Genomic DNA, 144,179 nt, shown 5'->3' on the forward strand with positions numbered 1-144,179 from the left:
CATAAGTCCTGGTTATCTCTGCTACAATGAGACAGAGGCCACCAGTTGAGCAATGTCTCCTTGAAGTTTTCTGTTAAGAAATTAAATTCCAGCATCAGAAGAGGAGCAGGAATAATGCAATTCAGGCTACAGCAAAGGCACAAAGAAACCAAAACTTGCAGGCAAAGAAGTAGTGCCGGAAGGACACAGCATCTTTGAAGGACATTAAATAGCCCCCAGAAGACTTCCAGGGGCATGAGAAAGGACAATGCAGCCAGGTATTGGCTTCTTCCCATGGAGCAGTAAAGCTCTTGCAAAGTCTCTTTCCAAAGCCTGTTTATGTCTCTTCATAACCCCTTAGTTCTTTGTCACACAGCCCTCCAGAGCTAAACTGTGCAGTGATTTATTTTGCATGGGTGTTGTATCACAAACCTGTTGACAAGGCACAAAACTACAGTAATCCTATGGGGGAAGTCTTGTTGCAAGTTTGCCTAGATGTGTATTTTCTATTCTTCACAAAGCCTTTAAAATTAAACCACAACAAAACTGTGACTTGTGGAACCAATTAGGCTGAAACCACTACAACTGAAAATCAGATACCATGACAACAAGTGAAATATAAGACAACTGCTACATCAAATAAGATTTGGAATGCTGCAGGATTTTCTGAGTGTTGGGATTGGAGTTATTTTTATATCACTGGTTATTACAGTTTCAGGTTTGAGTACTGACACAGGTCAGTAGATCTCTTTCTTCCACCTGAAAGGATGGAAAGACCTTTTTTATTTATCATCATGGGATGAGGAAGACAAAAGAGTAGCTCTGCATGAGTGGAGTTTCCACATGGAAAAAATGGGGAAACTAGAAGAGAAATAAAGCCAGCTAGAATTCATTTATCTTCAGGAGCAAGCTGGTAAGATAAAGGATCATGTTATCAAGCAGGGCTTCAATTAGGCTGATTTTTAACTGTAAGTAGTTTTGATTACTAGTGTAAACCACAGTATGAGGAGGCAACTTCAAATCATATTATAATGCTGAAGTCACACAGTAATAAAAACTAGACCACATCCCTAGTAAAATATTGGAAACCATCAGCCAGAGACAGGCTGTCCACAGTCCTTTTTATTAACTCCTGAATCCAGCTGCTTTAGCTTTTATATTCTGCCAGATATTGAAAGAAGAGATAATATTAATGATTTCTAGGTCTAAGAAATTAATTTATATTAGTTCTAGCTAAGAAGTCATTCTTTTAAACAATCTGCCATTGACTGGCATGACAGTGTAGCATGGGGAGAAGGAGATTTTCCCATGTCCCTTTGTTTACAGACTTTCCAGGCATTATGCCAAGACTTTTCTCTAAGTTAAAGCATACTCCATTCTTTCACATCTTTCATTTTCTTGCACACAGCTTGACTCCCATGCTGTCAAATTCCTTTGATACAGTCAAATCCATTTTGTTGCACTCAGAATTTATGAACTTCCATTTGCTTGTTTTTCTGAGCACAGCAGCTCAGGGATACAAAACAGGAGAGGGTGGAGAAACAGCTCTTTGGTTTACACCTGGCTTCTCTTAGTTTCATCTGATGCCCCCTAATCCTTGCATTAGAAAGGAGTGTGAAAGCCAGTCCCCCTCTCTATGGCACTCAAGGTTTTTCAGCTGTTCTTGCATCTTCCCTCAGCTGTCTCTTTTTCCAGATGAAGAATTCTGTATTGCTCATCCCCAGTCACTTGAGTGCCCTTGCACAATTTAAGATAAGCAACCTTGTTTCGCCTAAAATATTGATCAGAGATTAATAATGACTGTAATGATTGCATTTCAAGTTTTGCAATGATTGAATTTCAAGTTTTTATCTGTCAGATGCTAGGATTTTATTTTCCAAGACACAAAACCAGTGCAAAGCATATCCCAGATCAAAAAACCCTCTCTTAAGTTTGACTGCTGTATTTTTAGTTTTGATTAGAACAAAGCTATTAATTTTCCAGAAAATAAGAAAAAATCTTGGCCATTTATCCATTTATCTGTGCAAAAAAAAATATCTGCCCAAGGGCAACTATTAGCAAAATACTAGTAAAAAAAAGAAGAAGAAGAATAAATAAACCCTTTTAAAAAACATAAATATTTAAGTTTTTTCATATCACTAGGCTATGTTCTGCCTGTGGTGTTTCCCAAATCTCTAGTATAATTACACCACCACGATTTTATCATGACTCTAAAATTAGTTGAAAGCTTGAAAGTTTAAAAAAGGTGCAGGTATTTTCACAGCATATACCTTCATTTGGGCACACACTGAGTTGAGTCTAATGCCAACAAGGATTTTTCTTCACTACCAGAAGCAAATCACTTACCAGTAGAAAAAAAAATAAAGTATTAACGCTAATGGGTGTTGTATCCTTTAATCTCACTGGAGTATTTGATGAAACACTTAAACATTAAGCTTTAGGAATCTTAATTTATTATTACAAAATCATACATACCTTCTTTCTCACCTTACACGTTTGAGTTTAAGAAACTGAGTGACAGCATCCAGTACTCTCAACTATTGAGAAAATTCATGATTCATGGTATGCTTTAGGAGCAGAGAAAGAGGAACTAATCAATATTTACCTTGATGCTTTAAATCTACTGCCTGTGTGGATCTGCAGTCCAGGAGATATGCAGCATGACTTTTTAATTCTCACAATAATTTCAAACCAGTGAACCCCCAGCAGTCTCTCTATATCCACTCAATAAGATGAGCAGATTTCCAACACTCTCAATTCTTCGTGTACCCTTTTGCATGTCCAGGCTTATAATCTCTCCTGAAGAAATGGTAATGGAGAAAAAGGAGCAGGTGGCAAAACAACATGTTCAGCAGTTTTAAATATCTTTTCCTTCTCAGAACTCCACCTAAGGCTAGAAAATTAACTGAAACTAAAATGAACAGGAATGAGAGGCAACGAACCCTTATCAAAAGAACAATAACCAAATTGCCTTTGCCCAAAGTTGAAAGGCACTGAGAGCAGTGGTGACGAGGGACCCAATGACCACCACACCACTGAGTAATTCAATATATATCTCTGGTATGGAAACACCACCAGTGTTGGCTACGAAAGCAGCTACTATTCCCAGCACAGGAAATTCATAATTTTGGTTTTTTTGGTTGTTGTTGGGTGGGTTTTGTTGGTTTTTTTTATTGTTGTTGTTTTGTTTATGTTTGGTTTTTTTCTTGTTGTTGTTTTGCTTCTTGCTGTTTGTATAACAATGATCTTATTGCATATATACAGGCCATGCATTAGACAAGACTGAATTCCACTTGGACCTCTTCCCAAATGTTATGAGACAGACAGGAAGATATTAAGAAAATATTCCTAATCTTTTTTTACAGCAGTAACTGATTTTACTTACACTTGAAAAATCTACTAAAACACAGGGAATCCTGAAGACGAGGGAATACCATTAGAAGATCAAACTGAAATTATCTTAAATAAAACAGGGGAATTTAAAGTTTGTCTTTAATAAAGACAAGAAGGGTAGGGGTCAAAATAATAATTTTAATTGCACTGTTCAATGGAATCATCCTAGGGAAAATAATACAGAAATGGAAAAAAAACCAAAACCAAATAGTTCCATACTTTCATTGGAATATTATTTTTTTATTCTAGGTCTTCCAACTCATATCAGAATTGATGGTCTCTAGCCAGCTCTTTGAAGACAAGTGGATATTGAAAACCACTTACATCTTGCAGAAACATGTCTCTAATACATATCTCCATTGCTGCTGATGCCAAGCAAAATACCAGAAAACTTAATTAGAAGCAGAGATTTAAACAAAAGTAGCTTTATACTGATTCTCAGTGGCCTTATTCTTCTCACTCTTGACAGCTATCAGAGATGGAAGGTCTGATGTCCTGTAAACTCCAGTCCTCATCCTCCCTTGGCAAGATCTCAGTTCAGAGATGTAGCCTTCAAAGCTGAGGTTCCCTTCAGAATCGTCACAGGAGCGTGGGCCAGACTCCTCCAGCTTGACCCCATCCACATCGATTATCCTGTTGACAGGGAGCTCCATTCTGGGGTTCCCTCTCACATCAGGAGGATTAAAGCTTCTGCTGGCCTTTGCTTTGAGAGAGGTCTGCTCATAGCAGTTTCCTGAAGTCCCTTGTGAATCATTTTTCTTTCTGTTTGCACCTAACAGAAGAATTAAAAACAAACAAACAAACAAAACCATAAAACAAGAGAATTATCTATCTTCTGGTTTTAGCAGTTTTTAATATTGCAACCTTCTCTGAGGCCCCAAAGGTAGTCAGCTGGGATATTCATCCACCAAAGAGACTTACTGATGTACCATGTAGGTAACTAAACACTGGATCTCAAAGATATAGTGAAATACTAATATGTATCTGCATTAATGTAGCATTTTTCAGAGTTTTTGAAAAGACTTCATTAAAAATAACTAGTTAGTATAATTTTGTACACCTCTAGAACAAAAAATTCTCACAGCATCAAAGGTGAAGGAGAATAGACCTTCCACTGGGGCAGAATGGGAGATGTTCCTTCAGTTGAACTGGTCTTCAAGACCCTGCTGAGATAGTATTTTTACTTGGCTAGGGCTTAATTCTCTAGCAGAATAGTAAGGGATTATTTGAAGTTGCAGTTCACTGTCCTGAACTGCAACAGAGCAATTATGGACCACAGTTTACAGGACAAGAATAAAAGAAACAACTTCACAGAATCACAGGACAGTTCAGGTTGGAAGGAAGCCAGTGGGGCATCTGGTCCCACCTGCCTGCTGCAGCAGGGTCATCCCAGAGCACATGGCACAGGATTGTGTCCAGATGCTTCTGGAATATTTCCAGAGAGGGAGACCCCACACCCTCTCTGTGCAGTCTGTTCCTGTGCTCAGACCAGTAAAGAATTTCTTCCTCATATTCAGGAGGAACTTCCTGTGCATCAGTTTCTGTCCATTTCCTCATGTTCTATAGCTCAGCACCATTGAGCAGAGCCTGACTCCATCCTCTGTCACCCACCCTGCAGATATTTATAAACATTGCTGAGGTCTCCTCTCAGTTGTTTCTTCTTGAGGCTGAACAGGCTCAACTCCCTGATTTGTACCTCTTAAGAGAGATTTTCCAGACCTTTCACCAACTTGGTAGTTCTTTGCTGGACCTGTTCTAGGAGTTCCTTGTCCTGAGGAGCCCAGAACTGAACACAGCACCCCAGGTGTGTCCCACCAGGGCTGAGCAGAGGGGCAGGATCTCCTCCCTTGACCTGCTGGCACTGCTCCTCCTCACACAGCCCAGGACCCCATTGGCCTTCTTAGCCACAAGGACACACTGCTGGCCCATGGACAGCTTGTGTCCACCAGGACCCCCAGGTCCTTCTCTGCAGAGCTGCCTTCCAGCAGGTCAGCCCCCAGCCTGGGCTGCTCCATGGGGTTGTCCCTCCCCAGGTGCAGGACCCTGCATTTGCCCTTGCTGGATTTCAGAAGGCTCCTCTCTGCCCATCTCTCCAGCCTGTTGAGGTCCTTCTGAAGGGCTGCAAAACCCTCTGAGGTCTGAGGGCTTTAAACGCTCAAGAAACACCTGAGTTACATCTAAAATCACAGTTGCCAGGATCCAGGCCTATTCTCTAGACTACACACACAAAAGTCATGACTATCCCAAGACAGCTGTTGTTCAAACCCTTGAGCTCCCAAAAGCCAGTTTTGTGTTAGGTGTGACCCTGCAAAGTACAAGGAGCTTCTCAAAGCAAATTACAGAAGCTGATTTGCCTGTGTCAAAAGCAGCAAGAAGGGAAGGATGAAGGAGTTGATTTCAGGATTCCCATCACAGTTAACAACATGGTTTCTGTAGCTGAGGTTCCCCCTACCATGATATAAAGAGGGGCAACATTTTCAGAGACAGAGAACTGCTTTTATTAGATCAAACTGAGAGCCAAGAAAAACAAAGAGAAACTTTCAAGGGACAAAAGGAGACCTGACATTTCATATTTAATTCCCTTTTTCCATATATCTTCTTATCCATCTTCTGAAGGATACCATCTTACCTGACACGCTTTACCCAAAGCATTCTCAAATTTTGTGCCATAATACATGCAAGTGCCTGATCAGCATGTTTAGCCACACAAATCCCATGAGACTGGTGTGGTTAAATCCCATAGCTGTCTTTCAAATATTTTATTTGTGTTTATTCCATGAAGTGATTGGTACAGTTTTATGCAAGGAAAAGAAATTTCCATGTATAATCACTGCAATCAAGAACTTTTTGATATGGAGAATGGAGGAAATGCAAATGAAAAAGACAAAAAAAGCACTTTCACACAGTTTCAATCAAATCACTCCAGGGTCTTCTTGAGGCTTAAAGATTTCTATTTAAGAAAAATAAGTAGTAAGTAAATAAGTAGTGCAATGCTTAGTGTTTTAGCTACAGTGAAGCCCCACATGAATAATGTGAGTATTTCACATCAGTAATGCTTGCTGTTTTTTCAGAGGAATTAGATCAAACTCCAAACAAATCAGCTGAGCAGAGAGAAGCAGAAAGCTCCCAGCCCTGATAGCCCAGCATGACTTCAGCCTACTAAATTGCAGCTAACATTTAATTTATATTACACTTCGTGTTTAAATCTACTGACACTGAACATTGGCTTAATTTTAAATGCTGCTTGCATGGCTGTGCTGCAAAATGCTATTCTTCTGTTCTGGAACATTTATCTTAACATGAGTGTACTGAATTGTTCTCTTGATCTCTTTAATCTACTATTCTACGCCCTTTGAGGAAGACCTGTGACTCTCCTTTCAAGTTGCTTTGAAAGAGCTACAAATTGCTGAAATGCCTACTAATGACAAATTACCACAAATACATGGCATTGACAGAGCATGAGTCATCCAGCTGTCCTAGCACTGAGAATACCTCCTCCTATGAAATGTCATGTAAAGGAACATCTTTGATTGGGGTGGAAGGTCTCATATCTGTTGACTTGGACTAGGTTGAAACACTTTCCACAGTCAAAAGACACAGCCTGCATTAAGAGGGCACAAGAGATGAAAGAGCTGGAAACTCCTGCCAAGGAACACTATGGAAGGTGCAAGTATTGCTGTATTTATTTGGATGCTAAGCCCTTCTACAGTTAAATATAAGAAATGCCATTAAATCTTGGAGTTGCACAAAGCAACTGGGTGTGCAAGTTGTCCAGTAGGAACACAGCAAAAATAAGGTCAATGTTTGCTCTCAGGCTTCACAAGATATGAGCTCATCTGAACAAGAACACATCTGCATTATAGATATATTTTTCTATTAATGTCCTTTTTAGGAGCAATCTCTCTGTAGCATCAAATAAATTACTACTACAGGCAGGGCAGTAATAGAGAACATCTTGTCTAAAATACCAGTTCAAAGAATATGGAATTAATAAGGGATGATACTGTGAAGATGATTTCACTTTTCCCATCAGGGTAGAAAATATCTTAGCTCATCTTCACCAAAGAGGAAGATGATTTCAAGAGTAGTACTATACAGAAAAAATATTTCAATGTATTTTTTTTCCTCATTTTTTTAAGAAAAAGCTTTTATGGAGCAAGGCTATTTATCACAAATAGTAGCCATGATTCTGTATAACCAGCTTCTGTATAAATGTATCTCACAAATTTTTAAGTAGACTCAAGATTTGCATGTACTTCGTGGAGCTTTATAATGAGGCTTCAATGAAGTTTGTAACATTCTTACACTGGCCTCCTTTTCATGTTTTCTTTTTGAGTAACAAATACCTAAAGACACTTAGCTGTGCAGGGCACCATCTAAGGTGCAGAGGGCTTTTACAGGTAAAATTTCTCTTCATATATTCTTGACTGAAGTGACGAATACCTCCATGGAGAGCTCTGCAGATGCTTTGCCATGTATGAAGCATGTCAGGAATGTTATTACATTTTCCCAAATCTAACCTCTCAGATGTCCTACCTAACTGCAGTAAAGAAAGGAAGACACTGCTTATGGCAGCAGTCACACAGGTGAATTTCCAGCCTGGAATACCACATTCAACCCTATTGGTAATCTCCTCCCTTGCTAAGCATTCCACACAGCTCTCAGGGAATTTTCTTGTATATCTGATCCCATTCATATGTTCCAGCTGGTTTAAAGATGGGAAGATGCAGGTCATCTTTTGTCCTTAAACCAGAGATCTGCTGTGTTACAGACTCATATCCAAATGACTGCTTAGAAGGCTTAACTGCACCCATCTGCATTTTTCCAAAGGTGACTACAGTCAGGCACTGTTTTGGCTGATCTCCTGATTTCTGTTACCAGTATTTCTCTTTTTGTGATATTTGGATTTTGTGTATTATTCTCAAGCACTTTAAATTTAGTATTATCATTTTGGAGAACTATCTTTATAGAGAAAGACAAAGGGAAATCTTCTTCTGTATTACATAATCCTCAAACTTTAAGATCTAAGCAAAAGATCATAAGACATTGTCTTCCAGGTAGTTTAGGAATAAGGGAGCAATTGACCAAATTCCACACAGAGACAAGGTCACAAAAAACCTGGAAATTTCAGGAGCAGCATTAACAGCCAAATGAGGATGATAAGATCATATAACCCTACATATATAATATATACCCTATAATGCAGATGCTTGGGTATTTAAATGCCTGGTCACAACACCTTGCAATTATATTGTTTCTATACCATAATAAATTCAGTTATTTTCAATGTCCTAAATTTCAGTTACGATTTTTAATAAAATCTCTTTCATGTAAATTGAGTGTTTCACTTATCATTCTACCTTTGCTAAAATCCTACTGTTCTTGTCAAAATCATTAACTATTTAGATGGCTCTAAGTTCTACTGAAAGATAACAAGAATATCCTGCTGATTTTCATACCATTGATCCCAGGCATTTGACTTCTAATGTCAGAGAGGATCTGATCTCAGTTAAAGGGAACAAGTTCCAGATTAATTATTTTGTACTGACTTACAGCAGATAAAAATCTGTTTGAAGTATTTCATAAAACTTAGAATATAACTCTTATGAAAAGAACCCTGAAATTTCAGGGGCAATTCCTGGAACTGGTGATTTACAGACATGTACCAGCCCCAAATGTAATCAGTCTCCAAGCAGCAAGGCTCTGGGGTGTGCTGTAACGTGGGAATCTGGGCAGCCACTGTTCCAGTCTTTGACTCCATGGAGCCTGTCCCAAGGTGGTACCACACTGCCTGAGAGAGCATTTTCTTACATGAGACTGAAAAAAAGGAGCCCTTTGATGGTCACTTCTATAGTAGGTGTTCATTTCAGGGTCCTGGAAACACATCAATATAAGCAACTTCTCCTTAACATGGACATAATCTGGCAGTTTCAATCTCAGAAAGACACTTATCCCTTCCTGTCCTAAACTGTTAGGAAATGCTACTTCTGCATATTAGCCCTCCCACATATGGATTCTTTTAAGTGGTGGATGAATGACTTCCACACTGGCTGACAGATGTACTGTTACTACTGCAAGAATTTATTTTTTAAGTTTGCAAAGTGATTTATACTTCTGAAGGGAAAAGGATACTTTACATTGAAGTTTTAGAATACCAGAGGTTAAATTTTCTTTGGCAGTTTCCTTCTTTTTATCTCTTAATTGATACAGTACCAAGCAGAAAGCAGATTTAATAAAAGATTCCTACCTACAGTTTATGCTAAATCTTTTCAAAGGAAATTTGACTTTATATGCTGAATTTCACTTACATGATGAAACAGCAACTGCAGCATATGCTCAGTGCCTTGAAATCTGACTCAGTAAAATGAAGGCATCGAGCCAGGAAATGGGTTATGCTACAAAGCAGCAATATTCTATTTACTTTTTTCCTGGGAATTTTGGGAATACATTTTCAGCATTAAGTTTAGAAATGGGCAGATGGAAATCCTTTCATTGCACTCATCTCCAAAGCATTGACAAGTAGAACAAAGCACCAAACATTATTCAGAAAGACAAATTTGGAATATCACATGGAAGAGGGAGCTCACCAGCAGCAGAGATGCAAAAGAGGGAACACTGCAACCCGTGTTTGCTCAGGGCAGGGACCCTTCATGTACACAGCTACAACAGCAGCTGAAGGGAACTGCACACAACATCATTTCAAAGCCAGGAGCACTCCACAAATAACTTAAGTGAAAAGTTCTGAATTTTGATCCAGGCAGACATGTGTCCAAAAACACTGTCCAATTTGCTCAAACTTTCCGTTTCTCCACTTCTAAAACTGAAACAATTTTTGACTACTTTCCAAGCAGTAGACATGATAAAATAACTCTGCAGCAGCCTACATATATTCAGCCTTCAGTGTGATCTTCCAGCATTTATTGTTAACCTTCATTTTGGTTTTCCATCAGCTGTTGGTAACAGCAGGTTTAATTGCTGTAGAGAGTCCTATGCTGGGAGATAGTGGATTGAATTACTTGAATCCATTTTAATTTAATCTGCAGTTCATTAGGTTATTTTTCAATAATGAGAGTCTAAAATGTGGTTTCACTGGGCTACCAGTTACATTTCACCAATAATTCAGCAAAGTTCATTTCATCATCCAAATGCTGCCATGGGTTTGTATAGATCTGGGTTTAGCCCATGTGCATTTGGTTCAAAGGGCAGCTGTCATTTTTCTAATATTTCATCCAGTCAGTGATAAAATTTGCAATTCTTTCTAAAATGTTTATCTTGTTGCTTGATCAAAATAAGTTTATATTTCAAATAATCATTCCCCAAGGTATTCCTTGCTTCCCATTTGTCTACTCTAAACTCTCCTCCTCTGGTTGTTGATCACAGTCATGTACTACATGTAATTCTCCCATTTGAATATGCTCTGATTAAAAGAGGATGAACATATCCCAGCCTTTGTATTTCTGGATTCTCATGGGTACTTATTTATATTGATCCAGAACCCAATTATCTTCTATAAACTTACACATAACCAGTAAATGATGTAAGGTAGTGCAAGAAAACAGCCTTTGTTAAAAAGAATTATTTACATTACTCTTACATCTTTTATGTCATAATCACCTCCTCTTCTTGAATTTTTATTTGTGTTTTCATTCATGTGGTTATCTTGATTTACACAGGGAACACCACTGGACTGTCTCTAAAATAAGCCACATGAATGAAGAGATTATATAAAATATTAGTTATGCAAAATATTGTATCATTCATTACAAAAAACAAAGGTTTATTTTCAAATTTTGAAGATAGACATGTGATTGCTCTTAATCTCCTTAACTAGCACAAACTTTTTTCCACTTGGAATTCATTACCATTAGAACTGAAAAATTTAGTAGCCAAAGAAGTGAAAGTCACAGAAATACTGATCTCTATTCTAATTATCTGATCTCTATTCTTCAGCTGCAGGGTACTGCATCCTCTCTGTGAATAATAATCAGAATAATAAAAATGTGAATAATAAGATCAGTTGGGGATTTTTTTTTTTTTTTTTTTTTTTGGCTTTGGGAACAACAGCCAGACCCAGACTACCCTGCATTTTATTTCTGCATAATTTATCTTTCACAACAAAAACATCCTAGCGCTGGTACTAATGTTTTCATTTTTGAAAGATTTCTTTCCAACAAGAAAGGAAGCAATATTTTGAGCAATTAATTTGAGGGTGCAATTGTATAACTATTTCAGAAACAAAGTGGTTTCTTAAAAAAAAAGCTATATAACTTTAGACTGTCTAAATTAATTCTTTAACTTCTGTAGACATTCTTCTGAAGCATAATTAGAGAGTTCACTGTGCTTTTATTTTCCATAGCTGGCTCTCTATCTTAACCAATGACAACATATACTTACTAAAAAGGTAGTTTTGAATAAACTTTTCAACTGCATTGCTGGATCCAATCTATACATCTTAAAAAAAGATCTTCATACTTGGTAGACAATTCCACTGACTGTAACTCTACTGTCATTTTGAGAATAATTCTCATCCTAGCTCAAAAAAAAAAAAAAAGCCCCCAAAACAACAGGGAATTTTTTAAGAGAATGAAGAACAATTTGTTGGACTCAAATCTACAGTTTGTGCACTTCAGTCTGGATTGCTGCAAATTGTCCTGCTTCAGGTTGAAATGGCATTCCATGAAAAAGCCCAGCTACTATCATGACAAAATGCCCACCTACTTTGTAGTAGAGGCAAAAACCATCATGAACAACTCAGACCAGTGGAATATTGCTGAATAAACAATCCAGTGCAAGGCCTGTGGCTTAATACTCACAGCTCTTGAGGACACTAAAGGTTTGGGAGGCTGCCTTTCCCCATGGGTAACACATATGCCCAACCTCTTGGAAAAAAATGGACAACATTCAAAGTACCCAGCCTATACTAGGCAATTTAAAAAAGAAAAATGAAACAAAAGGAAAAAAGCCACGGAGATTAAATCAGCATTTTAACACTTTCAAAAATGAATGCATCACTTCAAGCCAATCACACCACACAATAATTATTTCTTCCACAGATGGGACCACCATTATATGCAGAGACATGAAAGAATGTCTTCAGATTCCAGAAACCTCTGATTTTTAAAGTGGGAAATTTGCCAGAACTAGCAGGCTTATTCAAAATAAAGACATTTTCTCTTGATGAGTAACACAACTAGAATCAGTAATGATTCTTGGGTTGCTAACTGATTTGCTATTTACTTCATAGCTAAGTATTAATATAGTATAAAAACATTTCACTTATTTCAGAAAGTTAAGAACTGAGTTTCAAAGTGTGTTCTCAAAAGCTCAGAGTGATGCAAACCTTATTTTTCTGCCTTCCATTGTTCATAATTTGCTTTCTAGATCATGAGGTGAAAAAAACTTCAAGTGTTACCCATTAGAGGGATGGACATTGGCCTGGCTTTGATACATCAGCAAATGTATCATGTTCTCCCCTGCAGAACATGAGGGAGCCCTTCATCCCTCCCAGTCCTTTTCCCAGCATTTATAAGCCCAAAATGTGCAGGGTAAGCACACACGTCATTTGTCTTTAGGCCAATTTGGAACCAAGACTAGAGACCTCTTCAAATTATGGAGTCATTATTTGTCTTTATATCCCAACATTTTAATTAAATAAACCTATCAGAAATGCAATTTCCATTGATGGGGGTTATGAATGAAGAACCATTAAAGCACTTAAAAAAGCAACCATTATTAATGATTTAGTCCTTTGAGATTTCAATTCTTGACTGGAGAGAGTTTCCAGACGTCTTTATTGTAATTATGTACATCATCAAACAGCCTTTCCATGCAAACTCAAATCACGAAAATAGAAAAGTTTTGATTCATCCCACATTTTTTCCATAAAATCACTGTTCTTTTTTAGAATACAGTTCCCATTAAATAGTAGTGTGTTGTGAGAGGAGGGTAGAATACAGCTAATATATGCAATAAGATTGTAGCAAAATAGGAAGGTGTTTTATATTTTTTTTTAATTTTTGTTATTCCTAAAAAAAAAAAAAAATCTGGTTTGTCAGAAAGCTAAAAGAAATTTAGATTTTTAATTTTGCAAAATTAGTTTGATTACTTACTCTCATGGGTGACTATGACAGAATAATAAGGCACAATCACCACTGAAAGTATAGAACACCAGTTGAAATACATGCTAATTAAAATCCATTTTTAAAAATTTAAATTAAATATGGAAGGTGTTAGCTATTTGTTGTGGAAAAGTCTTAATTTTAGCAGGGGAACTTTCAGTCTTACAAGACTTTCAACTGCTTTGTTTTCTCTCATGGTGGCCCACAAATATGTGAGAACACAGTGACTTTTGGAAAAACTGGATTTTCATTCCCCAGAACACAATGAGACCTAGTTAACAGCACAACACGCCTCTCTGCAGAATTATTCTTTTTTAATTAGGCTTCACAGCGCTGTTATGTAGGACCCATCTCAAAGAGTGAAAAGAGTAGTGTGGTCTCCAGCACCCAACCAACCCCTCATTTCTTATCCAAGTCTACCAAATAAAGAGGTGGTTACTTTGGTTACTCCACATCAAATGAGCTGAGATCTCCAGCTCACTTCTTAAAGACCAGGGAAGAGTTGCTTTAGTTTAAAATAAGAAGGAAAGTAATGAATATAAAGTTTAGCCCAAGAACCCAAAGACAGAAGAAATTCTCCTTTCAGGAGTTCCTGTTAGGACTAATTTCAAAGAAATCTCCTGTCTTATTTGCCTTCTGGAGCACATGCCAATGCTATGGATTTCACATGTGACCCATCAGCATCTCAAGACAGCATTTGGCCTTTGATGTCTAAATTATTGATAAATCTAATGTTTGTCAGCTTTGTCTCATGGTAATTGCTAGTTCATATCTATTTATCTGTTTGTCATAAGAAGGTAATTTCAACCAGAATTCTTAATCCAGGACTGAAAGAATTTTTAAAATAACGAATAAAATGAAAGCTTAAAACCAGTTTGCGTAACTAGAGCTAGAATTTATTACTCCTGAGAGAACAAGGATACAAAATACATGTGAAAACTACACAAAGATTTCTACAAAGTAAAAAGTAGAAAGTGGGAAAAGGGAAAGCTACAGCTCAGTGGTTACACAGAAACTTATGGCATGCATTAAAATATTGTAAATTCATGAAGTTTTTTTTAAGTGCAAATGGTTTTTTTAACAGTTCTCACTGAAAAATATGCAAATTGATACCTATGTTGTACACTTGACATATTATCAGAAAGACACCAACACAAATCTATGCATATATACATCAATATGTCTGAAGTACATTTTGTGGTTCTGTTATTCATAGGCACTGGTTACAAGTCCGTCTAATACTCAGTTTCAGAAATTAAGTGGTAGCGCTAATAGAACATTTCTCAGATACTACTAATAAAGGAATTGGCTTTTAAAATGCCAAGAGGATGAAATCATTTGCATTGCCATTTATAAGCATCCAACAACCAAAGAAGTATTTACAAATCATCAACCATACAGATAAAGAACAGTATCAAATACTCTGTGTAAAAAGATAAATAATTAAAATGTATATTCCCACATCACAAAGAAATGTGATCATACAAATATGGCACCATATGTTTGTGAAACATCAAAAATAAATGTAGCACATAGATACCTCTTCTTATATTTTACATTAAAATGCACAGTACAATGACTGTAAATGTCAATGTCACGACACCCATTGTCTTCAAATTCCTATTTCTGGTAATAGCAATTATTACTAGAGTCCATGTTTATAAAGAAATTCCATACTTCAGCCTTGGGCTAATATTGCTCTGTGATATTGCTAGACCATGAAACTTACATCCTAAAAAAGTTACATATTTTCTTTAAAATTATCTATTAGAAAGCTACTTGATATGTGAAATTCTGGGAGAAAGTGTGATAGATGCAATCTATTTCTCTGTGTAGCAAAGTATGGGTTAAAAAAAATAACATTTTTACTCTTGTCACAAATATCAAATTTATTAGTGAAATATATCCTAAGTTGAGGCTTATCCATTAAAAATTTTTATCGAAAACAATACTGCAATTTTCAACACATAATTAGGGGCTTTGTTAAAGTACTTAAACTTCCAAACCCTAATCATGTATCTCATTATGAGAACTGGATCAGAAAATCTGGAACACAACAGTGCTGTGGAGCTCAAAATGCTGATATCCTGTTTTGTACTCTGAGGGTGAATGAGATAATTATAGCACGTGGATGTATTTCAAAGGTTTGTCTGCATGTGGCCATTTATGGTTACATGCCAAATCCAAACAAAAAGTACATTGTTAAAGGCAACCAGAAGTATTACAGTTAGAACAGACTAAGGCAATTAAAATCTTTTTTCCTTCTTTTTTTGGTTAAAAAAAAAATAAGGTGCAGAGAGAATTTTCTTTGCTGTTTCGATGGGTGCCAAATACTGATTAACAGTGCCAAGGAAAAGTAGTTTTACACAAAAGGAAAGACTATTAAAATCTAGAAATACCTGAATTGGATCTTTGATATCCAGATTTTTCCTGATTACCTGCAAAAGGAGTTGGGGGTGGATAGTTGGCTTCCGTGAGTTTACTGATGTCTGACAGTGGCGTTGATGGTGGCGGTGGTAGCAAAGTGCTGTTGGGACTACTAATATCTCCTTCAGCCACAAGAGTCAAGTCTGCCACATTCTCATCATCTACCATCTGAATGCCTTCAGCCTGCAACTCTCTCGACTGCCTTTTCCACACCGCGGCATTGTTCTCCTGTGCGTGCGGAATTGGAGACAACGGAGGACTAAAAGGAACACTGAAAGTCTTCTGGCTGTGGAGTGCTGCCAAAGCAGACTTATGTTTGTTTTCTGAGTAACCCATTTTCTTTACTGAATTTTCATTAAAGTTTTGCACGGACTCCTGTTTTCCACTGGGTGATGTACATCCATCACTGCCATCACTTTTTGAAACTCGCTTGCTGAGGCCTTTAGGACCTGTGGGTGTAGATGAGGATGGTTCTGGTCCAGTGGGTGGTAAACGAAGAAAGTCAGGAAGAACAAGGTCTTCTTTCCTTAGCAGTCCACGTTGGTCATCTGCTCTGTTACTTTGTGCTTTGGATATGAGTTCAAAAAATTCTATTGGGGAAAAACCCAAAATTGACAAGTTTTTGTCAGAAAGTGCAATGCTATTAAAATGTACATTTTCAGCACATTTATTTTCCATGAAGATCTTCAATTCTTTCAATGCTGCCTTGAAATAAGATCCCATGTTAATTAGGAACTTTTTCAATTGCAGCAATGTTCACTAGCATCACTATAATTAAGACCATCAGCATTGCTATTGTAAGAGTTTTGCAGTTTAGAACAGCTGCATTCACTGAGCCTTGAACACGTCTTCTATTTTACGCAGTTAATAAATCTGTACACACATGCAGGATTTTTTAATTCTTTATACAAAACAAGGCTCTAGTCTTACAGACAATGGGTGCACGTTTTTATATTCTGGATGAGTTTTACCCATCTGAACTCAAAAATAGCATGCCATTTGAACATTCAAAGATTCAGAATGTTGCAAACTTCCTCATTATATTGACTTTCTCTCAGAGTAATTCTCTTTTATCACAGTTTCATTTCAATTCATGGTGTAGTTTTAAACCAGGGTGTTATCATCACAGGGTATGATCAGATGATGATTTAAGTAACCCCATTTTACTTGGAGCTGCAATGAATCAGTAGTTTACAGGTAGTCAGTAACCATCCAAGAAGCCATTACCAAAAGCGATGGGGCAGCTTTCTAAAGAGGCTTTAACACAATTAGAAGTGATTTTCTGATCATGTCCCTAATGATAGCCAATGGTTTAATATGTTTATATAAATAATACTCATAGTAGATCAACACTGTTCTAAAAAGCTTCAAAACTTGGCAACAAGAAACTTATCAATTGTAAGCCAAGAATTATACCACTCCTCAAAAAAGAAGCATTGCAACAATAAACAAACTCTTTGGTACAAAACATAGACATATAAAAATATGTAATTCTTAATATAGGGTCTCTGCATATCCTAATTTTTCAAGAAGAAAGCACTTTAACTACAGAAAATTAAAAGATGCTTAAAAAGGCCATGTCCAACAGATTAAATAAAATCAACAGTTCCAACCCAGCTTATAAATACTGTTTGAAGCAAAAGCCATTAAGGAACAAAGCAACAGAACATTAGTATCAGTTTTAACTTAGCGTAATATGAAGTCGTACACTTGCACTTGTATGACCTTATTCCTAAGTCCTCTACTCATACTTGGCAGGCTTTGCAATGTATTCATAAAAATGACTTTTTAACATGCTTTTTCAAATGCTGTAAAATTTGAACGTAGCCAAGATGGAAGCTTCAAAATGCTTCTTATTGCCAAAGTTTTGCAAAATGGCAGTAGGCATATTAAAACATGCAACATTTCTAAGATGTGTCATACAAAAATGTTTCTGAAATTTCAAAGTTCATAGAACAGTTGTTTGTTTTTGCATTAAAAAACAGTCTACAACATTTGGTATGCATTTTCCAAACTCTGACAAATATCACAAAACTCAAAATAAAATGTGAAAGCCTCGAATTCTGAAGTTTTCAAATTATGTTAATGTTTTACTCAGTCCTAGGAAAAAAAATGAAAGTATTAAAATGTGGAAAACAAGTTAACAAAAAAGTAAGCAACAGAAAATAATTTTAAATGCGCTATTATTTTGTAATAACATTTATATGAAAAAACATATTTTGCAGTAGGAGTTTTAGCCATAGCATTTTTTTCAGTTCTAGTCAGTGGACATTTATTCACAGATGAACATTCAAAGGTAAACATTCATTTGCTGTATAAATGTGCATAACCAGGTTTTGGATATGCATACAGGGTAACTTCAGCAGTAAATTTTAATCTGTGGGTCAAATATGTCCTTTGAGGTTTTTTTTTCTACATGAGAAAATAGGGAGGAGCGTGTAGGGTTGACAGACAGGTAATCACTTCAGTTCATGTCCTAGGGCACAGGATGTTATGCCAAAATTTCTAGTGCTACATCATTTTTATTTCTCTTTTGCCCATAGACATCTTTCTATAAGAAAGCAAATTCCCTCGTGAGATTTTTTCCGATGATATCACCAGAACTATTAAGATGTAAAAAAGGGAAAAATAGGACTCAGGAAATGCAAGATTACCAATAACCTCTTTGCTTTTTTCCACTTCTGAACACCTTCTGCTGAATGTAAGTTTTTCTGTTGCCCATCACGTCTCCTCCACAGTCAGACTGCCCTGCCCTGGCTGTTACAGAGTTCAGCAGAAAACTTACTTAGAAAAATTCTTACCTGAGTACATTTGGGTCTACACTACTGTGCAGTGCCTGTCAAACACTTATATAGAGGTGAACAGAAAGCCAAGCTTCTACACAGCTTACAGAGTATCAAATGGGATGTTCAACTGCAGTGGAGTAACTAATTCCCTTTTATTTTACAGGAATTAGGTACCCCTCACTTTTGAAAATCCCACTGGACACCTACATCAGCGTTTAGGTATTCTGAAAATTTTACCTTCAACTTATGAAAACTTGACAATTCAAACACACCAAACAAAAATATAATGGTCATGACTATGATTTTCACAACACAGTATTAAACACGTGGTACCTACACAGACACAATTTTTCTAAGACTACTTATGTTAATATGTAAGCTATAAAGTTCACATACCCTCTGCTTCATCCAAATTTATTTTCTGACTTTTTTTTTTCCCAATCTTTGCAATAGAGTCTTCTCTCTTTGACAGCCGGACTTCCCTAGCATTTTTTCCATTTTCGCCTTTCATTTTGATAGAATTAGACTTTCCTAGAGTTCTTCCCTCTCCCTGCATTAGAAGGAAAGTTAAGGTACTACTTACATTCAGGCTCTATCATTGTATATATAATATGGCCTAAAGGAATGAGGAAAGTTATTTTGGAAACACATTTCTCTAACACCACAACAAATGCTTTAGTTTAGTCTTGATTATGGCAAAGAACATTTGCCATAGCAGTTTCCAAAAATGTAGAAAGAAATATAATATTGTTTACTCTGAAAAATTCACATGACAGAAATGGCCTTTGAACTACAGAGTAGTTCAATTATTTTCAAACATAGATAAGCCAATGAGACACGAAACAACAAACACAGTGAAAGAGTTAACTGATTCATCATGAAGACAAAGTTCTTCACAAATAAATGCTGTTGACAGTGGAAAACTATCAGACAGATAACAGCTATATTCAATCTAGTTACATAATTTGGCCGATTCAAAATCATGTGTGAATGCAGCCTTTGATACAGAATTCTAGAAGGAAACAGAAGATGATCTAATGGAGAAAAATCGTTGCAGAAGACTTACAGTAGATCCTTGACTTCTTGAAGAAGATACAGTTGCAGTCTGTTTTACTAATACTCCTCTTTGTTTCTCTGTAAACATTGAACATAAATATACCTTCTGTAACTACCGATTTATAATTCCCCAGAGAAGCAAGATTTAAGGGCCAATGATGGACACAACAGATTTTTGCTTTAAAATTGCTTTAATATGTACTCAGAAAGTAAAGAGTGAGCAGAGTTGATAACCCTGATACTTTTCAGTAAAAACCTACCAGAATCTCCCTCCCATCTTCAGATTTTCCTCACACTGGCATTATTTTTACAGTTAAAAGATGCTGAAATTTCACTTACGTACTAAATTTTCAGTTGCTTTAGATCAAATAATTGTAAAATCTGGTAATTCAGTTTGCAATTCTCAACATTAAAATTTAAAAAAGAAAATCAGCAGAAAAAACCATTGAAAGGCCATGTTGAATCTTTTCCATCCTGTTTCATGCATCAATTATTTTGTAGATGCTGCTGTATCCTCCTTGCCATCTTCTAAGTAACCAGAGGCCTCCATCAAATTAAATCTGACTACAGCGAATTTAGTAACACAGAATCATAGCCCTCTTTCACTGGTACACTGCCACAGAACCAACCCACTCTCAGAATGATCCTCTGTGATTTAGGCTTTTACAGATGCCGGCAGCACACTGGATTTAGGCTTTACTTGTAATCCTTAAACTAATTATCTGTGAAAGTATTTAGAATCAAAACGTTTTTCAAAATAACAACTGGTTCTGTTGGTTAGGAAAATGACAAATCTGATTCTCCTCAATAAATACCTCCATCTTTATAATCCCAGTTCTTCCTCAAAGAGGATCTCTGCTCTAAGTCTATTTAATTTAACCATATCTAATTAGGTTTTTGAAAATAAGTGCTCAGTATCTCTAAAAAGGTCTCCTAATGAAACCAAACCTTTACTCATAAGGCTGCTAACATTAATCTAGAATGTTAATTGTGCCAAGAGATTATCAACTGTTTAGCTGATAAATTTTTATTTTTCCAATTATGTTGCCTGGGGCCATGAGTTTTTATCCTTTTCAGTGTTATTTTCAGAAATCATCACTTAAAACTGGAGAAGTAGGCTTTGGTACTTTCTCACGCTTAAGAAGGATATTATGATAGCAGCATATACAGCTGCTGTACAAACTGCATCTGTTTTCCTTACACAGAATGTTCTTTATGAATAATTGCCAAATGCACAGAAGATATTTGGCACTTGATTCTCGTTATTATTACTGAGCACTACATTCCTAAGTTTGTGCGTGGATCTGTGGCTGAATGCAAAAAATTCAAATATTACTACTGCAAAATTTCTTACAGCAACAGTAAAAGTACTTGCTATCACAGATTAAATTAATCTTCAATCTTCAGAAGCTGCACTGCTTTCTAGTCAAAAAGAATATATGCCACATGTGATATATCTGTATTTAATCACATTTCCCTCACCTTCACAGCAACAGGAAAAACTAGCCATAATCAGGGTCTTTAAAACTGACTTGGAACCATAAACAAAAGCTTTTATACAAACTTACCTCTACCTTTTGATGGCTCTTTTTCATCCAGAACAACCCGTTGACCATCCAGATTAGATATAGGGACACCAAGATCAAGGGGTTCCTGCTCACCACTCTAAAGTCGGATCACAGTTTGTATGTAATAGAGAAAAAGCTGTTTTCAGAACAAATTTATGCAGTCTGACATTTTTGAAAGAAAAAAAGTAAAGCATTTTTATGCTTCAGAGTAGCTTCAATCTATCCTTCTACCATTCTAAAAATGTTTATTCCAGTGGTGTAAAACTACCTAGATTTCAATGAGTGTATTCCTATTCTGTGAGAAGAATGGTATTTGGGGAAAAAAGATACATGGAGGAAAAAAACCCTCCAATTTGTAAGTGTGCTCAAATACTCTAGCACCATTAGTGTGTATGTTCAGCAAGTCGTATTTTTCAGAGGACACTTCAGATTATTTTTATTCTAAATTGATTGTATTTCATTAATTTTGTAATTTCATTAAATGAAGTTACCTCTATATCAATATGGTTTTCAGTTATCGTAAAAACTTGGACTGGTTCAGCTAAGACAGCATACATACTAGAAATACCACAAAATTAACTTTACATTCCTAGGTATTCCAGCACAATAGAAAAGAGAACATGGTAGCCAATAGTTCAGTAGCAGAAAAGTTGAAGTCTGCTTTCACAAAATATTTCTGCAAGGGGATTTGTGGCAACTTTCATGATTCCCAGGACAATGGAACAAAAGCTTTAATCCAACCAACTTTCCCTGGCTAATAATGGGAGTTGAGCTCTGGAAGAAGCAAAGTTCAGGCTTGCTTATTTTGGATGTTGAATTTATTCTGAAGAGAATATAAAACAGACGTAAACTAAATATTTGAGGTAACTACTACTAAGCCTAATGGTTATAATTACAATGCATTTTATCTCAAAATGTAGCTGTAGCTATTTAAATGCCTAATGCTCAGGAGAGGAATCATTCCAGGGACTATCATATGATCTTCTCCAGACAGAAAATATTGCTGGCTTGAATTACATTAAAGAATACTTACTAGTCTTGCCACAAGTTCATTAAGATTTAAACCATATTTTGCAACAACAGGCCTTAAGACCTCTGTTACTGGTTTGGTGGGTTTCGCCTTCAGACCAACTGACCGATTGATAGGAACAAGATCCAGCCTGAAACACAGCAATTGTAACATCAAGTGTGAAATATTCCAGTAAATAAGGTGAACAGAAATATGTAAAATCCAATCTACAACACAGTTGTACCAATTTACAGCTAGTAACCAGCTGGAACTGCAGTAGCATGAATGCATGCTAAACTGAAGCAACAAATAATGTCTTATTTTATTTTTATTTCTTTATTATTATATTTATTATTACTTATATTTAACACAAATAAAAATTGTACTGTTTCACTTGGCAGAGCTGTGTGAAGGCCTGAGCCAGTCTATTTCAGACCAAGGAAAAGCATTTCACAGCACTTCCATATTTGCAGGGAGATTTCTCTGACCAGTTTGGTCCAGGAGTCCTTCCAAAGTGACTCCATGCCTGAACCATAGACTTGGATGCAAGAAAAATATTTCTTTTCAGTTCCACAAGACAGACTCACAACTTCTTCTGCAATTACATGGGATTGGGATTTGGACAAGTCTTTTAATTTTTAATCAGACTGACAAACACAGTGGAATTCCAGATGATGCTACTTCTTTATGTTGGTGCCACCATATGATGAAATATTGGTATAAGAGAAACTTAGATACCAAAGCTGAAAAAGTAATTAACTTAGAATTTACAGGCTAAAGACAGCTCTCTTCAGAGCCTATTTTACAATTTTGCATTATTAAAACAGCAAAATAATAACGAAACACAATTTTTTTAAAAAAAATTAAACTCAAACAACCTTCATTAGCATGTATTTCCCTGCACAGAGCTGTGCCTAGCTTTGGTTTGGTTTTGACTTTTTTTTAATGCTCTTCATCTGTGCCCTGAATACTCCATAAGCCTCATTTGACTGTAACAGTACTATAGTATGAAATCAAGGACAAGCTTATTACTAACAAAACAATCAGAAGAAATGTACATCATCATCAGATATTACTATCTGCAGTAATTTTTTTCAGTCACAATTAAATACAAAACTCATGTTCTATCTCACAAAAATTACTTAAATACAAGATGTTTAGTCATGTTGATATTTCTCTTCCACAAGAAGCCAGAATAACTGAAACTTTGTCTTCCATATTTTCTTTGAATTCAACAGTTACTAAATTGAAATGATCCATTTTAATCATTAGTTGGTAATTGATTCAGAAGTGGCAAACACTGAGGTAACTAAGTATACCCACATAGTATTTCTCCTTTGTCTGAAAATGTTCCAAATATTTGACTATATTTGCTTACATAGCATCTACCCAGAGAATGGAATAATGTAGAACATTTCTACATTTTAATTAACACACAAATAACATATGGTACTGCCTACTTAAAGTTCCTTTTAAACTTGGAGACTCAACAAGCTCACACCTAATAAAAGACTGCTCAATGTCAATTTAAAAATTGAATATGCCATGCAGTATTTGTTATCTTGAAGTACCTTTAAATAGAAACTAGTCCAGCTTCCTAAGGAAAAGTAATATAGACCCAAAATAAGGAATAGACCTGACAAAACAAATTTCATTCACTTCAAAAGTCCAGGTCAGTAACGTAATACGTTTTACTTCAATATTTTTCCTGAAATAATTATTTCAGGAGTTTTCATAGCATTAGTTTGGATTTATTTTGGAAAAAACCACAAATGTTTGGAAAAAAAAAAAAATACATGCTATCAGATACATTACATAAAACTAAATATGTCATGTACTGCATTATATTATATCCATAGCAATAATTTAACACTGACTTGTTTCAGATTGAGGGTTCATCAGAGGAATTTTATTTATACAATTAGTCTTACTGTAATTTTCCAGGTGGGCATATAAATACAGATATAACTGGTAGGAACACGTCATCAATAAATAAAAAAATATATCCATTTGATTTTAAGACTAAGAGACTCACAGTTCAATTTCCACATCTTTCTTGTGCTATTCCAACCTACCAAACATGTCTCTTTCTGATCTCGAAGGTCCCTCTGGACCCACAGATCTGTCCAATGCTTTCACAGCTGCCTCAGCTTGAGCATTTTGACATCACAATAATATTTAATGTCCCTAAACTGGAACTCTGGCATCGAAATCCCACTTGTGTCCTAAGAGCAATCCAGAAAGCCCCCTCCTGCAGCTGCACAGCCTCCTCTTTCACTGCACAGGTAAGTGGCAACATATCCTTTACTGCACTAATAGAAAATAAAATGGAAAACAGGGTGGGAAAGGCCACTTTTGACTCTTACCGAAATAAAGTGCGTTTTTCTAAGCGCAGGTCCCGAGACTCCAGGATACTGCTGTCCTGGTGCAATACCAGGGGCTACAGAACATGTCAGGGATAAAAGAAGAGAGAGCAAAATCATTTCAAACTATGTAAAAAAGAGCAGCTGTGCTGTTAAATTTTTTAAGGTAACTCAGAATATTATTAATATACCCTGCACTCATCCTAGTGACTGCTCCTTTACAATATGGAACACGATTAAAGCGTGTTTTCTTTTGGCTAGGTGTGAAACAACAACCAAAATTCAATTTCCACTGGAGTCAGCAGATATTCAGGAACTTGGTTTTTAAACAAACCTAGATTCTTCAACTTCTATAAATTACATAGAATAATACATTAGAAAATACAGCCAACTAAGTGTCTTTAAAAGCTTTAAAAGAAAAAGCCCATAACTATGAACATTCATTGATTTTTGTGGTTGCAACCATCTAGACGGATCAAAAGCATGAATTTATGAAAATAAGTACTTAATGTCCACAACTTCTCTTTGAATTGGAGAATACTTCTGTTGGACTAAGAGCCATCACACACACTCTGCATCATCCCCACAGATTGTTGTCTTGGAAATTTTCCTCAATATTAAAACCTGTACCTCATTTCTAGCATTAATGCATCTCATTCATCTTTGAACAACTGAATGGTTTTGGGCTTTAATGCAGTAGCATCTACTACCAGACATTTGTTTTCTTTGTGGATAATTCAATTCTCCTTCAATTAACCAGCACTGCCAATGTAAAACTATGGGCAGAACCAGGAGATACGTGCCCGTATGGAGAGAACAGAATTCCTTATTTGTAAAATGGGGAGGAAAATGCTTCCAAAAAAGCCCAGGAAGATGCAGTACCTTATCACCTCCAACTAGAAACAGGTCCACTGCAGCTATGTTGATGCCATGTTTCTCACAGACCCCAGAGAGCACCTCCTTGATGGAGAACCCCGATTTCACAGCCATTTTGCTCGATGAGCCATCCGGAAGGTTTACACAGCAGTACTTGGGGGATTTGTCTTTATCTGGTACAAATGCAGGCAATCTTGAGGTTTCAGACTTGAAAGGAAAAAGAAAGGTCAATGCCCAATGGGAAAATGAGGACTGGGTATAAACTTTTAGAGCCCACAGAGATTGAACCAAGCCAAGAACTATACTTTCTACCATGCTTTAGAAATCCTTCCAAATACCACAAATATCAGATAAATTTAAATCCCAGGGTGGGGGGAAATTTAAAAAAGCTCATAATATTGCACAAATCTAAATTTATTTCAAGAACAGATGAAGTGTTACACAGCGAGTGTGTAAAACAGTTACAAAATGTACTAAAGAAATACTAAGTAAAAACTATCAAAGTAAATTAAATCTTAAGCATCCTTATAGTTAAATGTCTGTGCTCAGTAATGTCCTGCTGATGTAAAAATTACCATTAGCACCCTATGAATCAATGTTTAAGTGAAGAGGAATGCCTTCAAATACCAGGTTCCTAAATCTTTCCTCTCAAAATTTCCTCTTCTTTCAACATAATACAAATTCTATGCACAAATACACCACAAAGAAATTAAAATTTAAAATTATTTGTGACCATTAATTGTTTTTTAAAGGGAGTTAAAACTACAATGCTATGGGCTAGGCACTAACCTTTATTCTAGAGTAACAGTAGAATAGTAACACTACAGCTAAATATCAAAAGTATCTTTGAAAATTTAACAAAAAGCTCACTTAAAACTTAAAAGGACACTAAAAAATACTGGTTTTGACAGCCTTTTAGGGTACTCATCATGCTTTTTCTCTTTTCTTTAACTTGGTGCTTCTCATTCAAATCACAGTAACTTTCTGACTTAAATCAGGTGGGAGTGGGAGAGAAATGAGGGGTTGTTGCTTTAGGCAGGCTTTGCATTTTCTATTTTTTAAGACAAGACTTTTCTGCAACAGAAATAAACATGACTTCATCATGCTTGTTTCTCTGACCAAAATTTTTAGCATAGATAAAATTACACAGTTATTAGTTAATGGTTAATTACACAGAATCTAGTCTATCAGAGGGATATCAAAAGCACAAAAAAACTTCGAAATTTCCTTTTTTTAGAGTCTTCCTCTATATCAACAAAGATAAAGTATTACATCTATGGTTTATTAATACTGTTTTAATTTTGCACCTCATTAGTTTTACACTGTGATGGCAGAACTTGATGGTTAGAAATCACAGTGTCTTCACTTGTTAATTTTTTAGTGTGACAAAGTGTTCACAAGAAACTTCTCAGGTTTTTAGGACCAAGTTAAATCATAATGACAAGAACACATAACTTTAAAAGAAACAGACAGAGAAGAAGCACCACAGACAGTGGCACAACAAAAATCAACCTAATGCAACTTGCATCCCCCTTACTGCATAGGCCAAGAAGAGGGAAAGCTTTAACTTGTGGTTGTTTAAAACAGATTCTCATCCATGCAGGTAGAACAAACTGGTTTTTAAAAGCTACAGTCTTTAAAAGGGAAACTTTCTTCTGTAGTTCACTGGTGCATGATGTTAAGACAAACAAGATGCAAAGAATATCCAAGGACAGCATAAGAAGTAATATATGAATACAACCTCTACTGCATTTCTAACAAGCTAAAATTGCCTAATATTGCATCTTCTGCTGCAACTGCATCACTTAAAAACTCTTTCCCAAGGGATTACATCAAACAAGCTACGTCACACTACTTAGAAAATCAGTAATTCACTGTTTCATCTGCTCCCCCACTGGTTCATTAGTAAGAGGCAGCCATTACCAAGTCGAGACTAGCAGTGGACGACATGGAGCCTTGTGATTCCCGTCTGTACGACAATCCATTGGACTGAAAAGAATCTGTTTGTGCAAAGAATCAGCAATCAGTAAAATAATAAATTTATTATTTATTATAATACAGAAAACTATTTCAAATATTGGCTTGTTGGGTCACAAATTTTTCTTTTTTCATGAAAAGAAACCACCAAATCTTCATACTGTGCACAGAAGTATGGAAACCAAAGCAACTTTTGGTCAAGTGCTTCTTGGTTAGGTAACCACTGAATAAACCCACTTGTTTTTATATTAAAAAAAAAGAAAAAATATATTTTTTTTTAAATATTAGTTTGGCTAACTATATTTAACAAGATTTCAATATTTCATCTTAAAAAATTATTCTAGCTCTTCAGATATTCTCAAGGGAGATAAATATTTTTAAAAGTGCAAGTATGGTGTTAAAATCTAAGACACTAAAATCTAAGACAATTACTAGTAACTTTCAGAAGGTTATGCCCATGATCTCAGCAAATGCCTCTGATGTCTTTTCATATATGAATATACTAAGAACACTCAAATTATCCATATGATCAAAGGTATTTTGTGGGTCTGAGCATTTACCAGAAGCAAAAACTACATTATCAAATATGGACCAGATTTGGTGCTTTGCTGGAATTTCTTCATTATTTTTAAATCAATAATTTACTGCAAAACTTTCATCTCCTCTAGAGGCCACATACAGGTGCTTTCATAAGGGAACTCTTCCTTAAACTCAAACACAATTAAGTAACAAAACAGCAGGTTACAAGGGCTTTCACACCTCTGACTCCCCTTTTTTTCATTTTAGTCAGGGAAGGTGAAAACAGATGGTGACTGTTCAAAAGTGAACATACCTGTGTGTTACTGATAAAAGAAAGAAAACTAGGATAATGCAGATGGAGGAATTTTTAAATAGCTGTAACTATAGCACTATTTGCTGTACTGCTCCTGGACTTTTCTGTAAAGATTTGAAATTATCTTTCTATAAAAATAGCAGCTCTCTGCTTGAAAAAGCAATTACCAGCACACAGAAAGGCAGAATGTTCCAAAACATAGAAAAAAAAAGTCTTGTGGAAGTCAGTAAAAACAAATTTAAATATTGGCATATTTTCATCTATTTACTTGTACATCTTCCACAAAACTGCAGCAATACTAGCCACACTATGGCCTTCTGACTTGACAGTTCTTTTCCTCTGTCACTCCCAAGAATGCACTTAGATAGCAACTAATCATGGTGAGATTAGTCATATCTATTGCTGAAATAAGCTTGAAACAACGCAGAATGTCATACTCACCGTTTGGATAATCACCATTTTCTCTTCTCTTCTGTGATTTTCCCAAACTCTTACTTCTTGACCATGAGAAGAATGTTCCCCTTTTTTTCTTCTCAGTGTCCTCCTCTCCTGACTCTTCATTTAAAGATCTTCCTGACTTTGACTTACCACTTAGCTATCAGCAAAACACAATTAAATCACTGGTTGGATCACAGGTGTTATATTGTCTAAAATAAACCTTCCCACACTTCTTCCTAAAACAAGCGTGTGATGGCCAGGTTAGCTGCCTTCTTTACCCCACGCACAAGTGTCTGTGCCAACATCCCTCTCAGCAGCAATCAAAAAAACCCAAAAAAACCTCACTAGTGGCAAAAAAAAAAAGAAATACAGAGATGGAAATGTGCTACTTGGTAGGGAGTTCAAAACAGTAGCTGGAAACGAGCCATGGAGAGCTCCAGCAAATATGAAAGAACTGTCCCCAACTCACCAGAAATGCCTAAGTTAATGTGGAAAGGCCATTTGCCTTGCTTTTAAAACATTGAATTTCACTTTGGTATTTTTCCTAGGCTAGGTTTGAACATGAACAGCTTTCAAAGACAAAGATAAAGTACTGTTTAACATTTACAAGTATAATCAAGTATTTATTAGAGTTGAAGAATACAAATGTCAGGAATGTTTGATATTAAACTAAACTTGCTTTTAACAAGCTAGTATTCTTGTTAGATTATTAGAATATTCCTTGAAATGCTACTTTTTAAAGGTTCCTAGTCATAAGAATACATAATGGCAGATGGGGTGATCTGTAGTGATTGACATGAAAAATGAGAAGTTATAATTTACCCATACAGTTATGTAATGCTATGGTGGTATTATCTACAAGAAGAAAAGAATAAACCCTAAATAATGTCAAGGGATCAGTCAGTAAGACTACTGGTCTAATTTTTAAGCAATTGTACTTATTTAACACAGAATTATCTTAGTTTAGTAGGAACTAAGAAATTAAAAACTACCCTTTGCCAAAATGAGTTAGTTTAGGTTAAGCCTTCTCCAAAACTTCTGATAAAATATCTCCTCTCAGCAAAGGTTAAATTATCACATCTTAATTCCCATATTCAACCAACATAAGCTTCTGAAATGGTGCATTAACAAAATAACCCTTACTTTTCATTTGTACACATATAGTTAAATAATAATGAAGATTTAAAATTATATTCAGCAATACCTAGAAAACTGATTCAAAGGCAAGGATAAAAAATAAGTATATTCCTGAGTACACAAAAATTTTGCAATTGTATTTGCCAGCATCTCTAACCACAACTTTTAATTTTATTTTATATATTATTTTTGATTTTCTGAAGAAGTTTAAAAAGATTACTTAAAAACATTGTTTTGAGATAACAACAATGCAAAAGTCACCTTTTTTGGTGTTGACATGTTGGACTTCTCCGAACTGACACTGTGTTTAGAAGTGGGGCTGCTGGGAACACGCTGAGGATCAGGAAGAGGACGTCCTTCCACTTCAGCTAAGATGCATTCTTGGTAAAGGGGGGATTTGAGGAAGCGAGTATAGCTATCAAACTTCATCAAGTTAAATATCTGAAATTAAATGGCAGTAGATAATGGTTACATACATTCCAGTAACGCATCAAGAAAATGAAGCTGCTTTGCAACAGGAAACTCCCCCAAAATTTAGGACATCAGGCTGTAAACAGCATAAGTATGACACTGTTTAGACCTGACTAAATACACTGTACCCATTTTAAACTGAAATATAATTTGATCTATTCCCTTATTACAGGTTCAGAAAATAAATTATGATTTGTGCAAACTGCAAGCTGAGATGCTGCAGAGTCTTGATAACACCATCCTATTTTACTGTGTTGATGCCATTCTGTGTGTAGCATGTAGCAAGCTGGCCATTTAAAACATTTGAAAGGTTAATTACACTAGCACTGTATGTGAAAGCATTAAGTTATACAAGTATGTTTTAAGGTAGCTGTGAACAAGAAGTTTATGTTCTAAAACACACAAATATGATGTAATCACAATATGCAATAATACACTATGATACAAGACACACAAAATTAATTGCTGATGTGAGAAGAAGCTGGGAGTCTTTTACAGCATATACAATGTTCACAGAGTCACAGAGTCATTTAGGCTGGAAAAAACCTCTCAGATCATCATGTCATTAACCCACAACTGACAAGTGTTAGCAGTAAACCACAGTCATGTGCCCAATGATAAGGAAAAAACCCATCAGTATCTCTGGACAATTCAATAACCAAGGTGCTGTAGATCTTGAAAGAGAACAGTTTACCTTAAATGACCAACATTTATCTTTAACCATAGAGGAAGAAATCAGCTCTAGACCAGGCCTGGAACAAATATTTGAGGCTGATTTAACTGAAGCTGAATTTATGAAAGTGAACAAGAGCTTTTTCTTAAATGCTAAATAATGTTTAAATTTTTGTTCCATTTTTGCAAACCTGCTGTTTTAAGTTAATCCATACTTCTAGCCCAGTATCTTCTCCCATGTTTCAGTTGATCTGAAAAAACAGTTTGAATGTCTACTTCTTTGGACATGACAAATTCCTCACAAGCAAAGGAAGGTAGGTACCACCCAACAAGATATGGCATTCCCATAACCATTCCCATATATAAAGAGTGTAAAGTCCATCACTGAGATGAGTGGCCCATTTGCAGATGGAAACCATGCTTCAGACTGTGCAGACACACCCTTCTCAATAGGCTTCAGCCCAAAACCTATCTTGTAAACAGCAAGATAGAGCAGAGAGAACTTGATCCTGCAGAGTCACAGAAACCTAACTCAAACTGAATGCCGACTTCCATGGTTTTGACTTTCCCCTCTGTATATTCCCATTCCTGCTTAGGTGCTGCCTGTTGGGCCTTTTAATGCACTGTTTTCCACATGGTAAGCTACAGAAAAATACTTCTGTATATGCTAGCTTTGACAGTCTGCAAATTAAACATACTTAATGCAGCACAAAAATTACAACCTTTTAACTTTGCTGGACAGAGTCATGAGAGGGTAAGTAATTTACCTTGAGCTGATTATCATCTGCCCCATGTTTCTAGCCCACACTACAACCATGATTTCCTATATTTAGAATTCTTATCATATTTACATGTCTTAATGATTTCTGCTTATTGGGAAGAGGCTAGCAGATGCTAGTTGTTGTTCTTACAAATTAAAAACATATTTTAAAAGCATAATTTGAAATTTTCAGATATACTAGAGTAGAAAAACTTACATCCATTATCAACTCTATATGAAGTACATGCTGCTATTCTTATTTTAGTATGTTCAAGTGACCTACACTGTCCTCCATCCAGAAACACTGAATATGCTTGTTCTTATTCAATTTACAAAAAGGAACAACATCCTAACTAGGTGCTTTGGCTGCATCCACACTGCTATTACAACCTCTAACAACAAGATCATGGACAAATTTGTCAGGACACAGCAGAAAGCAACTTCCAGGGGTATTCCCAACAGGCAGTGCTTGAAAGAGAATGGCCTGAAAGCGTTTCCAAGGCACTTTCCCACACACTTCTGCCACTCCTCTGCAGCCTTACAGCAACACTCCCTATTCCCCAGCATCACACTCATCCAACAGCCACGACAAAGCAGCACCCTTGCACTCTGTGGCCAGTGTTCAAATCTAAAAAATCTTGTGAAAGACCACAAATGCAGAGCTTTCGCTTTGTTAAGGTTGTGTCACCACCATGAGCTGAACTTTGAGAGTCTGTGGGTGTGATGCAGTAACTACACAACCCACAGCTGTGTGTTCTCAAGTGGTGCCATCCACCAAGACCACAAACTGGCCTGCAGAACCACCCGCTGACACCAAGAAATTAAGGGCCACCAAGCAGCTGATTCCCCAGCACTGACCTCAGCCAGGCAACACACTACCAGCACCTCAGACAAGCTCCAAGGGCACGTCCTGCAGCAGAAGTCATTCTCATCCTGCCCTACTTCATTTTTCAGTGAAAGGAATGGGTCTGACACTGAGGCACTGACAGTTTGAGAGAAGAGATCAGGCACAGACATGCCATGTGGCTGGGACTGGACCCACAGCAGGAATTCTCCTGAGTATTTTCTCCTGTATTATGAGCCCTCCTACCAAGGATACAGCATTTCCAAAGGGACAAAACCTGCATCAACCCTGTCACCTGACTCATCAGGACACCTTGTACTCCACGAAACAAAGTGGAGAGGATAAGGAGGAATTCAGGCATGGTCTCCACAGCACCAGGATGAAAAATGCATGAAAAAATATCTGGGAAGGTGGTGACTGGTAATTCCCACAGAAGGCTCAGGCTTGGGAGGTACATAAGGAGTAGCTATAATGCTGGAAGCTACCAGACCAGCAGTCAGACCTACCCCTCTATCTCCACTTTGCAGGAGGATGGCACTATACCCTGCTGCTCAGATTGCCCCAAAGCACATGGTCTGAGACTGTGTCCTGAGATTGTGTCCTGAGATTGTGACCTGGTTCATTAAAGCTATAGCCTTCATTTCAAAATGGTGATATCAAAACTACTTCTACAAATAAACTGGTAGGGTGGAAGAGTTACCAAAGAGATGACTTAGGAAAAAAACAGTAGGAATTTGAATTCTACAGAAAATGTAAAGTGTATCTTGTTGTTGCATAACTGTTCTGATTATCAATCATTATTTAAAATACATCCACTTCAGAGGTCTTCAGACTCCAACACTTCTAAAATCTCTTACCCTGACAGTAGTACTAAAGCATAAGAGAACAACTCCCTTAATAAAACTGACATTTTAAAAACCAAAATTAGACACTATTTGTGTACTCAACTCTCCACTAAAGAAAAGAAAAGCAGCCATATGCAAACACTCTATGCAATGGTGCTGCAACACATGGAATTATTTACTTGAACTAAACCCTCATTTCAATAATAGTACTTTTCAGATTATTTTTTAGTTAAGTGAAAATTTTCTGTCCACATAACAGAAAAACAGCCTTTTTTCTATTCTTCTAACAGAGTCTAAAATATACAGCATGTAAAAACTATTTTTATAGATTATAAAGGAAAATATAACAGACATAAACATAGAGCATTCATGGTTACTATGGTTACCTGAAGTTGCTGTTCCTTGAACATATCTGGATGGGGAGAATTGAGAATATCATCTGCCAGCTGTGCCTGGCTGTCAATATTAACTGGGGTTGTAGCTTTGCTACACAAGAACTTACTGAAGATCTCCCGAGCCCTGTAAGAAAGCTACAGAAAAAAAAATGCTAAATGAATGTTGGTTTTAAAACCGTATTTTTAGCTAGGCATTTCTTACACTGATATAATCCATCCAAAAATATATAGCCACTCCTGAATCTTTTATATGTGTATTTTTCATATATCAGCTTTTGGGAGTTTTAAGCACATAAAAAGGGTTTTTTCTTTATGATTACAAATAGTCATCAAATATTTCTTGAACAGTAAAAGTTGTCCTCCAAATAAAAATCAAAATAATCAAGCAGTGAAGTACAGCAGGTATTTTTTAAAAAGGAGAGTAGATTTTTTTTTTAAGATTTTAGACCTTTTACATAATAGTTACTATTTAAATACATCCTCTAAGGTTCAATTTCTAGAAGTGAGAAAAAGGCAAGTATATATATGAATATTTACAGTCAAAAGCACTCATTTTTAACTTGTTTACTTTGAAACATTCACATCACGAAAATAATGAAAAACCCACCAAGGTGAGCCCACAGCCCTTAAGGGTGGTGTTCACAAAATACATTGTTTGAAGACAGAAGAAAGTAGAAGAAAAAAACCTCATTAGTAGACAAAAGAGTTAAGAGAGACTTGGAAGAGAGACTGTTCCCACCACATAAACCTGACTAGATTTGGCTGTGGTGTAGACAGAACTGTTGCCAACCTGTACAAAGTTCAAAATTCACCCAAATTGCCTGACCAATGTAGGACTCCCTCAAAAGGATGAGACGGAGATTCTCATAATTTGTGAAAAAACACGAGAGCCCTACCCTTGGAGCAGCAGATAATTAAGTTATTTAGAAACCTTGGTTGGTGAAGGCAGTCTAGCAAAAAGAGTGTAAGAGTCCTCTCCTTGACACGGTCAATTAACTTGCTCTTCACTTCCACCACTGGGCTACCACTGCTGGCCATTTGCAACATCCAGGATACCTTACCTCATTCTTACAGAGCTACCTCTGCACTTTAAACATATCGAACATCTTAAATTTAGGTCATCCCACCCTGTTTTAGTGACATCACAGTACACATACTGAGCACAGCTCCATTAACTTCAATAATCTTGAAGGAGTAATAATTTCTGAAGAAGCAGCACAAGGTACTGAAATTAACTTACCTCTTTTTTATCATGTGCAGGTACATGGTTAAAATATTCACAGGCCTGCCAAAATAAAATATTTTCTTCGCTAAATTCTTTCCGTAGAAATTCCTAGCAGAAAAAATAAGCAAATAAATAAAGGCCTCAAAGAAAAGTTACTTGCCAGCTTAAACAACATATATATAATGCTTGGAAAGTTTGCATAAAGGTAAGCTTTCAATTAGTCTCACAATCCAGTTTTTTCTAAAGTAAAAATCAATGTATGTCCAATACGTACCTGGTGCTCCCTCTCTTTCTTGTGTCTTTTTAAATGTATATAACTGAGAAGAATACATGAAGTTACAATCAAATCATTTGCAAGTACAAAGTTTGAAATGCTATGCTAAGTAGTGCATAAAATGGTGAATAAACTTTTAATAAAAATTTAAATAGTTTATAAACTAGATTTAAAAGTGACACTGTAAACTGTCTTTAATTGCAGTTCTACTGATATAGATGTTTATCAAGAAGTGCCCATAATCAACCTGGATTCATTACAATGTCTTTTTACATCACATGGCAACTATTAAAAAAAAATTATCACTGTTCACTGTGGTTACATGGTTTCTCTTCAGAAAATACTCACTGAGAGGGAAAAAAAACTATCTCCCAGTACAACACACAATAATCAGGACATTTATATTACAGCATCCTAAAGTCCAAAGGAACACTGGTACTGATTCAGTTGGAAAACTCTACAAGCATAAACTGACCTGTATTCAAATCTCTATAATTCAATATTCTCTCAGCATCTTAAAAGCATTTTAACCATCAGGGGAAAATAAAAATATTAAAAAATTAACTTGATCCACCACAACCTTCACTCAATCATCACATGGGTATCAGTGAAGCTTCCTTATCATACAAAGCAGCTTCAGAAAGCTGTGTAAGAAGAATCTCCACAGAAATAAAGTTCAGTTTATTTGTGCTTTTCAGATTTACATAGAGTTTAGGGAGTCCAGCTGTAAGAAAGCAATTGAGATAAACTACAATACAGGGAAGCTCTGAATTTAAAGTTCTTCAGATACATAAGCTGACACACCAAATGCATAAAGGACGATACATAGAGTACTCAGGGGAATATTTCTGCACTTTACATCTAATTACATATTAAAAGAGAACCAAATGAGTGAGCAAGAACTGGAACACAACTGCCTACTTCCCCCTTGGCACATTCCCTGTGAACCCAGAGTCCATCTCCCACTTACTTCCTTGTGGCCACAGGATTTGGGCACAGCTGGCTGTCCAACAACTCAGCTTCACCAGGAGGGCTGAGTGGTGGCCCAGCTGGAACATCAGGCAGCCAAGCAGCTGTCAGCCATGGCTGGGAAGCTGCAGAGGTTGGTCTGAACCCCTTGAAGGGGGAACCTGCAAACAGCTCTCACCTCCTGGCTGACTGCTCTAAGCAGCAGCTATTATGCAAAGTGTGAGTATTTGCAAAACATGCAAAATCTCTCCTTCTCAGAGAGTAATTCCTGCTCTGTGACAAAGCTGTCGTCAGGAAAGGCAGATGCTGGATCCCACATGCACCAAGACACTTGCTATGGGGCCATAAATTAAATGTTCCTGGATACTGGCAGCAATCTGTAACTGTACAGTGTTATGGCAACCAGGTTAATAAATCTAAGCAATGGCTCTGGACATCTCCTGGGCCTCAAGAAAATGGTGGTGCATACAATAAACTTTAACATTCCCTAATGATTTTTCAAAGTTGGTATTTCTTTAAGACATGTGCTTTTGCAAGGTTTATAAAAAGAAGTTTTAATTAGAATAAAAGGCAGGTGAAAAGTAAAACTTTCTGAATATCTGAGGTTGGCTTTTGCTGAAATGAAGTGTACCTTTAACCTTTTAATCTGAACATTTATTAAAATTATATTAGCTACTTTTGACATTTATAATGTAAGTTTTGAAGTATCATAGCCGCTAAAAATTTAATGCAGCAATTTCCTAAGTGTACACAAGTTTACTGGAGGTTTACAAGTAATTAGAACTAAGTCAACTGAACCTTCAGTAGGAGCCCCAAGAACTACATCATTTTTCAGATGGACTCTAACATCAGAACTATATTTTTTCTTCCAGCCTGACAAGAAGTCTCAGTATGAAAGCAGAAATGCTATTAACTCTCAGACTACTCTGCTAAACTAAGGAACACAGTATTCAGGATGTATTATTTTGCTTTCCTCTTCTCTCTTTCCACAAACAGATGTTCACTGTTAATGCAGGTTTTGGGTTCCCCCACCAGTTAATATGAAAGTCTCCTTATTAACCATTGTGATCTCTTAATACTTTTGTATCAAGCAAAAGAGTCTTTCTGAGTTACTGCAGATTCCAATAATCTACCTCTCCTATACCACACGTTTCCTTATATTCTCATTGTGAAAATTACTTGGGCAGCACAAACCATCCCCGTGTAACATGTTCAGAATCAGCAACACACTCTCAGAGCAACAAAGCAAAAGTATACACCCTCAGTTTCCTTGCAAAATAGAGATGATGCTATTTACAACTTCATAAATGTGCTGTGCAAAACAGTATTGACGTATTGCAAAGTATTTATGCTTTGCAAATACTCAGCATTACTCCTTGAAGCTGCAGTTTTAACCAGTGCTCTGGTTGTAACTACCATAACAACTTCCAAAAAGTATTTCTAAAAACCTTTTGCAGGAAAGTAAGCCACTCTATCATTGAAAACATCTTCTATGTGCCTTCCAACGTTTCAGGAGATAGATGTGAATAACAACGCATTCTTAGGAAACTACCAAAAGTACTTCCTTCTTCTTGTACAAAGGCTACAGATACAAAAAAAATGAAACCATTTTGCAAAATGGGGAAGCATTCTAAAAGTTCCCAGACAAATCCAAATATAGCTTCCATTTTCACCTGAAATTTCTGCTATGCAGAGATGCTTGGCAATCTGGATATTAATATCAACTCTTACTCAACTGTGTAAACTCAGAAAGATGCTCAGATAACAACAGAGCATAAATGAACTCCTGTGTCTCTTGTCCTCTGCAAGAAGAGTGTCAAGGGAAAAAAAAAGAATACAGGAAAACTACTGCAGCAGTATCAGTATTTTGGAAAACCTCTCATTGTCCCTCAAAACTCACCGAAAAATATTTAACACCAACAGAGTCCTGAAGAAGCCGCTCAAAGGAAACAGCCCAGCTTGCAACTCTCCGTTCTCGCAGGCGCCGGCAGCTCTGCACGCTGGGAAGGCTGGCATTGCTACTGAGGCTGTTCTCACTGATGCAGTCTTTCAATTCAGTGCTATTCAGCTCTGTTAATAAAGGAAATTACATCTGTCAGTAAAGTATTATTCACTTTTACTCTTCCATATTGTTTATTTGGTTTATCACACCTCCTGCGCAAACTCACAGTGGTGCAGACTTCTAAATATCCCACTCCATTTTTACTAAGAGCAGCTACATAGAAAAAAAAAACACCCCAAACACTTCTCAAGTTTCTTCTGTTCTACTGCAAAGAAAATTAAATAAGTGTCTTAACAGCAGTCCCCTGACAGAAGCAGAAGGGGCAAGTCCAAAACAAAATCTTTTTTCTTGTTCCCCAAAGTAAAATACATTTTCCTCTTTATATTTCTCACACTATGGACTGCACTCCTTCAGAAGATTATCCAAGGCAAGTTGACCTTCAAGAACCCACTGTTTACCAGAATGTGGGCAAAAACCTATTAGGTGATAGGAGACAGCAAAATTTCATATACACTTCAATTGGTAGACAGGCAATCTGTGAAATTTTACATGGAATTACAAGATTCCCACTAACACTGAAAATTTAGGAGAGGAGTCAATTGTGGAAAAGAACGTTAGGAAAATGAGCTAGTAAGGGATACCTTCCTCCTCCATAGGAAATAAGAGACATCAAACCATAGATCCTTCATTTATTATGCTTTCTGATAAAATTAGGGATCCCTTCCAGATTCCAACCAACATACTGGAATAATCTACAGACCCCAAGATGAGAAATTACCAGATTCTTTAGATCTTGAAAAAACAGAAGTGATTTTTTATTCTGAGAAACAAATTAACAAGAACCCATGGAGAATTCAGGGATACACAAAAAAAACTCCTTGTGTAGCAGGCCAAAAATTTCAAGTATTAACCCTAGATCATCTCTGTCATGTCAGTAAACAAAATAGGCACACAAAAAGTGTCAAAGTGACCATTTGTTCACAGAAGTAGAAAGGGGAAAGAAATGGCTGCTCTAACTAAGAGAGAGAACTGCTTACAGCCGGGCTCTATTCACAGATTTGTCATTTACTTCTTGCACACCCTTTTACAGGATGGTCCCTTCACCTCCCAGTGTACACAAATGTAAAAGTGGTAATGCTGCACGCACAGCTGCACACTTGACAGAGGTGATGTAAGGTTTAATTCATTGTGGAGACACAACTAAAGCCCGAGCTACCTGGTCTGATCTCCCTGCTTGGAGCAGGACAGGTTGCACACAGATGCCAAACTGAATGAGATTCTTTGATGAAGGGATGAAAAAAATCACAGACATTCAATTATTTGAAAAATTTGCAGTAACAGATGTGAGAAAATAATACCCTCAAATTAAATAGATGGTATATTCAGCAATTTTATGCCAAATAGAAAAGCAAGTATGCAGCTCACTAGAAATGCAATCTGTTGGAGCAAACTGAATTCACAACCAGTCAGAAATGGACTGTGCTTCACAGGGATATTTTTATGATTTTCCTCAGTTAATCACTTAGACTAACTAAAGCAATGAGTAATTTCACCAAAAAGACCCTACTTTATATGCTCTCCCAAGGTCTCCTTTCATGTTAGAAGTATTTGAAAGCACTCTGCATTTCCAAACTTCATGTTACAATACATTACTGTTCCTCCCTGGAAGTAAGAGCTTTGAAAAAATGCACCATTCAAAAACAGTTACAAGCATTGGAAAAAGTGATAAAGATAGTTGTAAAGATAAGGAAAAAAATTAAGAGTTCCAAAATTTAATTTTTAAACAGACATATTCTTAGCTCAGAAATATTTGCTAAGATGTAACAGTTAACTGAGTTTCTGTAAGCAAAGCTATTTTTTAAGACAAAAATAAAATAAGTAAGACAAGGATACAGAATTAGATGAGGGAAATACAAAAGGTAACTCTGTATTTTCAACAGTGATACTATTTAAGGACACTACTAACAAATCAGTGCTATAAATAAATTTCTTCACCTAATCACCATATTAATCAAAGTTAATTACAAACACTCAGCAAATAATGCCAAATTTTCTTATACAAATATTTATTTCTTTTTTTCCGTTAAGACATATGAAAGAACATAACCAAGTCAACTGTCAACTTCATTAGCGAATGCCTGTTACCAGAGTGGAACTGTTGTGAAAGAAGTTAATGTGAATCTGAAGAGAACAATATCTAACTTTATTATCTGTAGTATTTCGCTTTAACTCCACAGGTGGGTACGTTCTATTTTACAGTCCAGGATATAAACAGACACCCACTTCTTGATAGATCTGGAACAGTTTCAGATATTGGCTCACTCCTGGAGTGTTCTCACAGCATTTTCCAGTGATGAATGATGAAAATTTCCTTGTTCCTTACAGGCAAAGTCAGAAAGGCAAACTCATCCCACATACCAAACACCTGAAACCTACTTGGCTGACAGAGAGAAATTAGGGAGCAGCCACACCAAGTGCTCAGCTCTGGATCCTGGAGCCACAGTGCCTTAGGACTCAGAAGGGATTGGGAAGTGGCAGGCACAGCAATCATCAGCATCACCTCCCTCCCGGTGGCAGGCGTTCAATTTCCCCAGGCAGCCGGGAAACCAAACTGCAATTACAGCCTCCAGTGTTTACACCTGGGTAACTGCTAACTACCTCTAATTGCCACCAGCTGCCTGCTCTCTCCAGCTCCTCAGAGTTACACTCCTCTAAACTGCACTGGGTGCTCCCTCCTCTGATACACTCCCAACTCTGGAGATCCCATGAAAACAAATGAACCAAAATAAGACGCTATTTCCAACAACCAAAGAACGACTAGCACAAGTCCTCCAATATGTTAACACAGTATTAAGGGATTACTCATTCCCAGTAGACTGTCTCTGTTCTGGTAGATTTAATTTAGGTAATTCAGACTTTTTTCAAAAAGAACTATTTTAATTTATACTTAACCCTGGCACAGCTTTGGTTTCCCTTAATGAAAAAATTAAGTTGGTTTACTTTTAAAATCTGTAGAGCTTTCTGCTGTGGTACCCATCAAACTGAAAACAATACAGAAAAGGTTGTTTGCCAGAAAAGGCTTGGTTATTCTAGTTCTTTTACCACCCAGATCATCAGCTGCAATTAAAACAGTTACAGCCTAGTGCAGATACACCATTTAGAACTGGAGAAAAAGAAAGTCAGAGAGAAGGAAAAACACCTCTTCGACTCTACCATTAGTACCCAATTTATCCAAATCACACTTAAATGAAGACTGTGTAGGGCACAACTCCTGCTCCTCTCCTCCTCCTGCAGAGGAATGTTTCCAATGTAAGACTCCAGCATCAGGTTTCCTGACTCTCATGCATTCCTAGGGACACGCAGCCCACCTTGGAAAGCAGGAGTGGAGAAACTTTCCAAGCCCATCACAGATTTCATCTAATGAGCCCTCCTGTGATGATCATCAGAGGAAACACAGAGCCCTGCCTCTCACCCTCACATGTTCTCACCACAGGCCTCTTGTGCAAAGTGGACTCCTCCTCCTTCTCCTTGAAAGTATTTTAAAAAAGAAAAGGAGCAGTTGGGAATCTCAAGATGTCAGAGGAGTTTAATGTGAAAAATCCCAGCTCTGCACGGACAACATGGATACAGCAGTTCTGGGAAGTTTCCAAATGCCTGCCTTCCTCTGTCATCACTGCTGGAAGCACCAACTTATCTTGTATTACCTGTAAAAGGAGGCTCCTTGATCAAACATTTCAAATCCCAGGGACTTAACTTTATTTTTGTTCTGCTTGATAGCAACCATACCTACTGAGGAAAAACTACTTTGAGTGCAAAGTCATTCAGTTTCATTTATTATATTTTGGAAATACAGAACTGACACAGAATGCTATCTAAAAAATCCTCAAAACACAATGTTTTGCACTTTTTGTGTTTACACATTCCATGGAGGGTCTTGATTTTATTTGTTTTACAAAAACAGCATTATGTAAGAAAATACAGGCTTTAATCAACTAAGTCTTGAAAGTATTCAGGATAGGATGGCTACAGAAGTTTTGGTTTAGATAATATAAAGCCATAAGCCTAAATAAAATAAATGAAGGCTATTTTGTATACATTTGTATGTATTTTGTATACATTTTTCAGCCTACAAATACATTTTATTGTTGTGAGAAGCTAAGCACATTCCTCGCAATCATAGGAATGCACACAAATCATATAATCACCAAATACATTACCTGGATAAAGCTGGTAAGAGCCACTGTGGTGCCACTTAATCAAATACTTCAAGCCCTTCACTGAAAGCCATCCTTCTGAATCCATACCAAGTTCAGCTGAGACGTCCCGGAACCCATTGGGTGCAGACTAGTCTCACTGTGCAGCACATTGTTTGTTCCTCTGCAGCTCTGGGATCAGAGAAGCTAACAAAGTTCCCCACAGCAATTCCTGGGAGCTTCTAACACCACTCTAAACAAATTGATTCCTTACCCTCGTTGCTTCAAGCAGAGGGAAGCAATAGTATACTTAACACAAAGCATTATAAAATGCTACATAAATAATTTAAAGAAAAGACCTTTTGCCACTGCTGCTAAAGGAGCTTGAATTATTTATGCTACAGTGGAACACAGCTACAGTGAGCATGCACCACCAGCAGAACTGACAAATAAGTCATATACCTGTTAGAGGAAACAATCCATCTGTATTTATAGTACAAAAAGCTTAAACAGTGATTTGCTTTATTTTGCACTTCATTGCAAATTTTTTGCCTTACCTTCGTCAGTTATTTTGAAATACATTTTTACATTATTTATTACTGCAAACATCAGATTCCTTTCAGAAAGGTCTTTAGGAACACTTTTCCTTATGAAAATTCCTTCCAAATGATGAACACTAAAAAAAAAATTCAGCAGAAACTACAGCAAAGTAGTATCTTAGGAAAAAAAATGTGCATATAGTATCTTTTAGGCTGAAGTATTTCAGCTTTGTGGAACTGATCTCTGCAGGGAATAGCAGGTGAGAACTGACTCAGACATTCTCACTAGCTCAGATACCTCACCACCTCTGTCTGGGAGATGAATGATGATGGTACTTCTGTTATAGATCCTTTGACCTTAAGGTTTTTCCTTTCTAAAGTGCCCTCCAGGTATAAATAGCAAAGTCACACATTAGCTGGGGACTATTGATCATCTCAGTGACAATTCAAATGGCACAGTGCTCAAAACATCAGGCACAGCCTGCGTGCTGTGTACACACTCCCACAGCTCCCACAGTCAGCAGCAAAGGACAGTTTCTGAGGTGGGAAGTAAGAGAAACCTGCTAATTACAGGTCACTGGAGTAACATAAAATGGTTCCTGCTACTCCTAGAGCAGAGGTGCTGCAGAATAGTTGATCTACAGCAGTAATCTTGCATCTAAGCATTATTACAGTTTGCATTCTGATTGTCTGCATTTCATTACACAAATGAATTAGTTTGATTTTGACAGTTAAGAGCTGCCACTGGTCAGCACATCTGGAAAAAACACTAATTTACGTGTCAGCTATCTTGCAATGCTCAAGTGCAGAGTTTTGGCTGATAAGAAAATCCCAGCCTTGCACAAGCTGGGATGTAAAATATGAAATAAACACAAAGGGGTAGATGGTTTCCAGGGCCAGGCTCTAACATAATAAAAGCCATATGACATAAATCTTCATTGACTTTGGTAAGAAAATGTACAAAGAACTGCTGTGCCTCCCGCCATACTGAAGAGATGCATATAAACACATAATTGCTTTTTACACATGAATTTTCTTCCCAAACTAAAGCTTAACAAGAGTATTTACAGAATCTAGTTATATGTACAAACACTAATATTAATTAATAATACCAAGCAGAAGAGGAGGTCCTGGAGAGACCTCAGAACACCTTCCAGTACCTAAAGGGGGCTACAAGAGAGCTCGAGAGGGACTTCTGACAAGAGCAGACAAAGGCCTTTAAACTGAAGGAGGGTAGATTTAGAGTAGATATTAGAATTTTTCACTCTGACAGCAATGGTAATGCTGGAACAGGTTGCCCACAGGTTGTCCCATCCCTGGAAGTGTCAAGGCCAGGTTGGATGGCAGGGAGGCTGGAACAAGTTGACCTTTACGGTCCCTTCCAACCCAAATCATTCTGTGATTCTGTGATGACAAAGATTTAGTCTAGGAAGGGAAGTATGCAGTGCTGTACTAATGGTTACACTGGTGAAAATTTCTCTAACTAGACATACCCTAAAATGTCTAAGTCTGTGGATCTGTTTGTGTATTAGTGAGATTAAGGAAAACTGAAAAAATTTCAGCGCTGTGCCATACTCAATGAAAGTAAATGTTAGAAAACATAATTCATGCATGAATCAGAACTATTTACTCAATGCAGCTTGAGATGAATTAGGAATTTATTTAATTTCACTTTTTCTGGTTAAAGTCTCTCTGGCTCCTATTTTTCTAACCCACGATCTGGGTATTTAAGCATTGATTCAATATTATTCAATATAGTTCAACTACCATTTTTTACACAAATTATACCCCTTCTTAAGTAGCACTTAACAATGAAGAGAGAGTTCACGTTAAATTCTGAACCAGCTAAAAAAATAGGGAATACAAGTCAGCAGAAAATGGCACATAACTTCTTGGCTGTTTTTTCACCTTTGTGACCTTACATGGCCCTTAGATTTCATGAGATCATAAAACTGCATAGAATTAATTGTGAAAATAGTTCCCTACAGACTTAGAGTAAGACACAAGTCATATTGGAAGAAGTGAAAATAAGTGGAAGTTTTAAAATAAATTTTCAGCTGGAAGGATAAAAATCTTGAAATTATTATTGTATGAGTACTATCACAGGGATTCCCAAGTCTGGATAAGCAACAAAATAATTTTCATTAACATAGAACAAGACCCCTCGTGGAGACAAGACACAAGTACATTGCATTTTACCTAAAAAAAGATCAATCAAGTCTTTGGTCCTCAGCAACTACATACACAGTCAGAAAGTCTGTGGTCTGCTTTGATTTTTATATCAAGAAGATAACATGTGGCAAAAAAAAATACGCATTTTTACCAGAAAAACACAGGCTACATTTTAGAAATAGAAAGCAGAATAAAACTATTATTTTTTGCTTTGTTGTTTTATCACTTTGTGGACAAGACAGATACAACACGGAGTCTACCTTCTCATCCAGAGAGAAGTAAAGCATTAGACTGTGTCAGTAGTAGAGAAGGAAAATACCTGACAAAGTCAGCAACTGGAAAGTGGCTCCAGCAAAAAAACCAAAAGAGTAATGTTTTTCTGAAGTGCAGTTTTAGTCTTGCAAGGAATCAGAAATTAGGATATGAAGAAGTTTTGTAAATAGTATTGTGAATTTTCATTTACATTTGCACCTAATATTAAAAAATTATCCTTAGCATTCCAAATATTTTTTTCCAATTTCACTGCACTGATTACAGTAACACAGCTTGTTCCCTTTTGCCCTTTTTATTTAATAAATTTGTCTTGTAATGTTGTCAAAGAACAGCAAATGCAAAAAAAAGCAAAAATTAATTTCTCTTCAGGATCAAGTGAACCAACTCCTGCCAGAGAAGACAAGGAGAAAAGCCATCTCCTGTATACTCCACACTATACAAATTCCTTTATTCCATTAAGGAAGCCTTTTTAAACTGTTTCAATTAATTTCAAAGCTTCAGAGAAATCGTCTTCTAATGTTTAACAAAGAGTGGACATCCTTTAAAACATTAAAGGCATGTTAAAATCAAAACAAACCAGCTTATGTGCAATAAAGAGGAGTTTACTTAGAAGTACTCCAGAAATGCAAAAGCTCCATGCTGGGATTTTACAAATATCAAATTACTCACCCCCTTCTCAAAAAGGATCACACTTAGAAAGTTCAAGCTCAACAAATGTACCAACACAGCTTACAACTTAGAAGCTAGAGCATCTCTTTAAAAGCAAACGAGGTGTGTAAGGGACAATAAAACAGAGAATGAGATTTTATCTATCATCCAATTACAAAGAAGTCAACCAGCACTGCCTCTATTATTATGAATGAAGAAGCCTAGTTACAATAAAAATGTGTATATATAAATGTACCAAAAAATTATTATGCAAATAAACCAGTGAAAGTATGTGAACACAAGCCTGCAATATTTTCACTGGCACAGTTCCCAAAGCAGCCACAGAATTCTGCACCACCTTGGACTTACATCTTGTAATAAAGCACATAATTTACCACATATTATGTTGCTTAATGTGGAAAATTGATTATTTTTTATTATAAAAGTAAAAACAAGCTTCAGCTTACCTCCATCAGAAACAGTTGCTGACTGCAATAAAAAAGAAGAAAAAAAGAAGTGTTACTGAAGTTTCATGGCAAGTATCAGAAATCTTTGAGATTCACTTAGCATTTGCAGTGTTAGCTACTTTCATCACCTTATTAATAACAGATAATATTAGAGAGGAAAATCTAAAGAAGCCAGCTGTTATTTCTCACAGTTGTTTTCTCCCCAGTATGAAATTCACCCCAGGTCTTTCAACCACTACTTTCCAGGGATTTGATCCCACCAATATTTACTGGAAGAAGCATTTCCTGCTGTGGTAACTACAGTGCTCCCAAAAGTCCTTCTTAGAGGGGCAGAGACAGTCAGTTGGTACTTGTGACAAGGTATATACCTAAAACTGACCTGCAAAGACTGGAAAACACTATGAATTAAAACAATATCTCCTGCACTTTAATTTGCTGTAGTATTTGGAGATATGTGGAATTAAAATGAAAATTCAGTGTTTTGTCAGTCAGGTGACTTTAAAAACTTTCCCTGTCAGTCACTTCTGACTGTCACAGAAGCAGAAGGATTTTCAGAGTGCTTGCAATAAGCTAGAACTTAACTTGCAATAAGTAAGAACTCCTCACCACCTCTACCTATATTGTACATCAGATTTTCAAGGACAATTAGTATTCTAGTGAAATGTTGAAATTCATGTGCTTATCTACCCTAAACTTCTCAGCTTTCATCATAATTGACCTCAAGGCATCTAACACCTCATTAAATCCAAGTACTGACCATTTCCCAAATAGGTACTCCAATCCTTGAACCTTGACACTCAGCTGAGTGAAGTCTGGAGGACAAACTATTTTTAGATTTAAGTTTGCATTGATTTTTAATGACTAATAGAAAGTATTTTTATTTTAGTTTGGCCAATCTTTTCTTGTCCATTGGAAGTGTCCTTGAACCTTTAAAAAACCTTCTAAATAGTTAAAGAACACTCTCTTCATTTGTACTGCTCGTTAAAAAGCTAGGAAAGAATGCCCTACAGTATCTAAAACTTCTTCAAGGTCAGAAACACACAGAAGAAAAGCACAAATATAAACACAATTCAAGCTAACAGCTACCTCTTCATAGTTTGTAGTTTTCAGCCTTGGCAACAAACACTCCCACTCTTATTCAAAATCCACAAAAACCTTTGGTAATATCTTCTCCTTTCTTTCTCTCTTTCACTGCAGGCTCTCACCCTGCTGTTGACACTCTCTGAAGAACTTGTTAACAATCTGTGTGGCCTCACTATTCCCATCACCAGGAGGGGATCTGATCTAGTCTCTGACACAAGTATTCTGGGACTTTCAAAGTCTAAACTAACCTCTATTGATATCGTTCCCCTGGTGCTAGTTCAGGTAAACACAAATACACCTCTCATGGAAAAGATTTTAAAAATGAAAAAATGGTGACATTTCTTGCTTAACTACATAAATGCTTCTGGATCTCTGAAGCATAATCATATAATGAAAAGTATCTCCAAGCATCTCCCTTTAATAGCTTTGTTTCAGGTATCAAAAACATGGTTCTGGTTACAATCCTTCTGTGGGGCTTAGGACATCTTTTCTACTTATATTTTGCACATAAGCCAAGTGATCATGTTCTAAATTCAGAAGCCATAATTTAATTCATGTTTGTAATTTAGAAAATTTAATTTGCATTACTGAAATTTGGTTTATAAATATGATTGCTTCTAATTTCTTAGTCACATCACTGTACAGTACAGTTAATGAATAAACAACTTCAATGTCATTTTTAAAAGAACGAAGAAAAGGATGACTCAAAGTAAAGTAATAGTATCCGTTTACACATTAGACAGAAGAAAAAAAAAACAAAGTCTTTTCAAAATATCTACATTTTAGGAATGGTCATATACTTTGTTAGCTTTCATTGACCTAGATTCAAACACTAAGTACAATTCTTCATGTTTTTGAAAGGTACGAAGCAAAATTAATAGGATTTTCATGATAGCAGAAAGAATATTCATACCACTTCTGCCAAAAATTGGGAAGTTAACAATTATAAAATACAATTTTAAAGGGAAAATGGTGCAATTTCATAGAAAAGCTCAATCATGAATGGACACAGAGTTTTATCTCAATCCATTTAGCATAAGTTAATGCAGTGAACTTTCTACACACCACAGGTTGGTTTTGTTTGTTTATTTTAAATGCTTCATCTACTGCATGTTGCATTACATCTATCAGCATCTTAAAATCTCTCCAAGCAGGGCCTTAGTAATTTTTATGTTAGAACATTTTAGAAAAGCACCTATAGGAGGAATATATTTTACATTACAAAGTCACTAAATATACTTATCATATTCCAAGCATTATCCTATATCCTATTTTTTCTATAGATCACAGAATAAAATATATTTTAAGAACATTTCTTTCAATTCATGTGTAACTAAATCCACCTAATTCAATAAAACCTAGAAACTAAAGCTTGTAATTACTGTGCAAGAATTCACAGTAATATGTTCAAACTACGTTTGTGAGTACTTAGAAATCTCAGTTTAAACCTGTCAGAAATTGCATGCAGTCCACATTCAGACAAAGAAGTTTCTCTTCTAAACTGTTCAGCTGAAACTTGTCTAGATTTGTCTTTGAAAGGTATAAGTTGCAAGACCAGATTTTTTTAAATACTATGATGATCTCATTTTAAAAATACAGTTTACGTTGGGGGCTTTTTTTCATTCTTCAGCATTCATGTTTCCCACCACTGGAGGCTCTTCAGGACACAATTTGATGTACTACACATAAAAAGTTTGATTATTTGATGAAATTTAACACTACATACATATTCAGAACCACCTATTGAAGAGCATATGTATCAGAAAGCTATAAAATTGAAAAGCTCCTGTAGGTAGCCTTTTCTGAAAGAGGAGGAAGGACAGGGCATGACTCTGTGCCAGTTAGGGCTAATGTGAAGATTTTTTAAAAAGTATTTAAGCTTTTAATTCCAAATGACAGAACATATATGTTGTGAATATACCTATGAGCTATCATCCAGAGATAAAATCTAATTGTATGAAACCATCAAATCTTTCACAACCAGATAAGAACTGAAATTGGTTCTTCCAATTACCCCAGTTACCAAATTGGTTTAGGAAAAAGCCCATGGTATATGCCAGGAATCTGATGGCAACAAACTACCAAAGATTTAAAAATAAATCTAATTTAGGAAAGTTAAAATGCCTTCCAGTATATCCCTTCATGGGAACTCCGCTTGCTCATCTAGCTGGACTAGCAGCTGAGTTACACAGACACTCACACACCCCGCAAAGCTGGGGGATGCAGCTCTGCTCTGGGGGCTTCGGGGCAGGGTCTGGAGCTCTGTGATTTCAGTGGCAGGGCCAGCAAGCTGAAGAGTGGCTTCCCACTTATCATACAGCAAAAGATGCTCTCTAAACTGGCAAATGCTTCAGCATATATTTGATAGCATGAGTTTCTGAATAAGAGAAAACATGTTACATTTCTCTTTGCATCATTTCTCTTTGCTAGGTGGAAAAACCAGAAGGGCCTGTGAACTTTTGATGTTCTGTTCAGGATCTGCTAGCAACAAATCTAAAATAGTTTAAGCTTACAATAATTATCAGGGAGAAAACTACTTTGTGAGTACCTAATTTTTTTTCCAGAACAGAAGCAGACAACATAGTACCTTGTATACCAAGGTACAAAGGGAGAGAGGGCATAGAGGAGAATAATTCATAAGGCTGAAAGTTCATAAGGTTGGAGCAGGCTGTATCTTTTAGCTTTCATGGCCTATAACCTGCTAGATGTGTGCACCTCTGCATGAAGCTTGTCTGATGACATCTTTGAGGTGACAGAAACTCTTATCCACTTGGTTCCATCTCACATGTTCCATTTTACATGGATCAGGTCCCAGAGAAATGACTAGGTACTGTCCAATTCTGCCATAACAACATCCTGCAGAAAACCAAAAAATACCCCACCTATAGCCCAGACATTATATTGAGCAATTAAATCCATGTGTACATCTACCCAGGTAATACAATACAAAAAATGTCCTTTTTCTCCACCTCAAAATTTGTCACTCAAGTCGAAGCCATGCTCAAATACTGGAGTAGAACAAAGGGAAAGAGGGGGATACTGAGGGGTGACACATACTGGGAAATGCCAGGCCTTAGCAATAAAATGGAGCAACATGAAATCATCTCTGCCATTACAGTGGGGGTGAGTGCCTTCCTGAGTCAAGGAACATCTTTGTTTCCCACTCCTCCTGAGAGACAGAGGGTAAAATCTGTAAGGAGAGTGAAGATGTATTTCTCTCTCCTATTCTAACAATGACAGAATCACAGACTAAACAGAAACATCTATTCTTTTCCCAGGCATCCAGAAAGATTCAGAATGAAAGGGATTAAAAATGACCTCTCTGTCGCCTGTCCAAAGCACACTTTCTTGCAGCAACAGGCATCAATTTCTTGCTGCATCCAAAGAATTCTCTGAGTGCTGCCAGAATCTGTTACTTACCCAGTACTATATCACTTTACACACTATTTTATAAAGTCACTGTAAATAAACCTTTCAGGTTAGAATAGCACACCTAGCTCCACCAACCTTCTAAACTAATTTTCTGATATGATTTCAGTATAGAGGATAATGCTAGGAAATCTGCTGGGTTCTGAAGATTACAGGCTGTATACAAAGAGCCAACTTTCAAACGTTCTGTCACTTATCTCAGGGAAAGCCTATCACTCAGTTGACCATCTGCTTGCATCTAGCTTTGTTCAAACTACTTAAATCACCTGAAGCAACTTCTCCTTTTGCCAAGGTATGAATTAAGAGCAGATCCCAAGGTCTTCAGTCACATTACTCCAGGATTTACATGATATATATGTATTTTCAAATATATTACAGCATCAACATCGTTCATGCCATGAACTCCAGTGGACTCTGGGGGGGAGGGAGATCAAGCCTCAAAATATGGTATATACAATTGTAACATTTTAAATAAAAAATAAAGCCACATTACTCATCAATTATTGCTAGTTTTTCCTTCTAATAAATAATCTCAAAAGTACTTCTCACCTAAAAAGTAGCATAACATAACAGGCTTTTTATCCCCATTTCAGAATATTATTGCAATTAATTTGATGATTTAGAATTCTTTGAGAAGAGTGCCCCTTCATAATGCCACTTAAAGGAGGACTATTACACAATTTCACTTTTCAATTCTCTACCACCAAATTGAATTTATAACAGTTAACACAAGAGCATTCTATATGTAAGAGTTCTGAAGTAAAACATACTGTACAACTACAGTACAATAACTTTACTAAATACATTCCATATAATTTTGTCAAATATTTGAATCTATAAAAATAACATATGAAGAATTACGATGTGACATTTGGAATTCCTTTAAGAAATAAATGTTCAACTTTTTACCCCAAACAAAACCAATCTTATCACATATAAATAGTACCTTAAGTACCAAATCTATCCCTAAAATTATTTTTATAGAGATATATACAAAATATATCAAGTCTTACCTAAAGATACAATATTGATATAATAGTACAGAATGCATATATAAAATATATTGCACATAATTAAATAATAGGCACACATTATAAACATACTGGGTTTTTAGCTTTATACATATTGGGCATAGTTCATAAATACATATCAAAATCTCAGTGTTAGTTGGCATAACAATACCACTTTTCTCTGAGAATAAAACCCAATGTTTGCATTTACAAAGGATTTTTAACTCAAATACTTTAAGGTAAAAAAGCTTAAAGGCTAAGCAAAAAGCATTCTGAAGCTGATCCTATTCTTCTCTAATTTCTTGCCAATAACAATAACCTATTCTAATTTCTCACTACAACAATGCCTTGCTTTAGCTAAATATAATTCATATCACTTACCCGCTCCTCGTAAGAAACAGCAGTTATTTTTCCTAGCAGTACTCTTCCTAAATTCATCTTCACTTAATATGGAAAAAGCATTTCCTTAACACGTCGGCTTCTCAAAGATTAAACTAAAAAATTCAACGCTGTTCCATGCCTGTACATGCCAGTAAAGTTTAAAGGCATTTCGTATGAAGTTCTATTTTACTCCCTTTATGTTACCAATAGCAACAGGCCAATGCAGGAAGCTGTGGTTCGTCAGGGATTCAGATTAGATCTCAATTATCTCTCACCAGAAAAGCTCGATCATTTTATATAAATCATGCTGATTGTATTTGAGAACGTTTCCTATAACAAATCAGGAAAATAAAATGACGCTGAACCCTATGGTAGTCCTGTATTCAATAAAACAGATTTCCAAGACAGTTTCCAAAAAAACACTAGTTAATCACCCTAACATTAGTTAGAGAAACATTTACATAGTAAATCACTATTTTCAGAGGTTTACATAATGCAAGCCAGAACAAAATAAGACCTCAAATAGTCCATTCTGCTTAACTTTTCAGTGGTTAACACTGTAAACTCCACATAAAAACCTGCAATACAAGGAGACTTGCAGCATTTCATTAAACCTAGGAGTAGCCTCTTGTCACTAAAGACAAAATTCTTCTTGCAGAAACCAACTGCTATTGTGCCCTTCCTCCCTCACAACCTGAACCTGTGCTCAGCTGATGTCAAGAGAGTTCTGTGCACAGAGCCTCAGGAACAGAGAGCAAAATAGGCTCCTTGTAATGAAAGAGGGAAGTGCAATTCACTTGCCTGTGACAGCAGTGTCTTCAAGAGACTCTATATGGAAAGCACAGCATTTCAGGAAGTTTGCTGCTGTCCACAACAGTGACAGTACCTAAATCTTTCCCTGCTGTTATTTTTAAAGCAATCAGAACACAATTTTCTGCTAAAAATAAACATCAGAACTGCAATCTGGGAATGATTATTGGACATTTTTATGCTAGTGGGATGTCCTTAAGCCCTAGGTGGACGTGCTAGTAGTCATTTAGGAAAGAGGAACTTTCTCCCTTGTTCAGTACAGCATGTGGAACCCCCCACTGCCATACAGTTCCTAGGTAGAGCCCCTAATACACAAACAGCCCTGTGAAGAAGGCAAATGTTACTTGGAACTTATAAAGAGAGAAAATGAGGAAAGAGAAGAGCCTTTACCCAGTATTTCATAGTGAGGCTGACTTGCTACAGCCAGTATGTAAAAGCCTGCACATCTTCCCATTTTGCACTCAGGATGAAGAGACTTGGTTAACAGAAGAACTTAATCTTCTCAATTTAATTTAGAGTGATCAGGGAAGAAATTTAATTCCCTTGCATATGAAACCTATTCTAAGTAGAATTTTAGAGGCATAAGCCAATTGCTGTGATGGAAAGTTAATTTTTGATTGATTACTTGTTTGAATAGGCACACCACTGCAGTTTGGAATGTTCCTACAAGCATTTAATACCATGACAAAATGCAATGGAAACAAATGGATGGGTAGACATGAAGAAATGTGTTTTAAAAACTACAATTACACCCTCCATTATTCTAGGATTTCAGAAGCAAGTGCCCTATGGTACTTGCACAGAACAGTTTTACTGTGTGTGGATAAGTATTCAAAATGTGCAACTTTATAAAGAAAAAAAATGCCAGAGCTGTTTAAATACTGCATTTTGTTTGACACTAAACCAAGTGGGATGCAGAATGTATTTTCATTGTCAAGATTTTAATCAAATAGCAACAATATTACAAATAACCAGGTGCATAATAATCACAAATGGATCAGAAGTGCTTGAAGAACTTTTGTGTGAACACCCCTTTGGGTTAACACAAAGTAGGACTTTTATCAATAGCACTTACACTTAAAATCCAGCCTAAATCCTCTAGGAATCACCTAGAAGGACCAAAAGTATTTGTACAATATTAACAGGTGAGAATGTTACCCATAAGAAGGAATAAGAGAAAACTGACCCCACATGCAACAGAGGGATGCAGTTGCATGACCAGCAGCTCACTGGAGCAACTGCAGTGAACGTCGTCAGGAACACTGTGGGTGGGCAATGTTTTACACATTCTAGGCACTGTAAACCTAATAATCCCTTCCTTTAAACAGACATGAAGAATTGTTGATTTTGTTTCACTGAACTAAGCATTACACGTCCACGTTTTTTCCATACAGCAACTCTACTAACACTGAAAAATAAGCTCTAGCAATTAGACAGCAGCAGTTAATGATCATGGCTATGAAGTGTCATGTGGCACTGAAAGCCCTTTAAAAAATTCATATCCCTCTACATTTTCACAGCTTATTTCAGCAGCTACAGATAGAAAATCTTGTGATTTTGTGTAGCATATTTGTAAATTGGGCAGGCAACTCAAAGGTCAAAGGTCAAAAGCAGAAGGAGTGCTAATTTGCAAAGCTATTAATGGAAAGTGTTAAAATATGGTACAACAGCTTTAAAAGCCTTATTCAGCTACACCAGAGACGACATTTGTAAACCCACATCCATCTGCTTAGGAGCTAAACTGTGGGAAGGGGTAGTGACCCCAGATAAGGTTGATCTGTTTTTCTCTCCTACCCTCCCTCCACTTCCTGCTCATATTTGCTTTTGTACATTTGTTTTCAGAGCAGAAAAAGCTGAAGAGAAAGACCGAATGACAGGGAGCCTGGATAAGTTTTAACTTGTCAGAAGGTTAATGGGATTTATTATTATATCCCTGACTCCTAAAAGAAGAAAACAGGCATAAAAACCACCAGGCAACCAGAAAGAGGCAATCCCCTGGACCAGCTCCTCGTCACAGGGAGTCCTAAACTAAACAAGACACTGGCAGAATGCACCACCAAAAATCTTAAATCTCATCAAGTGTTGATTTTTTTAATGTCATATTAAAGTAACAACTATTTGCATGACAGCCACATTTTAAGAATATGATTTAGCTCACTGATCCCAGTTACTGAAATAAAAAGCAGGAGCATCAAAAAGCCTACACATAAATTAAGAAAACTCTGCCATAAAATAAAATGTTTTTCCCCTAATTCTCCAAATTTTCTGTAATCTGTCTAAATACATTTTTGTCAGTGATTTGTCAGCTACTCAACAATAAACAGACCCCATATGTGCTACTGATGAGAAGAGGAAAGATTCTCTCATTTACAACACTGTGGATTCCCTCTAATTTTGAAATAGGAGTCCTTCCTATTCCAGTGCAATATTAACAAAAATATTTTGAAGCTAAACTAGCTGGAACTTGCTGGTGTATAAATAAATGAAGTACAAGCTGTCTTGTCAGACACTGAGACTTCCCCTCCAGTAAACCCCGCGAAGCAAAGGGAATGATGCAAACGACTGTTCCGAGTGCCCTCTGCTGTCTGCCACGCTGCTCCAACTCCTGTGCACATTTTCAAGAATAAGATCAAGGTTTTCCATCCAGAAATCCACTTTAAAAAAATCAAATCTGGTTCTACCAGCCATATTGTAAAGCTTGAAAAATAATTCTCCAGGACTGCAAAATGAAAATTTAAAAAATATACCTTTGCAAAAATGTTTGCGAACAATTCCTGGTTTTATTTTCCCCTTCTGTTGATCAACATTTTAAGACAATTGAATTCTCTCTAATAATAAAAACATGCAGAAACAGCGTAACTTGCACATCCAAATGGAAGGTAACTTGCAGTTCAATAGTAAACTAAAGTAAAACTGCATATTAAAGAGGATATGATTAAGTGACAGATCACTGAAACACATTTAGTCACTTCTGAATTTCCTGCTACTGATGTAACCCCTAAAAATTAATAGATTTTGAGGAAATCAATGTAAAAGTGAGAATGACAATTACTATATTTTAAGTAAATAATGCATATAATATCTTACGATGCTTTGCAATTATTTATTTCCCTCCTGATTTTAAAATATGAAAATTTTGCTGCCATACTTTTAGCATTTAAGACAATTTTATACTGAGATGTATAGACAGAAAGAACAATGTCTATAATGTCAAAATTTGATAACACAGCTAGTATCCTTACTTGCAAAATAAGTGTTTTCTGAGCAACAACAAGTCAAAACTGATCTAAGCCTCTACACCTCAGAAATTTTGTATTCTAGAAATACCTTTCATCTATTTTCAGTTATTCTAATAACTCACACCATCTGGATTCTGTTTTATTGGATATAATTCCAGATGGAAGAAGAAAAATCCCTTTAGCTGCACAACTTTTAAAAAAGCACTGTAACAATTACAAGGTAACATATCGGTAAAGACATTTTTGCTTTACGGAAACATGTGCAAGTATAATAAAAATTAAGTGAAAGGTTTATTAAAAAAACTTAGAGAAATATCAGTACATCTACTACATTCACTTTAAAAACAATACAGTGTTGCAAAAGAATTTTAAACATGGTTATAAAAATGGTGTACTCTTAATTTTATAACAGCTTATATAGAAAGTCAACTTAAATACTTATACTTACAAACTTTGTCTCTTTAAAACCTCATTGAATCCTGAGAAGCATAATTTATCATATTTCACTGCAAGATTTCTTAGCTCAGAAGACTATTCATTAAACCATATTCCTGTTTTCTGCTCGCTTTAGACAAACAAAACTTTATACTTACAGACACTTGACTATCAGTAAAAGTTTTCTCCATGTATAAATGGTTTAATATCTCATTGTTAAGAAACAGTCCCTTCAACTTTATTATTACGCTCTTTCTGAACACATATTTACTTCTTCCAGAGTCCAGTAAAAAAATGAGGCTTCTCTGTCTGTTGCCCTATCAACACTTCTCCCATTCTCCTCCCTCCCCAGCACATTCCCCGCCCTCAGTACTGGTCCTGCATCTTCTCATCAAAAGGAACAGGCAGCTTTCAAAATGGTGTTTAGGCAGGTCCTGTGTAACAATAAAGCTTCTGTAAAGACAACAGCCCTGCTGAGGAATTTGCTAATGTAAAATACATTCACTGAGGGCCTACAGGACTCTGTCGTAAAGGTTTGTCCAAACTTGTTGAAGCACTGAGTCAACATCGCTTTCTCATCCAAAGTATTCCCTTTTTAATACATTCCCCTTTGATGAGCGTATTACCTGAATGAACCAAGTCACCAATCTCTACTAAAAATAATTAAAATATAATCTAAAAATACTTTAAAAACCAATACTGTTAAAACACATAAGACTCACAGCAAACTTCTTGCAGTTTCTGGCATGTAGGTACGTGTCTCAGTGTGATTACAATCACATGTATGCAGATTGTGCAACCTATCTCATCCTACCACAACTCTCCCTGTTCTTGTGAGTAAGCAGAGCACTGGCATTTATGAGGATCATGTTCCAAGTGAAACATTACTCTCATAATTTTCAATACCACACCTACTCTCGAAACAGACCTGCAATATCTACGCATTTTCAGAAAAAAATGTATGCAATTTCTGCCCAAAAATAATCCTTAAACATCATCCTTCAGCAGTTCCTTTGTCCAGAGGGAAGTTGCAGTTGGGCTTTTTACTCTATATTTTAAGTTTTAGAAGCACTAGTGAAAGGTTTTAATGATTTAATAGTGAATAAGAAATGCTAGTAAGTAAATAAAAAGCTTCTAGTAAAAGTTCTAGCTGACTCCTTTTTGTTTCTTAAGTTTCACTGGACAGATAAATGCATGGGGACAGTGAAAATTAGGTGGTACAAACTCCTACCCAAAATCCCAGCAGTTTAAGCATGAGAGAGAATCAGAAACAATTTGCAGATGCTATCAATATGTGCTGTATGTATTCTGTGATTATGCTCTAGAAATACCAATCTAGTTCACTCAATAAAGCCTTATTCATTCTAGCATCAACCAGGTCTCATGATAGAGCAAAAATCCCTCCTTAGTTATTATTTTGTCATGTCAAAAGACACGCCAGGTAACAGGAAGAGCAGCGAGGGAGGGCAGGGACAGAGGCACCAAACCAGTCAGGCAGTTCCTCATTCCCACTCATTCCAGGAGCTGCCTGGACAACCTCAGCAGCAGCAGCAGTTCTGGGCAGGGCAGTGGCCAGAGCCATCCCCCACAGTGCTGCAGCACAAACAGGGAATGCTCCCAGTGCCCAGGGCAGGCACCCAGCACCAGCAGGTACTGCAGCCCTTCACAACAACCTCACAGCAAGGGAAAGGTAGCACAGCTTCCTGTGCCAAGAGGACATCCACAGTCCCACAGCCAGGGAAAGGCACTGTCCACCCTCCTGTCTCTGCATATGATCAGTTCAGAACAGGGGTTTATCAAACCCAGGATTATGTTTCCAGTAGTAGCCACACAAGGAAGCCTACCAACGAGCAGCACAGGGCAACGTATCAGACATTTCCCTGATGACATTCTCCCAGACTCCAGGTATTTTTAGTTCAAGAGATTTCCTGAGCCTGGTGTGGCTTGTCTCCTTAATAATCCCCAGTGGCTCTCTTTTCCAAATACTTGTCCACTTTCCCTTCAGGACATGCAAATTTCTTGCATCCACAGCACTCAGTGGTGAGGCATCCCACAGACCAGACCAGCTCACCTCCCACATGAACAATCGTGTTCTCCTGTTTGTTTTGCTCCTGGCTCCAGCTATCTTTAATTAATGGTGTCGACTTCTTGTCCCGAAGGAGAGAGTGAGCAATCAATCCCAACTACTTTTCCTATTCCACCCATGATTTTCCACTCTTTCTTACACCTTTCTAAATCTTTTCTTCTTCTAATATATCAGAGCATTTTAAAATAAAGAGACCAGGTATGGAAAAACAAACCTCAGCTGTATGCAATGGAATCATCTATTCCTTCTGTAATAATCAGTAATACAGGATTTTGCTTCGTTGCTACTGTACTGAGCTGTTGTTTATATGCAACTCTCCCTTATAACTCAAAGACCTCACTTCTGAGAAGAAACAGTCTGCTGAGAAACATATATATCATTTGTTATATGAAGCTGGAGCTATTTTGCCTCATTTGTATTACTTTACATTTATCTGCATACATTTTCATCTGCCATTTTGTTGCCCAGTCATTCAGACTCATAAAAGCAGCCTGGTCTCATCTTCAGAGACTGCTCTCATCCTGATTACCTGGAGTAACTTCACCTCACTGTTCACCTTCTTGGGAGGAGCCTTAAAAGATGCCCTTGAATCAACAAATGTAATATCAGAAACTGCAGCAAGGATCAGCCTTAAGCAGCAAATAGTTCTGCATTTCAGAATCAGTGCAGTAAATAGTAGCATTATTCTGCCTTAATGCCACATGCCTCAGACCCAGAAGAGGGAACAGCTTCAGTTCAAAGAGAGTAAGCCCAGTTTTAGAGGAATGCCAGGTTAGGGAGAAAGACACCTCTTAGAGGTTGCCAATCTAACAAGAGCTCCATTTGTGTGAGCATTGACGGTTCTGTCACTACTCAAGGAAATCAGAACCAAAATAACAGAGCCAAAGCCAAAGCCCAATATCTTACTTACATTGCTGAACTAAGGAATGCAGCCCCTATGTAACTTCAGGTGGTTACTTGAACTTGCTCATCCTGTCTGATCCTTGTAGTTCCACAAACTGCAGAGATATTTACAGCATGTGAATTCACCTGTGTCCCTTTAATCACACATCTTAAGAATGGCAGTACTGACTATCACAATAAAATTAATTCATACAGAATACAAGTTTATCTCTAGTACCTGAAAGCACACATTGTGTCTCTGGCTCCGTGGCAGAAATGGGCTTGCATTGGAGAGCCAAGCCTGGAGGCAATAAGACTTGGACAGCACTTGAGTGGCAGGGTCAGACAACCTACTGATTGCCTCCTCAAGAAATTTCTCTGTATGTGCCAACAGTCTTTGTACATATGGGAACCTAATTTGCCAAGGAATCCATCCTAGGCAACACTGTTGGTTTCTTCTCAAGCACCACAGCATGGGGTGAGCGCTGCCGTCATGAGCACTGCCCATATGCACCTCACAAAAAAAGCAGAGATGAGATCCAGCTCTCAGCACATTCTCTGACTACTCTGCTTCTTACATGCAAATTTACATGGCAAATTTCTCCAGAATCAGAAGTAAAGAAAATAACCCAAAAGCAAAAGAAAACAGTAAGCAGTAACATTACTGAAGGATGATCATTTCACCAATTGAAGTAACAGAAAATAAATCCCATTATTCTCAGTGTCTGGGGGAAAAAAAAAGCACAGTTTAACATTCTGGATTGTATGTAGAAGTACCTCAAATTCACAATAAAGAGGTTGCACACAACTCTTTGATGGGTTGATCTGTTGACCAACCCATCTTTGACAGATATTTTACAAAACAGTGTCAGGAGCACAAGAACTTTCCATGAAAAGATCTATAAATGTAAACTTAAGAGCAGTTAGTGAAAATCTTTTTGAAATTATGGTATAGTATAAAATACCAGCAAAACCCTAATAGTAATGCTAGAGCACAATCTGTGAAGAAAAATAAAATGTGTACCACTAGCATGATGTTTCCCCCTTCAAAGAGATATAAATAAACTACCTGATAAATCCCACATGCCAAAGTAGAAGCCTGAGGATGCTCCTCTAGAGAAGGCTGGGGAGTCTGAGATTCTTAATAGAGCAGTCTAGAGAAGCAAATGTGAAACCAAATGATGCTGGACAGCATGGCAGTCCAGACAGTGCAATTCCCTGCCTGTCACATGTCCTGGCAGCGTTGCACTTACCAGCACAGCTGGGTGGCCACTGTGCAGCCCAGCAGGTGAACAACTCCAGCCAGGACTGAGGCAGCCCAGGGCCTGAACAAAACAGAAGAATGCCTGGCACAAACCACTGGATGTTTTCAAAGTCTTACTGATCAGCTCCATGAGCACATCAGTAATTCAAGATAAAACATCAATGTGTAATGTCATGACTGACTTACACAATTTACAGCCAGACATCATGGTTCAGCAGGAGGGTTTGAGCCAGTTTAGTGAGGGATTCTGAAATCACTAAGCACACCTCTCACTGCTCCAGAAGCTGGCCCCTGGTGCAAAGGGAAAAGAGAAACAAGAGCCTCACCTGTGGGCACAGATCCAACACAGCAGCATCAGGGGCTGCTCAGTGTTAGCACTCAGACTATCCGTACATGAGACTGGATTAAACCTTTAGGAACTCATTATCAGCATGCTAAAAATGCAGTACTGCCTTTTACATACAAAAATGGAGATTTTCTCATGTGTGCACTATTATTTCACAATTGGCCTTTCCTCCCCCTTTCATGAAAGCTGACAGCAAAACTCCCAACTGTTCGGTTATATCTTAGATACAAATTTGGGCAAAATATTGCCAAAGATGCAGTTCTTATAGGAGGTACACAGTAGAACATATTTTTAACTAATTGGTGAAATCTGAGACAAAACTATACATTCTTTTCAAATTTTGAATTCACTGATATAAGCTGAGAATGAAGAGGCCTCTTGATTTAAAATATGTACTCACACTCACCATGGTGGTGGCATTGTGGCCATGGTGATGATCTAAGAACATCAATAAAGCAACCTCTGCAGGGAGAGTTAATACTTTTTATTAGATCATATGAGAGGGTGGGAAAAGTTTGGGGCATGTTTAGATCTTCTTGCCTGTTTTTCCTAGTATACTGGTTGGTCTAATATAAGCTATTATCTCCCTGTGTAAGCTTTGTCTGATTATTTAAATCAGTCAAACAAAAACAGGTACCCACTTTAAAACTCCTTAATAAGTCAAATGAGCATTTAGGGGGAGTTTTTCCACCCACAGATGCCAAAGCTAATATCCAGCACAGACATGTCATCCATTAGTATAAAAACCTCATACCAAAGAGATGTGCTGTATGCTTTCAAATAGCAGATGAAATGCAAAAAGAAGTTGATTCAGTAGAATTAACAAAACAGAAAAAAAAAATCAAGCATTATTATCTATAATAACACCTAATAATACTACATTATTAATGGTTATAATTAAGATGGAACATTCTAACAAAAGCCCTCACACTGATTTTTAAAAAGAATACGTGATACATTCCAACTTTGAAAACATTACTAAACTCTAGAAATTTGATACAACAAATGTTGTTTATAATATACAATATAGCTTTAAGCTTTCCAAAACAGGATGAGAACAAGAAAAAAAGCTGCAACAGCCATCTTTTCTTGTCCTGATACTTAGTTCAAAGAATTAAATCATCTTTAATTTTAAAACTATCTCTGCATTAAATGATTATTTAACAATACTTACAGAATTTGACACTTGTTTCCCTAAGAGATTATGCCTCTCATTATACTACTCTGCCCTATTTTTAACCACAGAGAAATACAAAAAGTACAAGTACCAAAATTATTTTCAGGAAAAAACAGCTTTGAATGTTCTTCTTGGTGAGAAGGAACCTAAATTTTTGACTTCAAGAAAGTACTGCAAGTTTCCCCCATTTTTACAGACTTCAAGAAAAATTAAAAGATGAGTGGAATGGGCTACAGTTGAAAGTGTTACCAAAACTGATGATGAATAGAAGAATTACAATTACTGTGCTTAAGGTAAATTTTTACATAGATAGTGTTCTACTGTCTGCAGTCTCACAGAGACACCTTTAACTTGTTTATAAATTTATAAATATCTTTTCCAGAACAGAATTGTGCAAGAGGATGAGAGTAGTGGCATTTACCTACAGGGAAGAAAAGTGGGAAGAAATACAGGATCATGTCCTCTCATTAAGCCAAATATTATATAATCATAAGGTCCTTTTAGCTTAAATTACACCTTGAAAATATGAATCAGCAAATATGCTAAAAAGTAAAATTGGTGCAAATCACAGAATGTTAACATGTTTTTTAATGGACACTACTTCATAACAACAAATTATGTACATAGGAAAATTTATTGCTAGATAAAAGATAAATCTGTTCTTAACAAAACCAGGTTTCTTGTAATTTAATAAAAAAAATTTTCTTAATACATTTCTTGTGAAAATAACATAACTAGGGCACATACTAGACATGCTCATTTTCTGATTTCAGTCCCAATTTAAAGACTAATTAATCATAATCAGACCTGCTGTGAACAAGCACAATTTCCACAGTTCAGAAATAAAATTGTGCATTTTCTGTTTTGTGAGACATTCTCCCTACCACAATTATAGCACAACTGCACCATTAATTTTGTACTCTCACCCCATCTTTATCCCTGCATTTTAAAAAAATTCTTGTACACAGTTTCTATCAGTAAAAACAGCACCTAGAGGTTAATCCTACAAACTTGTCTGGTTTTTTCTATGTATAATACAGCTTCTGCAGGAAGGGAGGAGGGGCAACTATACCATTAATTCTAATCTTACAAGAATTCTGTCTGTGCACATATAGCCAGAAGTAACCTAACAAGTTAAAAGAAAAAGTGACATTTTCTCATGAAATCACGTTTTTATTTATTAAAATATCTACGAATATGCTGTATTCTTGGACAGACATTTTTAAAAATAAATAAATAACAAATTTCAAAGAAATCACGCCACCTTATGGCAGCAGTCAGCAACACTGACAGCTGGTGTTTCACACACTGCTCATACTTCAACAAAAAATCCAAATACAGCCTTTTTAGACCTGTAAGCAATGAACAGTGTTCATCAAATGCCCATAAAAGAAACTCCATGGAACCTAGTTACACTGCTCAATTTAGAAGATTAATTTGAATGCCAGCAGGAATCAAACCCACAAGCTCAGAGAAGCATATTAACTTCCAAATTTCATGTTTGGATTATTACCTTATCCATTCTGCTAAGATAACTGAAACGAACACAAAAGCAAGCAAGTAGCCTATACAATACACTCATGGTCATTATTCCAAAGGTGGAGTCTCTAAGAATTTCCTGCTATTGTTATTTCCTCTTCCACAAACTCTAAATAGACGGCCTGAAATAAACTAAACATAACAACATTAAGTTCTACCACACATAGTGTAAGAGTACTTGGGACAAGTGCTGAAGCAGCAGTGTTGAAGTTTGAACCAAAATTAAAACACCTCAACATTATTTTATTTTGACAAAAAAAAAAAAAGGATTTTTAAATTCTCCTCTGGATTGCTGTTTCTCCTGATGACTGGGATATCTAGGATATCATTCTATTACAGCATGCAGAGGGAAAAAAAAATTTCAAAGTGAAAAGAAGTAGTTGGACAGAGAACAGTCCACACCCACATAGCTACATGTAGTAAGAGCATTCATCCAAACACAGATTTGAATTCAGACCATTCCTTTGTCCAGTTCATATTGTGACCTAGAATGAAAGCTTCCCCTTCCAAAGTAACTCAGTAATGATGAGAACATTGGGACACAGGTTGATTCAATCCCTCCTGTTGGTGCTACTCTGTTTACAGACACTGATGAATACCAACTAGGACATAATGAGGGGGAAAAGGGACTTTTTAGGCCAGTGACTATCATATCTTTCTGAAATTAATGGTAGTCCCAAGTGACTGTTTTAATGAGTATTTATGCAATGTGAAACAGCTCCAACAACAGAAATTAGATTTTATATTTGATGTTTAAAACACTCAAAACTTGAGATGTGAAAATCCTGCATGAAATTTTAATCTGTAAGACTGTGGAAAGAACCATGTTTTTCCTGTTGCATGTGAATTACCAGCACTAGATTCTTCGGTATTCTGAGAGAATTCACTCTTACTGCAAGCAAAAATTCTGTCAAAACTGGATATATATAACAGCAAACTTCTTCAATTTAGAAGAACCACCATTTTCTGGTTAAGAAAGATGTAGCTAGATGGTTCCCAAACCCCTTTATCTAGAAGTTCTTGTTGTGTTTAAGTTATGCAGTTACTGTATTAAAGTTGAGTGCAAAGAAATTAAGTATTTTCTATAACTAGAATAAAAGCAAGACACTTAAAAGCTTTAGAGAACATAGACTTCTATGAAAAACAGAAAAATAGAAAAACATCTGAGAAATAAGTTATTGCAGTTCCTACCTGCATTCCCTAAGCATGCCAGAAGCTCCTCCATATATTCTGCTCCCTAAACATCCACTGCACTGAGCTCCCTTCTCCTTTAGTTCAAGTCAGTGAGATGTTGTTCTTCCTACATTTTCCCACAGCAGAAAACTCAGAATCTCCTTCTTCCCTCCTCCCATCTCAAATGCTTTTTAAACACCTCCTTCTCATTTGGAGGGCTCAGTGTGCCACATTCCCTCCCATGCTGCAGAGTGGTGCGCTGTACATTGCTTGGCTCTTGTGCCAAGAGCCAAAACAGATTTTTGCTTCTCCCCAGTCACCAGACTTCCTCCAAACAAGCATGCTAAAGGGCTAAGGGAAGATTTTCTCCATTCACCTTCACATCACTGCAGGTCAGGTTTCCTGAGGAGGCACACTAGGAGTGAAGATACAATGGAGCCATATTCCTACAGTAGAACAGTAGGATGGCTTTTCATTCCTTGTTTTCTCCAAAGTCAATATGGTTTTGAGAGCCAGACATCAGCTGATGCTAAACCAGATGTAAAATGGCATAATATTACACTTAAAAGGACCCCAAATCACCAAGTTGATTAGGAATTCCCTTTTGTCAACTGCTGTCAAAATTCATCAGCTGAACAAAAACCAGAATATGATGAACATTTGATTTTTCTATATATCATGATACATTCATTTCTGAGATATTCTGAACATTTTGATCAGCAAAAGTGTATTGTTTGGATTTACACAGGACCAACTGTGATCAGAAAAATAAAGTCAGAATTCCCCACAGAAAGAATGGCCACTGCTGACACCAATGTAACCTATTAAAGAAATACTGAAAAAGACAGACTGATACCTGAAATCTGTATTCCCCTCACAAAAATTTTATATGATAGTAAGCACCTTTACTATACTAATACATTACTAAATTCCTTTCAGCAATTATCAGCATGTAAGTTCTCTAAGACTCACTTGTAAATTTTGAGTGAAAGTTAATTACCTCGAGGTCATCCAGAGAGCGAGTAATACTAAATCGCTTCGATCTTCCAAAGGATCTTCGAGCAGAAGAACGCGGAGGAGGAGCCTGACTTAATCCCACTGAATGTCCAAATTTTGCACCCTAAAAAACCACAGAAAATATATATTAATCAATTTCTTTAATTTTAGTACATTGCTGATCATAGCGAGATTTGAATTTTAAGGAAATGTCAGGACCACAATTTCAAAAGTAGCTGGTCATTTGCCATGCCCCTGCAAAATCACATACTAAAATTCATTAAAGTTGACTTTTCAAGGCAAATATCTTAAACATTCAGCATTAATTTACTGTCTTAACATGAGTGATCAGTTAGGTTGCTAAAATGTACATACAATACATGTCAGTAATAAAAGCAAGATGATCCTGGTTCTTCCCTGTTTTAACTGGAAACCATTTAAATACAAAATATTTCCATTTTCTATAGGAAATTACCATACAAGAAATCATCTCACCCAGCTTCTCTTGGAATGTTTCTCCACATTTTTAAAAATCTTACTTTCACTACTCTTTTTTTTTTTTATAGCCTTGCTACTGCAAAGTCCAACTCTGAAATCACACAGTATAAAATTGCAGGAACTTTTGTTCTGAGGAAAGCAACTCCCTCACTTGGATGTTCCATTACTAGAATCGGTGCTGCAGTAATTAAATCTAGTTTCTCTTGTGCCCATAATCATACTCTTTCTCCCTAAAAAGTTACCAGATGTCTGTTAAGCTACTCAGCATATACATATCAAGTTTATTCCAAATGGCAAAGTGTAAGCTTGAACCTAAAATTGGGCACAGTCGGTGACTGGTGCTAAGCAGATGTACATAAACTCACTACATTACAAAATCTTGTGATTATCTGCCTGAAATTTTGGATTCCTTTCACTGTAACATTCAATGTGGGAAAATTCCTCCCTGTCTATTGATGCTTTTTTGCTTTAGAAAATAAAAGACTTTAAATCAGAGCAAATTCCCCTCTGTTTCATGTCAGCATCTTTCTTCATTATAGTAAGCTTAAAAATATATTTATTAATACTTTTATAATTGCTCATTTGGCAGATTTGTAATATTTATTAAATTTTCTATTTGTGTTCATTTCTTCCTTTAGGCAAGTTTCTGTGCTCCAAGTTCTGAAACAGTTTGGTCTCCCTTTGATCACTCATTGGAAAGTCTATACACGTCACGTTAATCAAAAGAACAACCACAAATTTCACATCCTCATAGCCTCATGCCAACAACCACTCACACAAAGCAGAGAAGAGCAGCCAGAGCATTGTGCAGCCTCAGAGATGTCTGCCTGATTGCTAATTCCCATGGAGACAACACTGTTCTACAGCAACTGGGCTCTGGCCATCACCAGTGCTTTCAACAGATTCTGTTTACAAGCTCAAAGAATTGTCAAGACAAAACAGAAATCTGGATGTAAAGCATGCAGCAGGGTTCATCCCCTCAACAGGCTTGAGAGTTCAACTTCATTCAGTATTAAAAGTGATCTTTTTTCTATGAAATCTCTTTGCCTCCCAATTTTCTATTTACTAAGGGTTTGGTGTTTTTGGTTTTTTTTGTGGGTTTTTTTTGGTTTTTTTTTTATTGGCTGAGAAGTAAATTGGGCAGGTTGTGCCACAGCACAGCAACCTGGAAATCTAGTAGCTCGATATTTGCTTCCAAGGTTTTAAGAGAGCATTTACAAGTGCAGTATAAACAAGCTAAGGTGACCTTTGCTAAATGATCAAATAAATGTGAAGTGAGGAAAATTGCTCTCTGTAAATGTTGACAAGCAACACCCAGTGGAATGAGGACAGTTCCTGTCTTTTTGAGCATCTTTTTGAGCAACTTTTGAAATCATCTGTTCATCCAGGCTGGTACTGCTGAGGAGTAAACTAATGAAATAGTTACACGGTATGGATGCTTAATGGTCTTTGATGTGTTTCTTAAAAGTAGATGGATGCCCTGAGAGAACTTCATCTTTCATTGCAAATAAAAGGGTGAAAGGAAAAAAATGAAAAAAACCTATCAGTAGCAGACATATCTATTCATAATAACAAATACATTTTCACTATTCATTCTATTTCATCCCCAAAAAAGAACATAAATTGTCCAGTATTTATTTAAATATTAGACACTGCCATATATTATGCTGGGAGATTAAGAACATGCACTTAAAAAGTTTTTTAAACGGTAACATTACAAATTGAAGGAAGAGGAACCAACTGCCTAAAGACAAATCTAATTAGATTCCACTGAGAAGCAGATTCTAGATAAGATTAATTATCACCGGATGCCCATTTTGGAAATAAATGCTGCTTACCTATTTGTGGTCAGAAGTATAACAAAGAGGGAGAGCTGACAAAAACAATTTGTAAATTGTGTGGTATTAGAAAAGAGAGAGTAAATTAGTATCCAATCAAAATTTTTATTTATGGTTTTTTATATTGTTATGCAAAACTGACTACTTCCTTGATGGAACAGTAAAGATAAGAACATGTTAAGAAACAAAAGACCCTGGGAATAAAACAATGCTTAAGCAATGATTACAAAATACAAAAATGCACTGAACTAACCATTTCCTCAACCCATCCGGATAACAACTGCAATTAAGAAAATAATTTCAACTGACAAAAATCTCTTCCTTGCTCTGAAAAATCAACTTAATCATCTAGGAAATTAAGGAGAGCATTACTAAAAAACCCAAAAAGACTGCAATTCACAAGTATTTAATTTCCTGGGAAGTCTCCCTTTTCATCTTTTCTTGACTCTATTCCAGACATTCAGACTACGAAGGCAGAGCTCCTTTTCCAGTTCAATTTTAAAAATGGCTGTGCATATACACATGCACACAGATAAGGAAAGAATCACGTATCTTAAGCAAACAGCACCATTTTGGCAAATGTTTTTCATGGGACTCTGAAGAGCTGGAAATAAAAGCATCCATGGCTTGAACAGAAAACAGCCATTGAAACCAGAATGTACTGATCAGCATGGCTAAAGAAATCCACAGTATTTGAGCACAGAGAGATTGTTAGTGCAATGACTGATATTAATGTCATTTCTGCAGTCTGTTAGACATAAAGAAATCATTGTACTTCTAAAGGCCTTTATTACACTATTAAGCAGATATTAAAAACCACTAAATTATCCACAAACATTTCAGAACAATAAATGTATGACCAAAAAAATGCCCAGCTTGGAGCAACCTGGTCCAGTGAAAGGTGTCCTTGCCCAAAAAAACCCCAAACCACTCTATGAAAAATATGCTGTTACATTCTCTGTTAGCTACCAAGCTAAAACATTGACATTTGCTGCATGAACATTAGGCTGTAGGGTTGTTTGGTTTTTTTGTTTTTTTTTTTAAATACAGATTGCCTATAAGCCCTAGAACTGTTTATTATCCTACCTTAAAGATTCTCTTCCAAAAACAGTGTTGCTAAATCTACAAAACTTTAAAAATATATAAATAGTCAAGAAAATCTAAGAAATTTTATCAGAGAACAGAATTAGAAACTAAAGTCCATCTGACATTTTACTAAGTGCCTTCACCTTAGAAATTTTAGGAATCCAGAAGCCAACCAAAAAGCACAAAATTTGTGAAAACAAAATGATCAGTGAAAAGCATGTGCTACAGCAATACATCCTCTCCTATTTGTAATGCAGATACTTGCCACCCTGCTACTACTATCTATCATGGTAAAAGTATAAAAGAACATATCTATAAGCCTTTATCCTGTTATGATTTAGCAGATGGAGAGGAAAAACAACAAAGGATTAAAGGAATTAAAGTACTGATGCTCTAAAAAAATCCATTCCTTTTTTACTCTTAAAAAATGTAAAAATTAGAATGTCTTGAAATACCAGTTAAATGCATAATCATAAGACATAGGACAAGGAATGGGGTCTGAGTCCTTTATTTTTTTTATAATAAATTACTAGATTACCCTTTTTTTTAGGCAGACAGGAAATGGCAAGTGCAAATATGACAAGGAGAGCACTGGTAAAACAGGTCACCAGGGGAGGACTGATATAGCAGCTCAAACGTGTCCAAGTGAGAATGGTTTCTGTCTGAGAACAAGAATGGTGTACAAGAAAAGTACAAATGAAAAAGCAGAAAACATTGTACTTCATGCATTAGCAAGGCAGAGGGAGTGAAGAAGGATGTGATTCATCTGAGACTGCAAACAGACAGAAAGAACAAAAAGGTTCCAATGTAGGATGATTTGCACAACTCTAATTATTTAAAGATAGAACAAAAAAGGATGGGCTGTTAAAAGTATTTTTAACTGATAAACAAGTTAGGCAGGAGTTCCATATAAGATTTTTGGCAGCTGTGGTAGGTTAAGGGTTTTGCATGTACTTCTGACCACTCCTGCAAGCTCACAAATTGCAGCAGGCTATGCCCTCATCTCCACTAACAGTAAACTAGAGTTTATAAAATGAAATAATCCTGTTTCTAAGGCAGATCCACAGACACTCATGCCAGCACAACTCATGATACTCACTGCCAACTCTGGCCTGAGCACCACAGGAACTCTTTTAAGCTGGAACTACCAAAGAAACGCAATGTGAAACTATGACAGCCAATATGTGACTGTAACCTGGAGCCTGAGTGCACAGAAGAAAGTCGATGAAACCTGATCAATTATTCAGAACACAATGAAACCAAACACCTTCAGAAAACATCTTCAGTTAGCTTAAAGGAATTCCCAGCTATAGCACGAGCTGTACTGTGCTCCTTCATATTGCAGCAAATGCACTTATCCAGTATTATAACTTTGTAACAAATTACCATATGCAACAACCTGAAATTTCCATTTTGTGCTAAATAGTCTTTGTGCCTCTCTGCAGTTATTGCCTGGATATCACTAATAGATTTCCTCTCCTCTGGTACCAGTTCTACAGCTGAAGGTGCAGGAAGGGGTTAGCAAGGAAGGAGACAGGCAACTATCAGAGCACAAGAGACTCAGGGAAAGGGGAAATTTTTGTTAGGAGTTCTGGCATCCCTGACAACAAAAAAATACAGTGAGCTGGCAGCAGGAATCCAGAAAGGGGAGAAAAGGAGAAAGAAAAACTGTGAGGCTTTAGGCCAGCTTCCAGCAAATTTACAACTTTTCATGGAAAACACATTATAGTTTGTGATCTTGAGAGGAAACTAAAGGGACTAAATCTGATGGGACAGAGGTTTTGCCTGGTCTGTGGAAGAGCAGCAAGAAGGAAAGGTAAAATATAAGAAGAGAAGCTAATCAAAAATGTTTAAAAAGCACTAACAAGCCTGATGATCTATATTTCTAGAACTATGCTTTCAAAACTGTTTCACAACAAAAGTTAATCTCACAAGATTTGAGTGAAATAGTTTTAAAAGTTTAAATGTTTGCTTAAAAAAAGCATAAGAAAGCAATGAAATGTGATGAACAAAGTTCTAAGAGCTCTAAGACAAAAACATCATTACCAGTGTGCACTGATTTTCATAGAAAATGTTTTTCCTCCTGTTCAGGTGGAACAAGTACACTATCCTGTGTCCTGGCCATTTCAGAGAATACAAAAGGACCATGCACATGCTAGAATGGTCACACAGAACTGTTTGCCTCAGTTTAAGGAGCTCAACTACTTAAGGAGCTCGACAGAATTTGGTACGTTCCGTGTGTCACAGAACTTAATCATACTATCTATAAAATCACCAAATTTTAATTTGTCCTATTTCCAGCTCTCGAAGCTTTTTAAAAACTCCCACTGTTTTTAGATTTGATTCTGTGACTTTGTGTGGTGAAGTGCATAACAGATTGGAACCCAGATACACTGACCATGTAATTTGAAACTTCTGTGGATATTCAAAATTTACCGAATTTAATCCTGGCTGTTGAGCCCCTCAGCAGAAGGGTCAGGCTGGATTGGCAGTTCATCTTTAAAAAGAATGCAGGTTTAAGACTTCAGAAAGTAAGTTCCTGATTTAGACCTTTCTGAAAAGGGATGGGAAACCGGGATGCCACAGTAATGCCAACGAAGCACACAGAATCAAAAAATAGTGAAAGGATCACAGAAAAAACAAAAACAAAAAAAAAAAAAGTAACTGATGCAAATATTATTCTACCATCAATATTAGTCCCAAATCCTGATCTGGACTGTGTGGTTTTGTGTTCCTCTCTTGCCCACTCCCACCCTCAGTATCCACTGCCCTGCCTGACCCCCCTTTGCCCCTCATCCCACCTGCCTGCACCATGTGCCCCCCACCCAAAACTGACACTGAAACTCACAGTTCCTGTAAAAGGAGGGTCTGTGGGGCCTGAGAACAGGAGAGACTGGAATATGGGATATGTTGGGTAAGGATTTCTTGTGTTCTGAAAGAGATAAAGGGATCTGGGGGAGCTGGGAACAGAGCTGGCTGCGCTCCCCTCCCCGGCTGTCCTGGAAGCAGCAAGGGCTGGGCACAGGTGCCTGTGCTGACAGAGCACAGGGTCCAGGTGCTGCGGACAAAACCAGAACGAAGGGACACCTCCAGCCTGCCCTGCACCTGTGTCATCATCATGGAGGGACAGCACCTCACAAAAACCAGCTGGATGACAGAGGGTTAATTAAAAAAAAGTCTATCATCATTCAAACTTTAGTGTCAGCTTTTCTGCAGGCTTTAATTACACTGCAATTCCCGTATTTTTTTTTCTTTTTTTTGGTTGAGGTACACCAGGATGACAAAGAATTCAAATGCTATATTCACCAGTGCTGATCAACAGATTTCATGACTTTTAAGAATACTTTTTTACTGATCAGATGATAATGACACATTCCACTCCCTTCTAACCATTACAATGGCATTTAAAATGCCAGTTTGGTCCATGATACAACAAAGAATGTTGCAAAATTTCATATAAGATCTATAGGGACTCGAGGAAGACACAGAAAAGAGACTTTCCTGACATGACCATCCAAGTAAATGAAATTTAATGCTTGTCTCCTGTACTAAGGATATTAGGCATAAAAGCAAAAATAAACCAAAACAAACTCACAAATGTTGATGTTATTTATGCATATGAAAAAGTAAGATCATTTTCTCCGTATAACTAGATAAAAGTATCTTCTATAAGTTGGAAGTCTGGAAATTGGAAATTGCAGAGGCACAGAAAGACCTTACTACGCCAGGGAAAAATGTGCAGAAAAATACAAAAAAGGACATAACAACTAGTTTCAAATCATCTTGAACATCAGGCAGGCATTAGCTGGGAACATTAATTCAGTATAGACAAATAATCAGTAACAATCAAAACTCTGACCAGAAATCATCATAAAAGGAAGAAAACCCAAGAAATAAGCCTTATGAATACATTGTCTGTCTACACATTTTTAAAACTGCTTATAACTCTGGGAACCCATCTCAAAAATAAAATTACACCAACCAATTATATTACAGCTATGAAAAAACTTTTGGAAAATGTAAGACTAAGCTGACTTCTGATTGGAAAGTAAGTGATTGATGATTGAGGTTTAAAACAAAAATAACATCACTAAGAGAAAGTAGAGAGAAAGATTGTTCGTATTTGTCAGGACAAATATTAGCAGGTATGAAATGGAATCATACAGAAAGTACAATTATGTGGTGTTTTCTTTCCACACTAAATAAACTGCAGAATATGTAAGTCAAGTGATATCAGGAATGACAAAAGTGCAAGTTCACATAAGTTTTAGCAATTCCATATTTATTTTTGTTAATTAAAGATCTTTTTTCTACATGGCCCTATTTCTTGTCCAGTGAAAAACTGGTATTTTACAAGTCCTTTTCTCCTCTGAATCTTCTCAGCTGCAAGGAATTCAGATCTGTCTTAGTACAGACAATAACTTTATAATCTCCCATCTCAAAGCTTTTATGTTTAAAATATAAATATTAAGCCATTTTTCATTATTTCAATTCATTCTGTGCTAAGTATTTTTTTCCATGCCATTTTCTTTCTAGTACATAAACTTGAAATTAGGACATTTCACAAAAGTCAGCATCACTCTACATTTACTGTCCAGATTTTATCTAATTTCTTTTTCAAAGAAACATAGCCAGCATTATTTGGGCTTTTTATACACTTTGAAGATCCTAGAACCATTTTTAAAATAAATTTAGAAGATTACAATTCATATGAAAAGGCTGCATGGAATTACTAAATATTTAATTGCTTTTCATTTTCTCTAAGCAAAAATCAGAGGACCTATTTCCTATAGATGCCTCTTTGCAGATTAATTCACATTAGCACATTCTCAGATCTAGCTTGGTGTTTGGGATTTTTCTTGAGTTCTCTTTAAGGTATATAGGTAGATCTCAAATCAGATCAAAGCCTATAAATCCAAAAGTTAACATTAAATTGTACTGCATAAGAATAGCAATCCAGCTGCCATTAATTCTGCTTTAAAAACAGCTGTTGGTGGAACAATTTAAGCTAGTGAGCAAACAGAATTCTAAAGGAAAGAGAAAAATACATGTAATTATACAACAAAAAAAACAAATATGGGAACCACAAAGCTTTGCCAACATTGTCCCTGCATGTAAAATATCTGCTTTGCAGTTAGTTCACCATCCAGTTACCAACAGTAAAAAGCTGCAATTCTTGGATCTGAAGCAAATTACAGATTTTCACCACAGAAAAAAAAAAAATCATTTTTAACATGGACAGCATATCTTTTTCAGTAACACTTGCTTTGGAAACAAAGACAGCTCTAAAGTAGTTGCAGTTAAACTTCTGAACAAAACAGAGAAATCAAAATAGTTTCACAGGAACTAGATTAGCAGGGAAAGATGCCTTAGTGAAGCCCATAGTACTGCTTGCCTATCGTCTCTCTTCTACATTTTTACAATATTTTCAGGAGCTGGAATTATGAAGGTCACCAAGCACTTGATTTATTTTATTGTTTAAAAAAATATATACATTTGCAATACTATTGTTTCATGAAATAAGATTTTCTATTTTGTCTTCTTAGATCTACAAATAGGATCCAACTACAAATTCACACTTTTCATCAGCACAAACAATAATGTGATCAAGACAGAAATATAGTAAGTGTGAAACAGTAAAGGATTTCTAAAAACCAATACCCAAATTTTTTAAAAGTTTTTTTAATTACATTTCAACAGTTTTGTCATATTCACTAGGAATAAACCTAGGACCCAAATGCCAGTTATCAGGCTCAGGTTGTAAAACCTCTTTTGATCTTCAATGTTATGCTCACTGCCACACTATTAAAACAGAACTTTTTTTAAAAAAAGAGAATGGATTCTGCCCTTATGGAGAGAGAATTCAAAGACTAAACTGACTGTTATGAAGCTTTCCAGTGGAAAATGGAGTATTTTCCCAGTAAAACTTAATTTAAAACAGTAATGAGTAGACATATTTTTGGCCAGGCACTAGCCTGAAAACAGAGAGTGAGGGTTGAACAAAATCAAATGTATTTATATTAATTTAATCTAGAGGGAAAGGAATGCTTCCCTGTTCAGCAATTTCTCAAGTCCCTTGCCAATTCTAACATCCCCTGATGTTTTCATATTGCTTATGGTGCTTTTCATTTGCGTCACCCAAAACTCATGCACAGGAGCGAGTAGGTAAGTGACTGGAACTTAGTGGGATGCTAAAGAAGGTGGAAAGAGCAATTCAACAGCAAAGGCAGGGCAGTGCAACTGGAATTACAAACAAAAAAGCAGGAATTATTCCATTCCCACTGAAACCACAACCAGGCTCCTCACGTGGGTCTCACAAACCTCACAAGAGCATACCCGACCCCTACCCAGCATCAATCTCAGAGCAATTTAGAAGCTCACTGTCACCAGAGATCTTCCTCAGTTGTTCTCACATTAAAAGATACCTTGCCTTCCACAATTTGCCTTTTCAGTAAACTTCAGCAATATCATTAGGCTTCTCCCTGCTTGTTTTCATCTAAGACCTACAGAAGACATGGATGCCACCAAAAAATTCTCATTAGAATATAGATTGTCTCATTTCTTGAACAGAAATTCTCATTGCCTCCTTTCTTCAATAGAAATCTGTTCACGTGACACTTCTAAGAAACACCAGAAATGCGAAGTTCAGTACAGGGAACAATGTGAGGGGTGCACAGGGCCAGAGATATCTTCTGGTAGGTCTCAGTCAAAAGAGGTGGACTAGAATCAAAATCTTCCTGGTTTAGTTCTCCTCTTGCCATGCACTGAAACCTTTTTAAAAGGTTTTAGAAAAGAATGAAATATATAGCAATCATGAAAGTATGTGTATCAGTAATTTGGAGATAATTCATAATTACAACATTTTAAAGAAAACAAGAAACCTCATGCTACCCACTAACAACAAAATTAGGCATTTTGAACTATTTTCTATGATTCACACTTATATTTAATTTTTAAATGCCTTATAGTAGCATAAAGTAAATTAATATTTTAAAAGTGGGTTTGCCAATTATCACAAAATTAATCACAATTCTAGTCTGTGAGCTGAAAAAAACAACACTAAAGGGAAAACAAAGCTCAAAAAATATGATTACTTGCTTATAACTGGAGGTCTGAAATGCCATATCTATTCCTACTCACAAGAAGCACTTGCCCGGCTCCATCCTGAAAGTGCAATTTTAAATAGATCAAGTGTTCACTTAGATTTAAGTGTTCCCTTACACTTTCTCACATCTGCTCTTGCGTGCTGTACAAGTCACAAATGTTTTGTAAGTGCAGCTATAAAATCTGGAAGCAGTTTATGCCCATCTTACCCCCCACTAGCATTGCACAGTACAGCACATTTTTCAGAATTACATGCTGTGATCATCACTGTTTATCTGCACAGCAGCTCTGCTAGAGCACAATTGCAGCCAGGAACTCATGTGTGATGAAAATTCCAAGGAAGACAGTGTTTCATATGGAACTACAGAGTCCATCACAAGAATCTCTAGCTTTGGTGACCTTTTCTCCCTCTAGTGGCTTCTACATTCCCACTCATAGGATATTTTACCTTTGGTACTGATGTAAAAGACAAGAGCAATTTAAGTACTCTTCTGCCAAAAGAAGACTTAGACTCAGCAACCAGGTTGTAAAAATATGAATGCAAACCCTATGTGGCCACTTTATACACTTTATTCTGTGATTGGAATGAGTCTGAGCAAGCTGTGTAAAATAAGTCCTCACCACTTAAAAAGGTCACAGGAAGCTGAGAACACGTAATTTTCTAGAACACAGGAGCTAACCCACCTGAATAATGGTTTGGAACGGGCAGTTTTACCTCATCCCTTCACACAAAATAATAAAGTCTGAATTTCTCTCTTATTGAAATGAACTAGGGCTCTAAGACGCAAATACAGATTTTTCCCTATTTCTGCAGCACCTGAAATACAGAGGTATGATCATCACTAATAACATCCCTTGATTATTTACATGAAAGATTTAAGATGAGAACATTGTACAACTTCATCTCTGTGAATTACTCCAAATAATCTTTTTGAGCTTTTCTCATCAGTTGCAATAGCCTTCAATAATACTGAAAAAAGAAATTAAAATGCAAAAGAGGGTCTGTAGCCTTAATGAAGAGCTTAAATGCTAAAGCAATGTAGGAACATTTTAAATGTGTCATGCAAACAAATTTGTCAATAATCAAAAAACAGAATGCCTATTTTATTATCAGACAGACTTAAAAGGGAAGATTTAGATACTTAAGTGTTGGTTTATGCTGATCTGAGTGATACAGTAGGTGAAATATTATTACTCTTTAGCCACAAGTAGAGCATCTTTGATCTCGAAGTGTAAAATTTTCAATGAGATTTTAGTTAGTATAATCTTGACTTCCATGAAATAAGTGTTTCTGAAAAATATCTAATCCATATTACTGTCATGGACAACACTGCAGACACAAACTTATTACACAGACCCCAAAGGAATTTCAGCAGCCTCCAATGCAGCACTTGGGACCAACATCCTCCATGCACCTGCACCAGGTGCTGCATATAAAAAGTCCTTTTCCTTGGTCCATCAGCAAAGACTTCAGGGCAGCAGATAGTGTTAAGTGGTTTGGGTGGGCAATGTTTACAAATTTAGTGTTTCTGTTTGGCTTTTGAAAGTCTGAATCACCTTGTATTTAAGAACACTTGAAATTTAATTTTATTGTGGGTCTGGAAAACATTGCTGCCCGTAGCAGTGTTCACTTTAACAATACACTAGTGTATAACTATTATACACACTAGTTTATTTCTTTTTATTTTCAGCACAAAAGGCATGCAATAAAAGGTACACAAAAGTTGCTTGCTCCACAGTGCAGGAAAAGAAATAAAAAATATTTTCTCTTTCTGTACCAAACCCAAAACATTCTGAAGTTCTGCAACCTAATCCCTAAAAAGGTTTTGTTTCTAACAGTATGAAACAACTAATTAACCTCTACTGTCATCCACTTGATCAGTGGTTGTGTATTTTTTATCAGGTGAGAAAAAAATACATTTTTTTCAAAACAGATTTGGATAGCATGATGAACATCTGAAACAATCATACAAGTAATACACAAAACTTTCACATACAGTATTTTTTATGCTTTTTGTGCTGAAAATAAAAACAAACAAACTAGAATATATAATAATTATACACTAGTGTATTGTTAAGGTGAACACTAATATAAGCATGGAATGACAAAGCTTCCTGAAGGCTAATTTGGAGTATAAGATTCTGTCTTTCCCTGGAGTCAGCAAACATTTCAGATACAAAACTGCTACTGATCCTTTCAGTATCAGAACAATGGCCTCCACTTTACTAGAATTCCAGTTATCAACAACAGACTCCCCTGAGATTAGTTCCCTCAACAGCAAAAGTGTGTGTCACAAAGGGTATGTAATCATCCTGAATACTCTTCCCACACCTTTTTTTGTTTTTTAAGTTTCCTCGTTTTGTCTAATAGTAGACAAAACAAGAAGAAACAGTAATTTGGAATAAAATTTGAATTACAGGCTTGCTGGCAGTATGTTAGCTTTGTGGCCTACCACTACCAGTTTCTTGTGTTTTTAATGCTGCTAGTATTGACAGGTTTGCTGGAGTGAAGTTTGTAATAAAACAGTCTTATTCACTTAAAAGTGTATAATCAAGGTTTTTGACTGATGATTAGACTATGTTTCTATAAAAATAGATGCCATTAAAATAATAGCATTTGCAAGCCAGCCTTCTACAAAAAGGATCCAGACTAAAGATGCAGACTGTTTCCATTCTTTTGCAGCTGAAGGTCAGAAGAAACTGAAGTTGCTAAAATGTCATGCCTCCTTTTCATTTCAGTGCCACTTAAACATTTGGAAACAATGAAGAGACAAGAAGAAAAGTGAGAAAGCCCTGACAGACAACACTTCCAGCAGAAGTACAATTCCAGAGCTGCACTCAATTAAAGAGGAATATGAAACGCCTCTGCAGACGAGAGCAGAATGTATTATTTTCTTCATCTGAAATTTTGTAAATTATATAATACACCTTTAAATTTTAATATGCAAATATTACTGTGTAAAAGTACCATAGGCAGATGGGTTTGGGTGTGAGGGTTTTTGATACTGTTAAGAACCAACCCTAGCATGTTCTTACCTTTTTATCTTCTTTAGATTTCCTGATACTGTGCGGAGGGCCAAATTTGTTCTGAATGCAGAACATCTTCTTGGACCACTCACTTTTGTGAGATTTTAGCTGTGGCTGACCAAAGCTGCCATCCACTCTGTATCTGTCAGCTGGAATCTTACTCATTGGTGGGGGAAGGGTCCCACAGTTCACACTGGACCAGCCGTCCGTGGAGTCGGTGTACGACTCCTGGTCGCTGGCATTTCCATGCTGCCACTCCTGTAGAACGTGCACAGGCAGCCACCTCTGATTGCCCAGGCCTGCAGTGTTTTTCTTGGATGGGGGTACTGAATTTCGGGAGGAAACCAATGGAACTTCAATACGAGCAGAAGGGCTCAAGTGTTTGCTTACATTTTGTGACTTATCATTCTGAATTACTTCTAAAGGGATGTTTCCCTCTTGCTCATGACAGAAGCCATTCCAATGGGAAGCAGGCTGATTTTGTCCCCTTCCTACCGGATTTTCCCATATACTGCTAGGAATGTGTTTACTTGGATTGGTCCCTAAATCAACCACCAGAACTCTATTATTCTTTTCTTCTTGGTTGAAATTTCCAATTCCACTGTCACTGTTACTGCTAGTACTATTATTCTGATGAGCATCTGCATCGCCATCGAGGAAAGCCCTCGCACGCATTCCCTCAATCAGTTCCCCCATATCCCTATACAGGACAGAAATAAACTGCAGGACAGGTAGAGATGATGTTGGAAACTCCAGACAGCCATTTGTATCTGGATCTGCTGTACATTCCAGTCCAAAACGTCTCGCTATACCCTGGTGAATTTTATGATGAAATAATTCAGGATCCACCATAAAAACATGGCAAGATGTCCTCAGGACCCCTTCATCTTCCTGAGCCAAGCTTGCATCATCATTTGTCTGCATTGTAACTAGTCCAAAGAATCTTCTATCATCTGGGCAAACAGCACTGAATGCCAGTTTCTCTGCAGGATATTCTGCCACAACACCTGATTTGTCACTACAGAGCTGAATACAGTCATGCATTATCTTCATCATCACCAGGGAATGGATTTTTTGCTCTGCCCGCAGACGTCTCATGCAGCCACGAATGGCCTGCAAACTCTCAGTTTCCAAATTTGCAGTTGTTGAAGGAAGTTCGATGGAGCCTAAGTAACCTACAATCATGGCAACATTCAAAATGCTTGCATCTAACCCAAAGTCTTCTGCACTATCCAGTCCAGTTCTAAAAACTGAATCATCATTCAGAACTTTGGCTATTTCTTCCTTTGACAGTAGGTTTGGATTGCTTACACTTTCATTGCCAGTTTCAAATTTCATAGCAGCAGAAACTGAAAATGATCTTTGTTTTGGTGCAGAATTATCTGAGTTACCAGCACAAAGAGCAGGATTCTCAAAGATCATGTTGAAAATGCCACCGGACTGCATTTCTTCAACAACTTTCTCTGCTCTGTTTATACCCAGAGCTTTAGAGTCAGGTTTGGGTTTCAGCCACCCTTTCCCATCATAAAAACCAACTTCTTCATCGCTTGAACATGAATCCATATGACTAATCCCTTCAGCAATGACCATGTGCAGGACTCCAGAACATTTCCCTATAAGTTTCACTACATCTTCGTGCGAGGCTTTTTTCACATTGATTTCATTAACTGCAAATATCTGATCTCCTGCTTTAAGTCCAACATAATCTGCAGGGCTTCCTTTCATCACACAACTAAGAACACAAGGAGCTTGTCCAGAAAGGGTAAACCCATAACCTGCTCTTCCTCGAGCGACTTCCACACTTCTTATCCGTGGAGGAGCATGCGTGTTGAGTCGACGTTTAACCGTTTCTCCTGGTCTGTACATTTTGGATTTTTTTCCTAAAATAGGAAAACTTTTATTTAGTCCAGCTTTTTGTCATGTTTCAAGAGTATCGCCCCATCTGATGAAGATCTAAAAAAAGAAAGAAAGGACATTTTAATCCTCATCATATTTCAGGTTTTTTAGCACCCAGTATTCCTTTTACTGTTGAGAAAGAATTGCTAGTGAACTCTACCAAAAACTATTGCCAGAGAATTAACGAAACACTCAGAACAGTTTGAAAAGAACAGGTACCACAGTGATAATTTTAGTGATAAAAAAGGAGTTGCAAATGTAAATAAAGTCGCTGTCCAAAATGATAACATGACAGAATGGCAAAGAACAGGATCCAAGTCTTTTGATGTACAGTCAGTGTTTTTTAAACTAAGCATGTTATGTCTTCCCCAACTCTCCCACATTGCCTACTATTCAGTTACCTTCTGCCTTACTGCACCATTATACTATCACTGCATAGAGAAAATCCTTATTTAAGCTCATACATCCTTTCCCAGCAAAACAAAAATGAGAGCTCATGCTCAGCTACTCAGCTGTACCTCATCCCCTTTACACTCAGTGTACAGAAACAGGTACCACATGTATCATATAAAAGAGATTAATGACCCCTAGAGTTGCCTGTATCTCTCCACTGACTGTAAAGGCAGCTTAAAATAAGTATCTCACTTCAACTTCCTTACATACATTTCACTTACATATGCAATGAAAAGTGGGCATTCAGTCATGTATCAGACCAAAGGGATCCAAGATCAGATTTACTGTTACACTCATCAATTAATCTACTCAAAACAATTTGTCAGATAGCAAATACTGTCAAAATCCATTTCAGACCATCATTCCAACATCCATGTGTTTCAGTTTAGCTTAAACATTCAAAAAAAAAAAAGAGGAGTGAAAAAGACACACTCTGCCAGTATTAATCTAGACATGACTTTACAATTAACATATAACAGCTTTGTATGAACAGCAAGAAGTAGAATATGTCACTACATTTTGGTGTCAGCACTGAAGTCTGGATGTCATGTTCTAAATATACTTGGGCAAATTCCATCACTTTAGAGAGGTTTCCCCCACTAAGCAGGTTAAAATGCATTAAAATGACTAATATAAATAAAACAAATTACAACTTGTTCAACTTTTGAAACTATCCCCTTGTTGCACTATATGAACCCTCACTTCCATAGGTCTGGAGGATGACTGACAGAAAAACCCATGGGGCTACAGCTATATAAAACTGCAATAAACTCCATCTGAGCAAGTGAGAACTAATGTGACAATAATTATTCTGAGGTCGTCCACAGGCTTATTCTTAACTCAGTCGCATTGTAACATAGTTAAAGTGTATAAGGTACTTGGAAAGCAAGTATCTTGCATATGTGGGCAAAATGCAGGCAACATTTTAGATAAATGCATTCACATAAGGATATAAATATACATACATACAGAGATAACACATTTCTTTATCATATCTAAAGTGCTAAATTAGTGGTGTCCCACCCACTACTTGCATGGACAGAAAATGACCAAGAAATCCTACGGACATTGCTCTCAGCTACAGAAATAACAAAAAACACACAGAGACTGTGATTAAATCCACAGCACACTACTTTCTGCCTGGCTTAGAAAGCATTTCTGCCTGGCTTAGAAAAAACAAGGCAATTACTTCAAAAGTTTTACCAATTAAAAGCCAAACCAAAACTAAAATACCATTTAGGATTATAATCTTAATTACTTATCTACATACGAGCTCCTTGATGACCAAATTTAAGAAACCATTGCTGTTTCTCAAATATTCTGCTAGATACTCAACTGAAGGATGTAATTCCCACAGGACCCTTCCAAACCCAAAACAGGACAGATTTCAAGATGCCAGAAGACATCCAATTGGCTTTACTTCTTGGAGTTTAGTTTCTTTGGGTTGTTTGTTTGGGTTTTTTTTTATAAAGGGACATCAGATTTTTATGTCTCCACGATGCAGTTGTGACTATTCAGTGTAGTATGGTTTTAGCAAATTGTTTTAAGATAGCAATTATCCAGCTTCATTAACGATACTTTTCCTATAATTTAAGACAAAAAAAAAAAAAACACCATGGCATTAAGAAGTAATGAAACTTCACACTTAACCTTTAAATGGAAATGATAACAAAAGAAATGCTTTGCAAACATTTAACCAAACTTAACTCCTACATTGCTGTAAGAAAGCCCCATGAACCGGCATCCTGTCTCATATCTTAAATGTTGTTTGACCCTTTCCTGATGGAGCTAAACTTGGGAATCAGGGGGTCACTGTACATTCAGCTATCTCTAATTAGGTCTAGTACTTTTTGAGAATAATCATTAAATATTTCAATACGTAATTCTCCAAAAAAAAAAAAATAGAACTAACAAATGCCCAACAGTAAATAAAAACCTTCTATCTAGGAGCATGAATATATACATGTTCTAATTATAGTGAATATTTCTGTTTTCAGCTGTCTGGAGAACAGCTTACTGTGACCCCTGGGTACCCTCTGAATCTGTGCTGTTAACCTGGTTACCATAAAGCCCAATAGTATCTGGCACCTAAAACTGTGCTACTAGCTTGCAAGAGGAAAGGAAACAAGAGAGTATGAGATTATAAATAATCTCATTTTAAAAATATAATAAAAAACAGTCATTACTAAAAAACTTAAGATTCAATATTGTAATGTTGAAGTGGCTGATAAGAAAAACAGGTGTTTTACAGCTATCTCTCTAATCTATAAAAAATATCCTAAATGTCACTATAAAAAATACACAGTGAAAATGTAGTTAGGCTCTAGTTAGGGAAGAGGCTAGTTAGGCTGTAGTTAGGGAAGAGGAAAACCCCAGTGTTGTCTTACATTACAATTCTGTGTTTGCTAAGAGAGGTTTTCCTTTTAACTCTGTTCACAAGTCAATTTACCTACTTGTCATCCTAACCTGTGACCCTTATACATCAAGCATTTATTGTAGATGATAACCACTGATAATGAAATGTCATTCAAAAACCTGACAATTATAAAAACAAAACAGCAGGCTGTTAATATGTTACTTTCCTCTAATAATGATGTTCCAGAGCTGCAAAGACTTTCAGCTATATTGTTATATTATTATATTATATATATTATTATTATATTAATATAGTTCAGCTATATATATTTGTGAAATTTTGTAGGTGTAAAGTTAGGAACTAATTCAGCATTAAAGGGTTTATGCTATTGATGTGTCTATACACTAAAAAACTCAAAACAAAAAATACCAACCAAAGAAAAACTCTATTACTTCACTAGATCACCTCTTCTCCCCCTCAGTAACTGAAAATTACTGTGCAATTTTTATGCTAATTACACCCAGGACAAATAACAGCTCATTAAATTTATCTAGGAAACTTCAAGACAAAGGACAAATACACCTCTTCTGCAAGAACCCTCAGCATCCAAGTATGTCTTACTGCAATAAGGGCATGACAGGCCAATAGAAAAATTATGAAAATAGTGTTTCCCCTAAGCAGAGATTAGTTGATTGTCAAACAGTTAACAAATTAGCTCAAAACTAAATTATCAAGTTATCTAATTGCTAACTTTTCTCCTAATTTCTCTGCAGACTTGAAACCTGGAGCTGAAGAGATATGGCACAGAAGTGGCACAAACTTCCACAGTTCCAAAGTAATCATGTCTGAATATTCTTTTCCTGTATTAAATTATAAAACATGTAGCATATCCAGTGAAACAAAAACACCAATTCACTTGCACTGATATAAAGCTTTGTAGCTTTATAACTACAAAATATTTCACAGAACATTTCAAGCAAAACCACTAATATGTACACATTAAGAGTTGTTCGAGTATATGAAATAACTTAATTTGTCCATACACATCAGCTTTGACACAGAATTGCAAAACAAAACAAAACATTCAAGATTTCTGCCAGCAGACATTCTGGTCTACCATTTGAATCAATTATTTGTGGGGTACAAAGCACAAAAAATACCAGTTACAGTTGAATTGTACTGTATCCTACAAACACTGCATTTCTGTATGGAATGCTTTTATATGTCCATGCTAGCTTTTCATGTCATTTTCAAACCCTCTGCTCTAAAGAAAATAACATGTATTTGCTTACTTTCAAGGGAGAGAGGTAGTTTGTTTCCTGCTTCTGCTCTTGTTATCTCATAGCAACAAAGAGAACAGAAACAGGAGGCACACTCCTGCTACAGTCCACGTTAAAGTGTAACTGAGCAGCTACAGAGGGCAGCGAGGGAGCCCCTGCACATCAGGAGTACACGACTGACCACCACTACCTCCCAAAAAGCCTCTGGAAATGAGCTGGTACTCAGCACTACAGGATCCATGTTAATGTGCAGAGACACTGTCTGGCTTCATTCTGTCTGGCTTTATTTTGTTTTTCAGCAGTGGGACTGTAAGAGAATAAAGTATGCAAAGTGGAAGTGCAGAGAGAAGAGAGAGACTGTTCCCTTATCCCTCACACAGGTCTTGAAGTAATGCAAAAGACTCTTCAGCATGGGTGCCAGTTGTTGAGGCAGAACTGATGCCAAGTCCCTACAAAGCTCAAATGAAGCTGTAACATTTGAATTCCACTAACTATTCAAATGTGGTACACGTTTATAGACAAGTTACACAAGAAATGTAACAGCACAACCTGTAGAAGACAGCTACCAGTTGTTTGAGATCTTGGCCAGGACAACGTTTTAATTAAAAAAAAAAAATCTCATCAGCATTTCACAATTGGCAAGAAAGACCATTATGTTTCCTTTAGGTGTACCTAGTGTGATCATTCAAAAAATACTGACGGTAATAAGCAACAGCAGGCTAAAAAGTAGTTGTTAATAAAAACTCTTCTCCCACTGAAGACAGTGTACGAAGTGTAAGGAACACAAACAGGGCATTTGCTGTTTTGTCTGACAAGACATGTGAGTAAGGACACAGTTTTCTAAAGTTGTTGTACAGACAGTCATGCGCCTACAATTCCGACTAATTTATTTGCTGTATTTAAGAAGGTGGAAAGGTTTTGTTCGCAGTTAAGCATTCTCCCCCCCCCCCCCCCCTCCTTTTCTTGCAAATTCGTTCCAGAACTGCTGGGACGCCGCGCAGAGGGGCGGCACTCGGGGCGGCAGCAGCGACAGCCAGGCGGGATGGGCTCAGGGACAGCCGGGAGGGCTCGGGGCGCTCTGCGGGGCAGCGGGGGGGGCACGGCGGGCTCGCTGCAGCTCTGCACACCCGCCCGCCCCGCTCCCGGGGGGGCTCCCGGCGCTGCCCTCGGCGGGTGCGGGGACATCCCGCGGGCACCGGGGGCGACCGAGCGGGCGGCGGGTCCGGGGCTGGGGCAGCGCCCCGCGGGGTTACCCATTAACTGCCCGGCTCCCGGGGCAGCCGCTTCCCGCGGGGTGGAGCTGCGGGGAGGGGAGAAGCGGCACCTGAGCCGCAGGGACGATTTGAAAAATCAAGCGGTAAAAGACGGGAGGGCGCGGAGCGCCCGCGACCCCCCCCGCGCCGGGGGTCACGGGCAGCGCCGCAGCCCGAGGGGCGCGCACAGGGGCGGCCAGGGGCTCCCGTCTGGCCCCTGCCTCCCCTCGGCCCCCGCCGCCGCGCTCCCCTCCCCCTTCATCCCCCCTCCCGCCGTCCATCTGCCGTCCCCGCTCCTCCCGCCGCATCCCAGCGGGGTCCCGGGCAGGGCGCTCGGTGGCGAGGGGGATGGGAGAGCCGGGAGGGCTGCGGTGGGCGCTGCCCCGCTCGGACCCACTCACCTTTGTCCCCCGGGACTCCAGCTACTCCGCCGAGGCAGCGGCTGTCCCGGTCACCGGGGAGACGGCGCCGGGCTCGGCCGCACGGCGCTGCGGCGACTGGCTGCCCGGCGCTGTCAGTCACCGCGCTCGCCCGGCGGGGTGGCGGTCGGGTTCCCGGACAGAGAAAGGGGAGAGACAATACCCCGCGCCGGCGGACTACAGCTCCCGGCGTGCCCTGCGAGCGGCCAGCTCGCTCCGGCCGTGGGGAGCTGGCCGCGCGGGGCATGACGGGGCGCGTAGTTCTCTGGTCCCTCCGAGCCGCCTAGCCTCGCCCTGGGCTCCGGCGGGGCGGGCAGTGCGCAGGCGCGGGCTGGCGGCGGCCGTTCGAACGGGGCCGGGAGCGGGACCCGGACTCGGCCTTGGCCTTGCACCGCGGGCACGGCGGGTCCGGGACACTGAGCGCAGCCCGGGCCCCGGACCGTGCCAGGGGAGGGACTGACAGCCCGCGGCTCGGAGCGCGGGTGGGGCAGGGAGGCGCTGGGCGCTGCCTCAGACAGGTGTGCCGCGCCTTTGAAGCCCGGGAATAAAGCGAGACAGACGGCGCAAGGTGAAGGTTCGGGCGGGAGGGAGCAGCGCGGCCCTGCCTTTAGCCGGGGAGGCTGAGGCGGAGGGGAGGCGCTGGTAATTAAGGTAATTAAGCACCTAAAGGGCAAAGCGTGTGTGCCAAGAGGGAGTTTTACCGCCGGGGTGGAGCAGCGCACAGGCAGCAAGTGCTCAAAATACACCGGGGACAGCCCTTCACTTCAGAAGGGCAGCAATGGTAGCCCTTATTTTAAACAGGAGAAATAGGAAGAGGGGGGAAAGAAGTTAACACCGGTTAAGAAATTCATAAGGATATAAGAGTCTAAAAAAGGGAAGAATTAACCAAATCTCTTTGATTTTCCTACAGAATCTGAAAGGATTTTGTGATTTTAGCAGAAGAATGTCATCTTTAATTGTTAACATGTACTTGTAACAATGCTTTGTATGCAGGGTATTTAATTTTATTTCTCTATGCACAGGAAACCTGACACTGAACCTACCAGGCACAAGCTGAAGGAGAATTCTTACTTTCTCTGGGGTTTTGTTGGAATTTTCCCCCATTCTCCAGAGCAGGATATCTATCCCACAGTGCACACAGCCATTATGTCTGTAAGATAATGTCTAAATTGTAATACTGTGGCTTAATCAGTTAACTTCAGTAATTTATCTAATTCTTATCCAGTCTAGGAAATTGTTTTTTAATATTTCCTTCCAGAGCTGAAATGCTTAGAGGATACTAGAGTTCTCAGGAAAAACAAAAACACAGGGCAAAGGAAAAAGCTCTTTGGAAAAACAGAGGATCCTGCTCCTCTACTCTGGCCTTCACCTTCTCTGGGTTTCTTCTTTGTCAATCCATCCCAAGGAGATTTATACCAATCTGAGACATTCCAGATTGACCTAGATCCCAGTTTTGTTATCTCTCTTATCCAGTTTTATGGGAAAAGGTTCTGAAAGGAAAAAATATCCAAATAAAATAAGCATTATGTCTTTTTCTCATCCTCACAGAAGACATCGTGGCAGATTAATGCAACAGATTTCTGAACTTCTTCAGATGTACTGTGTCTCATAAAAGTAATTATTAATTCCTTAGGGAGACTAAAAATACAAGGAATACATAAGGAAGAAAATTGAGTGGTTGATTTTAAACCTCACAGTTGATTCTTTCAGGTGAGGTAAAGTAATTTTAAAAAATACTCCAGTGATTTAAGTTTGCCCAAATAAGCTATAATTATTTATCCTTTTGGCTGGGAAGATGCCCCAGGTAAAGAATTGCGTTCCACAAATCAAAGGTGTTGGTTTGGGTTGCCATCCCTTAACAGCCCAATTATTTCCAGCTTTCACAGGAGGTTGTCAAGACTTTGTATCTTTTGCCACAACTTCTGTTGCTGCATTACCCCAACAGATCCAGGACTGGCTTGCACAACCTCCTTGCCTATAGAATGGAAAGTTGATCAATGTATTTCAGTCTGACCTTGTAAACAGCTATAACTGAAGAAAATCTCTTGGAAAGTGACTATAAATAAAGTGAATTGTAAGTATCCCACAGAGGAAAGTGCAGGTCTCCCACTGTGTCTTTATGGAGTTAATACACAGGAATTATGTTTTATTTTGCTTTGAAGAGGAGGGATGCTAGAAAGTGCCAACATCATCTGCTGGCTATAAACTGATTACTCCATGGCAGTGTCATATTACCCCTTCCAAATATACTGAACCTGATCTATTTGTGATGGTCAACAGGATTGTTTGCACTTTTATAATAGCACAGGAGCATGTAATTAGTCTGACTTCACAGAAGGCTATTTTGTGCTACAGCAGAATTTCCTATTTAAGTCATACTCAGGAAGGATGAAGTGAGAACTGGGGACTGACATGCCCACAGGTGTGCTCACACACCCTACTTGCAGTCAGAAAAATCCGACTCATCCAGAATGAATTTAGTGCTGTGCTTCAGTGCTTTTGGAAATGGTGATTAAGACTTCATGTTATAATCTGGAACAAGGTGATTAATGGCCCTTCAAAAATCCACACAAGGTCTCAGCTGTAACTCACTGTTTTCACCACTGTTGGAGACAATAAAGAAAGAAAGAGTGTGAAGCAAAGTGATAAGGATTTGTGGCTTTGGGGCTGGAAAAGCTTTGGCTTATGAGCTAAGTAGCTTAATGTTTGGCATACAGACATCTCAATCACACCAAGGGTGGCTGTCACCAAACAGCTTGTCAGGCTTCATCTGGAGAGGTTTACAGTGCATCCTGTAATGGAGTGTGATTATTGCTGTCACAAACACCAGATGAGAACTCAGAAAATAAACATAGTCCAGCATCTGACACAAAGTCTCTTGTTTTAATTACCATTGTTTAAATACCTTAGTTAAAGGAATGGAAGTGTTGATTGTTCCAAAAATGGTTTTAGACATACAGAAAAAATCCTCACATAAATATCACTTCTATCATTTAATGTTTTCAACCTGTTTAAAATAATAAAGTTGCACATGATTGTCAGTGTCAAATGCTTGTTCAGTTTACAAACATGATTCCAACTTTCCTAGCTTGGTTTTGTTCTGAACAGCAGGGAGGCCTATGTGTCATATACACTGTAGTTAGCTTGTGTTGGCCCAATGACTTTGGGAACAAAGTCATTGTTAACTTATTTTTTTAATTCCAAAAGCTCGTCCACCCTCTGTTAACCAGCCCATTCAAAGGGCCAAATTTTGTATAGATGCATTTTGGTTTGGATGATTGTGTTTCCCATCCATGCATGCTGATGTACAAAAACCCCTACAAGGAGCTGTGAAGTAGTAGAAATAAAGGGGGATGGATACTGATCCTGTTGAATCTTGACTGGCCAATAGAGGACATATCCTCCCAAATCCTATTTACGGTTAAAAGGATTGATGCTTGTGCATCTACTTGGCTTTGTAATTGTGTCCTTACCTACTATGATACTTAATTAAACATTAAAATATAGTTAAATAGATTTGGTGTGGAAAGGTTCTTTTGTGCATTTAAATATGTGAATGGTGCCACTTGCAAAAACTGAAGGTTCAAATGTTAAACTGTCTGGAACAAATTTTTGTGTGTGAAAACAGGCACAGCCAGGCCCTGGTGCTCACTGTGCCTTTGGACAGCATCACAATCCTAAGAAAATTAATTTCCCTACAATAGAATATGCTGTATTTATTTTCCCAAATTCACTAATAGAGTTCAAACGAAAGATTTTGCTGTAGTCAAAAACTGAAAGCACAAAGTAGTGCTCACTGATGTCAATTTTTCTTTCCTAAAGTATAGCTACATGTTGTTAAAGGTGATGTCATGTTAAATCTTCAGTGCTGAACAACCCTAATATATAGAACCAAAACATTTGCTAAAATATCTACTTCAAGGACACAAGCATACTTAACACACTTCTGTCAAGAGCTGGAAACCCAAGAATTGAGTTTGGTCTTACTTGTTATCAGTGAAAGCACAGAAACTTCTACCCCACTATTTCTTATGGGCAAAGAGTTTCTACCCAAAATTCCTCAGTTCCTGATAAATGCCTTGCTGAGCCTAAATGAGTGTAAATTTTTTATTTCATATTGTGTCATGGACACCTTCTAATATTGTTAATACACATACACCAAAATGAAAAAAAAATCTGGTGTATTTCTTTCCTTTTTTTTTTCTCTAAAGGGATTATTTGTTTTGGTTTTTTATTTGATCTTTAAGCCTTGAAGCTTTAATTTTCTAATTCAAAATTGCCTGACTAATTAACCTGAACTTTGTGGCTCCATTAAAGCTGTGTCTCTTGTCCCATTGACAGCTCATGTAGGCTGTCTTCAGTTCCATTGGGCTTAAAAATGTGTATCATCCAGCAGCTGAATTTACATGTTCTGAAGAAGTACTATGTATTTTTGGTTCTGTAAGGGAAAAGGTATCTCAGGGAGTTATTCCTTGTGGCTCCAAGTACAATGCCAAAAATGTCATTATTGTCTTATTCTGCAATACTCACAGAGTGAGCAAGCTCTATCCCTGCATCTAGCCCTGCATCTAAACAGCAAGCTAAATTGGGATCATGCATGATATCCTCCAGTGTTCCGGAGCTCCTGTCTCCCTCTTTTTTCCTCTTTGAAGCCATTTCCAGTGTGACTCGCAGGTTCATGCACCATGCAAGAGTGACACATCAGGACTCTGCTGACTGGGGTATCACTAAGCACATGTCCTACGTGATGAGGTACAAATGCCAGTCTAAAAATGCCCCTCATATCCCTAAACCTCAGGAAAAACATGCTGAGAGTTCTCCATATTTACATATGACTACAGGAAAGGAAACTGAGTGAAAATAAGAGCCTGAGGCACTGCAGAGTAATAGACAGAGAAATCGACTTTGCGTATCCCTATTTAACATAATTCCTCTGATGAAAGACCCTGGCTCCAGGACAAACTTTGCAGCATTAAAGTGAGGAGGAGGGATCCCCTACTCTCAGCAGGTAACCCCAAAATCAGAGAACACATTTTACCTTGCTCTGGTCAGTATGTGGCAAAGTCAAGTCCAAGCATTTTTCCATTTCCTCATTCAAGCTTTTTAGCTCCAAACTTTGGAGAGGACAGAAAGTCCTTTTGGAGCAAGTTCAGTCTGTCTTTATGATACCTGCCAGAGACACAGCTCTGCTTGTGGTTATCTCTTCTCCTGAAGTTCAGCTGATAAGGCATGGCATGACTGCTGTAACATTTAGGTCCACCTTGGCAAAGGCAGTTTTGGTACAAACAGCAGTCATTCCTAATAACACAGAATGACAGGATTCTGCCCTGGCTCTCAAATCTGCTTCAGCTTAGACTGACTTCATCTTCCTCCACCTCATAACTAGATTCTGAATGGCTTTTAAACGAAATTAGAAGATACTTGCTCACTCCAGGTAAAACCCATCACAATTATTAGTATAACTTCACAATTAAAACTCATAAAAATGCACTGAGATATATTTACCTAAAAGAGGACCATTTTTTTGTGCTTCACCAAAACTTTAGTTTCATCTAAGAATAGACTTACAGTTATTCTAAATGACCTTCTGAAATGAAAGTTCATTTTTTGAGTCATTTTGGCCTTGACTGCATATGAGGAACTCTTCTCAGTACCTTCACCATCACTTCTTAAGTTCCTCTCAGAACTAGGTTAAGGTCTTGCCTCCTATTAAAATTTCAGTTCCATGGTAAAAGTTGAATGTTGATGGATTATTTATTTCAACCTGTGGCAGCCTACTTCCTTTTTCACCTTCTTAAGTATACAACATGTGTGGTGACTTGCATGAACCAGGTGACCCAGGCAGTTCCTGCTGAAGTCCTGATGATTATGGCTAGTCTTCCATAAGCATTTTTACATTCTTTCCTTGATAACTGGCATCCCCCAAGTTATTGCCTAGCATAACATCCTCATTTCATCTGAAATAGAAAATTGGCCTATGCTTTTTTTCATAAGATACATTTTTCTTAATAGTGGACTTAAACGACATAGCTTACGCTTCAAAAGTATTTCCTTTTCATTTGGAATGGGCAAGACAAGATCACAAGAATTTGCTGTGTCTCCAGCTAAGAGATTCAGAGGCACAGCTGTAGCTGGTTCCTGGTGTCTCAGCACAGGGCTGTCATGAGAAGGTGCTGGGACCCTTCTGCAAGCAAACCACGATGCATGTGGGATGTTGCATGGAGTTCATTGTATCAATGAACACAGATAATGTTACAGAAGGAAAGTCTGCTTAAGAAAAAGTTCTTCAATGTACACTATGCCTTTTTTAACCAGCTTCCTAAAATAAGGCCATGGATTATTCTCATGAGAATGCACAAACCAAATTACAAGAACTTCTTGGCAGCAAGGAGACACAAAACAAGTGCATAATTTCTGGTATAATCTGTATTATGCCATTTCAACTGTGGTGAAATTCAGTCTCATTTTTTACTGAAAGTTAACCAATGTGAACTAGCTCTAAATATGCTTAAATCCTTGAATAGATGAGCTGTAGATTTAAACCCTATGTGGATAGTGAGTTCTGTTAAAGATTGGTATATTTCATTTAGTGAAGTTCTAAGTTAAGTTAAATGAAAAGGAAAGACCTTATTCATATAAGTTTAAAGAAAGCATAGGCATTATAGTTAACATAAGTTCATGTGGGCAAGGTTTTATGCATTCATAAAAGAGATTGCATTTTATCTGATTATATTGAATTAAAGATAAATTATAGTTAAACCTCTAGGGAGAAGAATAAGGATCGTGGAGAGTTTTTAAAGTAATTTTAATTGATTTTCAAAATATGTTTACTTTGCAGTTCATAGAAAATTGATATTCCTATAGCTTCCCTCAGTGAAACAAGCCTTCCTCAAGCTGTGATAAGTGCTTCTAAACATTTCAGTCTGTTGGAAATTTTATACCTTTAAATGGTATGCACCAATTCATGTTTTTCCTTGCAATGCATAGCAATCCAGAACTTACCACTAAGGTAACAACATACAGTCAAGAAATTTAGCTCGCTCTGAGCTCAGCTGGGATAGGTTCCCTGGGAGGCTGCCATGGAAGATGAAGGAACTTGTGAGGGCTGTCAGTTTTTCAAGGACACTCTCCTGGAATCACAAAACCAGTTCATGCTCTTTAAGGGTAAGGAAAGTAGGTGGAATAAGAGACTGCCTTGGCTTAAATGTGAGCTTTTGAGTCTGCTCAAAACCAAAAGAGAAGCGTACCAGAGATGAAAAACCCATGGAGAACTACAAGGGCATTGCCAGGGTGAGCAGATGCAGTTAGAAAAGCAAAAGCTCAGTTCAAATTGGAATTGGCCAGAGATCAAAAAACACAAAAAAGGGTTCTTCAGGTACATGAACAACAAACAGAAGGAAATACTGGCCCACTGTTCAGCAGCAGAGGTGAACTGGTCAGCCATAATGCTGAAAAGGCAGAGATTCCCAACACATTCTTCACCTCTGTCTTCACCTTGGGACACAGGTCCCAGGGTCAAAAATTCAGGTTTATAGAAACACCAAGAGATGTTGTCAGTTAAAGAAGAGCTTGTCTGTGAGCTATCACAGGAACCCGATCCCTACAAATTGATGGGTCTTGATGTTACACATCCAAGGGTTTTAACAGAGCTGTTTGATATCGTTCCAAGGACGCTCTCCATAATCTTGGAGAAGTTGTGGATATCAGGGGACATCCCAGAAGACTAGAGGAAGGGTAATGTCACCCCATCTGCAAGATGGGCTTAAAGGAGTATCCAGGAAATTACAGACCTGTCAGTTTTACTCCATTCCCTGGGGAAGCTGGGGAACAAATTCTCCTGGGGGCTATCACAAGTCAAATGAAGCACATGACTGGGAAAAACCAGCAGGGATTCAGTGAAGGCAAGTCATGCTTGACAAACCTGATCACCTGACAACACAATGACCTGCTCAGCTGATGTGGGGTGAGCAATGGACATTGTCTCCAAGGCTTTCAATATGTTTTCCCAGAGATTCCTCCTAAAGTAATGGAGGCATTAGGATCTAGACAACTGGTCCACGCAGTGGATGGGGAGCTGGCTAGCCAGACACAGCCAGAGGATGGTGATAAATAACTCCTTTTCAAACTGGCAGTGACAAGTGGGGTCCCCCAGGGATCGATAATGGGCCCACGTCTGTTTTTTACTTTCATAAGTGATCTGGATGGGAACAAGTGTATCCTGATGAAGTTTGCTGATAATACAAAGCTGGGAGGGAAGGTGGACACTTTGGGAGGGAGAGCTACCCTGCAGGAAGACCTGGATAGGCTGGAAGAGTGGGCTGCCAAGAAGTTTATGAAGTTCCACAAGGACAAGAATTTGCACCTGGGAAAAATACAATCCAGGAGTGCAGCACAGGTGGGGATCTGTCTGGCTGGGTACCAGCCAGAGGGACCCAAGGGTCCTGGTAGAGAGCAAGCTGAGTATGAGTGACCAGGGTGCTCCTGCAGCAGCAAAGAAAGCCAAGAAAGGCTGGACCAGGGTCCCTTCAAACTGATACTATTGATACTAGGATCAAACTGAGATCTTACAGCCTAACTACAGGTAGCAAAATCAGCCCTACATAACTGGATGTCATTCACTGTGGATGACTGGTCTGCTTTTTAAAGAACATACCTGAAATTATTCATCCTTATTAGAAATGTGGTTCAATAAATACCTTAAAATAAACTGTAACAGAATGAAAAATTTTCAGCCAGAAAAAATATGCTTAGGAAGAAAATTTCACACCCAAAATGGCAAAGTAGTTCAAATGTTTCTGTTACAACACTAAAAAAGATCAACACAAAAGTTTAATGATGTAGTCTCAAGCTTGCAGACACAGGAAGCATGCTACCATAAAATCAGGGGAAATAGATTAGCAATCTAGAGACCAGATGGTTAGTATTTACTTGCTGACATAACACCGCCAAATGTTCCTAAATTTCGTTTTTAAATTTGTCTTTCACATTACATTATCAGCATAGGAACTGATCTTGAAAACTTATACATAAAGATTTCAATATTCATTTGGGTAGTCCCATTGACTTTAGAACAGGAGACTGTTCACAGAACCAGGCTGTCAGCTTGGGGTAAGTCTACAGAGTTGTAAATTATTTGCCTGCACTAAATTGGGCAGGCTAAGTCTGGGGAAAAAAATAAAATCCTGTATATGTCTTTTTGTTCTGGTTTTGTTCTTTGCAAGATGCAAGATCAGTTTATGAAGAATATGATAAAAGACATTCCTTGTCCATAAATTTATCTCCTGGTCTGGTGGATAACTGTGAAACTTGGCAGGGCCTGAAATAAACTGAAATAAACATTTACAAACGTTTTTACCCAGCAAACTGTTAATACCAGCATGAGAAAATGCTGCTTAATTATTACAGGATCCTCCTACAAATTACTTAACCTCTCTTCTATGTGAAAAATATCCTTGATTCCAAATGTTTGTTCAGAGCCTTATTTTTCTCTGGTGGAAAAAACTGTCGCTCCTTGCTCTACACTTTGTAACTTGTTTAAGTTTTCTGTAGGGGCTCTCTATTAAGAATATACAGAGTTTCATTAGCATTAGCTTTTCCTACTTAAAGTTTTCTCCTTCAACTTTATGTGTTTTTTTAATTTTCACTTTCTAAAGTGTTGTGTTCCCTCATCCCTGTCATTACTGGGTTTTTTTGGCGGCATTTACATTGCCCCTTTGTCCAATATATTTTTTCTCATCTTTCATCAAAATGTGCTTCTCAATTGTCTCCATGTTTCTCAGTGTCTTATTTTCTCATCTGCCTCCTCAGGTTCCTTTTCCTTTATTGTCGCATCACTTGCAAAGTCACCTGCCTCTAGGCAGTGTATTTCCTCCCCTATTTAATTTTTTTCCATTTGCACCATCTGTGTGTGTACATGTAATACAAGCACTTCATTTGGTGAAAGTGATATCAAACTGAGTTGACCCTGTTATTGCCCTGAAAATAAGAAATTTCTTTTCCTATGCTACAGTTTCTTTGTTGATCACACTTCTAGAAGCCATGAGGGAGTTCCTTTAATGTCATAGTTAAAATTATAAACTTGGGTAACTCCCCATGTGCTCCCCTTGAATACTTCTTATACTGAGCTCTCTACTCATACAGACACAGAAGCAGTGTCTGTGTTGCAAAACCAAGAATTCTGCCAAGAATTTAAATTCTAGGCATGTCTTTCAAGTTATAATTTTTCTGAATATCACAAACATTCAAATATCTGTACCTGCAGCTAACTGTCCCATACAGATGAAAAAGCTGTGACTACCTCAAACAAGAAATCCCCTCAAAAAACATTCAACCTATTTTTTCAGGTAAATGTTCAATCTTTACAGAAACAAAAGAAACAGCAGCAAAAGGAAACTATGGGTAGGTGGGTAATTTTCAACTTGTCAAAAACCATTAGAAAAGTTCTGTCATACATGAAACTTATAATATTTGTCTAAAGCTTTGCTGTGTTCACTCTCTAGGCAAAAACAGGGCTAGAACACAGGCAATCTGCATGGATGGGAATAAAGCCTTTTGTTAAAGAGATGATGATTTAAAACTTGAACTTCTAAATGTAACTACTAAAAGTGATGTTTTATATAGAAAAAAAAAATCTCAGAACCACCAGAAAACACCATTTCCTTTAAAGCGGTTATGTAAGACAATGTCTGGAGTCTCATTAGGAATGCTGTGTGTCATTCTGGTCACTCACCTTTAAAATGGATGAACTCAAAAGAGCAAAATTAGCAAAATAGTCATCAAAATCCTACTTTATAAAAGAGTGTTATCCATCAGAAGAAGGGTGGCATGGGGCATGATCGCTGGCTCTCAAGAGTAAATGCTATATAAAGCAGCAAAATCAGTGTTGATACAAGAAGAAATTGGTATAAATTAATCAGGAATAATCCTAGAAGCAATCTTATAAACTGTATTTACCTGTCTGTAATGCAGGTCTTCATATAATTCTGGGGACAAAACACCTAACTCATTTTAAGATACAGGTCCACACATTTACAAAAGGGATTATATGACATGGTTCCTTGTGGTAGCAGGCAAGGAATAAGATTTTCTCCATTCTTGTGTTCCTACAGATCTGGAGCTGTAATAACATGGAAGGAGGGGGGCTACCTACTCTACAGTACAAGGTTCAGCTGTGCTGCCATTGTTATTACTCATTAATTGGATTTAATTGCTATATGATTAAAGTAGATAGTAAGAGTAAACACTATTAATTCCTGTGGAGTCAGGGGAGAATTTCTTTATATCTTGCTGTAAACAAGTTAAAGAGTCAGGAGGCAGTGAATGTGTAGCTTACCTGATTGTGTGGCAAATCCACATTTGAAACGTGTAAAACTATCTTTGCAGAATCAGAAAAGAAACTTGGCATTTTTCCAATCATGCAATCACTGTATTAAAGGTGGGATGAGGGACAGTTACTTTGTTTATATTTCAGCAACCACCATTTTCTCAGAGTTCAGTCTTCTACTACATTTGCCTTATCCTGCTATCATTAATTAAAATCAGTAGGAATGGACCACATTTAGATATTTAATAATTTTTAATCTTCATACCTAGAGGACCTTCTAAGAAATATTTCCACATATTATAAATCTGCTTAATGAGTATAACCTTCATCCTGTTCAGCAAGCATAATTAGAGATTAATTTGTCGTGTCAGGGATTTAAAATATTTTAGCTCACCTTTAAGCAACAACACATTAAATTATATAGGAGAATGCAAACGCCTTCAAAGACAAAGTTTTAAGAGCGGACATTATTCAATAGTGAGAATGGAAAATGGCCTGAGTTCTTTGTACTAATTCTTAAGTTTCTATACTGGAATCCAACCTTTGCTCTTGCCTACACAGTAAAACAGGCAGAAATATGGGGTTTTTTAAAGGAGAACACAAAAAGAAAAGGCATATAGGAAATTCTGCCGGCCAATTTTCGAATTGAAGTGAAAGATTATTTAAATGTCACGTTTCCTGGAGGAGCCAAACGCGAGCTGGTGCTCCATCTCAGCTCCCTGGGTACAATCCTCCGTGCCTGCGGCTCCCTCGTGTGGTGCATCCCTGTCCATCTGGGCATCAGCACCCTGCCCTCAGTGACTGTGAGCCCTCGCTGTGGTTATCATTCCCTGTACCCTTTGCTGTCCCAAAGCACACTGTCTGCCCAGCAATAAGGAGTACGTTTCTTCTTTTTCTTTATTTCATTTGATAGACATTATATATATGTATATACACACAGTACAATACTTTTCTTTTGTGATAGAGAATAAAGGAAAGTTTTCATTGCTGGTTGTTTGTTAAGTCAACAGATTCCAGTTAATAATGAAAAAAAATTAAACCTTTAATATCAAAAGCAACTTCAAGTATCTTCTATACATTTTAGTATTCAGTATATAGGAAGGTGGTTTGGGGCGTTTGTTTTTATATAAAAAAAAAATGCATTTGAATAGACTATTTTTACCCTCATACTTTAGAGTACTATTCATATCAGGCATGAAGTTTAAAATTATGTATCTCATGGTCCCAACTAGCTCTTCACAAGAACCATAGGTCACTTATACAATCAGGCATATGTTTCAAAACAGGGTTTAATCATCAGCAAAGTCAAGGTGCAATAACCATGTTTAGAAATGCACTATTTCATTCTCCTAAAACAGATTAAGCTGCAGTCCTTGATGTGAAGCAATATACAGCACCACTGTTTGCAAAACAATACCTGACTTAGGCATAAATAGTACTTCAGTTCCCCGAGCTATTTATCCCTTAACCTTTCTGTATAAAAATAATTCAACTTAGGCATATATTGCACTAATTTTATCATACTGGATAGCTCTCACCCTGCATTATGTTTTCTTTGCTGAACTAGGATTACACTAGGATTTTAATTTCCATGGAAAACCTGGGAATAGGGCAACAGACACACATATGGTGTGCAATAAATGGTTATCTATAATAGCAATAGTAATCTCAGAGGCATTCACAAAGGAAACTACACATTAGACTTGGAGATCATTTTCTCCAGTAGATTCATCATTCTCTCCTGTAATTGTAAGCTTTGAACTTGAATGATGTTCTGCTGATCCAGGATCCTGCGCACTTCTCTACAGGTTTCTTCCATAGCTCTACTCAACTTCTTTTGTTCTTCCAACATGGCTTCCATTAATTTTAGCTTCTTCTTTTGGAAACTGCAGTTTTGCATTTTTCTTTTCTTAACTGGTCTTTCTTCAGCTCTGAAATGTGAATATTTGTTAGAAATTAGAGTCATATTTATAAAAAGAAAGAACCCAAAATTTGATAGCATATTCTTGGCCAAGCTACAACCTAGTCATATTTTTAAACCCCCGTATTCTCCAATAAATTCCCTCTCAAGTTTGTGCCAAAACATAAGTATTTAATGTATTATTGCATAGTGTTACAGATCGTTAAAAAAAAAAAAAGAATAAAAAAGAGGTTTACATCTCATTGTTTTAATAAGAATTTTCCCTGCAGAATACCAGGCTTGTTTTTTTGTTTTTTTTTTAACCTTGACATGTCTTACACATTGAATTTATACACTGTACTGGGAGAGCTATTTGGTTTATCTGGCCATTGAAACTCCAATTTTAAAGCTGTAATAACCACCCCAATGCAGAGAAAGTGCTGCATGGTTACATGTGGTAGTATCTTGCAGCTTGTTTTTTACAGCATTGCATCAGTAAGGCTGGTCTCATTCCAGAATATGAGTCTCAGAATTTGCCCTTGTGCCAAGACACAGCAGTGGCACTGACCATTCTTTTCTTTATATTCCACCACAAAACATTATAAAAGTCTGAAAAGAGAGAAAAATCCCTGGGGGTGCTGGTTGACAGTGGCTGAACATGAGCCAGGTGTGCCCAGGTGGCCAAGAAGGCCAATGGCACCTGGCCTGGATCAGCAGTGGTGTGGCCAGCAGGACCTGGGCAGTGACTGCCACCCTGTACTCAGCACTGGTGAGGCCACACCTCCAGTCCTGTGCCCATTTTTGGGCCCCTCACAACAAGAAAAACATTGAGGGGCTGGAGCATGTCCAAAGAAGGGCAATGGACATCCTCATCTGAAATATGCAGAGCTGCCATGTGGAATTTGGGGAACATTTTAAGAATTTCCTCTATGCTTTATCATGCTGGGTTTCTGTTTTGGAAGAGAGATAAACACGGCAATAAAGACAGTGCTCTCAAGGTGTAAAGGTTGCCTGGCTGTTCTAATTTGGGGTCACAGAACAAAACAGTCAAAACCAGCCCATGTGGCATACAAGTGAGAACACACACACAGAGATCTGTGTCTCTTAACCTGCAGCCTAAGAAGGAATCATGCTAAACTGTGAAAGAGGAAGAAAGGCCAGTAGAAGGCATATGTGTGTGTACTACACATCTGAGAAACCTCCTGTTAGAGATGGATAACTCCTTTCCTAACTTTAAGTGAGAGACCATGTCTTCATTTACACTTTTTGTAACTCCAGACTGCAGTCCCCAACATCAAAGATATCTGATGATGTGTCTTGAAGTCCCTTGACACAAACAGCAATCTCAGTCGTGTTCTGCCAAATGCAGTATCCTTTCTAGGAGAAATGCAATAATGAGATAGTACAGTTGTGACTAGAATGCCATGTCAACATGCTGCAGATTTTAAGACATCCTTGAATAAGGATAACTTGAACACTTGAAGAATGTGTTTTTACTAATGTGAAGAAGGATAGTAGGGGTGAGGTCACTCAGCTGTGATAGATTTGTATCATAATTTGATTCATGTTCTTATCCTACTTGACAGGCTTTGTGCAGCAGCGACTGTGACATTCAGATCTGTCAGCAGGAGAGATAAATAATCCTTAGCACCTGAAAAACTTAATGCAAATATAAGAAAAAGACACAAGCCCCTTGACATTTAAGAGTGCAGTGACCCAAAAGGGGTGGGATACTATCTACTTTGGAAGGTATACAATAAACTCAGCTTTGCAGGTTCTATATAGCATATTTGTTTTAGGGTATCAAATAAATGTGAATAAAATAAATACATGCTACTCTGCTCAAATTGTGGGTCTGCTCAAACTGTGGGTCAAGCTTGCTGCAGATCACTGAAAGTATCAGTCTCACAATCCTGTGAGAATGGGTCTTGGCTAACACTAAATTCTGTTTGTCTCCCTTAACTCTAAGGGCCAGAATTACTTCAAATGTGGTTCTCAAAGAGGTCAAGCTAGTGGAAAAAATCCGCAGCTGTCTAAGGACAGCACTGAATCTGTTATCCCAGGGTTCCCATCACTGTAGCCACATTCACAAAGAATGTGTGCTTTCTGGCAGGCAGAGCAAGAAGCTTTCTCAAATGGTGATATTATTTTAGCCAAAGTCACCTTTTGAATTTAAACTTTTCTTCACAGAGGATTTAAATGTTGGAAACTTGACAAATGTCTATTCTCTTCACCATACAGTGTTATAAAGTAGCTGTGGTAAGACCTCTTGTCTTGAAACCAGTACGAACTCACTCCACAAGAGGGCTTGTGTGTTGTCAATGTAAGCACTGGTGAGAATGGTCCTTAGTAAGGAATGAGAGAGAAAATCTGAGGCTTGTCAATGGTACTGAGATTCTTGGTAACAGTAGTCACTATTTGGGTTTTACTTTCAACTGAGAGGACAACAGCAATAACAAAAAAAAAAAAAAAAAAAAAAAAAAAAAAAAAAAAAAAAAAAAAGCAAAAAAGCAAGATGGAGTGATTTAGATCGAACGATCTAAAATAAGCCTTATTTTTAAGAGAAAAGACTCTTTGAAGTGTTTTCCTAGAGTCTGTAAAGGATTTTACCTAGTTTTCAGTTAAATCCATCAAAGAACTGTAAGACATGAAACAATACATCCAAGACAGTAAGTGCCTTGCACAGCTCCAGAGAGAAAGGAGAAGCAAATTTTTACTGTGTCAGCAGTATCTGCAGTCTAAAAAAGTACTCACTGAAGAGTGCTAGCTCAGAGCTGTGTTTTAGCACAGAGAAGTACCCCCAAAAGCAATGACCCAAGGATTCTTCAAGGTGTCCCAAGTACTCTCTACATTTGTTTACAGTAACAAACACAACTTGGTAATTAGCCTTCATTGAAAAGAAATAACTTATTTCAGAAATTTTCAGAAAGCCCTAGCTTTGGTGATGGTGATGAGAAATTTCCTTTTCTCTCCACTAATTGATACTGAAAGGGTTCTATGGTCATTCAAAAGTTCACAGTAAGGAATCGGCACTTACAATCCTCTCCTCTTGCAGAATAGCTGCTGAAAGGGAGCTCTTGAGAAGGGTGCTACAAAAGAAGGCTCTAAATAATCTAATTTACAAGCAAAGGGCACTTGCAACATGAAACAATGTAAGATGTCCAGTGATGCCAGTGCTGAGGTGTTTGAATACTGAAGTGTTTCCTCAGATTCTGAGCTATCTTTCTTGAGAAGTTCTAGGTGTCCTGGGCAGTATGTCAGACACCCCTCTCTGTCAATATTTTTTAAATAACAAATTCAAGAGAGAAGCAGAGATAGGAATATGAGTTTGGCACCAAGTAACCCAAGCAGCACCACTGTCCTCAAACAGTTCCAGCTAGGAGCATGTCTCTTTTGCCAATGTATAGGCACAAGAATAAGCAACTACTGATGATGGCTGTAGCATCAATCAGTTCCTGTTGCCTGTTCTCCATGTTGTGTTCCTGTGCAGCCAACACCTCTGGGACAACAGGGGTGCAGCAGATCCTGACAGCATCCACAAGCTACTCAAGAAGCACCTCCCTCTTTGCCAAGCCTAGTCTCTGAAGGTAGATTTTTGAGAGAAACCTAAGGAAAGTAGGGTCTGGGGAAGTAAGGACCTCAAATACTCTTCTGCTGGGCTTCCAGTGCCCACAGCAGAGTATACAAGAGATTGGCATTGGTATTCCTCTGACCACATGAGCCAAGTGTGGAAGAGCTCTGGCACCGGGACTGTATTCCAAACAGAACCTCACAAAGCTGTTTCCCTGCTCAGACAGGCAGGGTTCCAAGGAAGCAAACCAAGGGAAAGAAATTGTTCCATCTCACCTAGGAGACTGAGCAGAAATGACTGTGTGTAATGGACATGAGGGGGAACAAAGCAAAACCTCCAGATACAATCAGGCAACATATTAGGCAAGTCTCAAATACATTTGCTGTTTGCCTACCTAATTCCAATTTAATTCATTGTTCAATTAAAATTCCCTTGATTGATTGCTTACACTTATCCAATACAGCTTGTGTCAGGGACATATGTGAATAATTAATGAAGTAGGAGTTGAATACAAAGAGTTCTCTGTTTATCAAAATGTATTATCTTCATAAAACCTTAACAACAATTCCTCATTTCTGACTACTTCATGGCAAACAGGTCTCCAGTACCATCAGTTCTTGGAATTTATGGCTTTTAACACCTAAAAGCTGTTTCTCACTGCTTTGGGTTTTTTAGCTCCATACAAATCAGAGCAGACCTTCATAATCCATGTCTTTATTTTAAAAATTAACAGTGGTCTGGATATAAACAATACTAATATTAGACATGATATAAAGATCTTCAGAGCATAAAGACTGGGGATGAAGCAACCTGGATCATCTGGTAAACTAGGCTCATTCAATCATTCAAATGCATTCAGGAATTAATGAGACTCATCCTTGAAGTAAAGCACAGAAAAGAACCACAAATGGCTTGGAGCCTGGGCAAAGCACCTTGCTAGGATAACAAGTCTGCATAATGAGTTAAGATGCACTACATAATGCACATAGCCTAAAGCTCAAACTTCTATGTAGATGATGCTTATTCAGATTTAAATAGTTGCAGCATAATTTTAGAAATAGTAAAGTCTTTGCCAAGGATGTTGTTTCCCAAATTAGCATCATCGCCAAGTTTTAATGCACTTCTTTTAATCCATATCTTGGCTAGTTCATGTTACCAGTTCTTACTTTTTCTTCCTGTGCAAACTTTCTGTACCAAATTAATTCATCTACATTTAAAAATTTAAAAAATACCAAAGACAGTACAATCATGGCACACAACCTGCTTGCCAGAAAGCAAAAAATATTGAAAGGTTCTCCAATATACTGACAAGAAAGGTAAACAGAAGTAACATCTGAAAGTTTCATTCACTACATTCACATTAGAAACAAGGGACTGGTTTAAACAAGGGTTTGCTTATCACTAGAAAGAAGGGAAGAGTGAATTCTCCATCTTCTGAATTTATCAGGTCTAACCAGACATTTAGTATTTCCCAGAGTCAAATAAATCATAGAAACAAAGAAGTGGAGGACAGCAGAGACAAAGGGCTCCTGAGTGCAGAAGTGCTCTGCTGAGGGAAGGGTGTCACAGAACCCTCTCCATAACATTTCTGGGCTCCACCTAAAAAATGACCAAATTCAAATGGTATCTAAGAAGAAGTCAGACTAAATAACACAGTGGCTTTATTATGGTCTTTTAATCTATGAAAGTAACTCCTTCACCCCCATTTTCAGTACAATAGAAATGGCAGAACACATGAAGCCTGAACTACATTCACAGCCTGTATAATTATGTTCTGTCATTATTTTACTATGAAAACAAAGACCATAAATTAATCCACAGGGTGAAAAAACACTGTTTTCAATTAGATAAAAAGTCATTTATAGTGGTGTCAGGAACTTGGATTTTGAAAGTTTAAGCTGCAGTACAAGACTCCACCACATTGCATTATATTTTATGACCATAATAGAATAATTCTATTACTGTCATATGTTTTGTACTGTATAACAGTGTTAGAGCAGTGTTAGAACAATACTAAGCAATTACAGGCACCCCTTTAAAGGGATTCCAAATGTTTTCCTCATCAACACACTTGAAACAAAAATTAAAGTTAATTTTATCTCACATCAATTGTATTATCACTAACCAGTAAAATTTGAGTTTTGTAAGAAGGTCCCAAACTCAAAGTTTTTCAAACAGAATGAAAAGCAGTTTCAACTGTTTTTAGCTTGACAATATGTATGTACTGATTGAAGTATAAAACTTGACATTTTTTGCTATCATAAAAGCGAAACATTCAATTGAATTTTTTTTAAGTTATAATTTATATAGCCAAGTAGACTCCTGCTATGTTCAAAGATACTGTGGAAAACACAAAGCTGACACTCTAAAGCTGTGTCAGAGATTTTAAAGGAATAACAGAAAAGTTTTCAGAAGTTTAAAAGTTATTTAGAAAGAACTACTGTTTGAAAGTTTTCTTCCCTATCAATTGTTGCCATAACATTAGGATTTTTATTACTGAAGAAAAAATCCCATAATGTAAGTTGTAAAATATATAGCTGCAAAAGACATCTGTATTTTCATACAGACATGGGTGTGTATTTTTCAAAATAAAGAAATTGAGGACCTAAAACATTCTTTTGATTTAAATTCCCAGAATTGTCTTTTGTTCTTTTTTTGAATCTGTTGGATCAACTGTCTACTGTTCAGAGGCAAAGGCATTGATAAAATAGCCAAGATGGACCCAAATTTTTTATGCTACTTCTTTTCTCTCTTGTTGCCTATTTCAAAGTGTTTTTCAAATACAGGATGAGACACTAATTGCTTAAGCTATAAATTGCTTCCTCAGTTCATATTTTTCCATTAGTAACTCTAAAATAATTAACTCCCTTGTCTAAGCATGGCTGCTCTAAGTGATTTTAACCCATGTGGTATCACTAGCAAGCACTGTATTTTCTTCAGGCCAAGAAAGGGCTCCCTACTCTGCTCTCATTCATCAGCCTAAATTAAACAGGTCAAAGCTGGACAAGCTTTTCAAACCCCCTAGGACTATTGGAATAACACTTTTTCTCCTTCCAGACACATGCCCCATTATCACAAGTGGTTTCTAATTTTTAATCCAATCACGATGCTCACCTGTAATAATTCACTGATCTCTCATGCGGTATCTACTGCTCAACTTCTCCTTTTCTTTTAAAACAGGGGAACTGTATTTTAACTTGTGACTGTGTAACTATTTTGCTGTTAAATGATATGCACAATATTCCATTGCACAGAATTCTTTCATAGTGAAGGCTGCAAGAGCATGGCTGAATTCTTAAGTTATGGAGGTCCTACCATCCTGAGAGCTGCCCTGCCCTTCCCTGCAGCTCCCAGACCCTCCTGAGCCATCCAGTACAGCCTCTCCTAGCAGGCAACAGCAGCATTGCAAGAGCTGAGTGGCATCACCTGCCCCAGACTTGCAGCCAGCTGAAAGCCAGCCTGTGCCACTAGGGGCTAGATTTAAATGAGATGCAGTTTCTAAATTTAGCCAAGTAAAGTTAAAATATTTTTTACTAGAACGGGTTAGGGCATTTCCTTAGATAAAGTTACAAATAAATAAACAAACCAGTGAACCTGAAGCTGGCTAAAATGCACCATAGCCTAAATTTTCTAGAGCTTATAATTTAGTGACTGATTTAAGTCCATTTTAGTGTAAATGAAAGCACCTACATAAGAGTGAGAGTCAACCTGCAAAATGTGGGCACAACAGATGGGGGTTTAGGGTTGAATCTGTGCTGTCCTGGAGTTTCCCTAAACTGAAAAAACTTAACATCCAATATTTTTCAAAAGCCTGATGTTATCAAGTAGTCGACTGAATAAACTCCACAATGTTTGTGGAAATGTGACCTCCTAATTAAATATTAAATAATGTTATTGTAAATCCAATTGGGAATAAAGTTATTGCATCTGAAATCTGACTATAGAGTTTGTAAATCCTAAAGTCAAGCGAGTTTGTGTATCAGGAATATTAATTACTTACAATGGACTAGGATGAAAAAAAATTGTTGCTTGTGAACAAAAAGGTTGCTATAGTTCAAAAGTTATGCACCCTAGTAAATATTCATTGCCAAAAAAAAAAAGTTTTTTTAAATAATCAGTTATTCAAGGATTATCTGCTTGAATGATGGAATGAATTTAACTTAGTTTTATTCATCCAAGAGTGGGTCTGGAAACAATAATTTGAACTTGCTCAGTTGGTTCTTCTTCCAACCCAACATCTTTACAGTTGCATGACTGACAGGTAATTTTACTGTTACAGTTAAAGCCTCACAGACTCATGATAAGGATCTCTAGGATCAACTTTTTTCCTGCCAGAAAACTATAATCAGCTCTTATTTCATACCACTCTGGATGAAAAATGAGACCAGTAAAGTCTGAAATTTGTATCAAGAGTACAACACTGCCTTTTGTTAAAATGCCGCCTTCCAGGGAACTCCAATCATATTCCAAAAAAAAAAAAGAAATCACATGTTTGCATCTCAAACCAGTGTTTACTTTGAAAAAAATTACACTCTCTATTGTACTTAAAATGATGCAATGTACTTTCAAACTACATGAGCAGCTTTTCAGTGTCCACAGAAATATTTATTTTGCATCTTTTCACCATTTTAATAATAACTGAAGCCAGAGAAATTTCATACTCATATCAAAAGCAAAACTAGAGCAAGCCAAAAATCATCTAAGCAGTATGTTATATCTCTGATTGCACCGCGGGACTCTCTTGAACATGCCTGTACTCCTTTTAGGAACACTCTCCCTGATGTGAGCCGTGACATGCATGCTGAGTTTTGGCAATAATATACAACATTTTGCCCAGTTCTCCTACTCCCTTCCAGTCTTTCATAAAGGAATAAAGAAAATGCCCTAATTCAGCAAAGTGACTGAGATTGGGGAACAGATCTCATTTGTGATTTACAGAAAAAATACAAGAGCTGTTAGAGAAAATTGTGAGAGGGTGTTCCCTTTACACAGCAAATTTGGTTCATTCTGCAAAATACTAAAAAGAGGGGAAAATAGATGTTACCTCAGCTTGTAAGAAAGCAAGCTTGATGAGCTCTCTGAATGTTCATCTTCAAAGCATTCTTCCCTTCCTTCATATGTAAACTGGTTATATGGCAAATACAGAGGTGTAGACTTGGCTGATGGAGATTGTGAGGCCTCTGTCTGTGATGTAGAAGGACCTGGTTGCTGATTTTCATGCATTTTCACATCGCTGTGGTCTGTCACTTTGGATAAGATCCTATCAATGGTTTTGTAGTAAGGCCAGTCAGGTGCCACAGTTTCACTGTCAGTCATGCATTTTAATTTCCTGTAAGAAAAGGCACACAACATTAAAGCTTGTTTTCCTACAAAAAGTACTTTTCATACAGATCTATCTCAAAACATTTGTTCTGGTCACATTTAGGAGTCAAACTGAATGCTTTTAAAGAGAATAAAATTAGACACTTTTCTTCTTTAACTTCAGTGAAGCCTTTCAGGTTCTTTTCCTAGGTTTGACCTGTTATAAAAAGTTGCATGTAAACCCCAAATGAAATTCAATACAGATAAAGAACATTACAACTTCTAATGGAAACAGGACTGTGTTGGTGGTTGAATAATTTTCTTCCCCTTAAAGAATACCCAACTAACCAATCTGACAGCAGTCCCTGACAATTGGACTGGGCAACACACCACAGCCTTTACTAAATTGAGGGCAGCCCTGTGCTTTCATGCTTTGAAGAATGAATATTTATTTTCTATAATATGAATACAAGTGGCTATAAATATAATGCATATCCTTTTTCTAATATGGCCTAAAAGCCCTTAAATGCCTTGGTAAATATCCTTGTAACAACCATGAGATACAGACGTCTGTTCATTTGTTACAGAATAAAGATCAGGGTAGGGAAAAGTACAGAATTTCATAGTTTCATTAATTTACAAAAAAATAAAAACAAAAAAAAACCACCCCACAAAAAACCCTAAAGCAGTTAACAATGCATTAGAAACAACATACACAACAACATTACTTTACAGTGGACTATAAACCATGACTCTGTCTTTCACATGTATCTTATTATGAGATTTATTATTCAGTCCTCAGACAAGTTCACTGCTATCCCAGTAGTTACCCAGTGTTATTTTACTTTCTTTTACTGAGAAGTATAAAATTGAGGTATATAGATGTAGTATATATCTAAAAGAAATTCCAGAACCCAACTAGAGTCCCAAACTTTCTTTTCATTTGCCTCTTCCAGTTCAGATCATGTGACTCTAAAGGAAAATGCAGGAAGGGAACACAACAGGAAAGGCAAGACCAATGACAAATGCCCCATTTTCATAAACCAGATTTCATTCAAATTAACAAAAAGCTGAACCAAATCTGATTCTCACAGCTAGAGGTTTGCATTTGCAGAAAAAAAAATTAATTTAAAAAACCAAACAAACAACAAAAAAAAAATCACCTATTCCTGGACACCTGGTCCACCCTTTTTTTCTTGAAGCCTTTCAGGTTTTTCCTTCTCAGAATCCATCCTGCCCACACCAGTCTTGCAAGGGGTAGAATTAAATAACATGTAAACATGAAAACAATGGTGCCAAACTTAAAAGTGAGAACTTGAAGTTCTTCCTTTTAAAATGCTGTCAGCCTACAGTAAGGGGAAATCCACTAGTGAGAAAAGAAGGCAGTAAGATTTGCTTAGATTTTAAAGCCATTTAAGGATTCTTTTTTCCTTGTCCTTGCAAGGTCTGATGAGCTTTTCCAGCTATTTAGAAATGCACATCATAGTCCTGCAAAGCAGAGCCTCACAGCCATGCATACTTTTATGCCCTCTATGCATTCAAAATTTTAATTTCATACATATTTCACAACCTACTGCTGCGATTTCATAGTCAGAGAATATCGAGCATAGCCTACAAATACATGTATACCCATCCAGCACAGACAGAAAATAGCTAAACACAGGCCTGACAACAACCATCAATTAATATTGATTATTTTTAGTTCAATTGTTGAGGCTATTTGCATGAAAAACAGATCAATTATTCCACTATAAACTAGTAGCCAAGCCTACATGCCATATTTGTTTGCCTGTGTTGAAACCCTCAATGTGCTCAAGCTATGAGGTTTTAAACTGAATTGCAATTATGCAGTGCATTCACCACGGTCAGTCATCCCCATGGGAGAGGTGACAAAAGCCAGGGGTGACCACAGCTCAGCCAGGCCACTGCCAAGTCCAGCAGCTGCATTAAGACTTCATGGGACGTGGTTTGAGCCTTTAGGACTGCAAAGCATTGTGTCAAAAAGGGCAGGACAAGCTTAGAGCTGATACTCTGCTGGCTGCTCTGGGAGCAGGCTTGTGCCCAGCCCAACGTCAGCCAGGAGCCCCAAGTCCCCATCAGCAGAGCTGCTGCCCTGCCAGGCCGTCCCCTCCTGTTCCAGCATTTGGCCATCCCAGGAGGAGGACTTTGCATGTGTCCTTGCTGAATTTGATGGGGTCCCTGTCAGCCCATTTCTCAGCCTGTCCAGATCCCTCTGAGTGGCAGTCCTGCCTGTCCTGCCCTCGCAGGTGCAGACTGCAGCCCCCAGTTTGCCAAGCAGTGAATTTGCACTCCACCTTTGCCTTTGGATTGTTATTAAACAGGGCACGTCCCAGTACAAAACACCTGCAGTCCTCCACTGGGAATGAGCCTCTAGGCAGAATACAAACCATTAACAGCTACTCTGTGCCCAGAGAGCCAGACAGTTTTCTAGCCAGCTGGTAATTCTTCCATCTGCATTGTAACATCCCAGCTAGGATACGAGGATTCTCTTGGAGACTGTGTCAAAAGGGTTTGTACTGTCAAGCTAGACAATACTTTGCTGAACCCTCATCCACAGATCCAGTCTTTTAAAAAAGAAAGCAAGCCGGTCAGTCAGATGTGATTCACTGCTGGTAAATCCATTCTGGCTATTCCCAGTCACCACCTTCTCCTTTCTGTGACTGGGAATTGTTTCCAAAACTTCTTGCTCAATGATCTTCTAAGGAATTGAAGGGAAGAACTCTTAATTCCTGCTCCTGCCTTTCTGAAGATTCAACAGCCTTTTTCCGGTCCCTGGAGGCCTCCCTCAATCTTCACAAACTTTCAGAGATGATTCCTGACTCAGTCCTTTTCTACTGCTGGCATTTCTGATAACTCTGCTGCAGGCACACCCGACTGAGACATCTGGGCAGTGAAGGCTGAAATACAGATACCAGGTATCCTCAGCCTCATGACTGGCATCTGCTTCCATTAAATCACCCTGGGGTGATTTTTGGGGCAACCCAGGTATAACTACAGTCTGGAGGATGAAGAGATTGAGGGCAGTCCCACAGGGAAGGAGTTGGGGGTGCAGGTCAATGAGAGGCTGGACATCAGCTGGCAATGTGCTTGTAGCCCACAAAGCCAACCTGGGCTGCAGCAAAAGCAGCGTGGCCAGCAGGTTGAGGGAGGGGATTCTGCCCCTCTGAGACCCCTGGAGTCTCCTGAGACCCCACCTGGAGGGCTACAAAAACACTCAGAGCAGCTCTGCCATGGAGACAGGCTGAGAGAGTCAGGATTGTTCAGCCTGGGGAAGAGAAGGCTCTGGGAAGACCTTATTGTAGATTCAGACTAGATAAAAGGAAGTCAATGTATTCTGAGTGGTGAGCCACTGAAACAGGTCACCCGGGGAAGCTGTGGTTGCTGCATCCTGGCAGTGTCCAAGACCAGCTTGGATGGGGCTTTGAGCAATCTGGTTTAGTGAAGGTGTCCCTGCCCATGGGAGGAGGTTAGAAAGAGATGGTCTTTAAAGGTCCCTTCCAACCTGAACCATTCTATGATTCAATGGAAAGTTTCCAGTAGATATTTTACCTGAGTAGGTTGGTACATTTTGTTGCTGTTTGAACTCAGCTGTGTACCCAGACCCCCCTTTTTTACAGAACTATGACAATTTTGAAGGAAGAGTTGCTGTTTATTGTCTGCTCACAGAGCTGTAGAGTTGCAGTTATATAAATGCAGGTATTTCTCTGGCTCTCAATGCATTGAGTGGATACTAATTCTACTTCTGACTGTTTACCATAGCTCTGAGCTAAATAAAAAGGATCACTACCAGGAGGTAGACAAGAGAACTGTGCTAGCTTAAAAGCAGCACCAGCAGCAATCATTTACCTGTATGGAATCTGGCTCAAACACACAGAAAAATAGGATAAAACAGGGAAAGAGATGAGAAGATAAGGGGAAAGGGAGTGTCAGTCCTTTGGAAGAGAAGTGGAAATGCTGCAGGTGGAGGTAAATAGGGAGAACTTTCACTGCAATAGTGTTGATGGTTTAGCTTTCTGGTAAAAACAAACCGATTAGCTACCTTTGTAATACTAATATCGAGTTCCAGGATTTACTGACTTTTAAATATTTTTTCTACAATTGCCAGAAGTCCAGAAAACCTAGTGAGACACCTGAGAGCTTTTGCCTGCATTGAGGTAAATGTAACCCTTGAAAAACTGGAGTCTAAAGCAGAGATTAATTTACTGCCCTCGGCCATCAGCATAACTCATCACAGCAACCTTAGTTGCTTCCAGAATTGGGGTTTTGTTTGTTTTAATGAAACATGAGGATGTTAAAAGAAAGAGGACAATAGGGAGGCTGGAATGCAACAGTCCAGAAATGACAGAACAAGATGAGCCAAACATTAACACTTTGAAACTGGGCACATCACTGCCTGAGGGAGCAAGCCAGGCAGGAAAAATGAGGTAAGAAACAGAGGTAAGCGAGAAAGTCAGCAGAGCTTACAAAATAAATCCACACCGAGTTTATCTGGACCTGTTGCTGTTTCATGAGGCTCTATTAAAATCCAGCTGAGAGCAGAGGCAACTGAAAACTCTCTCCAAAAACGGAGGGATCAAAGTCAGATTTCCAGTGGACAAATATCCAAAGCACGCCAACTGATTTAATTTGAAAGGTGACTGCTTGTCTTATTCCAGAGAAGTGAATAAATTAAGGGATTTTGAGATCCCACTGCCAAAATGCTCAACTGAACAGACTGGGACAACTGTTGAGTCATTTATGCTGCCATTGACCTTTTTTCAGACTTTATTCCCTGTGCCTATTAATTCACCTTCTAAAAAAAACCTATCACAATGTTATGTTCTAAAGATGTTTTGTTTTTGAAAATCATCATTATTTAGTCAGCAAAAAGCAAGCAATCTATAACTTGCTTCATTTTTTTAGACTTTGCTCAAAGCAGTATTGCTTTTTTATTGTTATTGCAGCATTTGATCTTACTACTTGCCTTAAGGAATGGATACAAGATCCATCTCCTGGGGTTTCTAGGAAAAGCTTTCAAAATAAATAATAAATAGCAACTGTTTGTGAACCAATCAATGGTGAGGAAAAGAAGGATGATGAAAGTACAATACTAAGTTGTGCATCTGCCATCAATTATTGAAATTAAAGACAAAGATAGTAAAGTATCCAAATTCAACTTTTTGCAGTAATTTGGCTGCACTCATATTTTATCATTTGCTGTAACAGAGGTCAAATTTTCCAGTTGTATAATGTCACAGAGTATAGCAATTGATTACACAAGCAAAAATGTTTAATTGCTATCATGTACACATGAAAATAAAAAATTAGACTACTCTTTCATTCAAATCATGAGACTGATTCAAATTTACCAATGATTAACATTAATTGACTGATTCAAATCAAAGAGCAACAGCTGCATCCTGTTTTCTAGGCTTTGGGGAGGGTGATGTTTTTGAAAATAATAAATTTGCATTCACACAGTTCTTATTTTTAAACATCAGAAGGAATCAGTCAAAACTGTGGACCACTGTGCAAGCTGTGCATACCCTGCTTCCTTTTTATAAGTATTGTGTCAGTGGCAATATTATAACAGCAGTCACAGAGCACTGTGACACAGTGAGATCAGCACATTAGCAGTGACAGGACAGTGCTTTCTTTTAGAAGGAATAATTGCAGGTTCACATGAGCTGATAGCCCTGAGTAGGCTGCACAACACAAAGAACTGGGCACAGACTCTAAGGGATGCTAAAACTCAAGAGCTGGCATGCTGATCTCAGGAAAACTTTTGATGGCCAGCACATGTGAAAGCTTAACTTTGAATTCCAGGAAGCTTGACTCAGCCCTTCCTTCTTCCAGGATGGATAAATGGGGAGGTTCATGCAGCTCACCACACAGGTATCTTTGAAGCAGAACGTTAAAAACCTGGTGGCTGATCTATCCACAGCAGATATTTCAGATTTTACAGCAATCTCTAAAAGCAGAACTTTACTCAAATAAACCCGCAGAAAGAATTTTCCTTCCACCTATGGTGCTGTGCAGAATTTTCCACCCAGTCAATTTCCACAGTGGATGAAATGGTCCCTTAATATACTGAGACTCCAGTAAGAATGACTTCAGGTCACGGTATGTTTTTCCCTGATTAGTTTCCTCCAAATGTACTTGGACTACAGTAATGCAGAGGAATACAGGAACCACTGCCAGCTCAGTCCCTCGTCTCACTCTCTTCTGACAAAGGTCAGTGCTGAATACTTCAAGAATGATTTTGACAGACAGCTTTTGAGGGCACATTCACACATAAAAACACATGACTATTTTTCCATCAACAGCCTGAAACATCAATATCCTGATATCCACTGTCTTCCATAACTCTACCTAATTAGAAGACAAACAACATCTGTTTTTTTATTTAATAAATCTAATCTTTAGTAAAAATAATAATAATACTAAAACAACCTGCTGCTCTCTTAGTGTCAATGATTTTCAGTGGCAATGAGTTCCACGTGCTTATTATGCAGTGCAATACAGATTTATATGAGTTTAACTAGTTTTACATTTCTTGTCTTGCAATTCTTATAAATAACTTCATGTATTATGGCAAAAAAATATCTGCTTTACATTCTGAAAAATAGTGCTTATTTTTATGCACCTCTAAAACTCCTTTAGTATTCACAAACTTTTTCCACTTCTCTTAATAAAGAAAGATTTTCACATCTCAGCCTAACTGTTCTCTAATCTCCTCATTCTCTTGTCACCTTGTTGAAATATAGGGCAGGCAGAAATAAACACAACAATTCAAGGAGGAAATAATGAGATAAAATAGATTTCTGTTTGGCATTTTAACACCTGAATAATGCTTTCACCTCAGATGTGGAGGAATGGGATCTGATCACCCTAAAATTGCTTATGTGAGAGATGCTCATGCACACTGAGCTACACCTGAAGTAACTTTACCTGGCAGCACAAGATCCCACATGGGATCCAAACACATCCAGAAGCAGGGGTGGGAGCCCCTTCTGAGCCCCCTGGCACTGTACACACCATGCAGGCTGTACCTGCTGCAGCAACTGCAATAATTATTGGCCAAGAAACACTCCCTCCCTACTTATGCATATGTTTGCCTGACTTGGACACCTTCTACTCATAACAAATGGCTTGCACTAAGCAGAATAAAGAAAACAATATTTACTGAACTACCTCTTAGAAGAATAACATGGGATTCTCAAACTGGAGAGCACCATTATAAACATGATCACTGCTTTCTATTTCAGAACCTAATATGTTTTTGATCATCAATATCTGTTTCAACAGATGTCCCAGGATAAGACATGCCAGTGACAGCACTTTGAAAACTGAACTTTGTTAAAAAGACTAGTAGAAATATTCAAGTGCTGCTTTTTCCTTTTATGGAAAAATACACATATATGTATTCATCCATATATGTATATGTAGTAATTTGTAGGATGGGGGTTTATGTTCCTTTATGAAATTGTGACACTTCGGTAAATAATATGATCTGATTAAATATTTTAATGCAGTTTATTTCTGTTAAAGAAAGAGTAGAGGCCACTCCACCTCTGCAGCACTGTTCAGAGTTGCCTAAAGAAGTACAGGATCCTGAAGTGGGTGCAGAAATAAGCTCCTAGGTACAGAACACCCCCCCTCACTCCTGCTACTGGTGCTACATTCTCCCATGTCACACTCACTAACCCAATGTAATCTTTACAAAGTAATATCCCAAAACTGAGCATTTTCCCACTCTCAGGATCTTCTTTTCCAGTTTGTGCCACAGGGCAGCAATGGTGCTCAGAAATGCAGTGATGTAAAGCATCTTCCTCAAGTGTCCTGCAGGCACCCAAACTTAAAACTCGGCTGTCTCACAGCAAAGCCAGCAGTCGGTGGCCACTCACATCATTTACAGTTTCACCACAACCTTCCCTATCCTACACACCACCAAAAAGTACCCAGAAAACTAGAAATTGTGAGTAACAGCTTCTGCTTGTTCCTGTTCTCCATACCACCTCACCTTGACAGCAAAGCACACAGGCATGTGAACAAACAATAAGAAGATGCATTTTATATTCCAGAGCACAAAATGAAACAGCTTTGTGACAGCACAAAGCAGTTTTTAACTCTCCTAAATTAGCATCTCAATCAATAAGCAGGGAGCTGCCATGCACTACAAAATAGAAAAGCAGATTGACAACATGCAACAGAAGCAATCTTAGAAGTTCACAGAAATAGAAGACTATTTCTTAAAAGTGCAGTTTCTCTCTCACACACAGTGAATGCATGTGAGTGATTTTATTTCTTCCCTTCCCCCAGTGCGACTTTAAAGTAAAAACATTAATTAGAAAAAAACTGAGACTCTCTGATTGATGACAACACTGTAAATTTAGAACAAAGGCTGACAGAAATAACCTATTCCACTTGGCAATTACGGCACTTAACTATCGCGCAGTGTTGCTGCTACAGACACCTGTAAAATCTCAGTGCCGAGATGCAGTTCCCAGCAGGGAGGACTGCAGATTTAGCAGACTAAGCAAAAGCCTGGTAGCCAGCAACTCCCGGCTCCTAAATCTGCATCTGAGTGTGAATTGCTGGGTGATGCTGGACAAAAATTTATCTTGCTTCCAGCTTTCTCATCTACAGTCTGGGTGAAGCAAACTGTAGGGATTACAGCAGGGTTGGTAAAACATTTTGGAGATGTTAGGATTTGCCACAAAACATCAGGTTTAATATTATGGCAAATGATGTTAAACATTATGCTTGTGGATCATAGAAATGTAGAAGGACATTCAAAGTTAAGGGGTTTACAGGATTTTTCCTAGTTTTCTATTTGATGAGCAGTCTCTCCATTAAATACAGTGAGGGTGCCTTACAGAAAAGCGAGCAGTTTTAACATGGTTGCCTGCTGTAATAACCTTTTTTATTATTAATATGAGCTTTGAGGAGAGATTAAATAAAAGAGTCACATATTTGATTTTCTTGCATTACAAGCACCTAGCTCAAATCACCACTCAGGATTTCCAGTATGAGGCAGTTTGTGCTTCGCAGAGATAAGAATTAAAAAAAAAAAAAAAAAAAAAAAAAAAAAAAAAAAAAGGAAGTATTTCTGTTAAGTTCTAATTATTTTTCTCCCTGCAAACAACAAATCCACAAATGCCTCACATTTTCTGAAGCCAACTTCCCCTCCTGACTGCTTGCCTGTTCTTTATCATCCCCTCATAGACACCTCCGCCCTCCCCCCGACTCCTTTGGAGCAGTATTGACGGTGCACATTGATTCTCTCTGCAGATATAATAGTTCTTTCACTGCTGCTGCTTATAATTATAGCAAAGTGTGTCACTCAGTAATAAGACATTCAATTATTCTTGGCCCCGTGAAGTGTAACCCTTCAACTCACGAGACCAAAATCGAGGAGCATCAGCCCCCCCAAACATTATTCTGTTCTAGTTTTCTTTTTTTTTTTTTTTTTTTTTTTTTTTTAACTTTGCCTTGCAATTCCGATCCTCAGTGGCCACTTGAAACTGCAGGAGTTTCACTGCAAGGAATTGGCTGCCAAGCTAACACAATCAGCAAAGAGCAAAAAAAAAGAAAAAAAATATCTTTTCCCCATTAAATACATTTCCATCCCTCTGCATCATAACAGTGCCAGCTAATTTTAAAGAAATAAAGTTGTCCCAGAGTTTGACATGAAATGGGGGGGACAAATTAACAATGACGTAACAGCATTGGCAAGAGAGAATTTTAAAAGCGATATGAACAATCTTTAATCTTTTATCGACAGATTTCCTCTAGGAGACTTCTTTCTGAAAGACAAAAATCACTGCGCCATCCCTGCTAAAATCTCTTAAAATAAAAAGAATTAACTGAAGCTTACCTGTACTGGAATGTCATATTTGTAATTTTTATCTTTATTTCCTCTCCGTGGCGAATTTCTCCAGTCATTTCAAAGAGTTTGTTAGCCATTTTCTCATAAACTTTGGCATTCCTTTTAGTTTGTTTCAGCTCATCAAAAAATTCTTCCCAAACCAGCATTAAACCTCTCATTTCTGCATCAGTCCAGTTTCTGGCCCTCCTGTGTTTCTCAGTCTGAGAAGAGACAATGTAACTGGGAATTTCTGCTGCAGCCATTGCTGACTGACCTAAAAGGGTTTTAAAAGAGGACACTTAATATAGATTGAGTTTTTAGTTTAGGTTTTTTGTAGTGCAAGACATGCATATGTGGATAAAGAATTTGAATGACAACAGAACATATGAAACCTTTTTGCAACAGCTTGAAGCTTGAGTGCACAAAATGGGGCCTACATCTGACAGGCAGGAATTTAGTTAAAAGCTTTTAAACAGAGAAACGTCATTTTGATGTCACGTTTCCATAGCAACAGAGCAACTGCATAAGCTACAACAACAAAAACCTTTTAACTGAAAGCCAAAGAATCAGGACAAAGTTGACAGGCCATCAATATTAAAGCTTTTAAACACTTTAGGTTTAACAAAAAAAAAAAAAAAAAAAAAAAAAGATCTATGCAGCCTTTGAGAAGCTACTTTTAAGTTTCTACTTCTTTTTTAGCTTTCCCTTACCTTTTAGGCAGACAATCTGCTAGCAGGGGGTCATGGTCGCCTGAACGAGCTTTTAAGTTGTGCCTTGACAGACTCTCTAGGAGGTTGCAAGGACTGAGGCCATGTACACAAAAAAAAAAAAGCTTTTTTTTTTGCAAAGATATTCTGCAAAAAGAATCAGCCAGCTTTATGAAAACTATACATCTCTAAGCTAATAAATGTTTAAGCAGGCAGGCTTATTAAAAAGGAGCCTGCATCTGGGCTTTAGAACATGCAAAAAATAGTATTTAAGTGTTTATACAGAGAGAAATATATACAAAATTTCAATATAAAGCCACTTTTTTTCCCCGAGATGTTTTGCTGCTGATAAGCACACACTGCAGTCCTGTCAGTATGAATTTGCCTTTGTAGGTATGTATTACTGTATGTGTATTTTGTATTCCTAGTAATTTAGATGCTATTTATGCAGCCTGTGTTCTGCCTTAGGACTGCAGCAGAAGCATTTCACCTGCTTTATGGGCAACCTAAAAGGATTATTCAACGAGTTAAAAAAAAGGCTGCGAGATGCTTAGAACTGTGAATAAATTGCTTTGCTGTAAAACAAGCCTTTTGAGCTGGTTTTTATATAGGGCTAAATTGTGCCAGCAGTTATATCAGAGAAGCAGGGCATATTCATTGTATTAAACACTGCAATACAAGCAGTGGGCCAAATCCTGCCCCACTTACACTCCTGCAGTCTGACAATAATCTTCCACAAAAGAGTGAGATGCAGGAACTGCATTAATTCCAGCTTACGACCAGCTAAATAGAAAAATGTTCATTTCCTACAATCCCAATAGAATTGTGTTATGTAAAATATAAATAAATAATACACAGACCTTTCTTATTATTATTTTTGTGTTTCAGCATATAACAGCAATAACGACCTCACTGCAGGGCATTTCCTGAAGATTAATGGCAGGCAGGGGTTAATGGCCTGAGGCTCACCCAGTCAGTCGTTAATCCCCAGGAAATGTTCCGTGCCTCAATCCTTAATGCTTAAGTATCCTATAAATTGTAAGTCTTCTCATAACCACATCCTTGATCTTAACAATAGTTAAAAAATGCAGAGCTTGGTTTGCATCCTGGAGATGGCAAAGAGAGCACACAATGTTCCTAAAAGGTACACTGATGACATTTGTGGGACCATTGCCTTCTTTCTATTTTATTTATTCTACTGCATATTACCAAAGGCACAACAGCATACCACAGAACAAGATGGGGCTATGAGGGGGTAGAATTACATATACTTTACATAGAGGAACTTCCACTGATCCAGCCCTGAATATGTCTCTGTCAGAAATATACCTGCTGAGTCACAGCCTTCCTAAGGGAAAAAATAAAAAGGAGAGAAATAAAGAAAAAATCCCCGAGCTTCCAAATAACTGCTTTTAACTACTAATATGACAGCCTAGCAACTATTACCTTTAAAAATGTGTAAATAGCAGCATATGTTGTGATGATGATCTTGCATGGTTTGTCTCTTGGGTGGCCAGCTGGGAGACATCACATGATCAGGGGACAGATGGTGGTCAGAAGAGGATCAGCTGATGACACATTCATTTTATTAATTTATTGTTTTGTTTTGAAATTCCCGTCACTTAACCTTGGGCTTCAGGCAGATCTTTTAATAAAACCATACCAACCTCAGCTGCCTGGGGTCGCAGCCAGTGGCTGGGCATCACCAGGACAAGTTTAAGGAAGCAATGCAGAGTCCAAGAGAAAAACACCATGGCTTTGGGTCTGATTTGGAACTAACACACACTACTGTAAAACCAGGCTTGTTTTTCAACCTTTAATCATCTATTAGAGGTTTGTTTTTCTCCCTCAGACTTTAAACCACCTATGTTGTGAAAATGCAGATTAACAACACTGAAACCCGTAGCATGATACACACAACTTGTCAAAACCCAAAGATATGTGTGGTCTCTGCTTTAAGGATATTTTTAATCCAGTTTCAAGTACAACAACGAGGACAGGGTGGGTGAAAACCTTTCCAGCTGCACCAAGTTTTTTCTGTCATAGTCCACAACTTTTCCTTCCCCTCTCCATCCACATGTGCCTGGCATATGTGCAGCTGCTCCTTGTACTCCGTGCTGGCCCCAGACTCCGGGATCCTGCAGAAGGGGGGGATTGTTTCCCTGTGAAATTCACATCTCAACTTTTCTATATGCTGTTTCCTATTAGCGTTCCTGACAGATTGATATAGTGGTACGGTGCTATTTAACATCTGTTAAATAAAAGAAATTATTTCTAATAATACCTCCCTTATTCCCCTCCTCTCAGCACCTGAAGGGGATCTAACTTTCAAGGACTCGGATTCTACCCCCTCCTCTGAAAAAGTTGTTGATAATAATTATGGAGACCCCACATTACCTCCTCTGCCTCACCAAAGCCCATGTGCCAAGTGGTTGATAAAGTGACTGTTTTCTTACATGAGTCTGAAAGCAAGAGAAGGTTTTCTATCCCCAAAGAATTCCTGCAGTCTTTGCCAGAGCTAGGGGAGGAAAAATACATCTCTCCAGGCTGTGCCTCTCTGCTGATGTTCTGCAGATCGCTGCAGTCCCTAGGCATCACTAAGCCCTTGTCTTGGCCCCTGAGTTGGGACAAACAGCTAAGACAGGACCAGCAAACCTTTTAGGGGAAGAGCAGCTCTGTGTCAGCAAGAGCAGTTCCTGCCCAGGGAGGAGAAGCTCTACTGACATTCAGCTGCTTCTCCCCTCTCTCAAGTTAGAGGCCAGTCAAGATTTGTCATCTACTTCAAACACTGGCTGGTCACTGAACCCAGAATAACTGCTGACATGGCAAGCTGCAGCTCTGCCAGACTGAAGGCACTGACACCCCTCCTGCACTCCCTTCTAACACCTGATGGCAGAGTGCTCCAGCACCAGCTTCCTCCAAAGCAAGGACCAACCTGGCACCAAGCACCACACGAGCAAGCTGCAACTGTTCTCATCAATAAAATAAGGATATAAAACTCTTGGAAACCACTGATGTACACCTCAGTATGTGACTTCCTTCTGTAGGGGAAAGTTGTTCTCCTCCACTCTCCTGCTCACCCTGGTCTCTCCTCTGATGGGCCAAGTTCAGAAGATATTCTTGTGAACACCTCACTGTGCTTGAGTATCTCACTTGTGCCTTTCCTTTCAATTCACCTCAGAGGAACATGAATTTAATGATCCTCTTGCAAATATGTTCTTTATATCATCTGTCTAAACACCCTACCTTTTTTGCAATCATTATATATCAGCTTGAATAATAGCTCTCACAGCTGTTCCACCTTTCATGGTGATCTCTAAAGATAACAAACCTCAAAGAGGGTAGAAGAGTTCATAATTTGCAACTGTGGATCTAATTAAGTTCCCCTCTCTCTGTTCCTCTCACAGAGTTTAGACAACTCCATTAATCCTTACATATCTGTTGACTAAACCTCAGGTGATCTGTGCTAACTGACTGTGTATACAGCCTTCAGCTTTGCAAGGGTGGGCTAATGCATGCCAAATAAAACTTCCTTTAGCCAAGTTTTAGGGGATGGTGTTTTCCCCTGTGCCTGCAGGGGAATAACGGCTTCAGTCACTCAAGCACCAGAGCCCAGCCCACAAACTGAGCCATTACACCGTGATTGCAGAAGAGCATGTCCAGTCCTGCTGACGGGGACTGCGGTAGAAGTCAGGCAGAAACTTCTGTGCAAATCAGAATTTATTCCACTAGGACATAAGAGATTCATCCAACTTCTCCTAAATGTACTTCTGTGTCAGAAATCCCCATGGGAGCTGTCTACAGGGATGCTGACACACAGGTCACTGCCTGTAAGGATTTTTAGAAATGGAAGAACACTAACTTTGGTTCAGGAGAGTCTTGATGCCAATTGGCAGTGAACACTCTTTTAGGCAGCAACTTGAGCAGTGAGACCAGGATGAGGAATTTCCTGCTGAAGGAGCATCACCCCTCAAAGACACAGGTCCAACTCTACAACACATGGGTACCTCAGTAGACTATTTTGTAATGTCTTGATTATATTAAAACAAAAAAAGAAAAAAAACCCAAACAAACAAAAACAAAAAACCCAAAACAAAACAAACAAAAACAAAAAAAAAAAACAAAACAAAACCAAAAACACCCACCCACCAATCAACCAAAGCCGCTTTCACCCTTTGTGTTTGGGGTAAGCTGTTAAAAGCAAGACTGTCCAAAGCACAGGCTGGTCACCACTCCTTGCAATCCTGTGGTCTGGCCCACCAGGAGCTTAACACATGTGGGTAATAACAAATGTTGGAACTGGATAGTGACTGCAGAGCATGTGTTCATTCTCGGGAATTTCAGTGCAGACACACCTTGGTAACTCTGCTTAAAAGGGTGCAGTACTGTGTACGTGTTTGTCTAAAAGCATTTGGAGTTTGCATTGCAGGGGGATACTATTTTGTAACTTCAAAAAGGCTGCATGTGTTGGGAGGCTGTCTCCTGCCCGACATTTTGCTATCCACTGGGCTAAAAGGCCCACCTTCTAAAGTCTTACAGAGAATGATGGGTTTAGTATCTCTGACTGCTGCCTACTGCAGTTTGCAATGATTCAATGCAATGCCAGTACAGACAGACTGGGGAACGAGACAGTGGAGAGCAGCAACTGTGAAAAAGGACCTGGGAGTCCTGGTCAAAGGCAAAAGCTGGATATGAGTCAGCAGTGCCTGGTCAGACAGGAGGGACATCCATGTCCTGGGGTGCATCCTTGTGGATCCCTTCCAACTCAGGATCCTCTGTGATACTATGATCCTCTATGAGAGAAGAAATACTCTGTGGGAGAGGAAATATTCTTCCAATTCTTCTGAAAAGCTTGGCCAGAGAAGGTAGGCTAGGACTAATGATCAGGAGGAGAAGCTGCCTTTTTTTCTCCTCCATGAAACCAACAGTGAAGCTGCTGTGCTCAGGAGAGTGCTGGGAACGAGGAGCTTACCCAGAGGTAGGGAAGCACCTTGCAGGCAGTGGTGCCTGGCTTAGGAATTCCAGCAAGGTCCTTGCACTGTGCAGTCTGCCAGCTCCCTTGGGTGATGGGGTCATGGGGGTTTGTAGAGGCTCAGAAGTGACAGAAAACCATAGGGCTGTGAACACAGAGCCACCTGGTCAGTGTTGTGGAGCTGCACACAGACACAGTTCATGCATCCTACTGCCTGCAAGGGAATTTTAACAATACAACACCATTTGCAAAGGAAGCCCAGAGCTATCCAAACTGCAGGAGGGTCTATTACAAATACAGAACAAAAAAAAAAAAAAAAAATTCAGGCTGAGGAAAAACAGTAGCTGTCTCAAGATACGTAAAAAAGGGTAGTCCCTTTCCTCAGAGGGCATGCAACTTAATTGGGACATGCCACAAGGGAAATAAGCAGGAGAGACCAGAAGGGACAAGTGACAGCAACACATCATTGAGCAAAGGCCATTGCATGGTTGGATAGCTTTTATGTACATCTAAAATAAAAAACATCTGCACAGAATTCTGACAACAGAAATGGGTGCTGTGGAGGAGGCTGGCTGAAGGGAAGGCTGACGTGGCTGACATGGGGCAGAGAAGACTTTGACAACACTTAGACCAAAACAAAGAAAAATAAAGGTTTCCACACAAAAGCCCTGCCACAGGGCTGTCTGTGTGACAGGTCTCCCTGATGGTGGAGCAGGGCACTGGGCAGCCCAGGAGGACTGTATTCTGGGAGGGTGCAGGTGAGCTGGAAGAAGCTGGAAAGGTTTTTTCTTTTCATTTTGCAAGAAACGTCCTGCTTAAATTTCACTGTATCCAGAACATATCCCAAAAGCATTTTGATCTTGCTGAACTGGCAGATTCTGACCAAAAATATCTCCTTTGCCTATTTTAGTAGTAACCATGGAAGCCAGCTTTGCATCGACATTCAGTTGGAGAGAGGATGGCGAGAGACAGCGAGGTGAATGCAGACAAGCTGGGAAATGAGGCTTCAGCAGTTTTTGTGGTCAGATCAGGAAGCATTAGCAGGCAAGGGGGAGAACTGGAATTACATGGGGCTTTAGAAGAAGGAGCTCATGGACTGCAGGAAACCTAGAGAATTCACTGTTTGGAGAAACCAGGTTCAGACTGGTATGTTCATAGTAATTAGATTAAAAATTACAATACTGAGATTTTTTTTAAGTTTAGCAGAAGCACAGACACTTGTGTTACAGACCCTAGTTTAGCATATTGGAGAGGGGAAAAAAACTTCCCTTACGTCCAGAAGGTACAAGTAATCACTGCCCAAACGTCTGGCACTTACAATATTATGCAGGCAGGATGCCAAACTAGATGGACTTTGAGTTGCATATGTTCCTAAATTTTCAAGCATACGGGAAAGACATCCCATCTTATTAAAAATTTAGTTATATAATATTGAAAGCAAAGTACATCATCATCAGTTCTACATACTCCCAATTTAGTATCATACTCCCAATTTATAACAAACAGAGAATTTCCTAGATTTCCTTACTCTTATGAAATAATTTGCAGGTCCTTAGCATATGGAACAGCTCTGCAGTATGTAGTATCAGACATACTCCTTTCCTGGCAAGCAAGCAACAAATCATATTACAATGAAAATCACTCAGTTCCCAATGAATGGTTTCCCAAATCCCACTTGAAAGAAATTATTTTGGCCCTGCTTACTTACTGGGGTTAATCAATGAGTCCTCCTGCCTTGTTTGACTTTTAGCACATTTGAGCAAGTTACATGTTAAAAAGTGTCTAATTCATTAAAAACTGCTCCTACAATGCTATGCAAATATTGCTCTTCCAGAAGCAAATTCCTCTGAGAAGCTGTCCTAAACACTTCGCTTTAGACATAAACCGTGAGTTAATCCAGTTTGGATTTGAGATGTATCACAAAAGAAGAAAAATAATCCGTGTTGTGCACAAGTCTGCCCTGTGCCTTGTGCCGAGTGCCGTTCCCATGACTCAGCAGGGCAGGAGGGAAAAGCCGTGTCACGAAAAAACCGATGACGGCAGCGGGCTCGATCGGCTGCTGCTGCTGCTGCTGCACGCAGCATCGCCTGCGCCCCAGCAAGAGTGAGCGCTGCTGCTGTCACCCCGGGCTCGCTGCAGCGTGAGAGGCAGTGGTGTTCAGGTAAATGCTAGCAGGAGGCTGGCGCTGATCGGTCCTTCAGCGAGGGGCCACCCCCGGGTCCGGGCCGAGAGGGAGCCAAGCGCGGGGGCGGCTCCAGCCCCGCGGGTTCGCGCAGCGCGGCGGGAGCGAGCGGGAGCGGCTGCGTTCAGTGAGCGGCTTCCAGCTCGCCGCTCTTCCAGAAAGAAGAGCGGTGTGGGCCCTTTTCCAGCAACCTCAGAGGAGCTGCAGTGCAAGTTGCTGGCAATTCGCTGCCAGAAGCCCGGCCTCGCTGCTCACAGCCTGCTACTGGCTTGGCAGCCGGCTGCATCCACCTCCCAGCTGTTTGCATCCCCACACCGCCTGTCCCTGACTCCCTGCCAAGGCTGGCAATGGACGTGGGAAGGCCGGACCAGCCCCTTGTCATCCCTAGCCTCAAGCCACAGCCACGCTGCAGGTGAGCCCAGCGGCTCCCAGGGAACGCCTCGCACCGTGGGGACAGCGATGGGATCAGCTCCTGATGCTCTGCAGTTTAACCACACACAGGTTTTCAAAATAAAAAGCATTAAAGTCCAAAGATGTCTGCCAAATGGAGAAAGGCAGGAGCTTTTCTGGCTATCTTGCATTCTGCTTGGGGACCCAAGCCTACCCCCAGCTGCAGCCCTTTCCCCTAACAAGGTTCATTCAGCTCTCCAGCCCCTCAGAGGAAAATTTAAAGATTTAAGAAAAAATATTTCAGATAAAATATTTAGGGCACTGGAGATTTTCATCTCACTTCATAAAAGATTTAAATACTAAAATGTAAATGGCGTTTTGGGTATTACTGCAAAGCAGCCTCAGGAATGGAAATTCAAGAAAAGTGTTGCAATCTATAAAGTTCAGACAGTACTCTTAAAAGCATTCTTAAAAGCCTGTCCCACCTGAGAGCTCCCAAAAATGTATGTAAAACCAAATTCACCAGCACCCTCATGCTGTGATAGAAAACTAGCCTATCTACTTCAGTGGTTGCTAATGGAAGCTGAGACCATAAAAGAGGCAGATGCCATTTCTGGGATGGGCTAACAGCAACGTTGCCCATCCCACAGCATCCATGTTCTGACACTGGAAGCATATGCATCTTCCGAGTGAACTACACTTTATTCCCAATGCCATGCTCAAACTCTTTCGGGGGAGTTAAGTTTCCCTGAGAGCTACTGATGGGGCCTGTGAAGTCCTCTGTGGTCTGTGTTTGCAAATCCTTCCCCCAAAAGGATGACTTCTACCTTTGTGCAGATGATCCACACAAATTCTTCAGCTACCACAACACTGGGTAGCATTTCCAAGACAAAGACAGGATTGAGAACTTAAGCATCAACTCTCAGGTCCCATGATAGGCAGGAGGATGACTCATCTCAGTGTAGAAAGACATGCATATTGCAATAAACCTAACATTGCCCCTTTTAACACAGAGGTTTGCAGTATTTGGGGTCCTGTGCTCCTGATGCCTTTAGAGGCTACTTAGAATAGTATTAAAGGAATAAATAGGTATTTATTAAAAGGCCTTCAAAGGATACACCTTGGGCAGTACGGAGAGTCCAGCTGAGGCTACACCCAAGATGGACCCCGAGTCACGAGTTTTCACACTTTTATAAGGTTTGGTCCATTTACATACTGGGGTTAATTGTCCAATTACAGATGCAGGTTATGAAGTGCCATCCTCCCAAATGGGTCTCCTCAATTTGCTGTTTGGGCCTGAAGCTGCAACAGTGCCCTTGATTCTTGGGCTGGAAAAGGATTGTTTTGTCTGACTAAACTGCAAAGAGAACTTGCTAGCACTTTACATAGTAAAGTTCAGAGTCACACACTAACACAGTACAGAATCTGGAAAATATGAAAGCTAAAGCATCAATCCCTCTTGGTTAACAGATAGTCTTTTCCCTGGTCATCCCAGGGACAGCCAGGAGGGGTCATCTACCCCTTTCACCTCCAAGTGTGCCCCTCCAGCCGGACCCAACATCTCCCCTCGCTGCCTTCACCTTAAGCCTGCACTGCAATTGCTGTTATGCTCCTCATTGACTCCTGGCTTCTTCCAGATGTTTTCCCCTCACATTGATTCTTTGCTGTTTATCACATACTACTCTGCTCCAATCACTCTCCACCCACCAGGGTTCAGTTTATATTCCAGCCTTAGCATGCCACTCTGATCCAGGCATTATCTTCCATTGTTCTGGCTAAAACTAAACCAAGGAGTGTGTCCTTTCTCTTGGCTGGAGTGCAATGCTGCCAGCAAACCCATCAGCCCACAGCTCAAGGACACATTTCTCAGCTGGCACAGGAGCAATTTGGCTAGCCTGAGAAAGCCTATCTGCCTCCTTTCATAAGTTCTCCTGAACTAATGCACACCCACAAACCACATTTAGATGCAAACTTCTTGTCCAAGACTGAGCACCAAAATGTTTCCTATTACCATCCGAGTAGCAGTTGCATCTGGACAGTTTTCCTTATCTCCTGTTAATGGGCCCATCAATGTCTTGCCACATGACTCAGAGATAACACTCTCCAGGAGCCAGTTCTGTTTAACAAGTGATTAAGAACACACCTTGTGACTCAAAATAACATCAGCCCATTGTGAGATGCTCCGCCCAGGGAGAGAAGCTAGGCATTCCCACCTGGATAAATCCAGGGATTTCTAGACTGAAAAGCAGCCTTTCCACAGGTTTCCGAGAAGACACAGCAACCACCTCTGCCACTCCAATTTGGACTGCTGCCAGCACGCTGGCCAAAGGGGTGTCAGGTTGTATTCTGACTTTGTCAGTGGTCTTCCTTTTGTATCATTGCATGTATTTTTGTCTTCTTTTTTTTTTTTTCTTTTCCCAATAAATTGTATTTCTGACTTGGAGTCTCTCACTGGTTCTGCTTTCAAACCAGAACACTTCTCCAGATTCAAGACCAGCTCTCCAGTACCACCAGTGGTTTTAAAATCCTGCCTGGTGCTTTTCATTCAAGGTGGCATTCACTGTTGTAGCCCAGAAGATGTGCCCCAAGTGTAGGTCTGTGCAGGGAAAACAGCATCATTTGCTTGGCTATAAATAGCCACTGCAATATGGTTATTCACAGAATCATAGACTATCTCAATTGGGAAAGAACCCATCAGGATCTTCAACTCCACAGGACTACCAAAAACTGAACCATATAACCAAGAGCATAGTTTAGACACTCCTTGAACTCAGCCAGGCTTAGTGCCATGACCACTTTCCCAGAAGCCTGTTCAGTGACTGACCCTCTCAGTGAAGAATCCCTTTCTAATGTCCAATCTGAACTTCCCCTGCTGCAGATTTGGATGCAAGCAAAGCTAAGACTACACCAAAAGGAGTGACGGTGTACCTGCCATCATCCATTTCTCAGCTGAGTCAATTATGCAAGTGCAATCAAAAGGATTAATTTAAACTATGGATTAACTGGCCTCAGTTTGCCTGTGGCAGATTAGCAAGCACTCAAATGACTTCTTTTTGGCAGAAAAACTGCCTTCAGTAGGTCAGCAAAGATTTTTCTGAAGAGTAACAAAATGGAAGAGCTACGGACCAGATTTTCAGTACTGGAGAGCTGAACCTGTTTCCAGCTGAGCTTCATAGGAGACCAGGCATATACAGCTTAAATAAGAAACCTAACTGGGATGTTTGAGGGGGAAGTGCAGACCTGAAGTGTATGGAATCCAAAACCACCCAGATGCAGGAGACACGGCATGAAAATGCAAGTACAGACAAGCTGTCTGAAGGGAGTCCGTGGCAGATGTGAATGGCACCAGGGAATTCTAATTTTGTTTCATCCCTGAACATTCACTTGACAGATTTCTGCACAGACAGAAGGATCCCCATGTTCTTAGCAAGTCTTCAATTGCTCAGAAGTTTGGGATTCTTTTGTTATAAAATGCAGCTTTAATGACTGTAGGACAAGGGACCTAAACAAAGAAACAAGGAACCACCATCTGATTGCAGAGAAACAAGACTAAACAATTTACAGAAAATCAAACCGGTTCACAGCACAGTGTCTCATTTTCTTTTAGTGGCCAGTGTTTTCCATTCCCTGTGCAAACAGGAGGACATAGTGTGTTTCCCAGGGGAGGCACTCTCTGCAACTGCTATTAGAGGCAATTGGCCAAGTCCAAAGGACTTAAAAAGTCAGCCCATCTCACTCCCCTTATTATAAAAACTACTTGGACTGGCTTTAACTCCTCTTTTGCTGTGGTTTTAAAAGAGCTCAACAGCCTGATCCACAAACCTTGCCAAGCAAGGGCAGAAAAAGTACAACTGCCTCTTGTCAGCATCTCACCAGCCATAGAGATGAAAATATTCCCCAGGCTGACTTTAATGCCCAGTAGCCATATCCCAGTGGCTGAAGCCACTCAAGCAGACACAGGCAGCAGTCTAAAACATTCAATGCTCATGTCGTGGTTTTCTCCATGTGCAGCTTCTTTCCTCTGCACACTGCGCTCATGATAACTGGACAGGCAGATTATATTAAAGCTCATGCCTACACTGTCAAATGATTTCTCATCAAGTCTCAGCAGGAACTAATTGAAGATTAAACTAATCATTCCTTGAGGCCTCTTCTGGAGTGTTTTATCACTTTTTGCGAATCCATTAAGGAGAACTTAAGTGAAGTGCTGATCTAGCAGGACCACTGAACACACAAGCTGGAGAGACTGGACAACCCAAGACACATGTGAGAAACAAGGGCTTCAGACATTCTCTATAAATGAGACAAGACCAACCTTTACCCATTTCTTTGGCTGTAAAAACCAGCCTAGCAAAACTGCGATAAGTGTTTTCCAAAATAACATCCTGCCTTCCTGAAAACAAAGGAGCAAGTCTGACAAGAGCTGCTTGATGTTACACGAAATATTCCTGTGGAATTCTCTGATATGCTCTGCCTAAAATCTGGAGAGTACCACAAGCAGCCACCAATTACCAGCCAGGGTAGCTTGAGTTGATCCCTGCTTTAACCTGCTTCCACAATAGCCAAATTCTTCCATCAACAGATCTGTAGCTTCATCCCTGACCTCTGATCCACCCAGCGCCTCTCTGGGTATTGTACACAGCTATCAGATAACAACAATTGACATCCAGGCTTCCTCCAGCCTCGGGGTAAAAGCCATAACCACTGGGGCATGGCAGACCCCCAGATGAAAAAATTAATGTATTTTTTCTGCAGTGCCTAGCAGGGTTAAAGGAGTCATTTATCCAGACATGAAAGCTGAAAGAAAGGTCCAAAAAGCTTTTGTTTTGTTTTGTTTTGTTTTGAAGGAACAGAAAACACCCCTTGGAATGGCAGAACCAGACGCTTCACTCAGTAATAAAATTCATGGTCCCAAAAGCAGGATCAGACTTACACTTACTAGTGTTTGGTTTGAAAAAAATACACATTTTCAATCCTCTTCTACTGTAAAAGCAGAAGAGAACCCTGAATACTGGTCACCACAACTATCAGGATTATTTTGAGTGTACTGTATACAGCTCATTACTGTAAATGTTTTAGAAACATTTTTGTGCTATATTCTACTCTGCCTCCCTATGTTATTTTTATCTTATAAGTGAGAACTCCTTAAGGCAGGCATCACATACAAGTTCCCATCTAAGCATTTAAAATACTGCAGGCAGTGTGAGTTTCTGGAAACAGTCAAAGTTTCTGGAATCACTCTCACTTTTAAGATAATTTAGATGCCTCTCAATACTTTCAAAGTGCTACAATGCAAGAAAGCGAGATCAGCTTTGATTTAGATTATTAACATTATATGATTGCAGTGCACTCAGAAATTGAAAAAAAAAAATCAACTCTCTTTCATTCCCAATTGCTCAATTCAGTATGAAACCACAGTAAAACTGTAAGCAAATCTTGTGAATAAGGTTTTCATTTGAACTTGACAGAGAGCCATCTGTGTTGCTATTTATTTACACACACACATCTAAATACATGCAGTTTTCATACTTATATACATATATATAAAGTATATAAAGTATATATATATATGTGTGTGTGTGTGTGTATACACATGCTCATATTTTACCTGGTTGCTTTCTAACAGTAGCTATTCCAATGTAAGTCTTGGAAGAGAAGAAGAAAGAACAGTTGAAGCAAGACCAGGCCATGGCCTCACCATAGAGCCCAGGGCTCTACAGGCACATTAAACCTCACAAAGTGGAAGAGCATCGTATTTTCCTTCCAAAAACTCAGAAATGCATTGCATGACCTTACAGACTGCAGCATCTCAGAAAAAAACCACGACTACTAAAAATCAAAACCATGCTTGGATGCCACAAGTTGTTTTCCTGTGTCCTATAGTGTTACATAAGCACCACCTAAAAAAGAAATTACTTTGCCTGCCTTTAAAGCAATAGTCTCATCAGGGAATTCTGCAGGTAAAAGCTTGGGGAAATATTGAGTCAAATATGGACCTGCAAGAAGGCCTGTCCTCCATGAGGCACAAAAAGTTGCTGGACTCATAAAACCATGAAGAAAAAAGTCAACACATTTTAAAATACACCCCTCCAACCTACTGACTAAAATCTCTGAAATGGTCCATCCAGAGAGCACCCCCAGAGCCAGTGCATCAGAAGGAATCAAATGGTTCAAGGACAAAGCAGTGGCCAGTTAAACCCTGTGAAAACTCAGCTCCGTGATCGCAGAGAGCAGGCGTCACATCAGGGGCTCCTCTGCCCAGGAGGTACCAACCTGCGAAGTGACTCCCTACAAGGGACTGAAACAGTGACCAACTTGACCTCCTCATGGATGAAGAGAAGACAACACAGCACCTTCTATACACTCACAAGTTGCAGCCCTGAACCACTTGGCTCCATTCCCCAGCTTTTCAGAGGAGCAGAAGGAAACCCGCACATTTATAACTGTAAGAATTTTATGGTGTGGAAGAAAAGCTTCAGTACCTGCTGTCCTAGGAACAGAAGATCCTCCATGAGCCTTAAAGTCAACGCAGGACTCCCCACAGCAGATCACCGACCCAGAACAGAGCTTCGCATCTGGGGAGAGAGAGGTTGGCAGGACAAGGCTCCATGTGGGGAGGAGACATTTCCTACCGACCCAGAAGGGTCACCCATGCTCTGCCAGGGCTATCTTGAAAAGGTCTAGAGAGGTGGGTTTGGTTTAGATTTCAAACTCTAGCCTTTCGAACTGCATCAACAAAGGCCTTCCCCATTCCCATCATAAGTAATCTGACTCAGCCCACAAGCCTTCAACAAACTCATTCTTGTGCGCTGAAAGCTGCTCACTTGAAGCCCAAAGAATATGACAGACACTCTCATCTGCACATCTCACCACTGCCAACCAAAGATGTCTCTTTAAAAGTCATTCCAGTCTCACCCAGGGCACCAGCAGATTTAATTTTCCCGACTTTTCTCATCTGCCCAACTTCTCCATTAGCAAGTTAACACTCAATGCTCAGCCTGCTGTCCTTCAGAGGATCACAAATCTTTCTTTAACATATGGTGGGTCCTGAAGGTACTGTAAAAGCCATTTCACACAAGGAGAAAACAGAGTCAAGAAAAGGGGGAAATTTCTAAAGCTTTTAAATGACTGTGAAACGGAAGTAATTTTCAAAAGAGAATTGGACACTCCAGAGCTGAAGATAACCTTGCACGTCCTTCGGTCACATCTCACAATGAAACACCCTCAATTCACTTCAGGCAAAGCCACACAGGGGCCTGAAGAGTATCACAACAGGAAATTCCAAGTCTAAAATGCAGAGCTAAATGAACCATGACTTCTCCCCTCCTCCAACCCAACAGTCCACAGGAACCAACTTTTTCACCAAAAGAAGGTATTTGGGTACCTCAAGTTTCCTTTCCTCCGTGCTGAGATCCAGACATTGTGGCCAAGCTGAACCCCTCAGCACTGGTGCCTGTGAAGCTCCCTCAGGTCTGGGGAGTCCTGGGCACAGCCAGCTCTCCTCAGCTGGCTCTGAGGTTGGCGTAAGGGAGCAGTCACTCGAGTTCCATTTAAAGATGTGGCTGGGGGAAGAGGGAGTGGCTGGGGTGGCCAAAACAGCACCCGCTGCCAGGGCAAGGTGGTTGCAAGCTCTCCCTGTGGATAGAGGCACTGTGTTTGGACTCTGCCTCCAGGGCTGGTTTTGATTTTTATCCAGAGATGTTTTAATGCAAATTATATAGTAAACAGCCTTGGAAATGCTGCCAGATACCTGCTCCCCACCTCCCTTTAGGTAGGCAACAGTCAGGCCCCCACTTGCTTCTCCTCTCCGGGTCTGCGAATCCTTCTCTGCACCATGGCACAGCTTCAACAGGAAGGGCTGAGAGGTTGCCTACAGCCTGGGAAGGGACAGGTGGATTTGAATATCCCTTGGGAGAAGGAGGACCCAAACCCAAGTTCGACCACTTCTGAGATGAATATTAAAACCATTAAGTTATTATATGAAAACCACCACACCAATAATTTGTATCTTAAGCAGCAAGCGCAAGGCTGTGAGCTGAGACCTGAGCAGCAGGGACAGGTTTGACTCCCCTGGCCGGGTTTGGAGGCTGCAGAGTGTGGGAGCTGCTCATGGGACGCAGCGTGAGAGCTGGCATGGGGATACAGGTGGGAAAAGGGTCTCCAGGAGTCTGAGCAGACACCAAGGAAAGGACTGGAGGGAACCAGATCCTGCAAACATCTGTTCCCACTATTGGAAGTCCTAGCCTTACTTTAGGGTTAAAATGTCAAACTAAAATCTCTCTTATCACCACCAAAGTGCTTTTACCTTGAATTTTTAAGCGTTTGTTTAAGCTGAGGTTAAAAAGAATCTGGGCTCCTTGACTGCTAAGCAGATCATGAAACTCTGGAGCTATAGAAAGTTTTCTAAGTTTTCCCAGTGATTGACTGCCTAGTTAGCTTCTTGCACCTCCTTCATCCTCAAACTAAAAGAGCTTAGCTGCAAAAGTTTAGCAAAAGGCGTTTCTTAAAGGCATCTTAAAGGAATTTTGAGAGTAGCCGTTAAAAACACATTGTTAGCCAATGTGTTTTTATCACAAGCCAACACAATAAAATATCAGCTAGCTCTACATTTTTTGTTAGGAAAAAGGCTTTAATTAAAGAGCAAGTCTACAGGTGTGTTTTTAAACAGTGTGAGCCTGATTTTCTTCAAATTTGTTTTTTTTTCCAATTCTTTAGATATACATTTGAAAGAAGAGAAGGGCAGGCAGCACTATTTGGAAGTTGCAAGTATTTTGAGAAAATAAATACATTTTTTTCTCACAGAAACAGACCAACCCTAAAAAGAGGAGGTATGAGGCAGAAAAGTGATACCTTTTGACAAAACAGAGGAGGTATCCCTTTAAATATGGATAGATGAATAGGCTGAGTAAATGGAAATATTTGCAATTCATTTTAGATATTTAGCAAGATAGTTTTGTAGGTAGATGTGTACAAGATCTCCAGAACTTGTTTCAGGCCCATTCAGAAATAAAATCTGACACAAGACTTTGATTTAATTTTCAGACTCACCTCGGTGACACAGTCATTAGTTTATCCAGCAGCATTGGAAGTGAACAGCAAGTGCCCTAAACTTCCACCCACAGACTAAGAAAGTGAGAGGTAAAATTCTCTGTCATTCCACGCTGATGATTTTTAGACAGAATTTCCCACTCACCTTAGCAAGGTGATAATTAAAAAATCTGTGCCAAGGAACACAACCTCCTCACTGGACCCCCGCAGCTCTGAACACACCTGCTGCTGGAATTTCATATCCTGTATCTAGAGCATCACAAAGTGTGAGGGACACTTGTGGTAGGAAAAAGTACAGTTGCACAGAGATTAAATTCTTTGGAAGTCCTTTTTGTTGAATTTTCATTCTAAGGAAAAAGAAGAGGGAATCCTGCATTTTGCTAAGTGAACATAAGGACACAGGCACAGCTTATGATCCATCCAGCCAAGCACCTGATGGCTACAGAATAAATACCACACTGTGGTGTCTCCAGTGGCTTGCTACAGTTAATTTTTCAGCATTTGCAATGGTGTGGGAGCATTACAAGGTTTAATATTACTTTTGTCTTTTAGAGAGCAATGCCAGCCAATCCTTCTTGCACTATCACATTATTTAATCAAATATCCAAAAATTAATTATACCATATGCCAATACAGAGTGCAGTCTTACTGGCCCTAAGTCAGGGTTGGGCTATGCTTTTGTAACTAGTACTCTCTCTAAATATGCTCAGCTTGAATGAGCTGTACCCTCTGCCAGTTGGGAAGGATTTCCCACGTGCATTTCACAGCATGGATCCACAATCCCACAGGGGATATCTGAGCTCAGACTTCTTTTTTTTTTTTTTTTTTTTCCCACAGAACACCAAGGTGCAGATCAGAGCTTGCCTGATATCCACAGCAGTTGCTGTGTTATCTGTCAGTGTGTGTTCTGCACCACAAAGAAAGAGAATCCAGCAGAAAACCCTGCTGCACGCACCATCACACACCTTCCCTGAATCCCGCTGTGAGGAAAGCCTCTGTGCCCACTGTGCCATTCTCCCAGCATGGGCTGCCACCCAAAACCAAGGCTGGCACCACCACCACCCCTGGCTCAGAGGCAAGCAAGCTCTCACTGCCCTGCATCCCTCCTCTTCTTTCACATCTCAGTCGAGAATTTTCCTGCTTGGCACTGGAGCTCAGCATTGATTTAACTCCTCACATTTTGGCAGCGTTTGTTTTCTCAGACCACCCCACCACCATTCTCCCAAAACATGGAAGGAAGCAAAGATAACGTGAGGAAAACCCAAAGCTCCCACACAGCACTGTGGAGCTCTCCTGCAGCCCTCAGCAGCCTGTCCTTCCTGCCAGCCTACAACACCTTCCAACCCTTCAGCCCAGCTCCTGGGCAGATATTCTAGTGAGAAGGACATTCACCGCAGAGCTTCATCAATGACACAGTTGCTTCTGTGGTTGCAAAATACAGCCAAAATCTGAAAAAAAAATCCCCTCTAGTTCACACTTCTGTCTAGGTCAGTCACAAAAGGTGCTCTACATAAGCTAGAGATTGGGAGTTGGTACAGCACTCAGTAGCCCTAAGAAGCAGAAACTCCCAATGAATGCTAAAAGACAGCTTCTACTCAGATTCAAGCTATGTCCCTAGAGAGAAAGGGTGGTTCATCAGGAGACTGGTCTGGCCTCTGAAAAAAATGCATCAAATTCTAAATATTACTTGATTTGATCCCAATGGATGCCTTTTCTGGGCCTGGCACCAACCAAGATAAACCTGTGTGCTTCAAACAAGAAGCAGCATTAGAATTGCAAATGTCTTTTCCATAGACCAGGGCAGCAGCTCACCTTTTTTATTCTGACACAGTCAGAGAGTGCCCAGAGCCTTCCCAGTCGTTCCTCTGACTCTCAGAGAACAGTCTCTAGGATGTATTGTAATAGTATAGATCTAAAATGGTTATGTGGATCACTGAAGCCATCTTCCACTGATTTGTGATGCATTTCAAGAACTTTACAAGCAAGAAAACAAACATGCACCAAGCAATGAACGTGGATTATATAAAACATTTTGGCCCACTTAAAACAGACATCCTCAATTAAAATTGTATCTGGCTACAATGAGGTAGTTGTCTTCTTATGATTGATTCATTATTGCACAGACTTGATTTTCAGGATGGGAAAAAAGGGTATTGACTGGTATGTGAATTGTTTCTCAGATAAAGTAAGGAAAACTGATATAGAGGGAAGAATTCCTTTAACTATGGCTATATGGGGGATTTTGTCAGCCTAATTATTCTGCAACAGAAACAACCATGAACTCTTCTCTCCCAATGACTATCTCAACCATCTCTCTGAACAGTACAAGCAAAAAATTCCTCTGTACCTTCCTTCCTTTAATGAAGACTATGGGAAACAGCCGAGACATCAGACACTTTACATGCTTACCTCTCCCCATATGTCCCACAGATGCCAAAACTCAAAAATTTCCTTTCCCTGATGTCAAAATAAATATGAAAAAGGATTTTCACAAATATAAAAGAGACAGGGAAGGGAAAATTGCGCAGCTTTTCAGTGGATATGATACATAATTCAGATGCAACCCAAAAAAAAATGTTTTAGAATCTAGCTCAGTTTTCAGGATGAGTGACACTGCTGAACAAGGGGGGAAGGCACAATAGGTGATGTAACAAGAGTAGGACAGCTGTCTACTGACATGTAGACAGCTCCATGAATTCAGGGACCAGACAGTTCTCTGGCAGCATTGGAGAAACACATGAAACACATGAAAAAGCTGTGTGCCATGGTGCCAGCAGGAGGAGAGTCTGGACACAGTGATCACAGGGGTCCTTCCCAACCTGTGTTTAAATCTCTTGGCAGAAAAACCCTTCTGTGCCTGTGACCATTCTTGCAGCTTTCATATGTCCCATTTCTACTTCTCCTCTATTCCAGACACAGTTATCACACTGTGCAACACTTGGGTACATCATGGATTCACACACAAGCCTTTTTTGGTTTTATTTTAGATCTCCTTTGAAGTGTTTTACATCCTATTTATCCTCCTGATCACTCCTAAGGATTGAGCTTATACCTTCCAAGAACTACTCACAGTGACGAGAAGATATTTTCCTGAATGGTGACGTCTCTGTGGATGCCTATGTACACTTCTTTTCCCTTTCTGCATTACTTTGCAGATGTCTAGATTAGGTGAAAAAATGAAGAATCTTCACAGCCAGTTTTAATTTTAACCTACCTTGAAAATTTCTAACTGGTGAGTTTGTCAATTTTCCTTTTTTCCCTAGAGCTTTAGTAGGTAATTTCACAATAGAGAATTCATCACCACCTGGTGATGGCCTGCAATTTGAAAAAGGATGACTCAATCCCCACCCTCTGTTTTACCTAATTGGAACCATGACCAGTTCAAAACTACAGGAACACATTCCCTTTTATATCTTGATTCTTTAGGGGGTTTGATGACTATTGCTAAGGGACCATGGAAGTCTAGCTATGCCTTATGAGCTGAATCACCTCTGGCTGCTGGGCTTCAAAGTACACAGATATGTGACAGCTTCCTTCTACAAAATTCATTTTTACATTGACCCAATATGTCTTATTTACAAGTCTACATTTTATTTTCCATAAATTTGACCAAGGCAGGCTCAATTTACCCTGTACCCAGCCCTTTAAACATTGCATTTGCCACCTTCACTTGCTACATCAATTTTTTAGTTCATATCAAAGGAAACCATTAATTTAAAAACTCTACATTTGGGACTCTTGGGTGGCTACCATAGCTACCACCTATTTTTATCAATAGTATTACGCATCTATCCAATTGTTCTAAACCTGTTCTGCTGACACTTCAGCTTAAAACACACTTTTAGATGCTTTCAGATACCAAAATTCTCCAGAAAAGAGAGTTCCCTGAGATCTTTTATAATGAACAGTAAAGCAAAGATTTATTTAGCTTTGCTGTAACAGCCCTGTGTACTCTGAGTGATCTTATTACACTGTGATTGCCTGTCAAGCCTGCTGATGGACAGGCTCCCTGCCCTCCATCTGTTTGAAGGGGTTTTCTCATTGTTTCTATGAGTTTTGCAAGTTGCTCCTCAAAATTGATTTTACCTGCCTTGTTTAACTTGCCTGTATGCTCTTTTCTATTTTCTTTGTTCAAATACAACCTCCACTTTCTGAAAGATGTCTTTGTACTCCTAACATCATTCTGCTCTTCTACTGAACACAACCAGCTTTTGAGAGTCCTCCTCAATCCTTTTGATAGAAGAGGATACACGCTTCTTTGAGCTGATATTATAGAGTTTTCTCACCAGCTGCCTGTTCTCTGCAAGTGTCTTACCCTTTTAGCTGCTCCTTTGAACAGCAAAATTCATATAATTATTCATATATTTACCTATTCCACCTCTTAAAAATTGTATTGTTGGCACGGAGACAAGAGAACTGAGTTTGTCATGGTCATTGTACATTGCTCTGGGTTAAAATCAGCATTGTCTTTTCCCCGTTACATTAAATCACAGAATCATAGAACAATTTCATGTTGTTTCACACTGCTGCATTGCTTTCCCTGTTGTCTTTCTCCTTTTCTGATCCTCAGTTCAGTGTCTTTGGTATTTCTCCATTCACCTCTGCAGAGAAAGGGCCTTTCTTGCCTTGGACTTCAGTCATCTCTCTGGATAACAAGTGTCTCAAACAAATACCAGTCTCTCCTCCAAATTAAATTGCTCCACTTGCCAAGGCAAGGGCAGCCCATATTTCCACAACAGATTCCTCATATTTTCTCAGCCAGCATTTTGATGGAGAATTTTCCAGACAGTTTCCTGACCCTGTTTCAGTCATCACTGTGCAATCGTACCAAACACAGTCAACATCAGTATCAACACTGCCACCTCCACACCTCCCCAAGACAAGAAATGTATTCCTCTAGCCTTTTTTCCCTTTGTTTCCCACCAGAGAACTGAAGTCCCCTGGAAGGGCAGTTTCTTCACACCTCCAGGATAGTTTGGATGACAAGCCTAAGAAGATTAGCTTTTGTAATGCTTTCTAAAAAGCACTGTAAGGAGGATCACTGACACACATGACTGATTTTCATCCAGGAGATTCTAGCATTGTTCCACTATCTCATGCATTTATTAGGATTTCATTTCCTTCTGGAGCCTCAAGGGAAATTTCATAATCAGCACACCTGGTATGTGTAGTATAAATAAGTAAGGGGATGCCCTCTCTAACGATCTGTGCAGAAAGGCTGTTCTGCTGTAAGAAACGGCCTGGATCAGCCTTGTTAGAAGAAAGAGCTATTAGGATTATAAGATCCTTTCCATTTCCAGACTCAAACAACCTCATGAACATTTTCTGAACCAAATGGAGTCAAGGTAGTAGGACCTACTCAATCAGTGTGTTTATGAGTTGTTTCAACATTATTCTTTCTATGCTGTCAGCATAAATGGTACTTTGTCACCATTTTTCTATCCCACAATTTAATTTATTGCTTGCCTTAAGAAAAAAGATCATGACACCAATTTAGCTTATAATCACATCAAGAAAAACAGTTTAATGTGACAAATCTGGCAATAAGCCAGCACTACAAACTGGTCTGCTGACAAAAATCCTTAGGGCAGATCATGTAAAAGAGGATGGCGATCATGAGATGCCTTCCACACTTGGCTTTACCTGTTCAGCAATTTGCAAGGGCAGTAGTTGTTACAGCCCAGGCTCTCATGGTCTCTGGTGGTTTTTCTCACAGAAATTAAGAGTATCAAAGTCCTCACAAAGTGGACATTACTACAAGAAGGAATTATTTTATTACCACAAATGGATAAAATATGCAGGACATACAAATTCATGTCTGACGGTCACCCTAACTTGGTGGTAACATCTGCACAATTTTGATCTGAAAGAGTTCTTTTGATTGGTTTGGGTTTTTTTTCCCCTGAAAGTAAAGCACCTCAGTAGCTGGACATAGATGGTACATCTAGAAATTTTCACTTTAATGCCTTATGCCTTTCTTTCTCTGCTTTACCAAAATTACCCTTTGTTCTGAATTCTTTCTGCTACCTTTGATCAATCCCTTGTCTTATCTGTATTTATTACTTACTCTACAGATCCCTCATTGGAAATATTTTTTTTCTTTCCCTAAATCCAAACTCAAGTTTTATTTTAAAGCTTCTAAAAAAAGTTTTATCATATCATGTGCTTTACTTTATGGTGCCATCTGTAACTAAAGTACAGCACAGTAAATGACATATTTGTGATTTGGAATCCAGTTTTGTAGATAACAGAGGTTAAGCAGCTCATTTAAATATGCCTCTTTGATACATAACTGAAATAGATTCAAACACTGAGATTTGCTCACCATCATTACTCCCACTTTCCAGCACATTAATTGGATATAGGAAGTCAAATCAAGAAAGTCAGCTTCTCATCAAGGACTGTGGTTTAAATTCTGATTTTTTTTTTTTTTACAGCTGAAAAAATTATAATGAATCATTTGGCACCAGAATATTAGACTTGATATGAACAGCACCAGACATGTAACATTGAGTAAACACACTCTCACCCTTTCAACTTGCCCAGTTACCTCAGGTCCAGCTAAAGCTCTTACATGTTTTTCTAAAGCAGATTTGAAAGATCTATGACTAATTACATCTATTGCTATTAGTGTGAGTAGTCCATACTTAAATTAAATTTTTAAGAAGTTATGAACCATAAGTATATTCATTACCAGAGTTTCTCTCTTTCTAGAAGATAATTGGATACCATAATGGGACTGATGGGGCACATCCTTACACCTGCATGTTGCTTCAGGGTGACTCCTCTTGCATGCAAGAGTCCTCTAGAACCTCCAGTCACAGCATGATAAAAGTATCACAGGATTACAGTCATTCTGCCAAGACAAGGACTCACCTTAACCTTCTAACTTTGTCTTGGTAACATCGAAACCTTACCCCACAGTTTCAAAAAAGAGAAGGAAAAAGTTACCCAGGTAGAAGGATCCAGGCAATGATAGAATTCAGTGTTTGGTTTCAGTGCGGACCTCTCCTTACCCTACACAGAGCAGCAGGACGCGTGGGATGTGTTAAACCCATTGCAGAAGGCTCAGCAAAAAGTGGGTTTCAGTTTAGGGGTGGTAACAGGTGGGCTCTGGGCATGTCTGCAGTGAACAGCCTACTAGCA

General features: G+C 38.5%; 2 protein-coding genes across 6 annotated transcripts; both read right to left on the reverse strand.

Moving 5' to 3' along the window:
* Nucleotides 1-3,597: 3,597 nt before the first annotated feature.
* On the reverse strand, nt 3,598-81,977 carry RGS12 (regulator of G protein signaling 12). 5 transcript variants are annotated; one of them, XM_053941372.1, is made up of 17 exons: nt 80,121-81,977; nt 66,563-66,682; nt 46,709-46,730; nt 38,315-38,484; nt 35,187-35,279; nt 33,938-34,081; nt 30,221-30,400; nt 28,826-28,979; nt 27,499-27,575; nt 25,582-25,782; nt 24,703-24,776; nt 22,361-22,487; nt 21,328-21,424; nt 19,770-19,837; nt 19,100-19,253; nt 15,929-16,507; nt 3,598-4,144 (listed from the first exon to the last, which is right to left on the reverse strand). In XM_053941372.1, the coding sequence occupies exons 1-17, from the start codon at nt 81,975-81,977 to the stop codon at nt 3,783-3,785; spliced, it is 4,479 nt and encodes a 1,492-aa protein (XP_053797347.1). In that variant the 3' UTR covers nt 3,598-3,782. The 5 variants fall into 5 exon arrangements, with proteins under 5 accessions (XP_053797347.1, XP_053797345.1, XP_053797346.1 ...); XM_053941370.1 differs by having other exon boundaries at nt 15,890-16,507; XM_053941371.1 differs by having other exon boundaries at nt 15,890-16,507; nt 19,770-19,846.
* Nucleotides 81,978-99,984: 18,007 nt separating this feature from the next.
* On the reverse strand, nt 99,985-120,158 carry MSANTD1 (Myb/SANT DNA binding domain containing 1). The gene is made up of 4 exons (XM_053940980.1): nt 120,127-120,158; nt 119,744-120,008; nt 109,607-109,891; nt 99,985-101,022 (listed from the first exon to the last, which is right to left on the reverse strand). Exons 2-4 carry the CDS (start codon nt 119,995-119,997, stop codon nt 100,782-100,784), a joined length of 780 nt encoding a protein of 259 aa, XP_053796955.1. The 5' UTR covers nt 119,998-120,008; nt 120,127-120,158; the 3' UTR covers nt 99,985-100,781.
* Between the last annotated feature and the right edge of the window lie 24,021 nt (nt 120,159-144,179).

The sequence above is a fragment of the Vidua chalybeata genome, chromosome 4, assembly GCF_026979565.1.
Source record: "Vidua chalybeata isolate OUT-0048 chromosome 4, bVidCha1 merged haplotype, whole genome shotgun sequence".
NCBI lineage: Eukaryota > Metazoa > Chordata > Aves > Passeriformes > Viduidae > Vidua > Vidua chalybeata.

Excerpts from the sequence above, each read along its gene's own strand:
- RGS12 (XM_053941369.1), bottom strand. The coding sequence starts at position 81,977 with ATGTACAGACCAGGAGAAACGGTTAAACGTCGACTCAACACGCATGCT. Across the intron at positions 30,401-33,937 it reads TCAAGGAACAGCAACTTCAG|ATATTTAACTTGATGAAGTT; the intron begins GTAACCATAGTA and ends ATTTAATTTCAG. Across the intron at positions 22,488-24,702 it reads GAAAAACGCACTTTATTTCG|GCTGGATCTTGTTCCTATCA; the intron begins GTAAGAGTCAAA and ends GCTGTGTTTCAG.
- MSANTD1 (XM_053940980.1), bottom strand. The coding sequence starts at position 119,997 with ATGGCTGCAGCAGAAATTCCCAGTTACATTGTCTCTTCTCAGACTGAG. Across the intron at positions 109,892-119,743 it reads AATATGACATTCCAGTACAG|GAAATTAAAATGCATGACTG; the intron begins GTAAGCTTCAGT and ends CTTTTCTTACAG. Across the intron at positions 101,023-109,606 it reads TTGCTTTCTTACAAGCTGAG|AGCTGAAGAAAGACCAGTTA; the intron begins GTAACATCTATT and ends TTCACATTTCAG.